At 41.7% G+C, this 144179-nt stretch overlaps 1 pseudogene; it reads right to left on the bottom strand.

The window, feature by feature from the left end:
• Nucleotides 1–82872: 82872 nt before the first annotated feature.
• LOC121845357 lies at nt 82873–139476 on the bottom strand (annotated as a pseudogene).
• Between the last annotated feature and the right edge of the window lie 4703 nt (nt 139477–144179).

Raw genomic sequence — 144179 nt, 5'->3', positions numbered from 1 at the left:
TACCATCTCCTGGCTGTATTTACCATCTCCTGTACCGTCTCCTGACTCTATTTACCATCTCCTGTACCATCTCCTGTCTGAATTTACCATCTCCTGTATGTATTTAGCATCTCCAGTCTGTATTTACCATCTCCTGTCGGTATTTACCATCTCCAGACTGTATTTACCATCTCCAGACTGTATTTACCATCTCCTGTCGGTATTTACCATCTCCTGTCGGTAGTTACCATCTCCTGACTGTAGTTACCATCTCCTAACTGTCAGGAGATGTATTTACAGTCAGGAGATGGTAACCATCTCATGTCTGTATTTATCACCTCCTGTACCATCTCCTGTCTGAATTTACCATCTCCTGTCGGTATTTACCATCTCCTGTCTGAATTTACCATCTCCTGTCTGAATTTACCATCTCCTGTATCATCTCCTGTCTGAATTTACCATCTCATGTCTGTATTTAGCATCTCTTGTCTGTATTTACCATCTCCTGTACCATCTCCTGTCTGTATTTACCATCTCCTGTCTGTATTTACCATCTCCTGTCTGTATTTACCATCTCCTGACTGTAGTTACCATCTCCTGACTGTAGTTACCATCTCCTGACTGTAGTTACCATCTCATGTTATTATTTACCATCTCATGTCTGTATTTACCATCTCCTGTCTGAATTTACCATCTCCTGTCGGAATTTACCATCTCCTGTCTGGAATTTACCATCTCCTGTCTGAATTTACCATCTCGTGTCTGTATTTACCATCTCCTGTCGGTATTTACCATCTCCTGTCGGTATTTACCATCTCCTGTCGGTATTTACCATCTCCTGACTGTAGTTACCATCTCATGTCTGTATTTACCATCTCATGTCTGTATTTACCATCTCCTGTACCATCTCCTGTCTGAATTTACCATCTCCTGTCGGTATTTACCATCTCCTGTCTGAATTTACCATCTTGTGTCTGTATTTACCATCTCCTGGCTGTAGTTACCATCTCCTGGCTGTAGTTACCATCTCCAGGCTGTATTTACCATCTCCTGACTGTAGTTACCATCTCCTGACTGTATTTACCATCTCCTGTACCGTCTCCTGACTGTATGTACCATCTCCTGACTGTAGTTACCATCTCCTGACTGTAGTTACCATCTCCTGACTGTAGTTACCATCTCCTGACTGTATTTACCATCTCCTGTACCGTCTCCTGACTGTATTTACCATCTCCTGACTGTAGTTACCATCTCCTGACTGTAGTTACCGTCTCCTGACTGTATTTACCGTCTCCTGACTGTATTTACCGTCTCCTGACTGTATTTAACATCTCCTGTACCGTCTCCTGACTGTATTTACCATCTCCTGTCTGTATTTACCATCTCCTGACTGTATTTACCATCTCCAGTCTGTATTTACCATCTCCAGACTGTATTTACCATCTCCAGACTGTATTTACCATCTCCAGACTGTATTTACCATCTCCAGACTGTATTTACCATCTCCTGTCGGTATTTACCATCTCCTGTCGGTATTTACCATCTCCTGACTGTAGTTACCATCTCATGTCTGTATATACCATCTCCTGTACCATCTCCTGTCTGAATTTACCATCTCCTGTCGGTATTTACCATCTCCTGTCTGAATTTACCATCTCGTGTCTGTATTTACCATCTCCTGTCTGTATTTACCATCTCCAGTCTGTATTTACCATCTCCTGTCGGTATTTACCATCTCCTGTCGGTATTTACCATCTCCTGTCTGTATTTACCATCTCCAGTCTGTATTTACCATCTCATGTCTGTATTTACCATCTCCTGTCGGTATTTACCATCTCCAGACTGTATTTACCATCTCCTGTCGGTATTTACCATCTCCTGTCGGTAGTTACCATCTCCTGACTGTAGTTACCATCTCCTGACTGTAGTTACCATCTCCTGACTGTAGTTACCATCTCCTGACTGTAGTTACCATCTCCTGACTGTAGTTACCATCTCCTGACTGTAGTTACCATCTCCTGACTGTAGTTACCATCTCCTGACTGTAGTTACCATCTCATGTCTGTATTTATCACCTCCTGTACCATCTCCTGTCTGAATTTACCATCTCCTGTCTGAATTTACCATCTCCTGTATCATCTCCTGTCTGAATTTACCATCTCATGTCTGTATTTAGCATCTCTTGTCTGTATTTACCATCTCCTGTACCATCTCCTGTCTGTATTTACCATCTCCTGTCTGTATTTACCATCTCCTGTCTGTATTTACCATCCCCTGACTGTAGTTACCATCTCCTGACTGTAGTTACCATCTCCTGACTGTAGTTACCATCTCATGTCTGTATTTACCATCTCATGTCTGTATTTACCATCTCCTGTCTGAATTTACCATCTCCTGTCGGAATTTACCATCTCCTGTCTGAATTTACCATCTCCTGTGTAAATGTACCATCTCGTGTCTGTATTTACCATCTCCTGTCGGTATTTACCATCTCCTGTCGGTATTTACCATCTCCTGTCGGTATTTACCATCTCCTGTCGGTATTTACCATCTCCTGACTGTAGTTACCATCTCATGTCTGTATTTACCATCTCCTGTACCATCTCATGTCTGTATTTACCATCTCCTGTACCATCTCCTGTCTGAATTTACCATCTCCTGTCGGTATTTACCATCTCCTGTCTGAATTTACCATCTTGTGTCTGTATTTACCATCTCCAGTCTGTATTTACCATCTCCAGTCTGTATTTACCATCTCCTGACTGTAGTTACCATCTCCTGACTGTAGTTACCATCTCCTGACTGTAGTTACCATCTCCTGACTGTAGTTACCATCTCCTGACTGTAGTTACCATCTCCTGACTGTAGTTACCATCTCCTGACTGTAGTTACCATCTCCTGACTGTAGTTACCATCTCCTGACTGTACTTACCATCTCATGTCTGTATTTACCATCTCCTGTACAATCTCCTGTCTGAATTTACCATCTCCTGTCTGAATTTACCATCTCCTGTCTGAATTTACCATCTCCAGACTGTATTTACCATCTCCTGTCGGTATTTACCATCTCCTGTCGGTATTTACCATCTCCTGTCGGTATTTACCATCTCCTGACTGTATTTACCATCTCTTGTCTGTATTTACCATCTCCTGTACCATCTCCTGTCTGTATTTACCATCTCCTGTCTGTATTTACCATCTCCTGACTGTATTTACCATCTCCTGACTGTATTTACCATCTCCTGTCTGTATTTACCATCTCTTGTCTGTATTTACCATCTCCTGTACCATCTCCTGTCTGTATTTACCATCTCCTGTCTGTATTTACCATCTCCTGACTGTAGTTACCATCTCCTGACTGTAGTTACCATCTCCTGACTGTAGTTACCATCTCATGTCTGTAGTTACCATCTCCTGACTGTAGTTACCATCTCATGTCTGTATTTACCATCTCATGTCTGTATTTACCATCTCCAGACTGTATTTACCATCTCCAGACTGTATTTACCATCTCCTATCGGTATTTACCATCTCCTGTCGGTAGTTACCATCTCCTGTCGGTAGTTACCATCTCCTGACTGTAATTACCATCTCATGTCTGTATTTATCACCTCCTGTACCATCTCCTGTCTGAATTTACCATCTCCTGTCGGTATTTACCATCTCCTGTATCATCTCCTGTCTGAATTTACCATCTCATGTCTGTATTTACCATCTCATGTCTGTATTTACCATCTCCTGTACCATCTCCTGTCGGAATTTACCATCTCCTGTCTGAATTTACCATCTCCTGTCTGAATTTACCATCTCCTGTCTGTATTTACCATCTCCTGTTGGTATTTACCATCTCCTGTCTGTATTTACCATCTCCTGACTGTAGTTACCATCTCCTGACTGTAGTTACCATCTCCTGACTGTAGTTACCATCTCCTGACTGTAGTTACCATCTCCTGACTGTAGTTACCATCTCCTGACTGTATTTACCATCTCCTGACTGTAGTTACCATCTCATGTCTGTATTTACCATCTCATGTCTGTATTTACCATCTCCAGACTGTATTTACCATCTCCAGACTGTATTTACCATCTCCTATCGGTATTTACCATCTCCTGTCGGTAGTTACCATCTCCTGTCGGTAGTTACCATCTCCTGACTGTAATTACCATCTCATGTCTGTATTTATCACCTCCTGTACCATCTCCTGTCTGAATTTACCATCTCCTGTCGGTATTTACCATCTCCTGTATCATCTCCTGTCTGAATTTACCATCTCATGTCTGTATTTACCATCTCATGTCTGTATTTACCATCTCCTGTACCATCTCCTGTCGGAATTTACCATCTCCTGTCTGAATTTACCATCTCCTGTCTGAATTTACCATCTCCTGTCTGTATTTACCATCTCCTGTTGGTATTTACCATCTCCTGACTGTATTTACCATCTCCAGACTGTATTTACCATCTCCAGACTGTATTTACCATCTCCAGACTGTATTTACCATCTCCTGTCGGTATTTACCATCTCCTGTCGGTATTTGCCATCTCCTGACTGTAGTTACCATCTCATGTCTGTATTTACCATCTCCTGTACCATCTCATGTCTGTATTTACCATCTCCTGTACCATCTCCTGTCTGAATTTACCATCTCCTGTCGGTATTTACCATCTCCTGTCTGAATTTACCATCTTGTGTCTGTATTTACCATCTCCTGGCTGTATTTACTATCTCCTGTCTGTATTTACCATCTCCTGTCTGTATTTACCATCTCCAGTCTGTATTTACCATCTCCAGTCTGTATTTACCATCTCCAGTCTGTATTTACCATCTCCTGACTGTATTTACCATCTCCTGACTGTATTTACCATCTCCAGTCTGTATTTACCATCTCCAGTCTGTATTTACCATCTCCTGTACCATCTCCTGTCTGTATTTACCATCTCCTGTCTGTATTTACCATCTCCAGTCTGTATTTACCATCTCCAGTCTGTATTTACCATCTCCAGTCTGTATTTACCATCTCCTGACTGTATTTACCATCTCCTGACTGTAGTTACCATCTCCTGACTGTAGTTACCATCTCCTGACTGTAGTTACCATCTCCTGACTGTAGTTACCATCTCCTGACTTTAGTTACCATCTCCTGACTTTAGTTACCATCTCCTGACTGTACTTACCATCTCATGTCTGTATTTACCATCTCCTGTACAATCTCCTGTCTGAATTTACCATCTCCTGTCTGAATTTACCATCTCCAGACTGTATTTACCATCTCCTGTCGGTATTTACCATCTCCTGTCGGTATTTACCATCTCCTGTCGGTATTTACCATCTCCTGACTGTATTTACCATCTCCTGTACCATCTCCTGACTGTAGTTACCATCTCCTGTCTGTATTTACCATCTCTTGTCTGTATTTACCATCTCCTGTACCATCTCCTGACTGTAGTTACCATCTCCTGTCTGTATTTACCATCTCTTGTCTGTATTTACCATCTCCTGTACCATCTCCTGTCTGTATTTACCATCTCCTGTCTGTATTTACCATCTCCTGTCTGTATTTACCATCTCCTGACTGTAGTTACCATCTCCTGACTGTAGTTACCATCTCCTGACTGTAGTTACCATCTCATGTCTGTATTTACCATCTCATGTCTGTATTTACCATCTCCAGACTGTATTTACCATCTCCAGACTGTATTTACCATCTCCTATCGGTATTTACCATCTCCTGTCGGTAGTTACCATCTCCTGTCGGTAGTTACCATCTCCTGACTGTAATTACCATCTCATGTCTGTATTTATCACCTCCTGTACCATCTCCTGTCTGAATTTACCATCTCCTGTCGGTATTTACCATCTCCTGTATCATCTCCTGTCTGAATTTACCATCTCCTGTCGGTATTTACCATCTCCTGTCTGTATTTAGCATCTCTTGTCTGTATTTACCATCTCCTGTACCATCTCCTGTCGGAATTTACCATCTCCTGACTGTATTTACCATCTCCAGACTGTATTTACCATCTCCAGACTGTATTTACCATCTCCAGACTGTATTTACCATCTCCTGACTGTATTTACCATCTCCTGACTGTATTTACCATCTCCTGACTGTATTTACCATCTCCTGACTGTATTTACCATCTCCTGTCGGTATTTACCATCTCCTGTCGGTATTTACCATCTCCTGACTGTAGTTACCATCTCATGTCTGTATATACCATCTCCTGTACCATCTCCTGTCTGTATTTACCATCTCCTGTACCATCTCCTGTCTGAATTTACCATCTCCTGTCGGTATTTACCATCTCCTGTCTGAATTTACCATCTCATGTCTGTATTTACCATCTCCTGTACCATCTCCTGTCGGTATTTACCATCTCCTGTCGGTATTTACCATCTCCTGTCGGTATTTACCATCTCCTGTCTGAATTTACCATCTCGTGTCTGTATTTACCATCTCCTGTCTGTATTTACCATCTCCTGTCGGTATTTACCATCTCCTGTCGGTATTTACCATCTCCAGACTGTATTTACCATCTCCTGACTGTAGTTACCATCTCCTGACTGTAGTTACCATCTCCTGACTGTAGTTACCATCGCCTGACTGTAGTTACCATCTCATGTCTGTATTTATCACCTCCTGTACCATCTCCTGTCTGAATTTACCATCTCCTGTCGGTATTTACCATCTCCTGTCTGAATTTACCATCTCCTGTCTGAATTTACCATCTCCTGTCTGAATTTACCATCTCCTGTCTGAATTTACCATCTCCTGTATCATCTCCTGTCTGAATTTACCATCTCATGTCTGTATTTAGCATCTCTTGTCTGTATTTACCATCTCCTGTACCATCTCCTGTCTGTATTTACCATCTCCTGTCTGTATTTACCATCTCCTGTCTGTATTTACCATCTCCTGTCTGTATTTACCATCCCCTGACTGTAGTTACCATCTCCTGACTGTAGTTACCATCTCATGTCTGTATTTACCATCTCATGTCTGTATTTACCATCTCCTGTCTGAATTTACCATCTCCTGTCGGAATTTACCATCTCCTGTCTGAATTTACCATCTCCTGTGTAAATGTACCATCTCGTGTCTGTATTTACCATCTCCTGTCGGTATTTACCATCTCCTGTCGGTATTTACCATCTCCTGTCGGTATTTACCATCTCCTGACTGTAGTTACCATCTCATGTCTGTATTTACCATCTCATGTCTGTATTTACCATCTCCTGTACCATCTCCTGTCTGAATTTACCATCTCCTGTCGGTATTTACCATCTCCTGTCTGAATTTACCATCTTGTGTCTGTATTTACCATCTCCTGTACCGTCTCCTGACTGTATTTACCATCTCCTGACTGTAGTTACCATCTCCTGACTGTAGTTACCATCTCCTGACTGTATTTACCATCTCCTGTACCGTCTCCTGACTGTATTTACCATCTCCTGACTGTAGTTACCGTCTCCTGACTGTATTTACCATCTCCTGACTGTAGTTACCGTCTCCTGACTGTAGTTACCGTCTCCTGACTGTATTTACCGTCTCCTGACTGTATTTACCGTCTCCTGACTGTATTTAACATCTCCTGTACCGTCTCCTGACTGTATTTACCATCTCCTGTCTGTATTTACCATCTCCAGACTGTATTTACCATCTCCAGACTGTATTTACCATCTCCAGACTGTATTTACCATCTCCAGACTGTATTTACCATCTCCTGTCGGTATTTACCATCTCCTGTCGGTATTTACCATCTCCTGACTGTAGTTACCGTCTCCTGTCGGTAGTTACCATCTCCTGACTGTAGTTACCATCTCATGTCTGTATTTATCACCTCCTGTACCATCTCCTGTCTGAATTTACCATCTCCTGTCGGTATTTACCATCTCCTGTATCATCTCCTGTCTGAATTTACCATCTCATGTCTGTATTTAGCATCTCGTCTGTATTTACCATCTCCTGTACCATCTCCTGTCGGAATTTACCATCTCCTGTCTGAATTTACCATCTCCTGTCTGTATTTACCATCTCCTGTCGGTATTTACCATCTCCTGTCGGTATTTACCATCTCCTGACTGTATTTACCATCTCCTGACTGTATTTACCATCTCCTGTCTGTATTTACCATCTCCTGTCTGTATTTACCATCTCCAGACTGTATTTACCATCTCCAGACTGTATTTACCATCTCCAGACTGTATTTACCATCTCCAGACTGTATTTACCATCTCCTGTCGGTATTTACCATCTCCTGTACCATCTCATGTCTGTATTTACCATCTCCTGTACCATCTCCTGTCTGAATTTACCATCTCCTGTCGGTATTTACCATCTCCTGTCTGAATTTACCATCTCCTGTCTGAATTTACCATCTCCTGTCTGTATTTACCATCTCCTGTCTGTATTTACCATCTCCAGTCTGTATTTACCATCTCCAGTCGGTATTTACCATCTCCTGTCGGTATTTACCATCTCCTGTCTGTATTTACCATCTCCAGTCTGTATTTACCATCTCCAGACTGTATTTACCATCTCCAGACTGTATTTACCATCTCCTGTCGGTATTTAACATCTCCTGTCGGTATTTACCATCTCCTGACTGTAGTTACCATCTCCTGACTGTAGTTACCATCTCCTGACTGTAGTTACCATCTCCTGACTGTAGTTACCATCTCCTGACTGTAGTTACCATCTCCTGACTGTAGTTACCATCTCCTGACTGTAGTTACCATCTCATGTCTGTATTTACCATCTCCTGTCTGAATTTACCATCTCCTGTCTGAATTTACCATCTCCTGTATCATCTCCTGTCTGAATTTACCATCTCATGTCTGTATTTAGCATCTCTTGTCTGTATTTACCATCTCCTGTACCATCTCCTGTCTGTATTTACCATCTCCTGACTGTAGTTACCATCTCCTGGCTGTATTTACCATCTCCTGTACCGTCTCCTGACTCTATTTACCATCTCCTGTACCATCTCCTGTCTGAATTTACCATCTCCTGTATGTATTTAGCATCTCATGTCTCTATTTACCATCTCCTGTACCATCTCCTGTCTTTATTAACCATCTCCTGTCTGTATTAACCATCTCCTGTCTGTATTAACCATCTCCTGTCTGTAGTTACCATCTCCTGGCTGTAGTTACCATCTCCTGGCTGTAGTTACCATCTCCTGGCTGTAGTTACCATCTCCTGGCTGTAGTTACCATCTCCTGGCTGTAGTTACCATCTCCTGGCTGTAGTTACCATCTCCTGGCTGTAGTTACCATCTCCTGGCTGTAGTTACCATCTCCTGGCTGTAGTTACCATCTCCTGGCTGTAGTTACCATCTCCAGGCTGTATTTACCATCTCCTGACTGTAGTTACCATCTCCTGACTGTATTTACCATCTCCTGTACCGTCTCCTGACTGTATTTACCATCTCCTGACTGTATTTATCGTCTCCTGTACCATCTCCTGACTGTAGTTACCATCTCCTGACTGTAGTTACCATCTCCTGACTGTAGTTACCATCTCCTGACTGTATTTACCATCTCCTGTACCGTCTCCTGACTGTATTTACCATCTCCTGACTGTAGTTACCGTCTCCTGACTGTAGTTACCGTCTCCTGACTGTATTTACCGTCTCCTGACTGTATTTACCGTCTCCTGACTGTATTTAACATCTCCTGTACCGTCTCCTGACTGTATTTACCATCTCCTGACTGTATTTACCATCTCCTGTACCATCTCCTGTCTGTATTTACCATCTCCTGTCTGTATTTACCATCTCCAGACTGTATTTACCATCTCCAGACTGTATTTACCATCTCCAGACTGTACCATCTCCAGACTGTATTTACCATCTCCTATCGGTATTTACCATCTCCTGTCGGTATTTACCATCTCCTGTCGGTAGTTACCATCTCCTGTCGGTAGTTACCATCTCCTGACTGTAGTTACCATCTCCTTTCTGTATTTATCACCTCCTGTACCATCTCCTGTCTGAATTTACCATCTCCTGTCGGTATTTACCATCTCCTGTCGGTATTTACCATCTCCTGTCTGAATTTACCATCTCCTGTATCATCTCCTGTCTGAATTTACCATCTCATGTCTGTATTTAGCATCTCTTGTCTGTATTTACCATCTCCTGTACCATCTCCTGTCTGTATTTACCATCTCCTGTCGGAATTTACCATCTCCTGTCTGAATTTACCATCTCCTGTCTGAATTTACCATCTCGTGTCTGTATTTACCATCTCCTGTCGGTATTTACCATCTCCTGTCGGTATTTACCATCTCCTGACGGTAGTTACCATCTCATGTCTGTATTTACCATCTCCTGACTGTAGTTACCATCTCATGTCTGTATATACCATCTCCTGTACCATCTCCTGTCTGAATTTACCATCTCCTGTCGGTATTTACCATCTCCTGTCTGAATTTACCATCTCGTGTCTGTATTTACCATCTCCTGTCTGTATTTACCATCTCCAGTCTGTATTTACCATCTCCTGTCGGTATTTACCATCTCCTGTCGGTATTTACCATCTCCTGTCTGAATTTACCATCTCGTGTCTGTATTTACCATCTCCTGTCTGTATTTACCATCTCCAGTCTGTATTTACCATCTCCTGTCGGTATTTACCATCTCCAGACTGTATTTACCATCTCCAGACTGTATTTACCATCTCCTGTCGGTATTTACCATCTCCTGTCGGTAGTTACCATCTCCTGTCGGTAGTTACCATCTCCTGTCGGTAGTTACCATCTCCTGACTGTAGTTACCATCTCCTGACTGTAGTTACCATCTCATGTCTGTATTTATCACCTCCTGTACCATCTCCTGTCTGAATTTACCATCTCCTGTCGGTATTTACCATCTCCTGTCTGAATTTACCATCTCCTGTCTTAATTTACCATCTCCTGTATCATCTCCTGTCTGAATTTACCATCTCATGTCTGTATTTAGCATCTCTTGTCTGTATTTACCATCTCCTGTACCATCTCCTGTCTGTATTTACCATCTCCTGTCTGTATTTACCATCTCCTGACTGTAGTTACCATCTCCTGACTGTAGTTACCATCTCCTGACTGTAGTTACCATCTCATGTCTGTATTTACCATCTCATGTCTGTATTTACCATCTCCTGTCTGAATTTACCATCTCCTGTCGGAATTTACCATCTCCTGCCTGTAGTTACCATCTCCTGACTGTAGTTACCATCTCCTGACTGTAGTTACCATCTCATGTCTGTATTTACCATCTCATGTCTGTATTTACAATCTCCTGTCTGAATTTACCATCTCCTGTCGGAATTTACCATCTCCTGCCTGAATTTACCATCTCCTGTCTGAATTTACCATCTCGTGTCGGTATTTACCATCTCCTGTCGGTATTTACCATCTCCTGTCGGTAGTTACCATCTCATGTCTGTATTTACCATCTCCTGTACCATCTCCTGTCTGAATTTACCATCTCCTGTCGGTATTTACCATCTCCTGTCTGTATTTACCATCTCCAGTCTGTATTTACCATCTCCTGTCGGTATTTACCATCTCCTGTCGGTATTTACCATCTCCTGACTGTAGTTACCATCTCCTGACTGTATTTACCATCTCCTGACTGTATTTACCATCTCCTGACTGTATTTACCATCTCCTGACTGTATTTACCATCTCCTGACTGTAGTTACCATCTCATGACTGTAGTTACCATCTCCTGACTGTAGTTACCATCTCCTGACTGTAGTTACCATCTCCTGACTGTAGTTACCATCTCCTGACTGTAGTTACCATCTCCTGACTGTAGTTACCATCTCCTGACTGTAGTTACCATCTCCAGACTGTATTCACCATCTCCAGACTGTATTCACCATCTCCTGTACCATCCCCTGTCTGAATTTACCATCTCCTGTCGGTATTTACCATCTCCTGTCTGAATTTACCATCTCCAGACTGTATTTACCATCTCCAGACTGTATTTACCATCTCCTGACTGTATTTACCATCTCCTGACTGTATTTACCATCTCCTGACTGTATTTACCATCTCCTGACTGTAGTTACCATATCATGTCTGTATTTACCATCTCCTGTACCATCTCCTGTCTGTATTCACCATCTCCTGCATGTATTTACCATCTCCTGACTGTATTTACCATCTCCTGTCGGTATTTACCATCTCCTGTCGGTATTTTCCATCTCCTGTCGGTATTTACCATCTCCTGTCGGTATTTACCATCTCCTGACTGTAGTTACCATCTCCTGACTGTATTTACCATCTCCTGACTGTATTTACCATCTCCTGACTGTAGTTACCATCTCCTGACTGTAGTTACCATCTCCTGACTGAATTTACCATCTCCTGTATGTATTTACCATCTCCTGTACCATCTCCTGTCTGTATTCACCATCTCCTGTATGTATTTACCATCTACTGACTGTATTTACCATCTCCTGACTGTATTTACCATCTCCTGACTGTAGTAACCATCTCCTGACTGTATTTACCGTCTCCTGACTGTATTTACCGTCTCCTGACTGTATTTAACATCTCCTGTACCGTCTCCGGACTGTATTTACCATCTCCTGACTGTATTTACCATCTCCTGTACCATCTCCTGTCTGTATTTACCATCTCCTGTCTGTATTTACCATCTCCAGACTGTATTTACCATCTCCAGACTGTATTTACCATCTCCAGACTGTACCATCTCCAGACTGTATTTACCATCTCCTATCGGTATTTACCATCTCCTGTCGGTATTTACCATCTCCTGTCGGTAGTTACCATCTCCTGTCGGTAGTTACCATCTCCTGACTGTAGTTACCATCTCCTTTCTGTATTTATCACCTCCTGTACCATCTCCTGTCTGAATTTACCATCTCCTGTCGGTATTTACCATCTCCTGTCGGTATTTACCATCTCCTGTCTGAATTTACCATCTCCTGTATCATCTCCTGTCTGAATTTACCATCTCATGTCTGTATTTAGCATCTCTTGTCTGTATTTACCATCTCCTGTACCATCTCCTGTCTGTATTTACCATCTCCTGTCGGAATTTACCATCTCCTGTCTGAATTTACCATCTCCTGTCTGAATTTACCATCTCGTGTCTGTATTTACCATCTCCTGTCGGTATTTACCATCTCCTGTCGGTATTTACCATCTCCTGACGGTGTAGTTACCATCTCATGTCTGTATTTACCATCTCCTGTACCATCTCATGTCTGTATTTACCATCTCCTGTACCATCTCCTGTCTGAATTTACCATCTCCTGTCGGTATTTACCATCTCCTGTCTGAATTTACCGTCTCGTGTCTGTATTTACCATCTCCTGTCTGTATTTACCATCTCCAGTCTGTATTTACCATCTCCTGTCGGTATTTACCATCTCCTGTCGGTATTTACCATCTCCTGTCTGAATTTACCATCTCGTGTCTGTATTTACCATCTCCTGTCTGTATTTACCATCTCCAGTCTGTATTTACCATCTCCTGTCGGTATTTACCATCTCCAGACTGTATTTACCATCTCCAGACTGTATTTACCATCTCCTGTCGGTATTTACCATCTCCTGTCGGTAGTTACCATCTCCTGTCGGTAGTTACCATCTCCTGTCGGTAGTTACCATCTCCTGACTGTAGTTACCATCTCCTGACTGTAGTTACCATCTCATGTCTGTATTTATCACCTCCTGTACCATCTCCTGTCTGAATTTACCATCTCCTGTCGGTATTTACCATCTCCTGTCTGAATTTACCATCTCCTGTCTTAATTTACCATCTCCTGTATCATCTCCTGTCTGAATTTACCATCTCATGTCTGTATTTAGCATCTCTTGTCTGTATTTACCATCTCCTGTACCATCTCCTGTCTGTATTTACCATCTCCTGTCTGTATTTACCATCTCCTGTCTGTATTTACCATCCCCTGACTGTAGTTACCATCTCCTGACTGTAGTTACCATCTCATGTCTGTATTTACCATCTCATGTCTGTATTTACCATCTCCTGTCTGAATTTACCATCTCCTGTCGGAATTTACCATCTCCTGCCTGAATTTACCATCTCCTGTCTGAATTTACCATCTCGTGTCGGTATTTACCATCTCCTGTCGGTATTTACCATCTCCTGTCGGTAGTTACCATCTCATGTCTGTATTTACCATCTCCTGTACCATCTCCTGTCTGAATTTACCATCTCCTGTCGGTATTTACCATCTCCTGTCGGTATTTACCATCTCCTGTCGGTATTTACCATCTCCTGACTGTAGTTACCATCTCCTGACTGTATTTACCATCTCCTGACTGTATTTACCATCTCCTGACTGTATTTACCATCTCCTGACTGTATTTACCATCTCCTGACTGTAGTTACCATCTCCTGACTGTAGTTACCATCTCATGACTGTAGTTACCATCTCCTGACTGTAGTTACCATCTCCTGACTGTAGTTACCATCTCCTGACTGTAGTTACCATCTCCTGACTGTAGTTACCATCTCCTGACTGTAGTTACCATCTCCAGACTGTATTCACCATCTCCAGACTGTATTCACCATCTCCTGTACCATCCCCTGTCTGAATTTACCATCTCCTGTCGGTATTTACCATCTCCTGTCTGAATTTACCATCTCCAGACTGTATTTACCATCTCCAGACTGTATTTACCATCTCCTGACTGTATTTACCATCTCCTGACTGTATTTACCATCTCCTGACTGTATTTACCATCTCCTGACTGTAGTTACCATATCATGTCTGTATTTACCATCTCCTGTACCATCTCCTGTCTGTATTCACCATCTCCTGCATGTATTTACCATCTCCTGACTGTATTTACCATCTCCTGTCGGTATTTACCATCTCCTGTCGGTATTTTCCATCTCCTGTCGGTATTTACCATCTCCTGTCGGTATTTACCATCTCCTGACTGTAGTTACCATCTCCTGACTGTATTTACCATCTCCTGACTGTATTTACCATCTCCTGACTGTATTTACCATCTCCTGACTGTAGTTACCATCTCCTGACTGTAGTTACCATCTCCTGACTGTAGTTACCATCTCCTGACTGTAGTTACCATCTCCTGACTGTAGTTACCATCTCATGTCTGTATTTACCATCTCCTGTCTGAATTTACCATCTCCTGTATGTATTTACCATCTCCTGTACCATCTCCTGTCTGTATTCACCATCTCCTGTATGTATTTACCATCTACTGACTGTATTTACCATCTCCTGACTGTATTTACCATCTCCTGACTGTAGTAACCATCTCCTGACTGTAGTTACCATCTCCTGACTGTAGTTACCATCTCCTGTACCATCTCCTGTCTGAATTTACCATCTCCTGTCGGTATTTACCATCTCCTGTCTGAATTTACCATCTCCTGTCTGAATTTACCATCTCCTGTCTGAATTTACCATCTCCTGTCTGAATTTACCATCTCCTTTCTGTATTTACCATCTCCTGTCTGTATTTACCATCTCCAGACTGTATTTACCATCTCCAGACTGTATTTACCATCTCCTGTCGGTATTTACCATCTCCTGTACCATCTCCTGTCTGTATTTACCATCTCCTGTCTGTATTTACCATCTCCTGACTGTAGTTACCATCTCCTGACTGTAGTTACCATCTCCTGACTGTAGTTACCATCTCATGTCTGTATTTACCATCTCATGTCTGTATTTACCATCTCCTGTCTGAATTTACCATCTCCTGTCGGAATTTACCATCTCCTGCCTGAATTTACCATCTCCTGTCTGAATTTACCATCTCGTGTCGGTATTTACCATCTCCTGTCGGTATTTACCATCTCCTGTCGGTAGTTACCATCTCATGTCTGTATTTACCATCTCCTGTACCATCTCCTGTCTGAATTTACCATCTCCTGTCGGTATTTACCATCTCCTGTCTGTATTTACCATCTCCAGTCTGTATTTACCATCTCCTGTCGGTATTTACCATCTCCTGTCGGTATTTACCATCTCCTGACTGTAGTTACCATCTCCTGACTGTATTTACCATCTCCTGACTGTATTTACCATCTCCTGACTGTATTTACCATCTCCTGACTGTATTTACCATCTCCTGACTGTAGTTACCATCTCCTGACTGTAGTTACCATCTCCTGACTGTAGTTACCATCTCCTGACTGTAGTTACCATCTCCTGACTGTAGTTACCATCTCCTGACTGTAGTTACCATCTCCTGACTGTAGTTACCATCTCCTGACTGTAGTTACCATCTCCAGACTGTATTCACCATCTCCAGACTGTATTCACCATCTCCTGTACCATCCCCTGTCTGAATTTACCATCTCCTGTCGGTATTTACCATCTCCTGTCTGAATTTACCATCTCCAGACTGTATTTACCATCTCCAGACTGTATTTACCATCTCCAGACTGTATTTACCATCTCCTGACTGTATTTACCATCTCCTGACTGTATTTACCATCTCCTGACTGTATTTACCATCTCCTGACTGTAGTTACCATATCATGTCTGTATTTACCATCTCCTGTCTGTATTCACCATCTCCTGCATGTATTTACCATCTCCTGACTGTATTTACCATCTCCTGTCGGTATTTACCATCTCCTGTCGGTATTTTCCATCTCCTGTCGGTATTTACCATCTCCTGTCGGTATTTACCATCTCCTGTCGGTATTTACCATCTCCTGACTGTAGTTACCATCTCCTGACTGTATTTACCATCTCCTGACTGTATTTACCATCTCCTGACTGTAGTTACCATCTCCTGACTGTAGTTACCATCTCCTGACTGTAGTTACCATCTCCTGACTGTAGTTACCATCTCATGTCTGTATTTACCATCTCCTGTCTGAATTTACCATCTCCTGTATGTATTTACCATCTCCTGTACCATCTCCTGTCTGTATTCACCATCTCCTGTATGTATTTACCATCTACTGACTGTATTTACCATCTCCTGACTGTATTTACCATCTCCTGACTGTAGTAACCATCTCCTGACTGTAGTTACCATCTCCTGACTGTAGTTACCATCTCCTGTACCATCTCCTGTCTGAATTTACCATCTCCTGTCGGTATTTACCATCTCCTGTCTGAATTTACCATCTCCTGTCTGAATTTACCATCTCCTGTCTGAATTTACCATCTCCTGTCTGAATTTACCATCTCCTTTCTGTATTTACCATCTCCTGTCTGTATTTACCATCTCCAGACTGTATTTACCATCTCCAGACTGTATTTACCATCTCCAGACTGTATTTACCATCTCCAGACTGTATTTACCATCTCCAGACTGTATTTACCATCTCCAGACTGTATTTACCATCTCCTGTCTGTATTTACCATCTCCTGTCGGTATTTACCATCTCCTGTCGGTATTTACCATCTCCTGACTGTATTTACCATCTCCTGACTGTAGTTACCATTTCCTGACTGTAGTTATCATATCCTGTACCATCTCCTGACTGAATTTACCATCTCCTGTCAGTATTTACCATCTCCTGTCGGTATTTACCATCTCCTGTCGGTATTTACCATCTCCTGACTGTAGTTACCATCTCCTGACTGTAGTTACCATCTCCTGACTGTAGTTACCATCTCCTGACTGTAGTTACCATCTCCTGACTGTAGTTATCATATCCTGTACCATCTCCTGTCTGAATTTACCATCTCCTGTCGGTAGTTACCATCTCCTGACTGTAGTTACCATCTCCTGACTGTATTTACCATCTCCTGACTGTAGTTACCATCTCCTGACTGTAGTTACCATCTCCTGACTGTAGTTACCATCTCCTGACTGTAGTTACCATCTCCTGACTGTAGTTACCATCTCCTGTACCATCCCCTGTCTGAATTTACCATCTCCTGTCTGTATTTACCATCTCCTGTCTGTATTTACCATCTCCAGACTGTATTTACCATCTCCAGACTGTATTTACCATCTCCAGACTGTATTTACCATCTCCTGACTGTATTTACCATCTCCTGACTGTATTTACCATCTCCTGACTGTATTTACCATCTCCTGACTGTATTTACCATCTCCTGACTGTAGTTACCATCTCATGTCTGTATTTACCATCTCCTGTACCATCTCCTGTCTGAATTTACCATCTCCTGTATGTATTTAGCATCTCATGTCTCTATTTACCATCTCCTGTACCATCTCATGTCTGTATTTACCATCTCCTGTACCATCTCCTGTCTGTATTTACCATCTCCTGTCTGTATTTACCATCTCCTGTCTGTATTTACCATCTCCTGTCTGTATTTACCATCTCCTGTCTGTATTTACCATCTCCTGACTGTAGTTACAATCTCATGTCTGTATTTACCATCTCCTGTACCATCTCCTGTCTGAATTTACCATCTCCTGTCTGAATTTACCATCTCCTGTCTGAATTTACCATCTCCTGTCTGAATTTACCATCTCCTGTCTGAATTTACCATCTCCAGTCTGTATTTACCATCTCCAGTCTGTATTTACCATCTCCAGTCTGTATTTACCATCTCCAGTCTGTATTTACCATCTCCAGACTGTATTTACCATCTCCAGTCTGTATTTACCATCTCCTGTCTGTATTTACCATCTCCTGTCTGTATTTACCATCTCCTGTCTGTATTTACCATCTCCAGACTGTATTTACCATCTCCAGACTGTATTTACCATCTCCAGACTGTATTTACCATCTCCAGACTGTATTTACCATCTCCTGTCTGTATTTACCATCTCCTGTCGGTATTTACCATCTCCTGTCGGTATTTACCATCTCCTGACTGTATTTACCATCTCCTGACTGTAGTTACCATTTCCTGACTGTAGTTATCATATCCTGTACCATCTCCTGACTGAATTTACCATCTCCTGTCAGTATTTACCATCTCCTGTCGGTATTTACCATCTCCTGACTGTAGTTACCATCTCCTGACTGTAGTTACCATCTCCTGACTGTAGTTACCATCTCCTGACTGTAGTTACCATCTCCTGACTGTAGTTACCATCTCCTGACTGTAGTTATCATATCCTGTACCATCTCCTGTCTGAATTTACCATCTCCTGTCGGTAGTTACCATCTCCTGACTGTAGTTACCATCTCCTGACTGTATTTACCACCTCCTGACTGTATTTACCATCTCCTGACTGTAGTTACCATCTCCTGACTGTAGTTACCATCTCCTGACTGTAGTTACCATCTCCTGACTGTAGTTACCATCTCCTGACTGTAGTTACCATCTCCTGACTGTAGTTACCATCTCCTGTACCATCCCCTGTCTGAATTTACCATCTCCTGTCTGTATTTACCATCTCCTGTTTGTATTTACCATCTCCAGACTGTATTTACCATCTCCAGACTGTATTTAACATCTCCAGACTGTATTTACCATCTCCTGACTGTATTTACCATCTCCTGACTGTATTTACCATCTCCTGACTGTATTTACCATCTCCTGACTGTATTTACCATCTCCTGACTGTAGTTACCATCTCATGTCTGTATTTACCATCTCCTGTACCATCTCCTGTCTGAATTTACCATCTCCTGTACCATCTCGTGTCTGTATTTACCATCTCCTGTCTGTATTTACCATCTCCTGTCTGTATTTACCATCTCCTGTCTGTATTTACCATCTCCTGTCTGTATTTACCATCTCCTGACTGTAGTTACAATCTCATGTCTGTATTTACCATCTCCTGTACCATCTCCTGTCTGAATTTACCATCTCCTGTCTGAATTTACCATCTCCTGTCTGAATTTACCATCTCCAGTCTGTATTTACCATCTCCAGTCTGTATTTACCATCTCCAGTCTGTATTTACCATCTCCAGACTGTATTTACCATCTCCAGTCTGTATTTACCATCTCCTGTCTGTATTTACCATCTCCTGTCGGTAGTTACCATCTCCTGACTGTAGTTACCATCTCCTGACTGTATTTACCACCTCCTGACTGTATTTACCACCTCCTGACTGTATTTACCATCTCCTGACTGTAGTTACCATCTCCTGACTGTAGTTACCATCTCCTGTCGGTAGTTACCATCTCCTGTCGGTAGTTACCATCTCCTGACTGTAGTTACCATCTCCTGACTGTAGTTACCATCTCCTGACTGTAGTTACCATCTCCTGACTGTAGTTACCATCTCCTGTACCATCCCCTGTCTGAATTTACCATCTCCTGTCTGTATTTACCATCTCCAGACTGTATTTACCATCTCCAGACTGTATTTACCATCTCCTGACTGTATTTACCATCTCCTGACTGTATTTACCATCTCCTGACTGTAGTTACCATCTCCTGACTGTAGTTACCATCTCCTGACTGTAGTTACCATCTCCTGACTGTAGTTACCATCTCCTGACTGTATTCACCATCTCCTGTACCATCCCCTGTCTGAATTTACCATCTCCTGTCTGTATTTACCATCTCCTGTCTGTATTTACCATCTCCAGACTGTATTTACCATCTCCAGACTGTATTTACCATCTCCAGACTGTATTTACCATCTCCTGACTGTATTTACCATCTCCTGACTGTATTTACCATCTCCTGACTGTATTTACCATCTCCTGACTGTATTTACCATCTCCTGACTGTATTTACCATCTCCTGACTGTAGTTACCATCTCATGTCTGTATTTACCATCTCCTGTACCATCTCCTGTCTGAATTTACCATCTCCTGTATGTATTTAGCATCTCATGTCTCTATTTACCATCTCCTGTACCATCTCATGTCTGTATTTACCATCTCCTGTACCATCTCGTGTCTGTATTTACCATCTCCTGTCTGTATTTACCATCTCCTGTCTGTATTTACCATCTCCTGTCTGTATTTACCATCTCCTGTCTGTATTTACCATCTCCTGACTGTAGTTACAATCTCATGTCTGTATTTACCATCTCCTGTACCATCTCCTGTCTGAATTTACCATCTCCTGTCTGAATTTACCATCTCCTGTCTGAATTTACCATCTCCAGTCTGTATTTACCATCTCCAGTCTGTATTTACCATCTCCAGTCTGTATTTACCATCTCCAGTCTGTATTTACCATCTCCAGTCTGTATTTACCATCTCCAGTCTATATTTACCATCTCCAGACTGTATTTACATTATCATTATAGTTCATATAGTTATTAGTCATTATTGTCATTAGTCATTATAGTTCATATAGTTATTAGTCATTATAGTCATTATAGTTATTAGTCATAAAATAGTTAACTATAATGACTATCATGACTAATAACTATAATGACTATAATGACTAATAACTATATGAACTATAATGACTAATGACAATAATGACTAATAACTGTAATGACTAATAACTGTAATGACTATAATGACCAATAACTAATCACTATAATGACTAATAACTATAATGACTATATTGACCAATAACTATAATGACTATATTGACCAATAACTATAATGACTAATAACTGTAATGACCAATAACTATAATAACTATATTAACTGTAATGACCAATAACTATTATGACTATAATGACTAATAACTATAATGACTATAATAACTAATAACTGTAATGACTAATAACTATAATGACTAATAACTATAATGAATATAATGACTAATAACTATAATGACTAATAACTATAATGAATATAATATCTAATAACTGTAATGACTAATAACTATAATGAATATAATGACTAATAACTATAATGACGAATGACTATAATGACGAATGACTATAATGACTCGTAACTATAATGACTAATGACTGTAATGACTAATAACTATAATGTCTATAATGACTAATAACTGTAATGACTAATGACTATAATGACTAATGACTGTAATGACTAATAACTAATAGCTATAGTGACTATAACGACTAATAACTATAATGACTGTAATGACTAATAACTATAATGACTATAATGACTAATGACTAATAACTATCATGACGAATGACTATAATAACAAATAACTATAATAACTATAATGACTAATAACTATAATGACTAATAACTATAATGACTAGAATGACTAATAACTATAATGACTAATAACTATAATGACTAATAACTATAATGACTAATAACTATAACGGCTAATAACTAATGACTAATAACTATAATGACTATATTGACTAATAAATATATTGACTATATTGACTATAATGACTTATAACTATAATGACTATAATGACTAATAAATATATTGACTATATTGACTATAATGACTTATAACTATAATGACTATAATGACTAATAACTATAATGACTAATAACTATAATGACTATAATGACTAATAACTATAATGACTATATTGACTAATAAATATATTGACTATATTGACTATAATGACTTATAACTATAATGACTATAATGACTAATAACTATAATGACTAATAACTATAATGACTAATAACTATAATGACTATAATGACTAATAAATATATTGACTATATTGACTATAATAACTATAATGACTATAATAACAAATAACTATAATGGCTAATAGCTAGAATAACTAGAATGACTAATAACTATTTTGACTATAATGACTATCATGACTAATAACTATGATGACTATAATGACTATAATGACTAATAACTATATGAACTAGAATGACTAATAACTATAATGACTAATGACAATAATGACAATGATGACTAATAACTGTAATGACTAATAACTATAATGACTAATAACTATAATGACTATAATGACTAATAACTGTAATGACTAATAACGGTAATGACTATAATGACTAATAACTATATTAACTGTAATGACCAATTACTATGACTATAATGACTAATAACTGTAATGACTATAATAACTAATAACTGTAATGTCTAATAACTATAATGACTATAATGTCTAATAACTATAATGACTAATAACTATAATGACTATCATGACTAATAACTATGATGACTATAATGACTATAATGACTAATAACTATATGAACTAGAATGACTAATAACTATAATGACTAATAACTATAATGACTATAATGACTAATAACTATAATGACTATATTGACTAATAAATATATTGACTATATTGACTATAATGACTTATAACTATAATGACTATAATGACTAATAACTATAATGACTAATAACTATAATGACTAATAACTATAATGACTATAATGACTAATAAATATATTGACTATATTGACTATAATAACTATAATGACTATAATAACAAATAACTATAATGGCTAATAGCTAGAATAACTAGAATGACTAATAACTATTTTGACTATAATGACTATCATGACTAATAACTATGATGACTATAATGACTATAATGACTAATAACTATATGAACTAGAATGACTAATAACTATAATGACTAATGACAATAATGACAATGATGACTAATAACTGTAGACTAATAACTATAATGACTAATAACTATAATGACTATAATGACTAATAACTGTAATGACTAATAACGGTAATGACTATAATGACTAATAACTATATTAACTGTAATGACCAATTACTATGACTATAATGACTAATAACTGTAATGACTATAATAACTAATAACTGTAATGTCTAATAACTATAATGACTATAATGTCTAATAACTATAATGACTAATAACTATAATGACTATCATGACTAATAACTATGATGACTATAATGACTATAATGACTAATAACTATATGAACTAGAATGACTAATAACTATAATGACTAATGACAATAATGACAATGATGACTAATAACTGTAATGACTAATAACTATAATGACTAATAACTATAATGACTATAATGACTAATAACTGTAATGACTAATAACGGTAATGACTATAATGACTAATAACTATATTAACTGTAATGACCAATTACTATGACTATAATGACTAATAACTGTAATGACTATAATAACTAATAACTGTAATGTCTAATAACTATAATGACTATAATGTCTAATAACTATAATGACTAATAACTATAATGACTAATAACTATAATGACTAATAACTATAATGAGTATAATGACTAATAACTGTAATGACTAATGACTATATTGACTAATAACTGTGATGACTAATAACTATAACGCCTATAATGACTAATAACTATAATAACTGTAATGACTAATAGCTATAATGACTATAACGACTAATAACTATAATGACTGTAATGACTTATAACTATAATGACGAATGACTAATGACTCGTAACTATAATGACTAATGACTAATGACTATAATGACTCATAACTGTCATGACTAATAACTGTCATGACTAATGACTAATAACTAAAATGACTAATAACTATAATGACTATAATGACTAATAACTATAATGACTATAATGACTAATAACTAAAATGACTAATATCTATGACTAATAACTATAATGACTATAATGACTAATAACTATAATGACTAATAACTATAATGACTAATAACTATAATGACTAATAACTAATGACTAATGACTATAATGATGCATAACTGTAATGACTAATAACTGTCATGACTAATGACTAATACCTATAATGACTATAATGACTAATAACTATAATGACTAATAAATATAATAACTATAATGACTAATAACTATAATGACTAATAACTATAATGACTAATAAATATAATGACTAATAAATATAATAACTATAATGACTAATAACTGTAATGACTATAATGTGGCGGCAGGTTGCCTATTGCTTAGTTCATTGGGCCAGGAACCGAAAGAATGCTTGATCGATTCGACAAGCTGACAAGGTAAAAATCTGTCGTTCTGCCCCTGAACAAGGCAGTTAACTCACTGTTCCTAGGCCGTCATTGTAAATAAGAATTTGTTCTTAAACTGACTTGCCTAGTTAAATAAAGGTGAAATAAAATAAAATAAACTATAATGACTATGATAACTATAGACTATAATAACCATGATAAATATAAAGACTATAATGACTACAATGACTATAATGACTATAATAACTGATAAATATAAAGACTAATAACTATTATAACTATGATAAATATAGACTGTAATAACTATAATAACTGTGATAAATATAAAGACTGTAATAACTATGATAAATAAATAGACTAATAACTATTATAACTATGATAAATATAGACTGTAATAACTATAATAACTGTGATAAATATAAAGACTGTAACAACTATGATAAATATAAAGACTGTAATAACTGTGATAATAGTTATTAGTCTATTTATTTTTAACTATGATAAATATAGACTGTAATAACTATAATAACTGTGATAAATATAAAGACTATAATAACTGTGATAAATATAAAGACTGTAATAACTATGATGACTTTGATAACCATAATGACTCTAATAACTCTAATAACCTTGACACACCCCCCCCCTCCCCCGAGTGTAGTGGTCATATTATTCAGGATATGGAAAGAGGTGCATCTGTGGAGCTCCAAGAAATGGAGTGATGAACGGAGGGATGAACAGATAGTTTCACTCCTACATATACCGCTGTCTGCCTTCATAACTTTACACACACACTCCCCCACCAGCACATACCCCTCTATCTGATACAGCCACAACACTACTACAAAGGGGTTCCATGGTGGGGAAGGGGCACTGCGTGTTTTGTGCTTGTGTGTGTGCGTGTGTTTGTGTGCGTGTGGGTGTGTGTGCCCCCTTTTCCAGGAGAGGATGTGGGTTTCTCGGGTCTCGTTGGAAAATGCAGAGAAACCTCCAAAAACATCATTATTCCTCACTTTTCTCTCTCTCTGATAAGCTGTCTATTTTCAAACCAGATCATAGACTTCCGAAAGGAAGGAAACTTTAAAGGTATGGAAATGAATTAAAAACAAGCATCCACTCTAACATTCCATTCACCTCTCCTGGTCTCCTCTCCTGGTCTCCTCTCCTGGTCTCCTCTCCTGGTCTCCTCTCCTGGTCTCCTCGCCTGGTCTCCTCTCCTGGTCTCCTCTCCTGGTCTCCTCTCCTGGTCTCTACAGTAAATGAGCACTGATTAGGGATGGTCACTGATTACCTACGACACACATCACAGTCTAATTACTAAACTAAACCCTGACATGCAGAACTAACTACTAAACTAAACCCTGACATGCAGTACTAACTACCATACTAAACCCTGACATGCAGTACTAACTACCATACTAAACCCTGACATGCAGTACTAACTACTATACTAAACCCTGACATCATGCAGTACTAACTACTATACTAAACCATGACATGCAGTCCTAACTACCATACTAAACTGTCGCAGCATGCAGTACTAACTACTAAACTGTGGCAGCATGCAGTACTAACTACAGTACTAACTACCATACTAACCCCTGACATGCAGTCCTAACTACCATACTAAACTGTGGTAGCATGCAGTACTAACTACTATACTAAACCCTGACATGCAGTACAAACTACTATACTAAACTGTGGCAGCATGCAGTACTAACTACCATACTAAACTGTGGCAGCATGCAGTACTAACTACTAAACTGTGGCAGCATGCAGTACTAACTACTATACTAAACCATGACATGCAGTACTAACTACCATACTAAACCCTGACATGTAGTACTAACTACTACACTAAACTGTGGCAACATGCAGTACTAACTACTAAACTGTGGCAGCATGCAGTACTAACTACTAAACTAAACTGTGGCAGCATGCAGTACTAACTACAATACTAAACCCTGACATGCAGTACTAACTACTATACTAAACCATGACATGCAGACCTAACTACCATACTAAACTGTGGCAGCATGCAGTACTAACTACCATACTAAACTGTGGCAGCATGCAGTACTAACTACTATACTAAACCATGACATGCAGTACTAACTACCATACTAAACCCTGACATGTAGTACTAACTACTACACTAAACTGTGGCAGCATGCAGTACTAACTACTAAACTAAACTGTGGCAGCATGCAGTACTAACTACAATACTAAACTGTGGCAGCATGCAGTACTAACTACTATTCTAAACCCTGACATGCAGTACTAACTACTATACTAAACCATGACATGCAGACCTAACTACCATACTAAACTGTGGCAGCATGTAGTACTAACTACTAAACTGTGGCAGCATGCAGTACTAACTACTAAACTGTGGCAGCATGCAGTACTAACTACTATACTAAACCATGACATGCAGTACTAACTACCATACTAAACCCTGACATGTAGTACTAACTACTACACTAAACTGTGGCAGCATGCAGTACTAACTACTAAACTGTGGCAGCATGCAGTACTAACTACTAAACTAAACTGTGGCAGCATGCAGTACTAACTACAATAATAAACCCTGACATGCAGTACTAACTACTATTCTAAACCCTGACATGCAGTATTAACTACTATACCCTGACATGCAGTACTAACTGCTAAACTGTGGCAGCATGCAGTACTAACTGCTAAACTGTGGCAGCATGCAGTACTAACTACTATACTAAACCCTGACATGCAGTACTAACTACTATACTAAACCATGACATGCAGACCTAACTACCATACTAAACTGTGGCAGCATGCAGTACTAACTACTAAACTGTGGCAGCATGCAGTACTAACTACTAAACTGTGGCAGCATGCAGTACTAACTACTAAACTGTGGCAGCATGCAGTACTAACTACTATACTAAACCATGACATGCAGTACTAACTACCATACTAAACCCTGACATGCAGTACTAACTACTATACTAAACCATGACATGCAGTACTAACTACCATACTAAACCCTGACATGTAGTACTAACTACTATACTAAACTGTGGCAGCATGCAGTACTAACTACTATACTAAACCCTGACATGCAGTACTAACTACTAAATTGTGGCAGCATGCAGTACTAACTACTATACCAAACTGTGGCAGCATGCAGTACTAACTACTATACTAAACCATGACATGCAGTCCTAACTACCATACTAAACTGTGGCAGCATGCAGTACTAACTAGACTTAAAGATTGCAGTACACCAGCGGAACCCATCCAACTTGAAGGAGCTGGAGCAGTTTTTCCTTGAAGAATGGGCAAAAATCCCAGTGGCTAGATGTGCCAAGCTTATAGAGACTTGCAGCTGTAATTGCTGCAAAAGGTGACTCTACAAAGTATTGACGTTGGGGGGGCGGGGTTTGAATAGTTATGCACGCTCAAGTTTTTTGTTGTGTAAATCAAATGATACAAACCCCCCAAAATCTATTTGAATTCCAGGTTGTAAGGCAACAAAATAGGAAGGGGTAAATACTTCGCAAGCCACTGTGAAATAAAACAGAAAGAAAGGAGAGGAAACATAGTAGTCTAGGCCTACTCTATGCCACTACACGGTCAGCATCCAACAGTATGTTTTGTAAACAGTGTGTGGGTAGTCATAATTTAATAAGAAACTAACTCCATCTACTCATCTAATTAGGAATAGTAGGTCATCTTGCATAAGTATGTAAATGCAATGACAGATACATGAAATACTTTATTATTTATTATTATAAAAGTGCATTTTTATGGTGAAAATTAGCTTCGGGGCCCAAAACAGAGCTGAGAGTTCTCCATACAGAATGGGGCCCAAAACAGAGCTGAGATCTCTCCATACAGAATGAGGCCCAAAACAGAGCTCAGATCTCTCCATACAGAATGAGGCCCAAAACAGAGCTGAGATCTCTCCATACAGAATGAGGCCCAAAACAGAGCTGAGATCTCTCCATACAGAATGGGGCCAAAACAGAGCTCAGATCTCCCCTACCCTAGAATTTACCCAAAACAGAGCTCAGATTTCCATACAGAATGAGGCCCAAAACATAATCTCCATCAATAATTTAAAGCAGTAGATTATACAGAATGGGGCCTGATTTTCCAAACCCCTAGCCAATTTCATTTAGATCAAACGGTCAGCCTATACATTACCAAAACTAGCCAGCAGTAGATTAGGGGTCAGCCTGATGAACCAAACTAGCCAGTAGTAGATTAGGGGTCAGCCCAATGAACCAAACTAGCCAGTAGTAGATTAGGGGTCAGCCTGATGAACCAAACTAGCCAGTAGTAGATTAGGGGTCAGCCCGATGAACCAAACTAGCCAGTAGTAGATTAGGGGTCAGCCCAATGAACCAAACTAGCCAGTAGTAGATTAGGGGTCAGCCCAATGAACCAAACTAGCCAGTAGTAGATTAGGGGTCAACCTGATGAACCAAACTAGCCAGTCGTAGATTAGGGGTCAGCCCGATGAACCAAACTAGCCAGTAGTAGATTAGGGGTCAGCCCAATGAACCAAACTAGCCAGTAGTAGATTAGGGGTCAGCCCAATGAACCAAACTAGCCAGTAGTAGATTAGGGGTCAGCCCGATGAACCAAACTAGCCAGTCGTCTCCTCCATGTAGCCTAACTCTCACAGTGTCACGCCCTGGTCGAAGTATATTATGTTTGTCTTCATTTATTTGGTCAGGCCAGGGTGTGACATGGGTTATTGTGGTGCGTTTTTGTCTTGGGGTTTTGTGGGGTGTCTAGCATAGTTTATGGCTGCCTGAGGCAGTTCTCAATCAGAGTCAGGTGATTATCGTTGTCTCTGATTGGGAACCATATTTAGGCAGCCATATTCTTTGAGTATTTCGTGGGTGATTGTCCTTATTATCCTTATGTCTGTCGTGTAGTTGTTTGCACCAGTATTAGGCTGTTTCGGTTTTCATTATGTTTATTGTTTTTGTAGTGTTTGTATTTGGATTCGTGTTGCTTCAGTTTATTAAACATGGATCGCAATCTACACGCTGCATTTTGGTCCGACTCTCCTTCACCCGAAGAAAACCGTAACACACAGACACAATCAAACATGCTTCATGTATACTGAGTATGTCATCTACATTTATAACTAGTTTAACTGACTTAACTTTTTTGAATATATATTTGTAAGTGTATTTTGGTGGTACAACATTTTCACCAAGAATCCTAGGAATGTTTTGTGTTGAAGCATCAATGCATGATTCGAAATGTGTACAAACGGAGTATGCATTCGAGAAGTGCCTTTGGTGCTCCATTTTACGTACTTTGATTTGGGCTCATGCTCTGACCGTTGTAGCAACAAAGTACAGTAGGATGCATATTGAGAAACAGACATGGTGTTTGGTGATGACAGTGACCTCTGAACTTGATCATGACTAGTCCTCCACTTTCACAGAGCTGTTTGGTTTGTGCGTTACAACCTGGCTTAAGATCGTAACAAACAACGGGACACACACTGAGGAATAACAAAATAGAGTAAACACTCACAACAATCATCAGATGAGGCATGAAGTTCAGGAAAATAGGTCTCAACTGCCACAACCACAGCAAAACAACTAAAGGAAGAGAGAGGAATCTCCTGCTGAATGGGGAAACAGTGGCTTTATGCCACAGCTGAGCTTTCACAGGTGTGCCCCATCAGCACTGACGACCCTCCCAGCTCCGCCCACCTCTCCTACTCCGCCCACCAATCTCCTGCAGGAAGTAAGCAGAGCAAAACCCAGCAGGCAGAGCAGGGAGGTGTGTCACGTGTCACATCCTGGTGTGTGTGTTTATAAGAGATATATTTAGGTGGTCTGATGTTGAGTCAGTGTGGTCAGTTAAAGTTCCTACTATAGGAACCTGTCTATAACAGGGCGACCTTAAACCCTGGGTTTCACAGCAGCCTTTCATGTTTACGGGCACACACACACTGAAATTAGAATGCAGTGTGTGTGTGTGTGTGTGTAGGCTCTCCATAGATCAGCCCTGTCATGGAAGGTGTTCATGAGGAATTTAGATTAGACTAGAGAGAAAATAAACGACAGGAGAGAAGGAACGAGACAGAAAGAGAGAGAGAGATTTGTATATTATCTACCTCACTTGCTTTGGCAATGTTAACACATGTTTCCCATGCCAATAAAGCCCTTCAATTGAATTGAAAGCTAGATGCAGACAGAGAGGGAGAGAGACCGCTACAGAGAGAGAGAGAGAAAATATTATCTAGATATTTTACTTCATAAAGACTGAATACTAACTTAAAATGCTACCAAGCTTGATCGGAAAGAACAGACCCAGCTGCAACATTAATTAGCACTGAGGTGTGAAATGAGGTGTAAAGCCCCTGAGCCCAATAACGGCAGTAGAGTTCCTCTCCCACCCAAATGCAGAGGTCTCTTTTGCCCCCTGCTCGCTGGCTTCCCTCTGTGCAGTATAGTACCCCTTGGATATTAAAAATGACAAGGCACGGAAAGAGAAGCTCCTCATGGACAATCCAGAGACACTTTTTGCCGACTGCTACAAAAATGGGCCCATAAGAGATGTCATCTTCCACACAGACCATCACTGTTATAAGAGAACACCAACCCTCTTTCAAGAGAAAGGTTATAGGTGCAGGGTGGAAAATGAGAATAGTGTAAAACGAGGACCCTGTGACTGAGACACCTTCTGTCAACCTGTACAACAACTGAACAGTGGTGGAGGGCAACTTCATACATTAAAACCTGTGTCTGGCTGCATCCCTTTGTTCTCAATTTCCGCCTGAAGACATACCCAAATCTAACTGCCTGTAGCTCAGCCCCAGAGGCAAGGATATGCATATTCTTGGTATCATTTGAATGGAAACATTCTGAAGTTTGTGGAAATGTTAATTGAATGTAGGAGAATATAACACAGTAGATCTGGTGGAAGAAAAGAGAAAGAAAGAGCATAAATGTTCTGTTTTTTATTGTTGTAGCATCATCTTTCACATGTACTAGAATAGCCACACAGTCAGATAGGATGCTGGAGATCATTTTGATGGATAACACAAGAGGGCAACTGTAGGTGTGCAAAGTTTCAGACTGATAACTTCAGGAATGGGTGAGCTACATGACATTTAGCATGAAGTCACCCAGGTGTCCCACACAAGTTGCCCAAATGTACCCAAGTGGCCGAATTGGTGAAATGACCTATAACTATATACAGCAGTGCAAATAATTATATACAACACATCAAAAAGCAATTCTAACACACAAAAAAATGTTTTAAAAAAATGTTAGAAAATAATATTAAAAAAATAAAAAAATAAAAAATAAAAAAACAGTACACCCCTTGGAGGTCCTCGTCACAGTATTTTGCTGCCTGTGCCATGTCCCATAGCAGTCTCTTTCTGATGTAAAGCAGAGGCAAACTGAACAAGTGGTGCATTTCATGCGACACAGAACACAACGACGCCTCCATGCTGTGCCCTTTTGGCCCTGAGGCACAGTCATGCCTGCAGTAATGAACTGTGGCATATGAACACCACTGGGGGCACAGGTAGAGCGGGCAGCTTGGCACCGGGGGCTCCCAGTCGGAGTCGCTATCACTGTGAAAGAAAACAAAAAAATATTTGTATTGTATAAGCCTTTTATCATCACATAAAATAAACAGATATGTATGTATTGTATAGAGCAGAGGGAACAGTCACTGCACAAATAGTTTACAAAATGTTTAGATTTAGGCTTATAAAAATGGATTTTATCAAAGAACACGGCACTTTATTTGATCACTGGGACCCTCAGGAAGTGAAATAAGAGCAAGATATCAGAATGTAAGTCATAATTTTAACTTCAGATGTGAATGTGTAAAAACTGTCATGGCAGAAAATGTTTGTTCTTGATTGCTCTTCTCAAACAAAAGCATAGGATTTGTTCTCTGTAAGAGCTATTTCAAATTGGAAAACATAGTTTGATTACCAAGATTCTTATCTTTTGAAGGGTTTAAGACACTTGCATTTTGAATAATATTTTGTCACTCTGAAATTTCCCCTGATGTTGGTCCCTGTACGGGGATCGCAGCCATAGGACCTCCAGAGAGAGAGAGAGAGAGAGAGAGAGAGAGAGAGAGAGAGAGAGAGAGAGAGAGAGAGAGAGAGAGAGAGAGAGAGAGTAGAGAGAGAGAGCACTGAACACACCTCATACATTAAGTAAAGGACCTCCACAGAATCAGAGAGAGAGAGACTCAGAGAGAGAGAGAGAGAGAGAGCACTGAACACACCTCATACATTAAGTAAAGGACCTCCACAGAATCAGAGAGAGAGAGAGAGAGCACTGAACACACCTCATACATTAAGTAAAGGACCTCCACAGAATCAGAGAGAGAGAACTGAACACACCTCATACATTAAGTAAAGGACCTCCACAGAATCAGAGAGAGAGAGAGAGAGCACTGAACACACCTCATACATTAAGTAAAGGACCTCCACAGAATCAGAATCAGAGAAAGGACCTCCACAGAGAGAGAGAGAGCACTGAACACACCTCATACATTAAGTAAAGGACCTCCACAGAATCAGAGAGAGAGAGAGAGAGAGAGCACTGAACACACCTCACACATTAAGTAAAGGACCTCCACAGAATCAGAGAGAGAGAGAGAGCACTGAACACACCTCATACATTAAGTAAAGGACCTCCACAGAATCAGAGAGAGAGAGAGAGAGAGAGAGAGCACTGAACACACCTCATACATTAAGTAAAGGACCTCCACAGAATCAGAGAGAGAGAGAGCACTGAACACACCTCATACATTAAGTAAAGGACCTCCACAGAATCAGAGAGAGAGAGAGAGAGAGACACTGAACACACCTCATACATTAAGTAAAGGACCTCCACAGAATCAGAGAGAGAGAGAGAGAGAGAGCACTGAACACACCTCATACATTAAGTAAAGGACCTCCACAGAATCAGAGAGAGAGAGAGAGAGAGCACTGAACACACCTCATACGTTAAGTAAAGGACCTCCACAGAATCAGAGAGAGAGAGAGAGAGAGAGAGAGAGCACTGAACACACCTCATACGTTAAGTAAAGGACCTCCACAGAATCAGAGAGAGCACGGTAAGAGAAGATCACCAGCACTGAACACACATAGGTCTTACAACTACCCTGATCCTCCATCACTGAGAGGAGAAGATTTCTCTTGGTGATGACTCCCCCTTCCGCGAGCGAGTCTGATCACACCTCTTCAAACAGTCCTACAGACGAGTTCACACACTCGAGACATCACAGATTAGTGTGGAAGAGGTGAAGAAATGATTGTCTATCAACAATGACAACCCACCGGGATCTGACAATCTGGATGGAAAATGACTGAGAATAATAGAGGACGACATTGCCACCCCTATTTGTCACATCTTCAATTTAAGCCTACTAGAGAGCATGTGCCCTCAGGCTTAGAGGGAAGCAAAAGTAATTCCGCTACCCAAGAATAGTGAAGCCCCCTTTAATGGCTCAAATAGCTGACCTATCAGCGTGTTACCAACCCTTAGTAAACTTCTGGAAAACATTGTGTTTGACCAGATACAATGCTATTTTACAGTAAACAAATTGACAGACTTTCAGCATGCTTAAAGGGAAGGACATTCAACAAGCACAGCACTTACACAAATGAATGATGATTGGCTGAGAGGAAATTATGATTAAATGATTGTGGGGGCTGTCTTGTTAGACTTCAGTGCAGCTTTTGACATGATCAATTATAGTCTACTGCTGGAAAAACATAAGTGTTATGGCTTTACACCCCCTGGTATATTATGGATAAAGAGTTACCTGTCTAACAGAACACAGAGGGTGTTCTTTAATGGAAGCGCCTCAAATATAATCAAGTTAGAGTCAGGAATTCCCCAGGGCAACTGTTTAGGCCCTTTTTTTCAATCTTTACTAACGACATGCCACTAGCTTTGAGTAAAGCCAGAGTGTCCATGTATGCTGATGACTCAACACTGTACACGTCAGCTACTACAGAGACTGAAATGACTGCAACACTCAACAAAGAGCTGCAGTTAGTTTCAGAGTGGGTGGCAAGGAATAAGTTAGCACTAAATATTTCTAAAACATTCACAAAACCCTAAACCTCAACTAAATCTTGGACTAAATAATGTGGAAATTAAGCAAGTTGAGGTGACTAAACTTGTCACGTTCTGACCTTTATTTCCTTTGTTTTGTCATTATTTAGTATGGTCAGGGCGTGAGTTGGGGTGGGCAGTCTGTTTGTTTTTCTATGATTTGGGTATTTCGGCCTAGTATTATGTTTCGGCCTAGTATTATGTTTCGGCCTAGTATGGTTCTCAATCAGAGGCAGGTGTCATTAGTTGTCTCTGATTGAGAATCATACTTAGGTAGCCTGGGTGTCACTGTGTGTTTGTGGGTGATTGTTCCTGTCTCTGTGTTTTGCACCAGATAGGGCTGTTTTGGGTTTTCACGTTTCTTGTTTTTGTTAGTTTGTTCATGTGACATGATTTATTAAAACATTAATCAAAATAACCACGCTGCGCTTTGGTCCGCCTCTCCGTCAATGGAAGAAATCCCTTACATAACTGCTTGGAGTTACCCTGGATTGTAAACTGTCATGGTCAAAACAGATTGATACAACAGTAGCTAAGATGGGGAGAAGTTTGTCCATAATAAAGCGATGCTCTACCTTCTTAACAACACTATCAACAAGGCAGGTCCTACAAGTCCTAGTTTCTACCTTCTTAACAACACTATCAACAAGGCAGGTCCTACAGGCTCTAGTTTCTACCTTCTTAACAACACTATCAACAAGGCAGGTCCTACAGGCCCTAGTTTCTACCTTCTTAACAACACTGATAAAAAAAACACCTTATGGAACGGGGACTGTTCCATACATAGGCACAGACACATGCGTGCACACGTACACACACACGCCTGAGGGCACACAGTGTGTTGTGAAATCTGAATGTACTGTAATGTTTTAAAACTGTACAAACTGCCTTAATTTTGCTGGACCTCAGGAAGAGTAGCTGCTGCCTGGGCAGGAACTAATCGGGATCCATAATAAACCCCAGGAAGAGTAGCTGCTGCCTTGGCAGGAACTAATGGGGATCCATAATAAATACAAAATACAAATACAGACCCACAAAATGGACAAGCACAGCATCACCCCCCCAACAAGACCCGAGGGGCTGAAGGTGGAGATAGCTGTCTATCTGGGAGAGCTGGCTGTACTCTGGTCTGAGGTTAGAGAACTTAAGGAAGAGAGAGAAAACCACACGGCCCAGCTAACAGAGGACCACACGGCCCAGCTAACAGAGGACCACACGGCCCAGCTAACAGAGGACCACACGGCCCAGCTAACAGAGGACCACACGGCCCAGCTAACAGAGGACCACACGGCCCAGCTAACAGAGGACCTCACGGCCCAGCTAACAGAGGACCTCACGGCCCAGCTAACAGAGGACCTCACGGCCCAGCTAACAGAGGACCACACGGCCCAGCTAACAGAGGACCACACGGCCCAGCTAACAGAGGACCACACGGCCCAGCTAACAGAGGACCACACGGCCCAGCTAACAGAGGACCTCACGGCCCAGCTAACAGAGGACCACACGGCCCAGCTAACAGAGGACCTCACGGCCCAGCTAACAGAGGACCACACGGCCCAGCTAACAGAGGACCACACGGCCCAGCTAACAGAGGACCACACGGCCCAGCTAACAGAGGACCACACGGCCCAGCTAACAGAGGACCACACGGCCCAGCTAACAGAGGACCACACGGCCCAGCTAACAGAGGACCACACGGCCCAGCTAACAGAGGACCACACGGCCCAGCTAACTGAGAACCCCCCATCAGCCCACCGGATAGTTCTCCTGACAACACACCCACTGAGGACAAACAAAGCCCAAGATTGTGCTCCTCATTGACTCAAATGGGAAAAACGTTGACGCAAGGAAACTTTTTTTAAACAGAAAGTGGCTAAACTCTTGTTTTCGAACACCCAGATTGCACTGGACCTGCTGTCTGGGGACCAACTAGGGTCACCCATCTACATCCTAATTCACACAGGCACAAATGACCTGATGGAAAGGGTGGCCACAGCCCTCCAGCGAGTAATTGAAAAAGCATCTTTATTTCTCATTCACTACCTCCCGAGTGGTTATCTCCACCCTGCTACCACGGAAATACTTTCACCCTGCCACCATACACTGTGCCTCAAAATCGAACATATATCAACAGCCTTTATGACTTCAACAGCCTTTATGACCAAGTCTACCTCTTCAACACAGCAGCAGTCACCACCTTTGACCAGGTCCACCACCTTTGACCACCTTTGACCAGGTCCACCACCTTTGACCAGGTCCACCACCTTTGACCAGGTCCACCACCTTTGACCAGGTCCACCACCTTTGACCAGGTCCACCACCTTTGACCAGGTCTGTCTCCTTTGCTATAGGTCCCTCAAACGCAGCCCCTGCAGCTCACACAGGAGCAAAAGATCAATTGACACACCGTCCAGACCAGTGAGACCTCCTCCAGGAGAACCTGCATCAAGAGGATCCCCCCCCAACCCCCCAAACCAACCTTAGCCACACCCCATATAGCCCCCCCCAGATCAGGCATATGCTCCTTCTGCCAACCAGGTGGTATGATAATCTGATATAGATCAGACCTAGACGCTACTAAATTAATCAGAACAGGAACATTTTACATTTGGCTCAAAATAAATAAGGAAATAATCTCAGAGAAAAATGTCCTCCTGTGTGCTACCTATATCCCCCCACTAGAATCCCCATACTTTAATCAAATCAAATTTTATTTGTCACATACACATGGTTAGCAGATGTTAATGCGAGTGTAGCGAAATGCGTGTGCTTCTAGTTCCGACAATGCAGTAATAACGAACAAGTAATCTAACTAACAATTCCAAAAAAAAAACTGTCTTATACACAGTGTAAGGGGATAAAGAATATGTACATAAGGATATATGAATGAGTGATGGTACAGAGCAGCATAGGCAAGATACAGTAGATGATATCGAGTACAGTATATACATATGAGATAAGTATGTAAACCAAGTGGCATAGTTAAAGTGGCTAGTGATACATGTATTACATAAGGATGCAGTCGATGATATAGAGTACAGTATCTACGTATGCATATGAGATGAATAATGTAGGGTAAGTAACATTATATAAGGTAGCATTGTTTAAAATGGCTAGTGATATATTTACATCATTTCCCATCAATTCCCATTATTAAATTGGCTGGAGTAGAGTCAGTGTCATTGACAGTGTGTTGGCAGTAGCCACTCAATGTTAGTGGTGGCTGTTTAACAGTCTGATGGCCTTGAGATAGAAGCTGTTTTTCAGTCTCTCGGTCCCAGCTTTGATGCACCTGTACTGACCTCGCCTTCTGGATGACAGCGGGGTGAACAGGCAGTGGCTCGGGTGGTTGATGTCCTTGATGATCTTTATGGCCTTCCTGTAGCATCGGGTGGTGTAGGTGTCCTGGAGGGCAGGTAGTTTGCCCCCGGTGATGCGTTGTGCAGACCTCACTACCCTCTGGAGAGCCTTACGGTTGAGGGCGGTGCAGTTGCCATACCAGGCGGTGATACAGCCCGCCAGGATGCTCTCGATTGTGCATCTGTAGAAGTTTGCTTTTGAGTGCTTTTGGTGACAAGCCGAATTTCTTCAGCCTCCTGAGGTTGAAGAGGCGCTGCTGCGCCTTCCTCACGATGCTGTCTGTGTGAGTGGACCAATTCAGTTTGTCAGTGATGTGTATGCCGAGGAACTTAAAACTTGCTACCCTCTCCACTACTGTTCCATCGATGTGGATGGGGGTGTTCCCTCTGCTGTTTCCTGAAGTCCACAATCTCCTTAGTTTTGTTGACGTTGAGTGTGAGGTTATTTTCTGACACCACACTCCGAGGGCCCTCACCTCCTCCCTGTAGGCCGTCTCGTCGTTGTTGGTAATCAAGCCTACCACTGTTGTGTCGTCCGCAAACTTGATGATTGAGTTGGAGCGTGCATGGCCACGCAGTCGTGGGTGAACAGGGAGTACAGGAGAGGGTTCAGAACGCACCCTTGTGGGGCCCCAGTGTTGAGGATCAGCGGGGAGGAGATGTTGTTGCCTACCCTCACCACCTGGGGGCGGCCCGTCAGGAAGTCCAGTACCCAGTTGCACAGGGCGGGGTCGAGACCCAGGGTCTCGAGCTTGATGACGAGCTTGGAGGGTACTATGGTGTTGAATGCCGAGCTGTAGTCGATGAACAGCATTCTCACATAGGTATTCCTCTTGTCCAGATGGGTTAGGGCAGTGTGCAGTGTGGTTGAGATTGCATCGTCTGTGGACCTATTTGGGCGGTAAGCAAATTGGAGTGGGTCAAGGGTGTCAGGTAGGGTGGAGGTGATATGGTCCTTGACTAGTCTCTCAAAGCACTTCATGATGACGGATGTGAGTGCTACGGGGCGGTAGTCGTTTAGCTCAGTTACCTTAGCTTTCTTGGGAACAGGAACAATGGTGGCCCTCTTGAAGCATGTGGGAACAGCAGACTGGTATAGGGATTGGTTGAATATGTCCGTAAACACACCGGCCAGCTGGTCTGCGCATGCTCTGAGGGCGCGGCTGGGGATGCCGTCTGGGCCTGCAGCCTTGCGAGGGTTAACACGTTTAAATGTCTTACTCACTTCGGCTGCAGTGAAGGAGAGACCGCATGTTTTCGTTGCAGGCCGTGTCAGTGGCACTGTATTGTCCTCAAAGCGGGCAAAAAGTTATTTAGTCTGCCTGGGAGCAAGACATCCTGGTCCGTGACTGGACTGGGTTTCTTCCTGTAGTCCGTGATTGACTGTAGACCCTGCCACATGCCTCTTGTTTCTGAGCCGTTGAATTGAGATTCTACTTTGTCTCTGTACTGGCGCTTAGCTTGTTTGATAGCCTTGCGGAGGGAATAGCTGCACTGTTTGTATTCAGTCATGTTACCAGACACCTTGCCCTGATTAAAAGCAGTGGTTCGTGCCTTCAGTTTCACACGAATGCTGCCATCAATCCACGGTTTCTGGTTAGGGAATGTTTTAATCGTTGCTATGGGAACGACATCTTCAACGCACGTTCTAATGAACTCGCACACCGTATCAGCGTATTCGTCAATGTTGTTGTCTGACGCAATACGAAACATCTCCCAGTCCACGTGATGGAAGCAGTCTTGGAGTGTGGAGTCAGCTTGGTCGGACCAGCGTTGGACAGACCTCAGCGTGGGAGCTTCTTGTTTTAGTTTCTGTCTGTAGGCAGGGATCAACAAAATGGAGTCGTGGTCAGCTTTTCTGAAAGGGGGCGGGGCAGGGCCTTATATGCGTCGCGGAATTTAGAGTAACAATGATCCAGGGTCTTTCCACCCCTGGTTGCGCAATCGATATGCTGATAAAATTTAGGGAGTCTTGTTTTCAGATTAGCCTTGTTAAAACCCCAGCTACAATGAATGCAGCCTCCGGATAAATCGTTTCCAGTTTGCAGAGAGTTAAATAAAGTTTGTTCAGAGCCATCGATGTGTCTGCTTGGGGGGATATATACGGCTGTGATTATAATCGAAGAGAATTCTCTTGGTAGATAATGCGGTCTACATTTGATTGTGAGGAATTCTAAAATCAGGTGAACAGAAGGATTTGAGTTCCTGTATGTTTCTTTCATCACACCATGTCACGTTGGCCATAAGGCATACGCCCCCGCCCCTCTTCTTACCAGAAAGATGTTTGTTTCTGTCGGCGCGATGCGTGGAGAAACCCGCTGGCTGCACCGCTTCGGATTGCGTCTCTCCAGTGAGCCATGTTTCCGTGAAGCAGAGAACGTTACAGTCTCTGATGTCCCTCTGGAATGCTACCCTTGCTCGGATTTCATCAACCTTGTTGTCAAGAGACTGGACATTGACAAGAAGAATGCTAGGGTGTGGTGCACGATGTGCCCGTCTCCGGAGTCTGACCAGAAGACTGCTTCATTTCCCTCTTTTTCTGAGTCGTTTTTTTTTGGTCGCTGCATGTGATCCACTCCGTTACACTGGTTGTAAGGCAGAACACAGGATCCGCATCACGAAAAACATATTCTTGGTCGTACTGATGGTGAGTTGACGCTGATCTTATATTCAGTAGTTCTTCTCGGCTGTATGTAATGAAACCTAAGATGACCTGGGGTACTAATGTAAGAAATAACACGTAAAAAAAAAAAAAACTGCATAGTTTCCTAGGAACGCGAAGCGAGGCGGCCATCTCTGTCGGCGGCGCCGGAAGTACTGGCCCAGGGACATGTAGTCAATGTAAACTTCGGCACACAGAAGGGGACACCCCTCCCCCATATGCCCCCTTGGTAGGTACACCTATAGATCATCAGTAGAAAGCCTAAACAGTATATTTGACCTCTCAGCTCAAATCAAACAATTTCAAGCAGACAACCTAAGAAAATGACCAACAATGACAAATGGTTTGATAAAGAATGAAAAAACCTAAGAAAGAAATTGAGAAAACAATCCAACCCAAAACATAGAGACCCAGAAAACCTGAGTCTACGCCTTCACTGTGGTGAATCACTAAAACAATACAGAAATACACTACGGAAAAAGAAGGAACATCACGTCAGAAATCTGCTCAATGTAATTGAAGAATCCATAGACTCTAACCACTTCTGGGAAAATTGGAAAACACGAAACAAACATGAATATTATATACTATATATCCAAAACGGAGAAATAAACCTTCTCTTTTTTCTTCTTGCAGGAAATCTCAATTCAATGTCAATTTAATGTTGTTTACATTGACAAAGAAGAGAAAGATGGTGAAATAAACAAAAGAAAATTAAGAATAAATAATAGTTCCAAAAGAGTAGAGGCATTTTAAATGTCATATTATCTGTCTATCCCTCTCTGTCTCTCTCTCTCTCTCTCAATTAAATTCAATTCAATTCAAGGGCTTTATTGGCATGGGAAACATGTGTTAACATTGCCAAAGCAAGTGAGGTAGATAATAGTGAATATGTAAAGTGAAAAACAATACAAATGAACAGTAAACATTACACATACAGAAGTTTCAAAACAATAAAGACATTACAAACGTCATATTATATATGTACAGTGTTTTAACAATGTACAAATGGTTAAAGGACACAAGATAAAATAAATAAGCATAAATATGGGTTGTATTTACAATGGTGTTTGTTCTTCACTGGTTGCCCTTTTCTCATGGCAACAGGTCACACATCTTGTTGCTGTGATGGAACACTGTGGAATTTCACCCAGTAGATATGGGAGTTTTTTCAAAATTGGATTTGTTTTCAAATTCTTTGTGTATCTGTGTAATCTGAGGGAAATATGTCTCTCTAATATGGTCATACATTTGGCAGGAGATTAGGTAGTGCAGCTTAGTTTCCACCTCATTTTGTGGGCAGTGAGCACATAGCCTGTCTTCTCTGTTTTCACCATGTCTGCCTCGGTGGCCTTTCTCAATAGCAAGGCTATGCACACTGAGTCTGTACATAGTCAAAGCTTTCCTTAATTTTGGGTCAGTCACAGTGGTCAGGTATTCTGCCGCTGTGTACTCTCTGTGTAGGGCCAAATAGCATTCTAGTTTGCTCTGTTTTTTTTGTTAATTCTTTCCAATGTGTCAAGTAATTATCTTTTTGTTTTCTCATGATTTGGTTGGGTCTAATTGCGCTGTTGTCCTGTGGCTCTGTAGGGTGTGTTTGTGTTTGTGAACAGAGCCCCAGGACCAGCTTGCTTAGGGGACTCTTCTCCAGGTTCATCTCTCTGTAGGTGATGGCTTTGTTATGGAAGGTTTGGGAATCGCTTCCTTTTAGGTGGTTATAGAATTTAACGGCTCTTTTCTGGATTTTGATCATTAGTGGGTATCGGCCTAATTCTGCTCTGCATGCATTATTTGGTGTTCTACGTTGTACACGGAGGATATTTTTGCAGAATTCTGCGTGCAGAGTCTCAATTTGGTGTTTGTCCCATTTTGTGAAGTTTTGGTTGGTGAGCGGACCCCAGACCTCATAACCATAAAGGGCATTGGGTTCTATGACTGATTCAAGTATATTTAGCCAAATCCTAATTGGTATGTTGAAATTTATGTTCCTTTTGATGGCATATAATGCCCTTCTTGCCTTGTCTCTCAGATCGTTCACAGCTTTGTGGAAGTTACCTGTGGCGCTGATGTTTAGGCCAAGGTATGTATAGTTTTGTGTGTGCTCTAGGGCAACAGTGTCTAGATAGAATTTGTATTTGTGGTCCTGGTGACTGGACCTTTTTTGGAACACCATTATTTTGGTCTTACTGAGATTTACTGTCAGGGCCCAGGTCTGACAGAATCTGTGCATAAGATCTAGGTGCTGCTGTAGGCCCTCCTTGGTTGGTGACAGAAGCACCAGATCATCAGCAAACATTTGACTTCGGATTCTAGCAGGGGGAGGCCGGGTGCTGCAGACTTTTATAGTGCCAGCGCCAATTCGTTGATATATATGTTGAAGAGGGTGGGGCTTAAGCTGCATTCCTGTCTAACCCCACGACCCTGTGTGAAGAAATTAGTGTGTTTTTTGCCAATTTTAACCGCACATTTGTTGTTTGTGTACATGGATTTTATAATGTCGTATGTTTTACCCCCAACACCACTTTCCATCAGTTTGTAAAGCAGACCCTCATGCCAAATTGAGTCGAAGGCTTTTTTGAAATCAACAAAGCATGTTTGTTTGGTTGTCAATTAGGGTGTGCAGGGTGAATACATGGTCTGTTGTACGGTAATTTGGTAAAAAGCAAATTTGACATTTGCTCAGTACATTGTTTTCATTGAGGAAATGTACGAGTCTGCTGTTAATGATAATGCAGAGGATTTTCCCAAGGTTACTGTTGACACATTCCACGGTAGTTATTGGGGTCAAATTTGTCTCCACTTTTGTGGATTGGGGTGATCAGTCCTTGGTTCCAAATATTGGAACTCTCAAATGTCATATTATATATATATATATATATATGTTTTAACAATGTACAAATGGTTAAAGGACACAAGATAAAATAAATACGCATAAATATGGGTTGTATTTACAATGGTGTGTTTTCTCGTGGCAACAGGTCACACATCTTGCTGCTGTGATGGAACACTGTGGAATTTCACCCAGTAGATATGGGAGTCTCTCTCTCTCTCTCCCCCCTCATTTCCTCTCTTTCTCAAAAGACCTCATCGTGTGTGTGTGTGTGTGTGTATAGAGGTGTTTATTTGGTTGTGGGACCAAGCCAGACCAGAAGGTGTGAATGATGGGAGGACTGGGAGGTGATCACACAGCTCCCTGTCTGTCAGTGGTTGTCCCGGTCGATGGGCTCACGCTACATTTGTGTGGGAATGGCGTGTCCGTCCTAGCAGCCTGTCAGGCGGTGTGTAACCGTGGGAACGGAGCACGCTCAGATAAAGCAGCAACAGAAAGGTCTCACCAAATTGTGAAATTTACTTCAAAGTTTAGGCATTAAATTCAAATGGTTAATTAAGTTACCCCTCCCCGGCTTCGTCAGGTTGTCTATTAAGCTATATGGAATTGTTTTAGGATCATTTTTCTATCTCGTTTTGAATTTTAAGACCCCTTGAAATATCAAAAATCTATATATGAAATGTATTTGATTAAATATTATTTTGGGCCTTACTGCTATTAGTAAATATAAACACATTGAATCACAGTGTCCTTGTGGGGGGTGTGGACTGTTCTGGGAGGTGTGAGGGTGTTCTGCAGGGGGTGTGGGGATGTGGGGAGTTCTAGGTGGTGTGGGGGTGTGGGATGTAATTGTAGGTGTGGGGGTGTGGGGTGTTATGGGGAGGTGTGGGGGTCTAGGGTGTGTGGCTGTGTTGTAGGGTGTGTGGCTGTGTTGTAGGGTGTGTGTTTGTGTTGTAGGGGTGTGTTTGTGTTGTAGGGGTGTGTTTGTGTTGTAGGGGTGTGTTTGTGTTGTAGGGGGTGTGTTTGTGTTGTAGGGGTGTGTTTGTGTTGTAGGGGGTGTGTTTGTGTTGTAGGGGTGTGTTTGTGTTGTAGGGGTGTGTTTGTGTTGTAGGGGTGTGTTTGTGTTGTAGGGGTGTGTTTGTGTTGTAGGGGTGTGGGGGTTCGGTGGTTCTCTGGGGGGGGTGTGGCTGTGTTGTAGGGGTGTGTTTGTGTTGTAGGGGTGTGGGGTGTTCTAGGGGTGTGGTGGTTTTCTGGGGGTGTGGTGGTTTTCTGGGGGTGTGGCTGTGTTGTAGGGGGTGCGTTTGTGTTCTAGGGGTGTGGGGTGTTCTAGGGGGTGTGGGGTGTTCTAGGGGGTGGGGTTTTTCTTAAGGTGTGGGGGTGTTGTAGGGGGTGTGGGGGAGGTTACAGGCACCGAGGGAGTAGAGACAGATGGTGAGACGCTGGTCAGCGTTAAACAGCCAGAGACTATTAAAACACGAGGGGATAACCATGTGGCACATAAACATAAACACATAAATGTAAACACACACATAAACATAAACACATAAATGTAAACACACACACACACACACACAAACACATAAACGTAAACACACACACATAAACATAAACATAAACATAAACATAAACACACACACATAAACATACACTCCATATACTCCTCAACACTGGGGCCCCACAAGGGTGCGTTCTGAGCCCCCTCCTGTACTCCCTGTTCACCCACGACTGCGTGGCCACGCACGCCTCCAACTCAATCATCAAGTTTGCGGACGACACAACAGTGGTAGGCTTGATTACCAACAACGACGAGACGGCCTACAGGGAGGAGGTGAGGGCCCTCGGAGTGTGGTGTCAGGAAAATAACCTCACACTCAACGTCAACAAAACTAAGGAGATGATTGTGGACTTCAGGAAACAGCAGAGGGAACACCCCCATCCACATCGATGGAACAGTAGTGGAGAGGGTAGCAAGTTTTAAGTTCCTCGGCATACACATCACTGACAAACTGAATTGGTCCACTCACACAGACAGCATCGTGAGGAAGGCGCAGCAGCGCCTCTTCAACCTCAGGAGGCTGAAGAAATTCGGCTTGTCACCAAAAGCACTCACAAACTTCTACAGATGCACAATCGAGAGCATCCTGGCGGGCTGTATCACCGCCTGGTATGGCAACTGCACCGCCCTCAACCGTAAGGCTCTCCAGAGGGTAGTGAGGTCTGCACAACGCATCACCGGGGGCAAACTACCTGCCCTCCAGGACACCTACACCACCCGATGCTACAGGAAGGCCATAAAGATCATCAAGGACATCAACCACCCGAGCCACTGCCTGTTCACCCCGCTGTCATCCAGAAGGCGAGGTCAGTACAGGTGCATCAAAGCTGGGACCGAGAGACTGAAAAACAGCTTCTATCTCAAGGCCATCAGACTGTTAAACAGCCACCACTAACATTGAGTGGCTACTGCCAACACACTGTCAATGACACTGACTCTACTCCAGCCACTTTAATCATGGGAATTGATGGGAAATTATGTAAATATATCACTAGCCACTTTAAACAATGCTACCTTATATAATGTTACTTACCCTACATTGTTCATCTCATATGCATACGTTGATACTGTACTCTATATCATCGACTGCATCCTTATGTAATACATGTATCACTAGCCACTTTAACTATGCCACTTGGATTACATACTTATCTCATATGTATATACTGTACTCGATATCATCTACTGTATCTTGCCTATGCTGCTCTGTACCATCACTCATTCATATATCCTTATGTACATATTCTTTATCCCCTTACACTGTGTATAAGACAGTAGTTTTTTTTTTTTTTGGAATTGTTAGTTAGATTACTTGCTCGTTATTACTGCATTGTCGGAACTAGAAGCACAAGCATTTCGCTACACTCGCATTAACATCTGCTAACCATGTGTATGTGACAAATAAAATTTGATTTGATTTGATTTATACACACATAAACATACACACACATAAACATACACACACATAAACATACACACACATAAACATACACACACATAAACATACACACACATAAACATAAACATAAACATAAACATAAACACACACACATAACACACACATACACATAAACACACACACATAAACACACACATAAACATAAACACCGGCGCTGAAAGAGATGGCCGCCTCGCTTCGCGTTCCTAGGAAACTGTGCAGTTTTTTGTTTTTTTTACGTGTTATTTCTGACATTAGTACCCCAGGTCATTTTAGGTTTCATTACATACAGTCGAGAAGAACTACTGAATATAAGATCAGCGTCAACTCACCATCAGTACGACCAAGAATATGATTTTCACGAAGAGGATCCTGTGTTCTGCCTTTCAACCAGGACAACGGAATGGATCCTATGCGGCGACCCAAAAAAATGACTCCGTAAAAGAGGGAAACGAGGCGGTCTTCTGGTCAGACTCCGGAGACGGGCACATCGTGCACCACTCCCTAGCATTCTTCTCGCCAATGTCCAGGATCTTGACAACAAGGTTGATGAAATCCGAGCAAGGGTAGCATTCCAGAGGGACATCAGACTGTAACGTTCTTTGCTTCACGGAAACATGGCTCACTGGGGAGACGCTATCCGAGGCGGTGCAGCCAACGGGTTTCTCCACGCATCGCGCCGACAGAAACAAACATCTTTCTGGTAAGAAGAGGGGCGGGGGCGTATGCCTTATGGCCAACGTGACATGGTGTGATGAAAGAAACATACAGGAACTCAAATCCTTCTGTTCACCTGATTTAGAATTCCTCACAATCAAATGTCGACCACATTATCTACCAAGAGAATGCTCTTCGATTATAATCACAGCCGTATATATCCCCCCCCAAGCAGACACATCTATGGCTCTAAACAAACTTTATTTGACTCTTTGCAAACTGGAATCCATTTATCCGGAGGCTGCATTCATTGTAGCTGGGGATTTTAACAAGGCTAATCTGAAAACAAGACTCCTTAAATTTTATCAGCATATCGATTGCGCAACCAGGGGCGGAAAAACCTTGGATCATTGTTACTCTAACTTCCACGACACATATAAGGCCCTGCCCCGCCCTCCTTTCGGAAAAGCTGACCACGACTCCATTTTGTTGATCCCTGCCTACAGACAGAAACTAAAAAAGAAGCTCCCACGCTGAGGTCTGTTCAACGCTGGTCTGACCAAGCTGACTCCAAGACTGCTTCCATCACGTGGACTGGGAGATGTTTCGTATTGCGTCAGATAACAACATTGACGAATACGCTGATTCGGTGTGCGAGTTCATTAGAACGTGCGTTGAAGATGTCGTTCCCATAGCAACGATTAAAACATTCCCTAACCAGAAACCGTGGATTCATGGCAGCATTCGCGTGAAACTGAAAGCGCGAACCACTGCTTTTAAATCAGGGCAAGGTGACTGGTAACCTGACCGAAAACAAACAGTGTGCAGCTATTCCCTCCGCAAGGCTATCAAACAAGCTAAGCGCCAGTACAGAGACAAAGTAGAATCTCAATCCAACGGCTCAGACACAAGAGATGTGTGGCAGGGTCTACAGTCAATCACGGACTACAAGAAGAAAACCAGCCCAGTCACGGACCAGGATGTCTTGCTCCCAGGCAGACTAAATAACTTTTTTGCCCGCTTTGAGGACAACACAGTGCCACTGACACGGCCTGCAACGAAAACATGCGGACTCTCCTTCACTGCAGCCGAGGTGAGTAAGACATTTAAACGTGTTAACCCTCGCAAGGCTGCAGGCCCAGACGGCATCCCCAGCCGCGCCCTTAGAGCATGCGCAGACCAGCTGGCCGGTGTGTTTACGGACATATTCAATCAATCCCTATACCAGTCTGCTGTTCCCACATGCTTCAAGAGGGCCACCATTGTTCCTGTTCCCAAGAAAGCTAAGGTAACTGAGCTAAACGACTACCGCCCCGTAGCACTCACTTCCGCCATCATGAAGTGCTTTGAGAGACTAGTCAAGGACCATATCTCCTCCACCCTACCTGACACCCTAGACTCACTCCAATTTGCTTACCGCCCAAATTGGTCCACAGACGATGCAATCTCAACCACACTGCACACTGCCCTAACCCATCTGGACAAGAGGAATACCTATGTGAGAATGCTGTTCATCGACTACAGCTCGGCATTCAACACCATAGTACCCTCCAAGCTCGAGACCCTGGGTCTCGACCCCGCCCTGTGCAACTGGGTACTGGACTTCCTGACGGGCCGCCCCCAGGTGGTGAGGGTTGGCAACAACATCTCCACCCCGCTGATCCTCAACACTGGGGCCCCACAAGGGTGCGTTCTGAGCCCTCTCCTGTACTCCCTGTTCACCCACGACTGCGTGGCCACGCACGCCTCCAACTCAATCATCAAGTTTGCGGACGACACAGTGGTAGGCTTGATTACCAACAACGACGAGACGGCCTACAGGGAGGAGGTGAGGGCCCTCGGAGTGTGGTGTCAGGAAAATAACCTCAGTCAACAAAACTAAGGAGATGATTGTGGACTTCAGGAAACAGCAGAGGGAACACCCCCCTATCCACATCGATGGAACAGGAGTGGAGAGGGTAGCAAGTTTTAAGTTCCTCGGCATACACATCACAGACAAACTGAATTGGTCCACTCACACAGACAGCATCGTGAAGGCGCAGCAGCGCCTCTTCAACCTCAGGAGGCTGAAGAAATTCAGCTTGTCACCAAAAGCGCTCACAAACTTCTACAGATGCACAATCGAGAGCATCCTGGCGGGCTGCATCACCGCCTGGTACGGCAACTGCTCCGCCCACAACCGTAAGGCTCTCCAGAGGGTAGTGAGGTCTGCACAAAGCATCACCGGGGGCAAACTACCTGCCCTCCAGGACACCTACACCACCCGATGTTACAGGAAGGCCATAAAGATCATCAAGGACAACAACCACCCGAGCCACTGCCTGTTCACCCCGCTATCATCCAGAAGGCGAGGTCAGTACAGGTGCATCAAAGCTGGGACCGAGAGACTGAAAAACAGCTTCTATCTCAAGGCCATCAGACTGTTAAACAGCCACCACTAACATTGAGTGGCTGCTGCCAACACACTGACACTGACTCAACTCCAGCCACTTTAATAATGGGAATTGATGGGAAATGTAAAATATATCACTAGCCACCTTAAACAATGCTACCTAATATAATGTTACATACCCTACATTATTCATCTCATATGCATACGTATATACTGTACTCTATATCACACACATCCTTAGGCATCCTTATGTAATACATGTAACACTAGCCACTTTAACTATGCCACTTTGTTTACATACTCATCTCATATGTATATACACTGTACTCGATACCATCTACTGCATCTTGCCTATGCTGCTCTGTACCATCACTCATTCATATATCTTTATGTACATATTCTTTATCCCCTTACACTGTGTATAAGACAGTAGTTTTGAAATTGTTAGTTAGATTACTTGGTTATTACTGCATTGTCGGAACTAGAAGCACAAGCATTTCGCTACACTCGCATTATCATCTGCTAACCATGTATATGTGACAAATAAAATTAGATTTGACACACATAAACATAAACACACACATAAACATAAACACACACACATAAACATAAACACTGTGGCAAACCTCTTCAAGGTTAGGAGCGTTTGTCACAAACTAAGTGGTAAACTGTCACCAAATCACACAAGAATGAGGACAGTACCTGTGTGTTTGTTTCTCTGTCCTGGTCCACCCAGGCCGTAGGCGAGGTCAAGGATAGCAGGGTTCGGTACACGAATCGGGTTCTCGGTAGGTCCAAGTCCGAAACAATCCAGCTCATACACAGTAAATCCAGCCAATTTCTATAGTCTCTTTCTCTATTGTTCATAGCTCCTTCCAGCACTCTCTCTTCCTCTTCCTGGTTTTTCTTGACCCTTTATCTGTGGGTCAGCTCCACCTTCTGAGGGTTCCCCTTGCTTCTGGGACTTGTAGTTTTGGCGGTCGGCCATTTTGTGATCTGTAGTTCTGACAGGGGTGGCCATTTTAGTGATCGGGCAGAGCCCGTTTATTAGTTCTGCTCTCACATATCTGCCACTTATCACTCGACCCCCTTCTTTGCCACAACACACACACATAAACACACACAGTTACGAATCCCTTTTGGCCCGACAGTCTAGGGGGGATGGTAATGAGACCCGTAACATAACTCATGCAAATTATTATTGTGACAAAGTAAAAGTGTGAACGAAATAACCACGACAACAGAAATCTACCGTCAAACTCCAGGTTTATTTATAAACACACGGTAATGGGGGGAGCAGGAAAAGGGGCTGAGCTGGACCCAAGGAAAGAAATAATAAATATACAAAAACACCCCTAAGCTAGACTAGCCTACTTTAACAACAGCTAACTAACTAAAAATACAGTGGGTGGTCCGCCCAGTTCTAACTAGTGTATTTAACAAAGTTCACCTACGGGTAGTGTATGCCCATGGGCGACTTGTCTTGGTTTCCCCCTTTTCCCACCAGCAACAAACAAACACCATAACCAAAAACAATACTCACAGGTGATGACAAAGTGATTTGGAGGGGCTCAAACAAAAGAGAGGTTAAGACACAAAGCGAGAGTGAAACACAGAGACCTACAGGCATGGCATTTACAGAGAGATTGAGCTCTAGAGCAAACAAATGATGGGGATTTTAAACCAACTGTGATAGGGTAGGAAATAGGAGGAGGTGTGTCTTCTGATTGATGATTGATTGTTGACTGATTGGGGAGTGATGATTTTCACCTGTGAGGGGAGAAGGAGAGAAAAGAAACACACAGGATAACTGTATCCGTAACACTCCCACCCTTAAAAGAGCAACCCTAGGTGTTGCGACTACAGTATTTCCATGAATACACACAACAAAGCAACAACCTTGCAAAACATACAGAAATCATTTTCACACACACGAGACAAAGCATTTGCCAACACATTATCAGAACCCTTTTTGTGGCGGATCTCCAAATTATAATTTTGTACAATCAGCGCCCAACGCATAAGGCGCTGGTTCTGGTTGTACATTCGGTGGAGAAAAACTAAGGGGTTATGGTCAGTATATACAATCACGGGTAGGGCACTGGAACCAATATATACTTCAAAGTATTGCAGAGCCAACAACAAAGCAAGAGCTTCTTGTTCTATTGTCGCATAGTTTGTTTGACATTTATTACATTTACGGGAAAAATAACAAACGGGATGATCCACTCCACTCTTGTCCAACTGCAGTAGAACAGACCCAGCACCTCTGGCACTAGCATCTACCTCAAGTTTGAACGGTTGTTCAAAATCTGGAGCAGCAAGTACAGGTGTACTACATAAGAGTGCTTTCGCTGATTCAAAAGCTCTCTTACAATCAGGGGACCACACAAATGGTCTTGCCGTACTAAGCAAATCGGTCAATGGAGCAACTACCGCAGAGAAATTTTTACAGAAGCTACGGTAGTAGCCAACCATCCTTAAAAAGCGGCGTAGCTCTCGTCTGGTGATAGGTGCAGGCAATGCAGTTATAGCCAAGACCTTGGCATCAACAGGGCGCACCTGTCCATGGCCAACCTCTTTACCGAGATAGGTAACAGTAGCCTTCCCAAACTCGCACTTTGCCAAGTTCAGGGTTAGAGAAGCAGCTGCCAACCGTTCACATACTACCCTCAGCGAGTCAACATGATCTGACCACTCAGACGAATAAATCACTAGGTCATCAAGGTATGCACTACAATTAGGAACGCCAGCTAATACGGAGTTAACCAGTCGTTGGAAGGTGGCTGGTGCATTTCGCATCCCAAAAGCCATGACTGAGTACTGTAGGAAGTTGTCTGGGGTCACAAAGGCAGAAATCTCAGAAGCACGTGAAGTTAACGGAACCTGCCAGTAACCTTTTAAGAGGTCTAACTTAGTTACATACTTAGCAGCACCAATAGTGTCGATACAGTCGTCCAGTCGGGGTAACGGGAACGAATCTGGCATTGTGACAGAATTTATCTTTCGATAATCCGTACATAACCTGGATGTACCATCAGGTTTAGGAACCAAAATGCAAGGAGAACTCCAAGGGCTGGATCTTGGCGTAGCCAGGTCATTCTCCAACAAATATTTCACCTCATCCCTCATTATCTTCCTCTTGGAAGCGTTGATACGATATGGGTTTTGTTTGATGTAGCATTTCCAACATTAATGTCATGTTCCAACACATTGGTGCGAGTAGGAACGTCATTAAAGAGACATGGAAAACTGTGTAGTAGCCTCACAATATCATTGGCCTGTCCATCCGTTAAATGAACCAGACCGGATTGGATAGACAGCAGCATTTCTGAGTTGGGCAATCTAACACACTGCTGTTGAGTGTTGCGCAACTCCAATCCATCATCATCATCAATATCAATATGACAGTCCACTATGATAGCAGTAGTAGCAGAGGAGACCGCAGTACCTTCCTCTGTTTTTGAACTCTCTAACTGTGTGATGGGTCGGGTGTGGTAAGCTTTCAACATGTTAATGTGACACACACGAGATTGGCGTTGTCTATCAGGAGTTTGAAGCACAGTCAGTTTCACTTATTTTCTTTTCAATTAAATAAGGACCAGAGAAACGAGCTGACAGTGAAGATCCTGGAACAGGTAATAACACCAGTACTTGGTCACCTGGCTGTAGTGGACGAGAAACAGCCTCTTTATCATAGTGTCTTTTCATGCTCCTCTGTGAGGAAGACAGAGCTTCCTTTGCGAGAGCACAAGCTTGGTGTAGGCGCTCACGAAAGCGACTAACGTAGTCCAACACATTCTCATCTCTGGTACACAACTCTTGGGACAAGAACTGTTCTTTAAGGACTTTCATTGGTCCGCTCACTGTATGACCAAACACTAGTTCAGCCGGGCTGAACCCTATAGACTCCTGCACAGTTTCACGAGCAGCAAACAAAACTAGAGGAACTCCCTCATCCCAATCTTTCTCAGATTCCAAACAATATTTACGTAGCATAGACTTCAGTGTCTGATGCCATCTTTCAAGCGCACCCTGAGACTCTGGGTGATAGGCGCTTGACACACGGTGCGTAATTGACAAGGATTTTAACACCTGCTTGAAGAGCTTGGATAGGAAATTGGTACCTTGATCGCTTTGTACCACCTTAGGTAACCCGAATGTCGTGAATAATTTTATTAAGGCTTTACTCACTACCGGGGCTGTAATCCTTCTCAGAGGAATGGCCTCGCGGTATCTTGTAGCCATACACATTATCGTTAACAAAAACTGGTTACCCGATTTTGTCTTCGGTAACGGTCCGACACAATCAACCACCACATGCTCGAATGGTTCACCTATAACAGGTATGGGACAATGAGGAGCGGGAGGAATAACCTGATTTCGGTTTTCCTGTTATCTGACATGTGTGGCATGTCCGACAGAACTGAGCCACATCTTGTTTTAAACCCGGCCAAAAGAAATGTTGAAGGATCCGATCATAAGTTTTTGTGATTCCTAAATGACCAGACCACTGGTGATCATGAGCAAGGGATAACACATTTTGTCGAAAGGCTGTAGGAATCACTATTTGGTAAACAGCATTCCAATCTCCATCCGCGTCAACATGGGATTTCTATTTACGCATGAGGAGATTACCATCAATGAAGTAAGCCACGTTCTTCTTCTTCACATCTTCCAATGAGACAACACTAGAAAAACATTTAGCAAGCTTGTTGTCAACCTTTTGGTTAGCAATCAGCTGCTCACGAGTGACTGGTAACTGTATTGCCTCAGCAATAAGTTCAACGTTCTTTGATTCTTTCCTGGGCTGTTTGTCAGAGGTGATCAGCTTCTCAGAGGTATCACACAATCCATCTTCTTGATCAACCTCTTTGAACAGAACAGTGTTCGACAAATCTATCACGTCACCCTCTTGTAGTGCCTGAGCACGAGTGACAGCACAAGCGGGGAACACATGTGGATAACTCTGTGCCAGCTCATTCGAGAGAGTGGTCACTTTTATCCAATACTTCCAATACGGGTACTACGTTTCCTCCGGCAATATCTTTACCCATTATAAAGGTCACACCTTTCACTGGCAACATAGGACGTACCCCCACTCTGAATATTCCACTGATTAACTCAGTGTACTTTCACAAAGTGCAATGGCACTGGGACAAAACCCATTTCAATACCCTGCACTAACACACTGGAACCACAGTATGTATCGTCAGATAAGGGCAACACATCAGACAATATAAACGACTGCGCCGCACCAGTATCTCTAAGGATTTTAACCGGACGCTGAGATGCTTCGTCATTCGTTAGGGACACAAACCCCTCGAAAATGAATGGTTCATAACTGCGGTCGGGGACTGAGACTTTCAAACTACAGTTACCCTGAGGCACCTGTCTAGTTGCAGACCTCACAACCGTATGAATTAGAGCAACACCTGTTGGTGGCTTGGCACAAAGAGGCATCCCTTGTTTGCGTTTAAGCAGGAAGCAATCATTAATCATATGTCCTACTTTATGACAATAGAAACAGGGACGCTCATTCTTCTGGCGTGCTTGATATACTACTGCTGGCCGACTAGGGCTAAAGGTAGGAAACTCAGTGGCTCTACTCTCAGTTTGAGCCGAAAACACACTCTTGTGCGTCAACACAAACTCGTCTGCCAACACAGACGCTTCTGCCAGGGAGGATACTTTCTGTTCGTTTAGGTAAACTACAATGCGTTCGGGTAAGCAATTTTTAAACTCTTCCAACAAGATTAACTCCCGGAGAGAGTTGAAATCAGTTACCTTACTAGCAGCATGCCATTTATCAAACAGATTTCCCTTGTCTCTAGCAAATTCCACATAAGTCTTACTAGAAGACTTTCTATGAGACCTAAATCTGTCGGTATGCCTCAGGCACAAGCTCATAGGCACGAAGAACAGTAGCTTTGACCACTTCATAATTCAAACTGTACTCTAGAGGTAGCGCTGACAAAACCTCTTGGGCTTTACCAGTTGATTTACACTGAAGTAATAGACACCATACCTCTTCAGGCCATTTCAATGCTACGGCTATACGCTCAAATACACAAAAATAGGAGTCAACCTCTGACTCTCTGAGCAAAGGTACTAAGGCAATCTGTCTACTAATGTCAAACGTGTTTGAGGACACAGCAGGTGAGGACGGCTCACAAACAGGCACAGTAGGAACGAAGGCTAGCCTTGCTGTCTCTGCCTCCAGTTCCATCTGGCGCATTTTGAACTCCAACTGCCTTTGTTCTCGTTCTTTTTCTGCCTCAATTTTACACATCTCCAACTGGAGAGTCTCTCGCCTAATTTGGGCTCTCTTCCACCTCCAGTTGGAACTGTGCTAAACGGACATCCCTCCTGGCATCACCATTTGACAGTGGGGAGAGTGGATCAAAACGGGACAATGTGGCTGGTGTTTTAGCCTCTCCCTCATTATCAGACACCAATGGGCTTACAGGAGCAGCAACATCCCCTACAGGGGTAGTAGAGTCAGGCAGCGGTACCACAAGCACCTGCTCTTCCAACAATACATTTAATACTATCTGTTTAACCTCCGCCTTAACTAAACTCTGCGGAAAAGATACTGAATAATGGTCAGCCAAGGTCATTAAATCAACTCTACGACATTTGTCAAAAACCTCCCACGAAGGGTTATCCAAAAAGGATTTCAAATCAAAAGTAGTCATTTTACACTACTTCACAAGTGCCAAAGAAAATAGCAAACACTAATGGTACTTCAGCTATGACGCTCAACACTGAACTATACCACTACAACAATCTACATGAGCGGCATGGGTGTCAGTTATGACAGATCCCGGACGAGGCTCCACTTATGTTACGAATCCCTTTTGGCCCGACAGTCTAGGGGGATGGTAATGAGACCCGTAACATAACTCATGCAAATTATTATTGTGACAAAGTAAAAGTGTGAACGAAATAACCACGACAACAGAAATCTACCGTCAAACTCCAGGTTTATTTATAAACACACGGTAATGGGGGGAACAGGAAAAGGGGCTGAGCTGGACCCAAGGAAAGAAATAATAAATATACAAAAACACCCCTAAGCTAGACTAGCCTACTTTAACAACAGCTAACTAACCAAAAATACAGTGGGTGGTCCGCCCAGTTCTAACTAGTGTATTTAACAAAGTTCACCTACGGGTAGTGTATGCCCATGGGCGACTTGTCTTGGTTTCCCCCTTTTCCCACCAGCAACAAACAAACATAACCAAAAACAATACTCACAGGTGATGACAAAGTGATTTGGAGGTGCTCAAACAAAAGAGAGGTTAAGACACAAAGAGAGGGTGAAACACAGAGACCTACAGACATGGCATTTACAGAGAGATTGAGCTCTAGAGCAAACAACTGATGGGGTTTTTAAACCAAGGGAAAGGAACTGTGATAGGGTAGGAAATAGGAGGAGGTGTGTCTTCTGATTGATGATTGATTGTTGACTGATTGGGGAGTGATTATTTTCACCTGTGAGGGGAGAAGGAGAGAAAAGAAACACACAGGATAACTGTATCCGTAACACACACACACACACACAAACACACACACATAAACAAACACATAAACATAAACACACACACATAAACAAACACACACACACTTTCTTTGGATTTGTGTTATGGTCTGCTACATTATACATTTATACAAACTGCTGAGTGTTTTCTTTCCAATGGTACCAATTATATGCATATCCTGGCATCAGGATCTGAGCAACAGGCGGTTTACTTTGGGTCATTCAGGCGGAAATGAAGAAAAATAGGCCCTACAGCTACATGTCCCTCTCTATCAATATGCTAGTAACTCCCTTCAACCAAATAAACACACACACCCATTTATGCACACACACACACACACACACACACACACACACACACACACACACACACACACACACACACACACACACACACACACACACACACACACACACACAATACACACGTAGCAGTCGGTGTTGTTTAAAATGAGGGTAATGATATATTACAGTACGGCCTAATTTCTATTAAATCATATTGGATGACTGTAACAGGTTAGGATGACAGTAACAGGTTTAGGATAGTGTCATTCACCCAGTTCAATGGAACAGTGACAGGTTTAGGTTACTGTCATTCATATTCACCCAGTTCAATGTAACAGTAACAGGTTTAGGTTAGTGTCATTCACCCAGTTCAATGGAACAGTGATAGGTTTAGGTTACTGTCATTCACCCAGTTCAATGTAACAGTGATGGGTTTAGGTTACTGTCATTCACCCAGTTCAATGTAACAGTGATGGTTTAGGTTACTGTCATTCACCCAGTTCAATGTAACAGTGATGGGTTTAGGTTACTGTCATTCATATTCACCAGTTCAATGTAACAGTGATGGGTTTAGGTTACTGTCATTCACCCAGTTCAATGTAACAGTGATGTGTTTAGGTTACTGTCATTCATATTCACCCAGTTCAATGTAACAGTGACAGGTTTAGGTTACTGTCATTCATATTCACCCAGTTCAATGTAACAACAGGTTTAGATGTGTCATTCACCCAGTTCAATGTAACAGTATGGGTTTAGGTTACTGTCATTCATATTCACCCAGTTCAATGTAACAGTAACAGGTTTAGGTTACTGTCATTCATATTCACCCAGTTCAATGTAACAGTGACAGGTTTAGGTTACTGCCATTCATATTCACCCAGTTCAATGTAACAGTAACAGGTTTAGGATAGTGTCATTCACCCAGTTCAATGTAACAGTGATGGGTTTAATTGTCATTCACCCAGTTCAATGTAACAGTGATGGTTTAGGTTCACCCAGTTCAATGTAACATTTTATATTTCACCCAGTTCAATGTAACAGTGATGGGTTTAGGTTACTGTCATTCACCCAGTTCAATGTAACAGTGACGGGTTTAGGTTACTGTCATTCATATTCACCCAGTTCAATGTAACAGTGACAGGTTTAGGTTACTGTCATTCATATTCCCAGTTCAATGTAACAGTGATGTGTTTAGGTTACTGTCATTCATATTCACCCAGTTCAATGTAACAGTGATGGGTTTAGGTTACTGTCATTCATATTCACCCAGTTCAATGTAACAGTGATGGGTTTAGGTTACTGTCATTCATATTCACCAGTTCAATGTAACAGTGATGGGTTTAGGTTACTGTCATTCACCCAGTTCAATGTAACAGTGACAGGTTTAGGTTACTGTCATTCATATTCACCCAGTTCAATGTAACAGTGACAGGTTTAGGTTACTGTCATTCATATTCACCCAGTTCAATGTAACAGTGATAGGTTTAGGTTACTGTCATTCATATTCACCCAGTTCAATGTAACAGTGATGGGTTTAGGTTACTGTCATTCATATTCACCCAGTTCAATGTAACAGTGATGGGTTTAGGTTACTGTCATTCATATTCACCCAGTTCAATGTAACAGTGACAGGTTTAGGTTACTGTCATTCACCCAGTTCAATGTAACAGTGACAGGTTTAGGTTACTGTCATTCATATTCACCCAGTTCAATGTAACAGTGACAGGTTTAGGTTACTGTCATTCACCCAGTTCAATGTAACTGTGACAGGTTTAGGATACTGTCATTCACCCAGTTCAATGTAACATTAACAGGTTTAGGATAGTGTCATTCACCCAGTTCAATGTAACAGTAATAGGTTTAGGTTACTGTCATTCATATTCACCCTGTTCAATGTAACAGTAACAGGTTTAGGTTACTGTCATTCATATTCACCCAGTTCAATGTAACAGTGATGGGTTTAGGTTACTGTCATTCATATTCACCCAGTTCAATGTAACAGTGACAGGTTTAGGTTACTGTCATTCATATTCCATTCACCCAGTTCAATGTAACAGTGACAGGGTTAGGTTACTGTCATTCATATTCACCCAGTTCAATGTAACAGTGATAGGGTTAGGTTACTGTCATTCATATTCACCCAGTTCAATGTAACAGTGATGGGTTTAGGTTACTGTCATTCATATTCACCCAGTTCAATGTAACAGTGATAGGGTTAGGTTACTGTCATTCATATTCACCCAGTTCAATGTAACAGTGACAGGTTTAGGTTACTGTCATTCATATTCACCCAGTTCAAGTTGACAATAACACAATAAACACTCTTGCCTTCATCTGCAGTGCATTTGGCAACATTGAAATCCCTTGACTTTGTAAACATTTTGTTAGGTTACAGCCTTATTCTAAAATTGATTAAACCGTTTTGTCCTTATCAATCTATACACAAAACCCCATAATGACAAAGCAAAAACAGGTTGAGAAATTTTTGCACATTTATTGAAAGTAGAAAGTAGAAACTTCAATATATAACATTTACAAAATTCAATAATTTACATTTACTCAGCACTTTGTTGAAGCACCTTTGGCAGCGATTACAACCTCCAGTCTTCTTGGGTATGATGCTACAAGCTTGGCACACCTGTATTTTGGGAGTTTCTCCCATTCTTCTCTGCAGATGATTGTGGAATGTTGTCCCGCTCCTCTTCAATGGCTGTGTGAAGTTGTTGGATATTGGCGGGAACTGGAACACTATGTCGTACACGTCGATCCAGAGCATCCCAAACATGCTCAATGGGTGACATGTCTGGTGAGTATGCAGGTCATGGAAGAACTGGGACATTTTCAGCTTCCAGGAATTGTGTACAGATCCTTGTGACATGGGGCTGTGCATTATCGTGCTGAAACATGAGGTGATGGAGGTGGAGGAATGGCATGACAATGGTCCTCATGATCTCTTCACGGTATCTCTGTGGATTAAAATTTCCATCTATAAAATGCAATTGCTTTTGCTTTTGTCCGTAGCTTATACCTTCCCATACCATAACCACATCGTCATCATGGGACACTCTGTTCACAACGTTGAAATCAGCAAACTGCTTGCCTACACAACGCCATAAACGCTGTCTGCGGTTGTGAAGCCGGTTGAACGTACTACCAAATTGTCAAAACCTACGTTGGAAGCGGCTTATGGTAGAGACATTTACATTAATTTATCTGGAAACAGCTCTGGTGGACATTCCAGCAGTCAGCATGCCAATTGCACGTTCCCTCTAATCTTGAAACATCTGTTGCATTGTGTTGTGTCCCCAGCACAAGGTGCACCTGTGTAATTACCATGCTATTTAATCAGATTGTAAACATGCCACCACTGTCAGGTGTATGGATTATCTTGGCAAAGGATAAATGCTCACTAACAGAGAGGTAAACAAATTTGTGCACAAAATTTGAGAGAAATAAGCTTGTTGTGCAAATGGAACATTTTTGGGATCTTTTATTTCAGCTCATGAAACATGGGACCAACACTTTATATGTTGTGTTTATATTGTTGTTCAGTGTAGTGTGTGTATATGTATAGTACCAGCCATATATACTGTATATACAATGCCATAGACAATATGGACAGTACATGAATAAACCAAAGGTGTGGACAGCAGTAGTTGGGTGCAATATGACCATGGGTGCAATACTGGTGCAATAGGACCATGGGTGCAATAGGACCATGGGTGAAATAGGACCATGGGTGCAATACTGGTGCAATAGGACCGTGGGTGCAATAGGACCATGGGTGCAATACTGGTGCAATACGACCATGGGTGCAATAGGACCATGTGTGCAATAGGACCATGAGTGCAATAGGACCATGGGTGCAATAGGACCATGGGCGCAATACTGGTGCAATACGACCATGGGTGCCATAGGACCATGGGTGCTATAGGACCATGGGTGCAATACTGGTGCAATAGGACCATGGGTGCAATAGGACCATGGGTGCAATATGACCATGGGTGCAATAGGACCATGAGTGCAATAGGACCATGGGTGAAATAGGACCATGTGCGCAATACTGGTGCAATATGACCATGGGTGCAATAGGACCATGTGTGCAATAGGACCATGGGTGCAATAGGACCATGGGTGCAATAGGACCATGGGTGAAGCATGGAGGGACTCCAGACAGGTGGAGACCAGGTCCCTTTCTGAACTTCATCCTTTGTAAATACATTGAAGGTGTTTCCTCAAGCTCTCCTTAGCTTACAGCAGGTTTCTGAGTTGGTGTCCTACTCTGCTGACCCACTGTACCCTTCAGTAAATGTCTAACCTAATTTAGTTCCTTATACATGTTTTGCCTTACTAGAGGACATGATCTGAATCACGCACCACAGCCTCAATTGCCATGTCCATCCCAGGCCACCATCTTCATCTTCAAAGTTCCAGGATGCATATCACACATCATGGAAGGTCCCCCTCCCTAGCCAGGCCTTCTCCCTCTCAGACTGTACTATCAAATCAAATCAAATCAAATCAAATTTATTTATATAGCCCTTCGTACATCAGCTGATATCTCAAAGTGCTGTACAGAAACCCAGCCTAAAACCCCAAACAGCAAGCAATGCAGGTGTAGAAGCACGGTGGCTAGGAAAAACTCCCTAGAAAGGCCAAAACCTAGGAAGAAACCTAGAGAGGAACCAGGCTATGTGGGGTGGCCAGTCCTCTTCTGGCTGTGCCGGGTGGAGATTATAACAGAACATGGCCAAGATGTTCAAATGTTCATAAATGACCAGCATGGTCGAATAATAATAAGGCAGAACAGTTGAAACTGGAGCAGCAGCACAGTCAGGTGGAAGTTGAAACTGGAGCAGCAGCATGGCCAGGTGGACTGGGGACAGCAAGGAGTCATCATGTCAGGTAGTCCTGGGGCATGGTCCTAGGGCTCAGGTCAGTTGAAACTGGAACAGCAGCATGGCCAGGTGGACTGGGGACAGCAAGGAGTCATCATGTCAGGTAGTCCTGGAGCTCAGGTCCTAGGGCTCAGGTCCTCCGAGAGAAAGAAAGAGAGAAGGAGAGAATTAGAGAACGCACACTTAGATTCACACAGGACACCGAATAGGACAGGAGAAGTACTCCAGATATAACAAACTGACCCCAGCCCCCCGACACATAAACTACTGCAGCATAAATACTGGAGGCTGAGACAGGAGGGGTCAGGAGACACTGTGGCCCCATCCGAGGTCACCCCGGACAGGGCCAAACAGGAAGGATATAACCCCACCCACTTTGCCAAAGCACAGCCCCCACACCACTAGAGGGATATCTTCAACCACCAACTTACCATCCTGAGACAAGGCTGAGTATAGCCCACAAAGATCTCCGCCACGGCACAACCCAAGGGGGGCGCCAACCCAGACAGGATGACCACAACAGTGAATCAACCCACTCAGGTGACGCACCCCCTCCAGGGACGGCATGAGAGAGCCCCAGTAAGCCAGTGACCCAGCCCCTGTAATAGGGTTAGAGGCAGAGAATCCCAGTGGAAAGAGGGGAACCGGCCAGGCAGAGACAGCAAGGGCGGTTCGTTGCTCCAGAGCCTTTCCGTTCACCTTCCCACTCCTGGGCCAGACTACACTCAATCATATGACCCACTGAAGAGATGAGTCTTCAGTAAAGACTTAAAGGTTGAGACCGAGTTTGCGTCTCTGACATGGGTAGGCAGACCGTTCCATAAAAATGGAGCTCTATAGGAGAAAGCCCTGCCTCCAGCTGTTTGCTTAGAAATTCTAGGGACAATTAGGAGGCCTGCGTCTTGTGACCGTAGCGTACGTGTAGGTATGTACGGCAGGACCAAATCAGAGAGATAGGTAGGAGCAAGCCCATGTAATGCTTTGTAGGTTAGCAGTAAAACCTTGAAATCAGCCCTTGCTTTGACAGGAAGCCAGTGTAGAGAGGCTAGCACTGGAGTAATATGACTATAGACACCATACTATGACTATAGACACCATACTGCCCAGGCCTTCTCCCTCTCAGACTGTACTATAGACACCATACTGCCCAGGCCTTCTCCCTCTCAGACTGTACTATAGACACCATACTGCCCAGGCCTTCTCCCTCTCAGACTATACTATAGACACCATACTGCCCAGGCCTTCTCCCTCTCAGACTGTACTATAGACACCATACTGCCCAGGCCTTCTCCCTCTCAGACTGTACTATAGACACCATACTGCCCAGGGTCTGGTCACAGTTTACCAAGTGTATCTGCTGTGTGGTCCTAATGGGCTGCGGACTTTTTCAAACAGCTATAATGTCCTCTCAGTTTACAGTAGTGACAGATTGCAGCACTAAACCTACAGCTGTTGGAATTACGGGCACCCCCCACATCTGAAACAGGCTCTGATGTCCTCTCTGACTCCGCCCCCACAGGCCTACTATTGAGATGAATATCAGACACAGTCTAATGACATGGTCTCAGGGTGAAGCATGCAGGCATTCTCTACAGCAATCTCAGCCAACAAGGCTTTTTCCTACGTCGCTCTAAATGCCAGATTGGGCTCAGCCAAAAGGTACCATTGGAGAGACTCATTTAACCCCCCTCCACAAAACAATCCTGTCACTCAGCGTCGGTTCCAGCTGATCTCTAAAATTACCGAAATGAAACTGGAGATAATCTGATCTGCCTTTCGGTTACAGTTATGAAAATGAATACTCTTCACCCCTTCTGACAGAGCTGTGCTGAAATTCCACTTCACACATACCACTATCATAACTCGTCTCAGAAAGCAGCCCTGGAATAAGGTCATGTAGAATACGACCCTTCACATACTCAGCAGCTCAGCAAGATTCGTTTTGGCATTATCAATGTCATTAACCACAAAAACAAGGCATTTCAGGAGCTATCGTTTTCATCAACAAACTCCTCAACCTTCCCAAATAAAGACATTATCACATCATTACCTTGACTTGGAAAAGTTGCAGTGTTGGATAGCCTGCTAGCTAACATAAAAAACACGATTGTCTTTTGGAGTGACGTTGTTGAGTGAATGAGCTATTAGCTAGCTGAGTGAAAGAGCTATTAGCTGAGTGAATGAGCTATTAGCTAGCTGAGTGAAAGAGCTATTAGCTGAGTGAATGAGCTATTAGCTAGCTGAGTGAATGAGCTATTTGCTAGCTGAGTGAGTGAAAGGTAAACTAAGAAAAAAAATACCACTCAAACTTTCTCAATTCAACTCAATTCGCTTTATTGGCATAACGTAACGATGTACATATTGCCAAAACTTATTTAGGATATTTACAATATAAAAGTAAATAAATATGAGAATCAAATTGTCAACGGGACAACAGTAACCAAGGGTCAAAATAACCATACATTCAACAATAACAATAAGCATTCAATAACCATACAGTAGAGGACATGTGCAGGTTGATTGGTCTGTCAGACACTGTCCCTCATCTTATGGCAGGCAGCAATGTAATGGTCTGCCAACCCACAGCTTCCTCCCCCAACAGGACGGGTAGCCTACTCTCATTAGAGAGGTCTTTGAAACCTTGAATAAGGGTTTAAAATTTGGGAAAATGACACTCTCTAATTGTTTTATATTTTTGACATTTTGTCAGGAAATGCAGCTCCGTCTCAGGTTCTGCTGTTGTGCAGTGGTTGCACAGCCTTTCCTCTACGGGGAGCCAGGTTTTCCTGTGTCTACCCTTCTCAATGGCAAGGCTGTGCTCACTGAGCCTGTAATTTGTCAAGGTTTTTCTAAGGTTTTGATCAGTAACCATGGTCAAATAGTTAGCCACAGTGTACTGTTGGTTTAGGGCTAGATAGTACTGCATTTTGCTTTGTGCTTGTGCTTGTGTTTCCCAATAAGCAATACAGTTTTGTTTTGACTGTGTTGTAATTTGGTTTATCCTGATTGATTGGATGTTCTGGTCCTGAGGCTTCAGTGTGTTAGTAGAGCAGGTTTGTGAACTCACTCCCAGGACCAGCTGGATGAGGGGACTGAGGCTTCAGTGTGTTAGTAGAACAGCTTTGTGAACTCAGCCCCAGGACCAGCTGGATGAGGGGACTCTTTTCTTTGCTCAGCTCTTGACATTGCAGGGCTTGGTAATGATATGAGAGGGGGTCACTGTATTTTAGATGTTTCCAAAACCTAATTTTTGAGTTTTATTATTTGTGGATATTGGCCTAATTCTGCCCTGCATGCATTGTTTGTAGTTTTCCTCTGGACATGTAGGAGAATCTTACAGAACTCTGCATGTAGGGTTTCAGTGGGGTGGTTGTCCCATTTGATGAAATCTTGTTTTGCAAGTGGACCCCACACCTCGCTGCCATGAAGGGCAATAGGTTCAATGACACATTCAATTAGTTTTAGCCAAATTTTAATAGGTATTTCAATTTGAATTAGCTTTTTAATGGCGTAGAATGCTCTGTCTCTCTCTCTCTCTCTCTCTCTCTCTCTCTCTCTCTCTCTCTCTCTCTCTCTCTCTCTCTCTCTCATTTTGAAATGTCCAGTGAACTCGGAAAGTATTCTCGTTGATCTTTTATACATTACAGCCTTATTCTGAAATTGTGTTTTCCTCCATTTGTTGTCCTTAAGCCACAACTTTGGAAGTATGCTTGTTTTCATTGTCCATTTGGAAGACCCATTTGCGACCGAGCTTTAACTTACTGACTGATGTCTTGAGATGATGCTTCAATATATCCACATAATTTTCCTCCCTCATGATGCCATCTATTTTGTGAAGTGCACCAGTCCCTCCTGCAGTAAAGCACCCCCACAACATGATGCTGCCTTGCCCGTGCTTCACGGTGGGGATGGTGTTCTTCGGCATGCAGTCCTCCCCTTTTTTCCTCCAAACATAATGATGGTCATTATGGCCAAACAGTTCTATTTTGTTCCATCACACCAGAGGACATTTCTCCAAAAAGTATGATCTTTGTCCCCATGTGCAGTTGCAAACCGTAGTCTGGCTTTTTTGGGGCGGTTTTGTAGCAGTGGCTTCTTCCTTAATGAGCGGCCTTTCAGGTTGTGTCGATATTGGACTCGTTTAAACTGTGGATATAGATACTTTTGTACCTGTTTTCTCCAGCATCTTCACAAGGTCCTTTGCTGTAGTTCAGGGATTGATTTGCACTTTTCGCAACAAAGTAAGTTCAGAACGCGTCTCATTCCTGAGCGGTATGACAGCTGCATGGTCCCATGGTGTTTATACTTGTGTACTATTGTTTGTACAGATGAACGTGGTACCTTCAGGTGTTTAGAAATTGCTCCCAAAGATGAACCAGACTTGTGGAGGTCTACAATTGGTCTTGGTTGATTTCTGTTGATTTTTCCCATGATCTCTAGCAAAGAGGCACTGAGTTTGAACGTAGTCCTTGAAATACATTCACAGGTACACCTCCAATTGACTCAAATTATGTCAATTAGCCTATCAGAAGCTTCTAAAGCCATGACATAATTTTCTGGAATTTTCCAAGCTGTTTAAGGCACAGTCAACTTAGTGTATGTAAACTTCTGACCCACTGGAATTGTGATACAGTGAATTATAAGTGAAATAATCGGTCTGTTAACAATGTCACATGTGACATGTGTCATGCACAAAGTAGATGTCCTAACCGACTTCCCAAAACTATAGTTTGTTAACAAGAAATGTGTGGAGTGGTTGAAAAACGAGTTTTAATGACTCCAACCTAAGTGTATGTAAACTTCCTACTTCAACTGATGGCCCCCTTCCTCCTCTGAGGAGCCACCACTGACACACACACACACACACACACAGCATCAGGAGAACATTGTCTTCCATACCACTAAACAGACCACGTTCTGCGTTACTGGAGGTAAACTGCATCATATGAAGGTTTTATTTACTAAGACACATCCTCAGAGCACTGCTTAGCAACTATGTGAAGAGAGTGTTTGGTGATTTTATCAGAGTGTCGAGTTCCAACAGCGAATCAAATTCTTAGATGGTTTACATACTCCCTGTCTAAGGGGGGAGTGGCTTGTCTGGGTGGGTTGTCTGGGTGGGTTGACTGGGTGGGATGTCTGGGTGGGATGTCTGGGTGGGTTGTCTGGGTGGGTTGTCTGGGTGGGTTGTCTGGGTGGGTTGTCTGGGTGGGTTGTCTGGGTGGGTTGTCTGGGTGGGTTGACTGGGTGGGTTGTCTGGGTGTCTGGGTTGTCTGGGTGGGTTGTCTGGGTGGGTTGTCTGGGTGGGTTGACTGGGTGGGATGTCTGGGTGGGATGTCTGGGTGGGTTGTCTGGGTGGGTTGTCTGGGTGGGTTGTCTGGGTGGGTTGTCTGGGTGGGTTGTCTGGGTGGCTTGTCTGGGTGGGTTGACTGGGTGGGATGTCTGGGTGGGATTGTCTGGGTGGGTTGTCTGGTGGGTTGACTGGGTGGGTTGTCTGGGTGGGTTGTCTGGGTGGGTTGTCTGGGTGGGTTGTCTGGGTGGGTTGACTGGGTGGGTTGTCTGGGTGGGTTGTCTGGGTGGGTTGTCTGGGTGGGTTGTCTGGGTGGGTTGACTGGGTGGGATGTCTGGGTGGGTTGTCTGGGTGGGTTGTCTGGGTGGGTTGTCTGGGTGGGTTGTCTGGGTGGGTTGTCTGGGTGGGTTGTCTGGGTGGGTTGTCTGGGTGGGTTGTCTGGGTGGGTTGTCTGGGTGGGTTGTCTGGGTGGGTTGTCTGGGTGGCTTGTCTGGTGGCTTGTCTGGTGGGTTGTCTGGGTGGGTTGTCTGGGTGGGTTGACTGGGTGGGATGTCTGGGTGGGATGTCTGGGTGGGTTGTCTGGGTGGGTTGTCTGGGTGGGTTGTCTGGGTGGGTTGACTGGGTGGGTTGTCTGGGTGGGATGTCTGGGTGGCTTGTCTGGTGGCTTTTCTCGGTTGGGTTGACTGGGTGGCTTGTCTGGGTGGGTTGACTGGGTGGGATGTCTGGGTGGGTTGTCTGGGTGGGTTGTCTGGGTGGGTTGTCTGGGTGGGTTGTCTGGGTGGGTTGTCTGGGTGGGTTGTCTGGGTGGGTTGTCTGGGTGGGTTGTCTGGGTGGGATGTCTGGGTGGGATGTCTGGGTGGGTTGTCTGGGTGGGTGGGTTGGGTTGTCTGGGTGGGTTGTCTGGGTGGGTTGTCTGGGTGGGTTGTCTGGGTGGGTTGTCTGGGTGGGTTGTCTGGGTGGGTGTCTGGGTGGGTTGTCTGGGTGGGTTGTCTGGGTGGGTTGTCTGGGTGGGATGTCTGGTGGGTTGTCTGGGTGGGTTGTCTGGGTGGGATGTCTGGGTGGGTTGTCTGGGTGGGTTGTCTGGGTGGGATGTCTGGTGGGTTGTCTGGGTGGGATGTCTGGGGGTTGTCTGGGTGGGTTGTCTGGGTGGGTTGACTGGGTGGGTTGTCTGGTGGGTTGTCTGGGTGGGTTGTCTGGGTGGGTTGTCTGGGTGGGTTGACTGGGTGGGATGTCTGGGTGGGTTGTCTGGGTGGGTTGTCTGGTGGGTTGACTGGGTGGGTTGTCTGGGTTGGGGGTTGTCTGGGTGGGTTGTCTGGGTGGGTTGTCTGGGTGGGTTGTCTGGTGGCTTGTCTGGTGGGTTGTCTGGGTGGGTTGTCTGGGTGGGTTGTCTGGGTGGGTTGTCTGGGTGGCTTGTCTGGTGGCTTGTCTGGTGGGTTGTCTGGGTGGGTTGTCTGGGTGGGTTGTCTGGGTGGGATGTCTGGGTGGGTTGTCTGGGTGGGTTGTCTGGTGGGTTGACTGGGTGGGTTGTCTGGGTGGGTTGTCTGGGTGGGTTGTCTGGGTGGGTTGTCTGGGTGGGTTGTCTGGTGGGTTGTCTGGTGGGTTGTCTGGGTGGGTTGTCTGGGTGGCTTGTCTGGTGGCTTTTCTGGGTTGGGTTGTCTGGGTGGGTTGTCTGGGTGGGTTGTCTGGTGGGTTGACTGGGTGGGTTGTCTGGGTGGGTTGTCTGGGTGGGTTGTCTGGGTGGGTTGTCTGGGTGGCTTGTCTGGTGGCTTGTCTGGTGGGTTGTCTGGGTGGGTTGTCTGGGTGGGTTGTCTGGGTGGGTTGTCTGGGTGGCTTGTCTGGTGGCTTGTCTGGTGGGTTGTCTGGGTGGGTTGTCTGGGTGGGTTGACTGGGTGGGATGTCTGGGTGGGTTGTCTGGGTGGGTTGTCTGGTGGGTTGACTGGGTGGGTTGTCTGGGTGGGTTGTCTGGGTGGGTTGTCTGGGTGGGTTGTCTGGGTGGCTTGTCTGGTGGCTTGTCTTGTCTGGTGGGTTGTCTGGGTGGGTTGTCTGGGTGGCTTGTCTGGTGGCTTTTCTCGGTTGGGTTGTCTGGGTGGGTTGTCTGGGTGGGTTGTCTGGGTGGGTTGTCTGGGTGGCTTGTCTGGTGGGTTGTCTGGTGGGTTGTCTGGGTGGGTTGTCTGGGTGGGTTGTCTGGGTGGGTTGTCTGGGTGGGTTGTCTGGCTGGGTTGTCTGGGTGGGTTGTCTGGGTGGGTTGTCTGGGTGGGTTGTCTGGGTGGGTTGTCTGGGTGGCTTGTCTGGGTGGGTTGTCTGGGGGTTGGGTTGTCTGGGTGGGTTGTCTGGGTGGGTTGTCTGGGTGGGTTGTCTGGGTGGGTTGTCTGGGTGGGTTGTCTGGGTGGGTTGTCTGGGTGGGTTGTCTGGGTGGGTTGTCTGGGTGGCTTGTCTGGGTGGGTTGTCTGGGTGGCTTGTCTGGGTGGGTTGTCTGGGTGGGTTGTCTGGGTGGGTTGTCTGGGTGGGTTGTCTGGATGGGTTGTCTGGGTGGGTTGTCTGGGTGGGTTGTCTGGGTGGCTTGTCTGGGTGGGTTGTCTGGGTGGGTTGTCTGGGTGGGTTGTCTGGGTGTGCTTGTCTGGGTGTGCTTGTCTGGGTGGTTTGTCTGGGTGTGCTTGTCTGGGTGTGCTTGTGTGTATGTGTCGTTGTGTGTATGTGCGTGTATTTGTGTGTCTGTGTGTGTGTATCTGTGTGTGTATTTGTAAGTCTGTGTGTGTGTATCTGTGTGTGTATTTGTGTGTCTGTGTGTGTATCTGTGTGTGTATTTGAGTGTCTGTGTGTGTGTATCTGTGGTGTGTATTTGAGTGTGTGTGTGTGTGTGTGTTTATCTGTGGTGTGTATTTGAGTGTGTGTGTGTGTGTTTATCTGTATATCTGTGTGTGTCATGTTTATCAAAATCTAAGTCACCTAGACTACCACCACACTGTCACCTAGACTACCACCACACTGTCACCTAGACTACCACCACACGGTCACCTAGACTACCACCACACTGTCACCTAGACTACCACCACACTGTCATCAAGACAACCACCACACTGTCATCAAGACAACCACCACACTGTCACATAGACTACCACCACACTGTCACCTAGACTACCACCACACTGTCACCTAGACTACCACCACACTGTCACCTAGACTACCACCACACGGTCACCTAGACTACCATCACACTGTCACCTAGACTACCACCACACTGTCATCAAGACAACCACCACACTGTCATCAAGACAACCACCACACTGTCACATAGACTACCACCACACTGTCACCTAGACTTCCACCACACTGTCACCTAGACTACCACCACACTGTCACCTAGACTACCAACACACTGTCACCTAGACTACCACCACATTTCACCTAGACTACCACCACACTGTCATCTAGACTACCACCACACGGTCACCTAGACTAACACCACACTGTCATCTAGACTACCACCACACGGTCACCAAGACTACCACCACACTGTCACCTAGACTACCACCACACGGTCACCTAGACTACCACCACACTGTCACCTAGACTACCACCACACGGTCACCTAGACTAGGTGGGGGATAGAAGGTGCTGGAAAGAGAGGTGGGGGATAGACCAGGTGGGGATAGAGAGAGGATAGAGGGAGGTGGGGGGGGGATAGAGAGGTGGGGGAGGAAAGAGAGGTGGGGGATAGAGAGAACTGGGGGGAGATAGAGAGGTGGGGGATAGAGAGAGGGGGAAAGAGAGGTGGGGGATAGAGAGAGGGGAAAGAGAGGTGGGGGAAAGAGAGAGGTGGGGGGATAGAGAGGTGGGGGATAGAGAGTTGGGGGATAGAGAGAGGTGGGGGGATAGAGAGAGGTGGGGATAGAGAGGTGTGAGTCTGTCTCTCTGTCTCTGTCTCTCTGTCTCTGTTTATAACTAGAGTCTGTCTCTCTGTCTCTGTTTATAACTAGAGTCTGTCTCTCTGTCTCTCTGTCTCTGTTTATAACTAGAGTCTGTCTCTCTGTCTCTGTTTATAACTGGAGTCTGTCTCTCTGTCTCAATTCAATTCAATTCAATTCAAGGGCTTTATTGGCATGGGAAACATGTTAACATTGCCAAAGCAAGTGACGTAGATAATATATAAAGTGAAATAAACAATAAAAATTAACAGTAGACATCACACATACAGAAGTTTCAAAACAATAAAGACATTACAAATGTCATATTATATATATATATACTATATATATACAGTCTCTCTGTCTCTCTGTCTCACTGTCTCTCTGTCTCTGTTTATAACTGGAGTCTGTCAATCTGTCTCTGTTTATAACTGGAGTTTGTGTCACGCCTTGGTCTTAGTATTTTGTGTTTTCTTTAATTATTTGGTCAGGCCAGGGTGTGACATGGGTTATTGTGGTGTGTTTTTGTCTTAGGGGTTTTGTGGGGTGTCTACGTAGTCTATGGCTGCCTGAGGCGGTTCTCAATCAGAGTCAGGTGATTATCGTTGTCTCTGATTGGGAGCCATATTTAGGCAGCCATATTCTGTGAGTGTTTTGTGGGTGATTGTTCCTGTCTCTGTGTTAGTTGTCACCAGACAGGCTGTATTAGGTTTTCACATTTCCGTTTCTTGTTTTTGTATGTTTCGTATTTATCGTCATTAAAGATGTCTCGATTTAACCACGCTGCATTTTGGTCCGACTCTCCTTCGACGGAAGAAAGTTACAGTCTGTCTCTCTGTCTCTCTGTCTCTGTTTATAACTAGAGTCTGTCTCCCTGTCTCTCTGTCTCTGTTTATAACTAGAGTCTGTCTCTCTGTCTCTCTGTCTCTGTTTATAACTAGAGTCTGTCTCTCTGTCTCTCTGTCTCTGTTTATAACTAGAGTCTGTCTCCCTGTCTCTGTCTCTCTGTCTCTGTTTATAACTAGAGTCTGTCTCTCTGTCTCTCTGTCTCTCTGGCTCTGTTTATAACTAGAGTCTGTCTCCCTGTCTCTGTCTCTCTGTCTCTGTTTATAACTAGAGTCTGTCTCTCTGTCTCTCTGTCTCTCTGTCTCTGTTTATAACTAGAGTCTGTCTCTCTGTCTCTGTTTATAACTAGAGTCTGTCTCTCTGTCTCTCTGTCTCTGTTTATAACTAGAGTCTGTCTCTCTGTCTCTCTGTCTCCCTGTCTCTCTGTCCCTGTTTATAACTAGAGTCTGTCTCTCTGTCTCCCTGTCTCTGTTTATAACTAGAGTCTGTCTCTCTGTCTCTCTGTCTCTGTGTATAACTGGAGTCTGTCTCTCTGTCTCTGTTTATAACTAGAAGTCTGTCTCTCTGTCTCTCTGTCTCTGTTTATACCTGGAGTCTGTCTCTCTGTCTCTGTTTATAACTGGAGTCTGTCTCTCTGTCTCTGTTTATAACTAGAGTCTGTCTCTCTGTCTCTAAATGTGTCTGTCTCTCTGTCTCTGTTTATAACTAGAAGTCTGTCTCCCCGTCTCTCTGTCTCTGTTTATAACTGGAGTCTCTGTCTCTATGTCTCTCTGTCTCTGTTTATAACAGGAGTCTGTCTCTCTGTCTCTCTGTCTCTCTGTCTCTGTTTATAACTGGAGTCTGTCTCTCTGTCTCTCTGTCTCTCTGTCTCTGTGTATAACTGTTTATAACTGAGTCTGTCTCTCTGTCTCTCTGTCTCTGTTTATAACTAGAAGTCTGTCTCTCTGTCTCTCTGTCTCTGTTTATAACTGGAGTCTGTCTCTCTGTCTCTGTTTATAACTGAGTCTGTCTCTCTGTCTCTCTGTCTCTGTTTATAACTGGAGTCTGTCTCTCTGTCTCTCTGTCTCTGTTTATAACTAGAAGTCTGTCTCTCTGTCTCTCTGTCTCTATTTATAACTGGAGTCTGTCTCTCTGTCTCTGTTTATAACTAGAGTCTGTCTCCCTGTCTCTGTCTCTCTGTCTCTGTTTATAACTAGAGTCTGTCTCCCTGTCTCTGTCTCTCTGTCTCTGTTTATAACTAGAGTCTGTCTCTCTGTCTCTCTGTCTCTCTGGCTCTGTTTATAACTAGAGTCTGTCTCCCTGTCTCTGTCTCTCTGTCTCTGTTTATAACTAGAGTCTGTCTCTCTGTCTCTCTGTCTCCCTGTCTCTCTGTCCCTGTTTATAACTAGAGTCTGTCTCTCTGTCTCCCTGTCTCTGTTTATAACTAGAGTCTGTCTCTCTGTCTCTCTGTCTCTGTGTATAACTGGAGTCTGTCTCTCTGTCTCTGTTTATAACTGGAGTCTGTCTCTCTGTCTCTCTGTCTCTGTTTATAACTGGAGTCTGTCTCTCTGTCTCTGTTTATAACTAGAGTCTGTCTCTCTGTCTCTCTGTCTCTGTTTATAACTGAAGTCTGTCTCTCTGTCTCTCTGTCTCTGTTTATAACTGGAGTCTGTCTCTCTGTCTCTCTGTCTCTGTTTATAACTGGAGTCTGTCTCTCTGTCTCTCTGTCTCTGTTTATAACTGGAGTCTGTCTCTCTGTCTCTGTGTATAACTGGATTATGTCTCTCTGTCTCTGTTTATAACTGGAGTCTGTCTCTCTGTCTCTCTGTCTCTGTTTATAACTGGAGTCTGTCTCTCTGTCTCTGTTTATAACTGGAGTCTGTCTCTCTGTCTCTGTTTATAACTAGAGTCTGTCTCTCTGTCTCTAAATGTGTCTGTCTCTCTGTCTCTGTTTATAACTAGAAGTCTGTCTCTCCGTCTCTCTGTCTCTGTTTATAACTGGAGTCTCTGTCTCTATGTCTCTCTGTCTCTGTTTATAACAGGAGTCTGTCTCTCTGTCTCTCTGTCTCTCTGTCTCTGTTTATAACTGGAGTCTGTCTCTCTGTCTCTCTGTCTCTCTGTCTCTGTGTATAACTGTTTATAACTGGAGTCTGTCTCTCTGTCTCTCTGTCTCTGTTTATAACTAGAAGTCTGTCTCTCTGTCTCTCTGTCTCTGTTTATAACTGGAGTCTGTCTCTCTGTCTCTGTTTATAACTGGAGTCTGTCTCTCTGTCTCTCTGTCTCTGTTTATAACTGGAGTCTGTCTCTCTGTCTCTCTGTCTCTGTTTATAACTAGAAGTCTGTCTCTCTGTCTCTCTGTCTCTATTTATAACTGGAGTCTGTCTCTCTGTCTCTGTTTATAACTAGAGTCTGTCTCCCTGTCTCTGTCTCTCTGTCTCTGTTTATAACTAGAGTCTGTCTCCCTGTCTCTGTCTCTCTGTCTCTGTTTATAACTAGAGTCTGTCTCTCTGTCTCTCTGTCTCTGTTTATAACTAGAGTCTGTCTCTCTGTCTCTGTTTATAACTAGAGTCTGTCTCTCTGTCTCTCTGTCTCTGTTTATAACTAGAGTCTGTCTCTCTGTCTCTCTGTCTCCCTGTCTCTCTGTCCCTGTTTATAACTAGAGTCTGTCTCTCTGTCTCCCTGTCTCTGTTTATAACTAGAGTCTGTCTCTCTGTCTCTCTGTCTCTGTGTATAACTGAGTCTGTCTGTCTCTCTGTCTCTGTTTATAACTGGAGTCTGTCTCTCTGTCTCTCTGTCTCTGTTTATAACTGGAGTCTGTCTCTCTGTCTCTGTTTATAACTAGAGTCTGTCTCTCTGTCTCTCTGTCTCTGTTTATAACTGAAGTCTGTCTCTCTGTCTCTCTGTCTCTGTTTATAACTGGAGTCTGTCTCTCTGTCTCTCTGTCTCTGTTTATAACTGGAGTCTGTCTCTTTGTCTCTCTGTCTCTGTTTATAACTAGAAGTCTGTCTCTCCGTCTCTCTGTCTCTGTTTATAACTGGAGTCTGTCTCTCTGTCTCTGTTTATAACTGGAGTCTGTCTCTCTGTCTCTCTGTCTCTGTTTATAACTGGAGTCTGTCTCTCTGTCTCTGTTTATAACTAGAAGTCTGTCTCTCTGTCTCTCTGTCTCTGTTTATAACTGGAGTCTGTCTCTCTGTCTCTGTTTATAACTGGAGTCTGTCTCTCTGTCTCTGTTTATAACTGGAGTCTGTCTCTCTGTCTCTGTTTATAACTAGAGTCTGTCTCTCTGTCTCTCTGTGTCTGTTTATAACTAGAGTCTGTCTCTCTGTCTCTGTTTATAACTAGAGTCTGTCTCTCTGTCTCTGTTTATAACTAGAGTCTGTCTCTCTGTCTCTGTTTATAACTAGAGTCTGTCTCTCTGTCTCTCTGTCTCTGTTTATAACTAGAGTCTGTCTCTCTGTCTCTCTGTCTCTCTGTCTCTGTTTATAACTGGAGTCTGTCTCTCTGTCTCTCTGTGTCTGTTAATAACCAGAGTCTGTCTCTCTGTCTCTCTGTCTCTCTGTCTCTGTGTATAACTGGAGTCTGTCTCTCTGTCTCTGTTTATAACTGGAGTCTGTCTCTCTGTCTCTGTTTATAACTGGAGTCTGTCTCTCTGTCTCTGTTTATAACTAGAGTCTGTCTATCTGTCTCTCTGTGTCTGTTTATAACTAGAGTCTGTCTCTCTGTCTCTCTGTCTCTCTGTCTCTGTGTATAACTGGAGTCTGTCTCTCTGTCTCTGTTTATAACTGGAGTCTGTCTCTCTGTCTCTCTGTCTCTGTGTATAACTGGATTCTGTCTCTCTGTCTCTGTGTCTCTGTTTATAACTGGAGTCTGTCTGTCTCTGTTTATAACTAGAGTCTGTCTCTCTGGTTCTCTGTCTCTCTGTCTCTGTTTATAACTGGAGTCTGTCTCTCTGTCTCTGTTTATAACTGGAGTCTGTCTCTCTGTCTCTGTTTATAACTAGAGTCTGTCTATCTGTCTCTCTGTGTCTATTTATAACTAGAGTCTGTCTCTCTGTCTCTCTGTCTCTGTTTATAACAGGAGTCTGTCTCTCTGTCTCTCTGTCTCTGTGTATAACTGGAGTCTGTCTCTCTTTCTCTGTTTATAACTGGAGTCTGTCTCTCTGTCTCTCTGTCTCTGTTTATAACTGGAGTCTATCTCTCTGTCTCTCTGTCTCTCTGTCTCTGTTTATAACTGGAGTCTGTCTCTCTGTCTCTCTGTCTCTCTGTCTCTCTGTCTCTCTGTCTCTGTGTATAACTGGAGTCTGTCTCTCTGTCTCTGTTTATAACTGGAGTCTGTCTCTCTGTCTCTCTGTCTCTGTTTATAACTGGAGTCTGTCTATCTGTCTCTCTGTCTCTGTTTATAACTAGAGTCTGTCTCTCTGTCTCTCTGTCTCTGTTTATAACTAGAGTCTGTCTCTCTGTCTGTCTCTGTTTATAACTGGAGTCTGTCTCTCTGTCTCTCTGTCTCTGTTTATAACTGGAGTCTATCTCTCTGTCTCTCTGTCTCTCTGTCTCTGTTTATAACTAGAGTCTGTCTCTCTGTCTCTCTGTCTCTCTGTCTCTGTGTATAACTGGAGTCTGTCTCTCTGTCTCTGTTTATAACTGGAGTCTGTCTCTCTGTCTCTGTGTATAACTGGATTATGTCTCTCTGTCTCTGTTTATAACTGGAGTCTGTCTCTCTGTCTCTCTGTCTCTGTTTATAACTGGAGTCTGTCTGTCTCTGTTTATAACTAGAGTCTGTCTCTCTGGTTCTCTGTCTCTCTGTCTCTGTTTATAACTGGAGTCTGTCTCTCTGTCTCTCTGTCTCTCTGTCTCTGTTTATAACTGGAGTCTGTCTCTCTGTCTCTCTGTCTCTCTGTCTCTGTGTATAACTGGAGTCTGTCTCTCTGTCTCTGTTTATAACTGTCTGTCTCTCTGTCTCTCTGTCTCTGTGTATAACTGGAGTCTGTCTCTCTGTCTCTGTTTATAACTAGAGTCTGTCTATCTGTCTCTCTGTGTCTATTTATAACTAGAGTCTGTCTCTCTGTCTCTCTGTCTCTCTGTCTCTGTGTATAACTGGAGTCTGTCTCTCTGTCTCTGTTTATAACTGGAGTCTGTCTCTCTGTCTCTGTGTATAACTGGATTATGTCTCTCTGTCTCTGTTTATAACTGGAGTCTGTCTCTCTGTCTCTCTGTCTCTGTTTATAACTGGAGTCTGTCTGTCTCTGTTTATAACTAGAGTCTGTCTCTCTGGTTCTCTGTCTCTCTGTCTCTGTTTATAACAGGAGTCTGTCTCTCTGTCTCTCTGTCTCTGTGTATAACTGGAGTCTGTCTCTCTTTCTCTGTTTATAACTGGAGTCTGTCTCTCTGTCTCTCTGTCTCTGTTTATAACTGGAGTCTGTCTCTCTGTCTCTCTGTCTCTGTTTATAACTCTGTCTCTCTGTCTCTCTGTCTCTGTTTATAACTGGAGTCTGTCTCTCTGTCTCTCTGTCTCTCTGTCTCTCTGTCTCTGTGTATAACTGGAGTCTGTCTCTCTGTCTCTGTTTATAACTGGAGTCTGTCTCTCTGTCTCTCTGTCTCTGTTTATAACTGGAGTCTGTCTCTCTGTCTCTCTGTCTCTGTTTATAACTAGAGTCTGTCTCTCTGTCTCTCTGTCTCTGTTTATAACTGGAGTCTGTCTCTCTGTCTCTCTGTCTCTGTTTATAACTGGAGTCTGTCTCTCTGTCTCTCTGTCTCTGTTTATAACTGGAGTCTATCTCTCTGTCTCTCTGTCTCTCTGTCTCTGTTTATAACTGGAGTCTGTCTCTCTGTCTCTCTGTCTCTCTGTCTCTGTGTATAACTGTCTGTCTGTCTCTGTTTATAACTGGAGTCTGTCTGTCTGTCTCTCTGTCTCTGTTTATAACTGGAGTCTGTCTCTCTGTCTCTCTGTCTCTGTTTATAACTGAGTCTGTCTGTCTGTCTGTCTCTGTTTATAACTAGAGTCTGTCTCTCTGTCTCTCTGTCTCTCTGTCTCTGTTTATAACAGGAGTCTGTCTCTCTGTCTCTCTGTCTCTGTGTATAACTGGAGTCTGTCTCTCTTTCTCTGTTTATAACTGGAGTCTGTCTCTCTGTCTCTCTGTCTCTGTTTATAACTGGAGTCTGTCTCTCTGTCTCTCTGTCTCTGTTTATAACAGGAGTCTGTCTCTCTGTCTCTCTGTCTCTCTGTCTCTGTGTATAACTGGAGTCTGTCTCTCTTTCTCTGTTTATAACTGGAGTCTGTCTCTCTGTCTCTCTGTCTCTGTTTATAACTGGAGTCTATCTCTCTGTCTCTCTGTCTCTGTTTATAACTGGAGTCTGTATCTCTGTCTCACTGTCTCTCTGTCTCTCTGTCTCTCTGTCTCTGTGTATAACTGGAGTCTGTCTCTCTGTCTCTGTTTATAACTGGAGTCTGTCTCTCTGTCTCTCTGTCTCTGTTTATAACTAGAGTCTGTCTCTCTGTCTCTCTGTCTCTGTTTATAACTGGAGTCTGTCTCTCTGTCTCTCTGTCTGTTTATAACTGGAGTCTGTCTCTCTGTCTCTCTGTCTCTGTTTATAACTGAGTCTGTCTCTCTGTCTCTCTGTCTCTGTTTATAACAGGAGTCTGTCTCTCTGTCTCTCTGTCTCTCTGTCTCTGTGTATAACTGGAGTCTGTCTCTCTTTCTCTGTTTATAACTGGAGTCTGTCTCTCTGTCTCTCTGTCTCTGTTTATAACTGGAGTCTATCTCTCTGTCTCTCTGTCTCTCTGTCTCTGTTTATAACTGGAGTCTGTCTCTCTGTCTCTCTGTCTCTCTGTCTCTCTGCCTCTGTGTATAACTGGAGTCTGTCTCTCTGTCTCTGTTTATAACTGGAGTCTGTCTCTCTGTCTCTCTGTCTCTGTTTATAACTGGAGTCTGTCTCTCTGTCTCTGTTTATAACTAGAGTCTGTCTATCTGTCTCTCTGTGTCTGTTTATAACTGGAGTCTGTCTGTCTGTCTCTGTTTATAACTAGAGTCTGTCTCTCTGTCTCTCTGTCTCTGTGTATAACTGGATTCTGTCTCTCTGTCTCTGTTTATAACTGGAGTCTGTCTCTCTGTCTCTGTTTATAACTAGAAGTCTGTCTCTCTGTCTCTCTGTCTCTGTTTATAACTGGAGTCTGTCTCTCTGTCTCTGTTTATAACTGGAGTCTGTCTCTCTGTCTCTGTTTATAACTAGAGTCTGTCTCTCTGTCTCTAAATGTGTCTGTTTATAACTAGAGTCTGTCTCTCTGTCTCTCTGTCTCTCTGTCTCTGTTTATAACTGGAGTCTGTCTCTCTGTCTCTCTGTGTCTGTTTATAACTAGAGTCTGTCTCTCTGTCTCTCTGTCTCTCTGTCTCTGTGTATAACTGGAGTCTGTCTCTCTGTCTCTGTTTATAACTGGAGTCTGTCTCTCTGTCTCTGTTTATAACTGGAGTCTGTCTCTCTGTCTCTGTTTATAACTGGAGTCTGTCTCTCTGTCTCTGTTTATAACTAGAGTCTGTCTATCTGTCTCTCTGTGTCTGTTTATAACTGGAGTCTGTCTGTCTGTCTCTGTTTATAACTAGAGTCTGTCTCTCTGTCTCTCTGTCTCTGTGTATAACTGGATTCTGTCTCTCTGTCTCTGTTTATAACTGGAGTCTGTCTCTCTGTCTCTCTGTCTCTGTTTATAACTAGAGTCTGTCTCTCTGTCTCTCTGTCTCTCTGTCTCTGTTTATAACAGGAGTCTGTCTCTCTGTCTCTCTGTCTCTGTGTATAACTGGAGTCTGTCTTTCTCTGTTTATAACTGGAGTCTGTCTCGCTGTCTCTCTGTCTCTGTTTATAACTGGAGTCTGTCTCTCTGTCTCTCTGTCTCTGTTTATAACAGGAGTCTGTCTCTCTGTCTCTCTGTCTCTCTGTCTCTGTGTATAACTGGAGTCTGTCTCTCTTTCTCTGTTTATAACTGGAGTCTGTCTCTCTGTCTCTGTTTATAACTGGAGTCTGTCTCTCTGTCTCTCTGTCTCTCTGTCTCTGTTTATAACTGGAGTCTGTCTCTCTGTCTCTGTTTATAACTGGAGTCTGTCTCTCTGTCTCTCTGTCTCTGTTTATAACTGGAGTCTGTCTCTCTGTCTCTCTGTCTCTGTTTATAACTAGAGTCTGTCTCTCTGTCTCTCTGTCTCTCTGTCTCTGTTTATAACTGGAGTCTGTCTCTCTGTCTCTCTGTGTCTGTTTATAACTAGAGTCTGTCTCTCTGTCTCTGTGTATAACTGGAGTCTGTCTCTCTGTCTCTGTTTATATCTGGAGTCTGTCTCTCTGTCTCTGTTTATAACTGGAGTCTGTCTCTCTGTCTCTGTTTATAACTAGAGTCTGTCTATCTGTCTCTCTGTGTCTGTTTATAACTAGAGTCTGTCTCTCTGTCTCTCTGTCTCTCTGTCTCTGTTTATAACTGGAGTCTGTCTCTCTGTCTCTGTTTATAACTGGAGTCTGTCTCTCTGTCTCTGTTTATAACTGGAGTCTGTCTCTCTGTCTCTGTTTATAACTGGAGTCTGTCTCTCTGTCTCTCTGTCTCTGTTTATTACTGGAGTCTGTCTCTCTGTCTCTGTTTATAACTGGAGTCTGTCTCTCTGTCTCTGTTTATAACTGGAGTCTGTCTCTCTGTCTCTGTTTATAACTAGAGTCTGTCTATCTGTCTCTCTGTGTCTGTTTATAACTAGAGTCTGTCTCTCTGTCTCTCTGTCTCTGTGTATAACTGGAGTCTGTCTCTCTGTCTCTCTGTCTCTCTGTCTCTGTGTATAACTGGAGTCTGTCTCTCTGTCTCTGTTTATAACTGGAGTCTGTCTCTCTGTCTCTGTTTATAACTGGAGTCTGTCTCTCTGTCTCTCTGTCTCTGTTCATAACTAGAAGTCTGTCTCTCTGTCTCTGTGTATAACTGAGTCTGTCTCTCTGTCTCTGTGTATAACTGGAGTCTGTCTCTCTGTCTCTGTGTATAACTGGAGTCTGTCTCTCTGTCTCTGTGTATAACTGGAGTCTGTCTCTCTGTCTCTGTTTATAACTGGAGTCTGTCTCTCTGTCTCTCTGTCTCTGTTTATAACTGGAGTCTGTCTCTTTGTCTCTCTGTCTCTGTTTATAACTGGAGTCTGTCTCTCTGTCTCTCTGTCTCTCTGTCTCTGTTTATAACTGGAGTCTGTCTCTCTGTCTCTGTTTATAACTGGAGTCTGTCTCTCTGTCTCTCTGTCTCTGTTTATAACTGGAGTCTGTCTCTCTGTCTCTGTTTATAACTGGAGTCTGTCTCTCTGTCTCTCTGTCTCTGTTTATTACTGGAGTCTGTCTCTCTGTCTCTGTTTATAACTGGAGTCTGTCTCTCTGTCTCTGTTTATAACTGGAGTCTGTCTCTCTGTCTCTGTTTATAACTAGAGTCTGTCTATCTGTCTCTCTGTGTCTGTTTATAACTAGAGTCTGTCTCTCTGTCTCTCTGTCTCTCTGTCTCTGTGTATAACTGGAGTCTGTCTCTCTGTCTCTCTGTCTCTCTGTCTCTGTGTATAACTGGAGTCTGTCTCTCTGTCTCTGTTTATAACTGGAGTCTGTCTCTCTGTCTCTGTTTATAACTGGAGTCTGTCTCTCTGTCTCTCTGTCTCTGTTCATAACTAGAAGTCTGTCTCTCTGTCTCTGTGTATAACTGGAGTCTGTCTCTCTGTCTCTGTGTATAACTGGAGTCTGTCTCTCTGTCTCTGTGTATAACTGGAGTCTGTCTCTCTGTCTCTGTGTATAACTGGAGTCTGTCTCTCTGTCTCTGTGTATAACTGGAGTCTGTCTCTCTGTCTCTGTTTATAACTGGAGTCTGTCTCTCTGTCTCTCTGTCTCTGTTTATAACTGGAGTCTGTCTCTTTGTCTCTCTGTCTCTGTTTATAACTGGAGTCTGTCTCTCTGTCTCTCTGTCTCTGTTTATAACTGGAGTCTGTCTATCTGTCTCTCTGTGTCTGTTTATAACTAGAGTCTGTCTCTCTGTCTCTGTTTATAACTGGAGTCTGTCTCTCTGTCTCTCTGTCTCTCTGTCTCTGTTTATAACTGGAGTCTGTCTCTCTGTCTCTTTGTCTCTGTTTATAACTGAAGTCTGTCTCTTTGTCTCTCTGTCTCTGTTTATAACTGGAGTCTGTCTCTCTGTCTCTCTGTCTCTGTTTATAACTGGAGTCTGTCTATCTGTCTCTCTGTGTCTGTTTATGACTAGAGTCTGTCTCTCTGTCTCTGTTTATAACTGGAGTCTGTCTCTCTGTCTCTCTGTCTCTCTGTCTCTGTTTATAACTGGAGTCTGTCTCTCTGTCTCTTTGTCTCTGTTTATAACTAGAGTCTGTCTCTCTGTCTCTCTGTCTCTGTGCATAACAGACTCCTGTCTCCAGAATTGTTCATACAGACCTCTCCAGATGTTTCAGTATCTCGTAGTGTCCCAGTCCATTTATTACTTTAATAAGATGCTTAGAAAAAACAACAACAATAACAACAAAATGTACCTAATAAAATTGTCCCATTAGTCAGTGGAGTTCTCTATTTCTCTCTCTTTAACACAAACCAGCTCTCTCTGTCCCCCCATTGGTCTGTGAGATGTCTAATCAATCCTCATTGGCTGGTGATTCCACACCACACCCTCTCCATGGAGCAGCAGCCTGTTGCCATAGCAACCTTGGGGGTCAGGGTTTAGAAGCGTGCCTCAGGTCAAGTGGGCGGTGACCTGTGAAGCCCCCCTCCCTGACGGGCTCACAGACAATCCCAGCGTCCGAGAGTCAAAAAGGAAGTTGGCCTGCTGGTCTCCATTGAGCGTGCACAGACTGTCCGTCAGGGTTCCACTGGGGGAGGAGCCAAGGAAAGGGTTCTGATTGGCCACAGCAGCACAAGAAACCGCCATCTTGTCTGGGTTGGCTGCGATGTTAGTGGGGGGGTTGGCGTAACCATAGAGACCGTAGTGGGGGGAATGGAGGCAGATACTACCGTAGCCCTGGCGGGGTGGAGGATGCAGGTAGCCAATCTGAGAGGGGGGTGAGGACATGGAGCAGAATACTTCACGGTCATAAGCTGACGGTCTTCGCACCACAGGAAGGGGGAAGGGGGAAGCGGGGTTGACGTAGTGATGGAGGGGGTGTGTGTGTGTGTGTGTTGGTCGGCTGCAGGTGTAGTCCAGGGGAGAATGAGGGCACACCTTGAATGGGGAGGAGCAAGGAGAAGAGGAGAGCAGGTGAGATGGGACTCCATGCGACCCCGGGACTCCTGCAGGGAGACAGACAGGGGTTAGAGACACCAGTATCTTTATAGACAGACAGGTGTTAGAGACACCAGTATCATTATAGACAGACAGGGGTTAGAGACACCAGTATCATTATAGACAGGGGGTTAGAGACACCAGTATCATTATAGCAGGGGTTAGAGACACCAGTATCATTATAGACAGACAGGTGTTAGAGACACCAGTATCATTATAGACAGACAGGGGGTTAGAGACACCAGTATCATTATAGACAGACAGGTGTTAGAGACACCAGTATCATTATAGACAGACAGGGGTTAGAGACACCAGTATCATTATAGACAGACAGGGGGTTAGAGACACCAGTATCATTATAGACAGACAGGGGTTAGAGACACCAGTATCTTTATAGACAGACAGGTGTTAGAGACACCAGTATCATTATAGACAGACAGGGGGTTAGAGACACCAGTATCATTATAGACAGACAGGTGTTAGAGACACCAGTATAATTATAGACAGACAGGGGTTAGAGACACCAGTATCATTATAGACAGACAGGGGTTAGAGACACCAGTATCATTATAGACAGACAGGGGTTAGAGACACCAGTATCATTATAGACAGAGAGGGGTTTAGAGACACCAGTATCATTATAGACAGACAGGGGGTTAGAGACACCAGTATCATCATAGACAGACAGGGGTTTAGAGACACCAGTATCATTATAGACAGAGAGGGGTTTAGAGACACCAGTATCATTATAGACAGACAGGGGTTTAGAGACACCAGTATCATAAAAGACAGACAGGGGGTTAGAGACACCAGTATCATTATATACAGACAGGGGGTTAGAGACACCAGTATCATTATAGACAGGGGGTAAGAGACACCAGTATCATTATAGACAGACAGGGGTTAGAGACACCAGTATCATTATAGACAGACAGGGGTTAGAGACATCAGTATCATTATAGACAGACAGGGGTTAGAGACACCAGTATAATTATAGACATACAGGTGTTAGAGACACCAGTATCATTATAGACAGACAGGGGTTAGAGACACCAGTATCATTATAGACAGACAGGGGTTAGAGACACCAGTATCATTATAGACAGACAGGGGTTAGAGACACCAGTATCATTATAGACAGACAGGGGTTAGAGACACCAGTATCATTATAGACAGACAGGGGTTACAGACACCAGTATCATTATAGACAGACAGGGGTTACAGACACCAGTATCATTATAGACAGACAGGGGTTAGAGACACAAGTATTATTATAGACAGAGAGGGGTTTAGAGACACCAGTATCATTATAGACAGGGGGTTAGAGACACCAGTATCATTATAGACAGACAGGGGTTAGAGACACCAGTATCATTATAGACAGAGGGTTTAGAGACACCAGTATCATTATAGACAGACAGGGGTTAGAGACACGAGTATCATTATATAGACAGACAGGGATTAGAGACACCCGTATCATTATAGACAGACAGAGGTTAGAGACACCAGTATCATTATAGACAGACAGGGGTTAGAGACACCAGTATCATTATAGACAGACAGGGGTTAGAGACACCAGTATCATTATAGACAGACAGGGGTTTAGAGACACCAGTATCATTATAGACAGACAGGGGTTAGAGACACCAGTATCATATTGGACAGACAGGGGGTTAGAGACACCAGTATCATTATAGACAGACAAGGGGTTAGAGACACCAGTATCATTATAGACAGACAGGGGGTTAGAGACACCAGTATCATTATAGACAGACAGGGGTTAGAGACACCAGTATCATTATAGACAGGGGGTTAGAGACACCAGTATCAATATAGACAGACAGGGGTTTAGAGACACCAGTATCATTATAGACAGAGAGGGGTTTAGAGACACCAGTATCATTATAGACAGACAGGGATCAGAGACACCAGTATCATTATAGCAGGGGTTAGAGACACCAGTATCATTATAGACAGACAGGGGTTAGAGACACCAGTATCATTATAGACAGACAGGGGTTTGAGACACCAGTATCATTATAGACAGACAGGGGTTAGAGACACCAGTATAATTATAGACAGACAGGGTTAGAGACACCAGTATCATTATAGACAGACAGGGGTTAGAGACACCAGTATCATTATAGACAGACAGGGGTTAGAGACACCAGTATCATTATAGACAGACAGGGGGTTACAGACACCAGTATCATTATAGACAGACAGGGGGTTAGAGACACCAGTATCATTATAGACAGATAGGGGGTTAGAGACACCAGTATCATTATAGACAGACAGGGGGTTCGAGACACCAGTATCATTATAGACAGGCAGGGGTTAGAGACACCAGTATCATTATAGACAGACAGGGGTTAGAGACACCAGTATCATTATAGACAGACAGGGGTTAGAGACACCAGTATCATTATAGACAGACAGGGGTTTAGAGACACCAGTATCATTTTAGACAGACAGGGGTTAGAGACACCAGTATCATTATAGACAGACAGGGGGTTACAGACACCAGTATCATTATAGACAGGGGGTTAGAGACACCAGTATCATTATAGACAGACAGGGGTTAGAGACACAAGTATTATTATAGACAGAGAGGGGTTTAGAGACACCAGTATCATTATAGACAGGGGGTTAGAGACACCAGTATCATCATAGACAGACAGGGGTTTAGAGACACCAGTATCATTATAGACAGAGAGGGGTTTAGAGACACCAGTATCATTATAGACAGACAGGGGTTTAGAGACACCAGTATCATTATAGACAGACAGGGGTTAGAGACACCAGTATCATTATAGACAGACAGGGGTTAGAGACATCAGTATCATTATAGACAGACAGGGGGTTAGAGACACCAGTATAATTATAGACAGACATGTGTTAGAGACACCAGTATCATTATAGACAGACAGGGGTTAGAGACACCAGTATCATTATAGACAGACAGGGGTTAGAGACACCAGTATCATTATAGACAGAGAGGGGGTTAGAGACACCCGTATCATTATAGACAGACATGGGTTTAGAGACACCAGTATCATTATAGACAGACAGGGGTTAGAGACACCAGTATCATATTAGACAGACAGGGGTTAGAGACACCAGTATCATTATAGACAGACAAGGGGTTAGAGACACCAGTATCATTATAGACAGACAGGGGTTAGAGACACCAGTATCATTATAGACAGACAGGGGTTAGAGACACCAGTATCATTATAGACAGGGGGTTAGAGACACCAGTATCAATATAGACAGACAGGGGTTTAGAGACACCAGTATCATTATAGACAGAGAGGGGTTTAGAGACACCAGTATCATTATAGACAGACAGGGATCAGAGACACCAGTATCATTATAGCAGGGGTTAGAGACACCAGTATCATTATAGACAGACAGGGGTTAGAGACACCAGTATCATTATAGACAGACAGGGGGTTCGAGACACCAGTATCATTATAGACAGACAGGGGTTAGAGACACCAGTATCATTATAGACAGACAGGGGTTTAGAGACACCAGTATCATTATAGACAGACAGGTGTTAGAGACACCAGTATCATTATAGACAGACAGGGGTTAGAGACACCAGTATCATTATAGACAGACAGGGGTTAGAGACACCAGTATCATTATAGACAGACAGGGGTTAGAGACACCAGTATCATTATAGACAGACAGGGGTTAGAGACACCAGTATCATTATAGACAGACAGGGGTTAGAGACACCAGTATCATTATAGACAGACAGGGGTTAGAGACACCAGTATCATTATAGACAGACAGGGGTTAGAGACACCAGTATCATTATAGACAGACAGGGGTTCGAGACACCAGTATCATTATAGACAGACAGGGGTTAGAGACACCAGTATCATTATAGACAGACAGGGGTTAGAGACACCAGTATCATTATAGACAGACAGGGGTTAGAGACACCAGTATCATTATAGACAGACAGGGGTTTAGAGACACCAGTATCATTATAGACAGACAGGGGTTAGAGACACCAGTATCATTATAGACAGACAGGGGTTAGAGACACCAGTATCATTATAGACAGGGGTTAGAGACACCAGTATCATTATAGACAGACAGGGGTTAGAGACACCAGTATCATTATAGACAGAGAGGGGTTTAGAGACACCAGTATCATTATAGACAGACAGGGGTTTAGAGACACCAGTATCATTATAGACAGACAGGGGTTTAGAGACACCAGTATCATTATAGACAGACAGGGGTTTAGAGACACCAGTATCATTATAGACAGACAGGGGTTTAGAGACACCAGTATCATTATAGACAGACAGGGGTTAGAGACACCAGTATCATTATAGACAGACAGGGGTTAGAGACATCAGTATCATTATAGACAGACAGGGGGTTAGAGACACCAGTATAATTATAGACAGACAGGTGTTAGAGACACCAGTATCATTATAGACAGACAGGGGTTAGAGACACCAGTATCATTATAGACAGACAGGGGTTAGAGACACCAGTATCATTATAGACAGACAGGGGTTAGAGAAACCAGTATAATTATAGACAGACAGGTGTTAGAGACACCAGTATCATTATAGACAGACAGGGGTTAGAGACACCAGTATCATTATAGACAGACAGGGGTTAGAGACACCAGAATAATTATAGACAGACAGGTGTTAGAGACACCAGTATCATTATAGACAGACAGGGGTTAGAGACACCAGTATCATTATAGACAGACAGGGGTTAGAGACACCAGTATCATTATAGACAGACACGGGGTTAAAGACACCAGTATAATTATAGACAGACAGGTGTTAGAGACACCAGTATCATTATAGACAGACAGGGGTTAGAGACACCAGTATCATTATAGGCAGACAGGGGGTTAGAGACACCAGTATCATTATAGCCAGACAGGGGTTTAAAGACACCAGTATCATTATAGACAGGGGTTAGTGACACCAGTATCATTATAGACAGACAGGGGGTTACAGACACCAGTATCATTATATACAGACAGGGGGTTAGAGACACCAGTATCATTATAGACAGGGGGTTAGAGACACCAGTATCATTATAGACAGACAGGGGTTAGAGACACCAGTATCATTATAGACAGGGGTTAGAGACACCAGTATCATTATAGACAGACAGGGGTTAGAGACACCAGTATCATTATAGACAGGGGTTTAGAGACACCAGTATCATTATAGACAGACAGGGTTAGAGACACCAGTATCATTATAGACAGACAGGGGTTAGAGACACCAGTATCATTATAGACAGACAGGGGTTAGAGACACCAGTATCATTATAGACAGACAGGGGTTAGAGACACCAGTATCATTATAGACAGACATGGGTTTAGAGACACCAGTATCATTATAGACAGACAGGGATCAGAGACACCAGTATCATTATAGCAGGGGTTAGAGACACCAGTATCATTATAGACAGACAGGGGTTAGAGACACCAGTATCATTATAGACAGACAGGGGGTTCGAGACACCAGTATCATTATAGACAGACAGGGGTTAGAGACACCAGTATCATTATAGACAGACAGGGGTTTAGAGACACCAGTATCATTATAGACAGACAGGTGTTAGAGACACCAGTATCATTATAGACAGACAGGGGTTAGAGACACCAGTATCATTATAGACAGACAGGGGTTAGAGACACCAGTATCATTATAGACAGACAGGGGGTTAGAGACACCAGTATAATTATAGACAGACAGGTGTTAGAGACACCAGTATCATTATAGACAGACAGGGGTTAGAGACACCAGTATCATTATAGACAGACAGGGGTTAGAGACACCAGTATCATTATAGACAGACAGGGGGTTAGAGACACCAGTATAATTATAGACAGACAGGTGTTAGAGACACCAGTATCATTATAGACAGACAGGGGTTAGAGACACCAGTATCATTACAGACAGACAGGGGGTTAGAGACACCAGTATCATTATAGACAGACAGGGGGTTACAGACACCAGTATCATTATAGACAGACAGGGGGTTAGAGACACCAGTATCATTATAGACAGACAGGGGTTAGAGACACCAGTATCATTATAGACAGACAGGGGGTTCGAGACACCAGTATCATTATAGACAGGCAGGGGTTAGAGACACCAGTATCATTATAGACAGACAGGGGTTAGAGACACCAGTATCATTATAGACAGACAGGGGTTTAGAGACACCAGTATCATTTTAGACAGACAGGGGTTAGAGACACCAGTATCATTATAGACAGACAGGGGGTTAGAGATACCAGTATCATTATAGACAGGGGGTTAGAGACACCAGTATCATTATAGACAGACAGGGGTTAGAGACACCAGTATCATCATAGACAGAAAGGGGTTTAGAGACACCAGTATCATTATAGACAGAGAGGGGTTTAGAGACACCAGTATCATTATAGACAGACAGGGGTTTAGAGACACCAGTATCATTATAGACAGACAGGGGTTAGAGACACCAGTATCATTATAGACAGACAGGGTTAGAGACATCAGTATCATTATAGACAGACAGGGGTTAGAGACACCAGTATAATTATAGACAGACAGGTGTTAGAGACACCAGTATCATTATAGACAGACAGGGGTTAGAGACACCAGTATCATTATAGACAGACAGGGGTTAGAGACACCAGTATCATTATAGACAGACAGGGGTTAGAGACACCAGTATAATTATAGACAGACAGGTGTTAGAGACACCAGTATCATTATAGACAGACAGGGGTTAGAGACACCAGTATCATTATAGACAGACAGGGGTTAGAGACACCAGTATAATTATAGACAGACAGGTGTTAGAGACACCAGTATCATTATAGACAGACAGGGGTTAGAGACACCAGTATCATTATAGACAGACAGGGGTTAGAGACACCAGTATCATTATAGACAGACAGGGGTTAGAGACACCAGTATCATTATAGACAGACAGGTGTTAGAGACACCAGTATCATTATAGACAGACAGGGGTTAGAGACACCAGTATCATTATAGACAGACAGGGGTTAGAGACACCAGTATCATTATAGCCAGACAGGGGTTTAAAGACACCAGTATCATTATAGACAGGGGTTAGTGACACCAGTATCATAAAAGACAGAAAGGGGGTTACAGACACCAGTATCATTATAGACAGACAGGGGTTAGAGACACCAGTATCATTATAGACAGACAGGGGTTAGAGACACCAGTATCATTATAGACAGACAGGGGTTAGAGACACCAGTATCATTATAGACAGGGGTTAGAGACACCAGTATCATTATAGACAGACAGGGGTTAGAGACACCAGTATCATTATAGACAGACAGGGGTTAGAGCCACCAGTATCATTATAGACAGACAGAGGTTAGAGACACCAGTATCATTATAGACAGACAGGGGGTTAGAGACACCAGTATCATTATAGACAGACAGGGGTTAGAGACACCAGTATCATTATAGACAGAGAGGGGGTTAGAGACACCCGTATCATTATAGACAGACAGGGGGTTAGAGACACCAGTATCATTATGGACAGACATGGGTTTAGAGACACCAGTATCATTATAGACAGACAGGGGTTAGAGACACCAGTATCATATTGGACAGACAGGGGGTTAGAGACACCAGTATCATTATAGACAGACAAGGGGTTAGAGACACCAGTATCATTATAGACAGACAGGGGTTAGAGACACCAGTATCATTATAGACAGACAGGGGTTAGAGACACCAGTATCATTATAGACAGGGGGTTAGAGACACCAGTATCATTATAGACAGACAGGGGTTTAGAGACACCAGTATCATTATAGACAGAGAGGGGTTTAGAGACACCAGTATCATTATAGACAGACAGGGATCAGAGACACCAGTATCATTATAGCAGGGGTTAGAGACACCAGTATCATTATAGACAGACAGGGGTTAGAGACACCAGTATCATTATAGACAGACAGGGGGTTCGAGACACCAGTATCATTATAGACAGACAGGGGTTAGAGACACCAGTATCATTATAGACAGACAGGGGGTTAGAGACACCAGTATCATTATAGACAGACAGGGGTTTAAAGGCACCAGTATCATTATAGACAGGGGTTAGTGACACCAGTATCATAAAAGACAGACAGGGGGTTACAGACACCAGTATCATTATAGACAGACAGGGGGTTAGAGACACCAGTATCATTATAGACAGACAGGGGGTTAGAGACACCAGTATCATTATATACAGACAGGGGGTTAGAGACACCAGTATCATTATAGACAGGGGTTAGAGACACCATTATCATTATAGACAGACAGAGGTTAGAGACACCAGTATCATTATAGACAGACAGGGGGTTAGAGACACCAGTATCATTATAGACAGACAGGGGTTAGAGACACCAGTATCATTATAGACAGACAGGGGTTAGAGACACCAGTATCATTATAGACAGACAGGGGTTAGAGACACCAGTATCATTATAGACAGACAGGGGTTAGAGAAACCAGTATCATTATAGACAGAGAGGGGGATAGAGACACCCGTATCATTATAGACAGACAGGGGTTAGAGACACCAGTATCATTATGGACAGACATGGGTTTAGAGACACCAGTATCATTATAGACAGACAGGGGTTAGAGACACCAGTATCATATTGACAGACAGGGGTTAGAGACACCAGTATCATTATAGACAGACAAGGGTTAGAGACACCAGTATCATTATAGACAGACAGGGGTTAGAGACACCAGTATCATTTTGACAGACAGGGGTTAGAGACACCAGTATCATTATAGACAGGGGTTAGAGACACCAGTATCATTATAGACAGACAGGGGTTTAGAGACAGCAGTATCATTATAGACAGAGAGGGGTTTAGAGACACCAGTATCATTATAGACAGAGAGGGATCAGAGACACCAGTATCATTATAGCAGGGGTTAGAGACACCAGTATCATTATAGACAGACAGGGGTTAGAGACACCAGTATCATTATAGACAGACAGGGGGTTCGAGACACCAGTATCATTATAGACAGACGGGGGTTAGAGACACCAGTATCATTATAGACAGACAGGGGGTTAGAGACACCAGTATCATTATAGACAGACAGGGGGTTAGAGACACCAGTATCATTATAGACAGACAGGTGTTAGAGACACCAGTATCATTATAGACAGACAGGGGTTAGAGACACCAGTATCATTATAGACAGACAGGGGTTAGAGACACCAGTATCATTATAGACAGGGGTTAGAGACACCAGTATCATTATAGACAGACAGGGGTTTAGAGACACCAGTATCATTATAGACAGAGAGGGGTTTAGAGACACCAGTATCATTATAGACAGACAGGGATCAGAGACACCAGTATCATTATAGCAGGGGTTAGAGACACCAGTATCATTATAGACAGACAGGGGTTAGAGACACCAGTATCATTATAGACAGACAGGGGTTAGAGACACCAGTATCATTATAGACAGACAGGGGTTAGAGACACCAGTATCATTATAGACAGACAGGGGGTTAGAGACACCAGTATCATTATAGACAGAGAGGGGTTTAGAGACACCAGTATCATTATAGACAGACAGGGGTTAGAGACACCAGTATCATTATAGACAGACAGGGGGTTAGAGACACCAGTATAATTATAGACAGACAGGTGTTAGAGACACCAGTGTCATTATAGACAGACAGGGGTTAGAGACACCAGTATCATTATAGACAGACAGGGGTAGAGACACCAGTATCATTATAGACAGACAGGGGTTACAGACACCAGTATCATTATAGACAGACAGGGGTTAGAGACACCAGTATCATTATAGACAGACAGGGGTTAGAGACACCAGTATCATTATAGACAGACAGGGGTTAGAGACACCAGTATCATTATAGACAGAAAGGGGTTAGAGACACCAGTATCATTATAGACAGACAGGGGTTTACAGACACCAGTATCATTATAGACAGGGGGGTTAGAGACACCAGTATCATTATAGACAGACAGGGGTTAGAGACACCAGTATCATTATAGACAGAGGGGGTTTAGAGACACCAGTATCATTATAGACAGACAGGGGTTAGAGACACCAGTATCATCATAGACAGACAGGGGTTTAGAGACACCAGTATCATTATAGACAGAGAGGGGTTTAGAGACACCAGTATCATTATAGACAGACAGGGGTTTAGAGACACCAGTATCATTATAGACAGACAGGGGTTAGAGACACCAGTATCATTATAGACAGACAGGGGTTAGAGACATCAGTATCATTATAGACAGACAGGGGTTAGAGACACCAGTATAATTATAGACAGACAGGTGTTAGAGACACCAGTATCATTATAGACAGACAGGGGTTAGAGACACCAGTATCATTATAGACAGACAGGGGTTAGAGACACCAGTATCATTATAGACAGACAGGGGGTTAGAGACACCAGTATAATTATAGACAGACAGGTGTTAGAGACACCAGTATCATTATAGACAGACAGGGGTTAGAGACACCAGTATCATTATAGACAGACAGGGGGTTAGAGACACCAGTATAATTATAGACAGACAGGTGTTAGAGACACCAGTATCATTATAGACAGACAGGGGTTAGAGACACCAGTATCATTATAGACAGACAGGGGTTAGAGACACCAGTATCATTATAGACAGACAGGGGGTTAGAGACAACAGTATAATTATAGACAGACAGGTGTTAGAGACACCAGTATCATTATAGACAGACAGGGTTAGAGACACCAGTATCATTATAGACAGACAGGGGTTAGAGACACCAGTATCATTATAGCCAGAAAGGGGTTTAAAGACACCAGTATCATTATAGACAGGGGTTAGTGACACCAGTATCATTATAGATAGACAGGGAGTTACAGACACCAGTATCATTATAGACAGACAGGGGTTAGAGACACCAGTATCATTATAGACAGACAGGGGTTAGAGACACCAGTATCATTATAGACAGACAGGGGTTAGAGACACCAGTATCATTATAGACAGACAGGGGTTAGAGATACCAGTATCATTATAGACAGACAGGGGGTTAGAGACACCAGTATAATTATAGACAGACAGGTGTTAGAGACACCAGTATCATTATAGACAGACAGGGGTTAGAGACACCAGTATCATTATAGACAGACAGGGGTTTAAAGACACCAGTATCATTATAGACAGGGGTTAGTGACACCAGTATCATTATAGACAGACAGGGGGTTACAGACACCAGTATCATTATAGACAGACAGGGGGTTACAGACACCAGTATCATTATAGACAGACAGGGGGTTAGAGACACCAGTATCATTATAGCCAGACAGGGGTTTAAAGACACCAGTATCATTATAGACAGGGGTTAGTGACACCAGTATCATTATAGATAGACAGGGGGTTACAGACACCAGTATCATTATAGACAGACAGGGGGTTAGAGACACCAGTATCATTATAGACAGACAGGGGTTAGAGACACCAGTATCATTATAGACAGGGGGTTAGAGACACCAGTATCATTATAGACAGACAGGGGTTAGAGACACCAGTATCATTATAGACAGGGGGTTTAGAGACACCAGTATCATTATAGACAGACAGGGGTTAGAGACACCAGTATCATTATAGACAGACAGGGGTTAGAGACACCAGTATCATTATAGACAGACAGGGGGTTAGAGACACCAGTATCATTATAGCCAGACAGGGGTTTAAAGACACCAGTATCATTATAGACAGGGGTTAGTGACACCAGTATCATTATAGACAGACAGCGGGTTACAGACACCAGTATCATTATAGACAGACAGGGGGTTAGAGACACCAGTATCATTATAGACAGACAGGGGGTTAGAGACACCAGTATCATTATATACAGACAGGGGGTTAGAGACACCAGTATCATTATAGACAGGGGGTTAGAGACACCAGTATCATTATAGACAGACAGGGGTTAGAGACACCAGTATCATTATAGACAGGGGTTTAGAGACACCAGTATCATTATAGACAGACAGGGGTTAGAGACACAAGTATCATTATAGACAGGGGGTTAGAGACACCAGTATCATTATAGACAGACAGAGGTTAGAGACACGAGTATCATTATAGACAGACAGGGGTTAGAGACACCAGTATCATTATAGACAGACATGGGTTAGAGACACCAGTATCATTATAGGCAGACAGGGGGTTAGAGACACCAGTATCATTATAGACAGACAGGGGGTTAGAGACACCAGTATCATTATAGACAGACAGGGGTTAGAGACACCAGTATCATTATAGACAGAGAGGGGGTTAGAGACACCCGTATCATTATATACAGACAGGGGGTTAGAGACACCAGTATCATTATAGACAGACATGGGTTTAGAGACACCAGTATCATTATAGACAGACAGAGGTTAGAGACACCAGTATCATATTGGACAGACAAGGGGTTAGAGACACCAGTATCATTATAGACAGACAGGGGTTAGAGACACCAGTATCATTATAGACAGGGGGTTAGAGACACCAGTATCATTATAGACAGACAGGGGTTTAGAGACACCAGTATCATTATAGACAGAGAGGGGTTTAGAGACACCAGTATCATTATAGACAGACAGGGATCAGAGACACCAGTATCATTATAGCAGGGGTTAGAGACACCAGTATCATTATAGACAGACAGGGGTTAGAGACACAAGTATCATTATAGACAGACAGGGGTTCGAGACACCAGTATCATTATAGACAGACAGGGGTTAGAGACACCAGTATCATTATAGCAGGGGTTAGAGACACCAGTATCATTATAGACAGACAGGGGTTAGAGACACCAGTATCATTATAGACAGACAGGGGGTTCGAGACACCAGTATCATTATAGACAGACAGGGGTTAGAGACACCAGTATCATTATAGACAGGGGGTTAGAGACACCAGTATCATTATAGACAGACAGGGGGTTAGAGACACCAGTATCATTATAGACAGACAGGGGTTAGAGACACCAGTGTCATTATAGACAGACAGGGGGTTAGAGACACCAGTATCATTATAGACAGACAGGGGGTTAGAGACACCAGTATCATTATAGACAGACAGGGGTTAGAGACACCAGTATCATTATAGACAGACAGGGGGTTTATTTATTTTTATTTTTTATTTCACCTTTATTTAACCAGGTAGGCTAGTTGAGAACAAGTTCTCATTTACAAATGCGACCTGGCAAAGATAAAGCATAGCAGTGTGAGCAGACAACACAGAGTTACACATGGAATAAACAATTAACAAGTCAATAACACAGTAGAAAACAAAGGGGGGAGTCTATATACAATGTGTGCAAAAGGCATGAGGAGGTAGGCGAATAATTACAATTTTGCAGATTAACACTGGAGTGATAAATGATCAGATGGTCATGTACAGGTAGAGATATTGGTGTGCAAAAGAGCAGAAAAGTAAATAAATAAAAACAGTATGGGGATGAGGTAGGTGAAAATGGGTGGGCTATTTACCAATAGACTATGTACAGCTGCAGCGATCGGTTAGCTGCTCAGATAGCTGATGTTTGAAGTTGGTGAGGGAGATAAAAGTCTCCAACTTCAGCGATTTTTTCAATTCGTTCCAGTCACAGGCAGCAGAGTACTGGAACGAAAGGCGGCCAAATCAGGTGTTGGCTTTAGGGATGATCAGTGAGATACACCTGCTGGAGCGCGTGCTACGGATGGGTGTTGCCATCGTGACCAGTGAACTGAGATAAGGCAGAGCTTTACCTAGCATGGACTTGTAGATGACCTGGAGCCAGTGGGTCTGGCGACGAATATGTAACGAGGGCCAGCCGACTAGAGCATACAAGTCAGTGGTGGGTGGTATAAGGTGCTTTAGTGACAAAACGGGTGGCACTGTGATAGACTGCATCCAGTTTGCTGAGTAGAGTGTTGGAAGCCATTTTGTAGATGACATCGCCGAAGTCGAGGATCGGTAGGATAGTCAGTTTTACTAGGGTAAGCTTGGCGGCGTGAGTGAAGGAGGCTTTGTTGCGGAATAGAAAGCCAACTCTTGATTTGGTTTTTGATTGGAGATGTTTGATATGAGTCTGGAAGGAGAGTTTGCAGTCTAGCCAGACACCTAGGTACTTATAGATGTCCACATATTCAAGGTCGGAACCATCCAGGGTGGTGATGCTAGTCGGGCATGCGGGTGCAGGCAGCGATCGGTTGAAAAGCATGCATTTGGTTTTACTAGCGTTTAAGAGCAGTTGGAGGCCACGGAAGGAGTGTTGTATGGCATTGAAGCTTGTTTGGAGGTTAGATAGCACAGTGTCCAATGACGGGCCGAAAGTATATAGAATGGTGTCGTCTGCGTAGAGGTGGATCAGGGAATCGCCCGCAGCAAGAGCAACATCATTGATATATACAGAGAAAAGAGTCGGCCCGAGAATTGAACCCTGTGGCACCCCCATAGAGACTGCCAGAGGACCGGACAGCATGCCCTCCGATTTGACACACTGAACTCTGTCTGCAAAGTAATTGATGAACCAGGCAAGGCAGTCATCCGAAAACCGAGGCTACTGAGTCTGCCGATAAGAATATGGTGATTGACAGAGTCAAAGCCTTGGCAAGGTCAATGAAGACGGCTGCACAGTACTGTCTTTTATCGATGGCGGTTATGATATCGTTTAGTACCTTGAGTGTGGCTGAGGTGCACCCGTGACCGGCTCGGAAACCAGATTGCACAGCGGAGAAGGTACGGTGGGATTCGAGATGGTCAGTGACCTGTTTGTTGACTTGGCTAAGACCTTAGATAGGCAGGGCAGGATGGATATAGGTCTGTAACAGTTTGGGTCCAGGGTGTCTCCCACTTTGAAGAGGGGGATGACTGCGGCAGCTTTCAATCCTTGGGGATCTCAGACGATATGAAAGAGAGGTTGAACAGGCTGGTAATAGGGGTTGCGACAATGGCGGCGGATAGTTTCAGAAATAGGGGTCCATATTGTCAAGCCCAGCTGATTTGTACATTTTGCAGCTCTTTCAGAACATCTGCTATCTGGATTTGGGTAAAGGAGAACCTGGAGAGGCTTGGGCGAGGAGCTGCCGGGGGGGCGGAGCTGTTGGCCGAGGTTGGAGTAGCCAGGCGGAAGGCATGGCCAGCCATTGAGAAATGCTTATTGAAGTTTTCGATAATCATGGATTTATCGGTGGTGACCGTGTTACCTAGCCTCAGTGCAGTGGGCAGCTGGGAGGAGGTGCTCTTGTTCTCCATGGACTTCACAGTGTCCCAGAACTTTTTGGAGTTGGAGCTACAGGATGCAAACTTCTGCCTGAAGAAGCTGGCCTTAGCTTTCCTGACTGACTGCGTGTATTGGTTCCGGACTTCCCTGAACAGTTGCATATCACGGGGACTATTCATGCTATTGCAGTCCGCCACAGGATGTTTTTGTGCTGGTCGAGGGCAGTCAGGTCTGGGGTGAACCAAGGACTGTATCTGTTCTTAGTTCTGCATTTTTGAACAGCATGCTTATCTAAAATGGTGAGGAAGTTACTTTTAAAGAATGACCAGGCATCCTCAACTGACGGGATGAGGTCAATGTCCTTCCAGGATACCCGGGCCAGGTTGATTAGAAAGGCCTGCTCACAGAAGTGATTTAGGGAGCGTTTGACAGTGATGAGGGGTGGTCGTTAGAGACACCAGTATCATTATAGACAGACAGGGGTTAGAGACACCAGTATCATTATAGACAGAGAGGGGTTTAGAGACACCAGTATCATTATAGACAGACAGGGGTTAGAGACACCAGTATCATTATAGACAGAGAGGGGTTTAGAGACACCAGTATCATTATAGACAGAGAGGGCTTTAGAGACACCAGTATCATTATAGACAGACAGGGGTTTAGAGACACCAGTATCATTATACACAGACAGGGGGTTAGAGACACCAGTATAATTATAGACAGACAGGGGTTAGAGACACCAGTAACATTATAGACAGACAGGGGTTAGAGACACCAGAATCATTATAGACATTAACATGAACTCAGAAAGTTGTTGTAACAATAACATAACAAACTTCTACTTCTAACAGAAACTTTGTCACCTTGTTTCATTCCAGGGATGTCTTCAAACATCAGGCTTCTGAGAGAAGGACGCCAGAACCCATATGACTCTACCAGAGCCTCCAGGCCCATCCTGCAAACACACACACACACACACACACACACACACACACACACACACACACACACACAAACACACACACACAACAAACACACACACACACACACACAAACACACACACACAAACGCAAACACACACACAAACACACACACACACACAATCACAAACACACACACACACACACACACAGTTAGATTATCCACAAACACATTCATAGAGTCAGATTCACCATATGGCCAAAAGTATGGGGACACCTGCTTGTCCAACATCTCATTCCAGAATCATGCTCATTAAAATGGAGAAGGACCACCCTTTGCTATGATAACAACCTCCACTCTTCTGGGTAGGCTTTCCACTAGTTGTTAGAACATTGCTGTTTAATATTCAGCCAGAAGAGTATTAGTGAGGTCGGGCGATGAGGACTTGCTTGTTGAGTTGAGGTCAGAGCCAGTCAAGTTCTTCCACACCGATCTCGACAAAGCATTTCTGTATAAACTTCACTCCGTGCACAGAAACAGGGTGAGTTATGCTACCCCCCAAGATAACTCACCCTGCTACCCCCCCACCATACCTCACCCTGCTACCCCCCACCATACCTCACTCTGCTACACTCCCTACCATACCTCACCCTGCTACCCCCCACCATACCTCACTCTGCTACACTCCCTACCATACCTCACCCTGCTACCCCCCACCATACCTCACCCTGCTACCCCCCACCATACCTCACCATACACTCCCTACCATACCTTCTGCTACCCCCACCATACCTCACCCTTAACCCCCACCATACCTCACTCTGCTACCCCCACCATTCCTCACCCTGACTCCACCTCCTCCTCTCCCTAGCCGGTTGGGGAATTGCAGCGATTAGACAAGATTGTAACTTCCAATTGGATATCACGAAATTGGAAATTGAGTTTTAAAAATTACAAAAATCTGCATTAATTTGTTTGTAGACATATTTCACCATACAACCATTGATCCAAAATATACTGTAGGTTAATTATGAAATATAATGAGAACATTGACTTATTCACCAAAACACAACACAATGATATCTTTTCAATTTAGTCTTTTAACAATCGGTTATGCCAACAAAAATGTCAAATTAATGTTCAAAGTTCCCCTTTGAGTGTAGTATGCAGTACATTACACTGTTGTAACATTAGAGAATACAATTCCCAGTAAAATTAATTGAACATCAAATGTCTATCTTTTTTATCTGTGATAATTGAAGAGATTTTTCCACAATGTAATCAGAATTTAAAGAAATGACAATAACATAATGTTTAGCATTGCTCTAGTATGCATCAAGCAGGGACTTGAGCATTTGTCCATAGGTTCTCATCCAAATCGCAGTAAACATCCCCATTGCACCTTTTGGCCTGAAGGAGGATCGTACACTCATTTGGATGGCAAATTTCCAGTATTTTATTGTACTTGTACTGGTCCTGTACGTGGCTCAGTTCATAAGAGAATGGAACCAGCAACACCAGAGTTATGGGTTCGATTCCCACTGGGATCACATACCAAAATGTGTGGACTGATAAAAGTGTCTGCTGCGTAAATTGCATAGACAGCAGATTTGGAAGGTATTCAGACCCCTTGACTTTTTCCACATTTTGTTACGTTACAGTCTTTTCCTAAAATTCAATCTACACCACAATACCCGATAATGAGAAAGGGAAAATATATATATTTTTAAAATTGTATTCAATATAAAAAACAGAAATAGCTTATCAACAAAATAATTCAGACCCTTTGCTATGAGATGTGAAATTGATCTCAGGTGCATCCTGTTTCCATTGATCATCCTTCAGATGTTTCTACAACTTGATTGGAGTCCACCTGTGGTAAATTTAATTCATTGGACATGATTTGGAAAAGGACACATCTGTCTATATAAGGTCTGTTACGGTTTTCTTCCGTCAAAAGAGAGTCGGACCAAAATGCAGCGTGGTTAGTTCGATACATCTTTAATGAAGACGAATAATACAAAAACAACAAACGTAACGTGAAAACCGAAACAGCCTGTCTGGTGACAACTAACACAGAGACAGGAACAATCACCCACAAACACACAGTGAAACCCGGGCTACCTAAATATGGTTCTCAATCAGAGACAACGAAAATCACCTGACTCATCACTCTGACTCTGAGAACCGCCTCAGGCAGCCATAGACTTTCCTAGACAACCCTACTCAGCCACAATCCCAATACCTACTAAAACCCCAATACAAAAACACACCACAACATATATATATATATGTTTGCAGATCTCCTACCTGGCGTTGCCATACTCCCCCCCCATGTCACACCCTGGCCTGACCAAATAAATATATAAACACAAAATACTAAGACCAAGGCGTGACAAGGTCCCAGAGTTGACAGTGCATTTCAGAGCAAAAACCAAGCCATGGGATCGAAGGAATTGTCCATAGAGCTCCGAGACAGGATTGTGTCAAAGCACAGATCTGGGGAAGGGTACCAAAACATTGTCTGAACCATTGAAGGTCTCCCCAAGAATACAGTGGCCTCCATCATTCTTAAATGGAAGATGTTGGAACCATCATGACTCTTCCTAGTGCTGGCCGTCCGGCCAAACTGAGCAATTGGGTGGAAAGGGCCTTGGTCAGGGAGGTGACCAAGTACCCGTTGGTCACTCTGACAGACTTCCAGAGTTCCTCTGTGGAGATGGGAGAACTTTCCAGAAGGACAACCATCTCTGCAGCACTCCACCAATCATGCCTTTATGGTAGAGTGGCCAGATGGAAGCCACTCCTCGGTAAAAATTTAAATTATTTTGCCTCTATGTAATTTTCATCATAGGTACACTTCAACTATGACAGACAAAATGATTTTTTTTTCCCAGAAAATCACATTGTAGGATTTTTATGAATTTATTTGCAAATTATGGTGGAAAATAAGTATTTGGTCAATAACAAAAGTTTCTCAATACTTTGTTAAATACCCTTTGTTGGCAATGACAGAGGTCAAACGTTTTCTGTAAGTCTTCACAAGGTTTTCAAACACTGTTGCTCGTATTTTGGCCCATTCCTCCATGCAGTGATGTTGTGGGGCTGTTGCTGGGCAACACGGACTTTCAACTCCCTCCAAAGATGTTCTATGGGGTTGAGATCTGGAGACTGGCTAGGTCACTCCAGGACCTTGAAATGCTTCTTACGAAGCCACTCCTTCGTTGCCCGAGAGGTGTGTTTAGGATCATTGTCATGCTGAAAGACCCAGCCACGTTTCACCTTCAATGCCCTTGCTGATGGTAAGCTTTGTTACTTTGGTCCCAGCTCTCTGCAGGTCATTCACTATGTCCCCCCGTGTGGTTCTGGGATTTTTGCTCACCGTTCTTGTGATCATTTTGACCCCACGGGGTGAGATCTTGCATGGAGCCCCAGATCGAGGGAGATTATCAGTGGTCTTGTATGTCTTCCATTTGCTAATAATTGCTCCCACAGTTGATTTCTTCAAACCAAGCTTACCTATTGTAGATTCAGTCTTCCCAGCCTGGTGCAGGTCTACAATTTTGTTTCTGGTGTCCTTTGACAGGTCTTTGGTCTTGGCCATAGTGGAGTTTGGAGTGTGACTGTTTGAGGTTGTGGACAGGTGTCTTTTATACTGATAACAAGTTCAAACAGGTGCCATTAATACAGGTAACGAGTGGAGGACAGAGAAGCCTCTTAAAGAAGAAGTTACAGGTCTGTGAGAGCCAGAAATCTTGCTTGTTTGTAGGTGACCAAATACTTATTTTCCACCATCATTTGCAAATAAATTCATTAAAAATCCTACAATCCTACAATGTGATTTTCTGGATAATTTTTCTAATTTTCTCTGTCATAGTTGAAGTGTACCTATGATGAAAATTACAGGCCTCTCTCATCTTTTTAAGTGGGAGAACTTGCACAATTGGTGGCTGACTAAATACTTTTTTGCCCCACTGTATATTTTTAAAGTCACATGACAATCTGCTTGGAGTTTGCCAAAAGACACTTAAAGACCCTCAGACCATGAGAAACAAGATTCTATGGTCGGATGAATCCAAGATTGAACTCTTTGGCCTGAATGCCAAGCGTCACGTCAGGAGGAAACCTGGCACCATTCCTATGGTGAAGCATAGTGATGGCAGCATCATGCTGTGGGGATGTTTTTCAGCGGCAGGGACTGAGAGACTAGGCAGGATTAAGGGAAAGATGAACGGAGCAAAGTACAGAGAGATCCTTGATGAAAACCTCCGCCAGAGCGCTCAGGACCTCAGACTGGGGCGAAGGTTCACCTTCCAACAGGACAACGGCTAAGCACACAGCCAAGATAACGCAAGAGTGGCTTCGGGACAAGTCTCTGAATGTCCTTGAGTGGCCCAGCCAGAGCCCGGACTTGAACCTGATCTAATATGTCTGGAGAGACTTGAAAATAGCTGTGCAGCGACGCTCCCCATCCAACCTGACAGAGCTTGAGAGGCATTATGGCGTATTGTGCAAAGATTGACCAGGATATTTTTGTGGAATCCATTTTTGAATAAGTCTGTAATGTAACAAAATGTGAAGAAACTCGAAACTAGGCGTAATATGTACTATACTATTCACTGTTTAGCACATGAGAATCCTTAAAGAGATGACCTCACATGAGAATCCTTAAAGAGATGACCACACATTTCTCATAAGAAACTAGCTCCCTGGTATACTGAAAATACCCGAGCTCTGAAGCAAGCTTCCAGAAAATTGGAACGGAAATGGCGCCACACCAAACTGGAAGTCTTCCGACTAGCTTGGAAAGACAGTACCGTGCAATATCGAAGAGCCCTTATTACTGATCGATCATCCTATTTTTCCAACTTAATTGAGGAAAATAAGAACAATCTGAAATTCCTTTTTATACTGTCGCAAAGCTAACTAAAAAGCAGCATTCCCCAAGAGAGGATGGCTTTCACTTCAGCAGTAATAAATTCATGAACATCTTTGAGGAAAAGATCATGATTATTAGAAAGCAAATTACGGACTCCTCTTTAAATCTGCGTATTCCTTCAAAGCTCAGTTGTCCTGTGTCTGCACAACTCTGCCAGGACCTAGGATCAAGAGAGACACTCAAGTGTTTTAGTACTTTATCTCTTGACACAATGATGAAAATAATCATGGCATCTAAACCTTCAAGCTGCATACTGGACCCTATTCCAACTAAACTACTGAAAGAGCTGCTTCCTGTGCTTGGCCCTCCTATGTTGAACATAATAAATGGCTCTCTATCCACCGGATGTATACCAAACTCACTAAAAGTGGCAGTAATGAAGCCTCTCTTGAAAAAGCCAAACCTTGACCCAGAAAATATTTGAAAAACTATCGGCCTATATCGAATCTTCCATTCCTCTCAAAAATTTTAGAAAAGGCTGTTGCACAACAACTCACTGCTTTCCTGAAGACAAACAATGTATACGAAATGCTTCAGTCTGGTTTTAGACCCTGTCATAGCACTGAGACTGCACTTGTGAAGGTGGTAAATGACCTTTTAATGGCATCAGACCGAGGCTCTGCGTCTGTCCTCGTGCTCCTAGACCTTAGTGCTGCTTTGGATACCATCGATCACCACCTTCTTTTGGAGAGATTGGAAACCCAAATCGGTCTACACGGACAAGTTCTGGCCTGGTTTAGATCTTATCTGTCGGAAAGATATCAGTTTGTCTCTGTGAATGGTTTGTCCTATGACAAATCAACTGTAAATTTCGGTGTTCCTCAAGGTTCCGTTTTAGGACCACTATTGTTTTCACTATATATTTTACCTCTTGGGGATGTCATTCGAAAACATAATGTTAACTTTCACTGCTATCCGGATGACACACAGCTGTACATTTCAATGAAACATGGTGAAGCCCTAAAATTGCCCTAACTAGAAGCATGTCTTTCAGACATAAGGAAGTGGATGGCTGCAAACTTTAACTTCTTTGATATAGGGGGCGCAATTTTTTTTGGGGGATGAAAAACTTTCCCGTTTTAAACAAGCTATTTTGTCATGAAAAGATGCTCGACTATGCATATAATTGTATGTATACATATAATTGCATAATTGTATTGTAGCTTTGGAAAGAAAACACTGAAGTTTCCAAAACTGCAAAGATATTGTCTGTGAGTGCCACAGAACTGATGTTACAGGCGAAACCCAGATAACAATCCAATCAGGAAGTGCCGCATTTTTTGAAACAGCCTCATGCCAATGACTCCTTATATGGCTGTGAAGGAGCTAGGAGTCAGCTTATGTTTTCCACGTTTTCCCCAAGGTGTCTGCAGCATTGTGACGTCTTTTTAGGCATTTCCATTGGAGAATGACTGTAAGAGACCATATAGGGCGAGTGGACGCATGGTGTCTCCCGGAGAAAACGTTGCATAAAATACTGAGGTAGCCATTTTTCCAATAGTTTCTTATGAGAAACCAACTGCCTCAACGGATATATTATCGAATACATATGTTAAAAACACCTTGAGGATGGATCCTAAACAACGTTTGCCGTGTTTCTGTCGATGTTATGGAGAAAATTTTGAAAAAAGTTTGGCGTTATAGTTGAAGTATTTTCGATTTCTCAGCCAAGCAGGATGAACAAAAGTGACGTTTTTCGCCTACAGAAATATTATTTTTGGAAAAAAGGAACATTTGTTATCTAACTGGGAGTCTCCTGAGTGAAAGCATCTGAAGGTAAATGATTTAATTTGGTTGCTTTACTTATTTTTGTGAAAATGTTGCCTGCTGCCAGCAGAGCTAGCATAGCATTATGCCATGCTAAACTTACACAACTGCTTGTCCAGCGTTGGCTGTAACGCATATTTTGAAAATCTGAGATAACAGTGTTGTTAACAAAAGGCTAAGCTTGTGTTTCAATATATTTATTTCATTTCATTTGCGATTTTCATGAATAGGAAACGTTGCGTTATGGTAATGAGCTTGAGGCTATGATTACGCTCCGGGTACGGGATTGCTCGTTGCTAGAGGTTAAGTGTGCTCTCTCTAATTCTCTCTTTCTCTCTTTCTTTCTCTCTCTCAGAGGACCTGAGCCCTAGGACCATGCCTCAGGACTACCTGACATGGTGACTCCTTGCTGTCCCCAGTCCACCTGGCCATGCTGCTGCTCCAGTTTCAACTGTTCTGCCTGTGATTATTATTATTTGACCATGCTGGTAATTTATGAACATTTGAACATCTTGGCCATGTTCTGTTATAGTCTCCACCCGGCACAGCCAGAAGAGGACTGGCCACCCCACATAGCCTGGTTCTTCTCTAGGTTTCTTCCTAGGTTTTGGCCTTTCTAGGGAGTTTTTCCTAGCCACCGTGCTTCTACACCTGCATTGCTTGCTGTTTGGGGATTTAGGCTTGGTTTCTGTACAGCACTTTGAGATATCAGCTGATGTACGAAGGGCTATATAAATACATTTGATTTGACATGAGAATCCTTAAGAGATGACCTCACATGTAAATCCTTAAAGAGATGACCTCACATGAGAATCCTTGAAGAGATGATCTCATGAGTATCCTTAAAGAGATGACATCACATGGGAATCCTTAAAGAGATGACCTCACATGAGAATCCTTAAAGAGATGACCTCACATGAGAATCCTTAAAGAGAAGGGTGGGGCTAAGTCTTGAGAGGGTGTGGACGAGGCTGAATAGGTGTAGACAAAGAAGAGCTCTCAGAAGGTACCAAAACATTCAGGGGCCATTTCCTAAAAAATGGGGTTACAAATTGATCCTCAAATGCAGTGTCTGATATACCATGTTGTAGCTCAAAGTCTCTACTTTATTCAATGTCAAAAACACACTCAAATGTTGCTACATAAGACTGAATCAAGGCGGTCGGTCACAAATGTGGAGAAAGTCAAATCTTTCAGTATGCACTGTATTACAGTATTATAAGGTATTACAGTACTATACAGTATTACAGTACTATACAGTATTACAGTATTATACAGTATTACAGTACTATACAGTATTACAGTATTATACAGTATTACAGTACTATACAGTATTACAGTATTATACGGTATTACAGTACTATACAGTATTACAGTACTATACAGTATTACAGTATTATACAGTATTACAGTACTATACAGTATTACAGTACTATACAGTATTACAGTATTATACAGTATTACAGTACTATACAGTATTACAGTATTATACAGTATTACAGTACTATACAGTATTACAGTATTATACAGTATTACAGTACTATACAGTATTACAGTACTATACAGTATTACAGTATTATACAGTATTACAGTACTATACAGTATTACAGTATTATACAGTATTACAGTACTATACAGTATTACAGTACTATACAGTATTACAGTATTATACAGTATTACAGTACTATACAGTATTACAGTACTATACAGTATTACAGTATTATACAGTATTACAGTACTATACAGTATTACAGTATTATACAGTATTACAGTATTATACAGTATTACAGTACTATACAGTATTACAGTACTATACAGTATTACAGTACTATAAGGTATTACAGTACTATACAGTATTACAGTACTATACAATATTACAGTACTATACAGTATTACAGTATTATACAGTATTACAGTATTATACAGTATTACAGTACTATACAGTATTACAGTATTATACAGTATTACAGTACTATACAGTATTACAGTATTATACAGTATTACAGTATTATACAGTATTACAGTATTATACAGTATTACAGTATTATACCATTAAAAAGGCAACTTAATGCATCTTTACTGTAAAGGCATTTCTCTCCTGTTTTGGATGTTCTGGAAGATTTGCAGAGTGATATTATATTACTGCCCTGCATAGTGATATTATATTACTGCCCTGCATAGTGATATTATATTACTGCCATGCATAGTGATATTATATTACTGCCCTGCATAGTGATATTATATTACTGCCCTGCAGAGTGATATTATATTACTGCCCTGCAGAGTGATATTATATTACTGCCCTGCATAGTGATATTATATTACTGCCCTGCATAGTGATATTATATTACTGCCCTGCATAGTGATATTATATTACTGCCCTGCAGAGTGATATTATATTACTGCCCTGCAGAGTGATATTATATTACTGCCCTGCATAGTGATATTATATTACTGCCCTGCATAGTGATATTATATTACTGCCCTGCATAGTGATATTATATTACTGCCCTGCATAGTGATATTATATTACTGCCCTGCATAGTGATATTATATTACTGCCCTGCAGAGTGATATTATATTACTGCCCTGCAGAGTGATATTATATTACTGCCCTGCATAGTGATATTATATTACTGCCCTGCATAGTGATATTATATTACTGCCCTGCATAGTGATATTATATTACTGCCCTGCATAGTGATATTATATTACTGCCCTGCATAGTGATATTATATTACTGCCCTGCAGAGTGATATTATATTACTGCCCTGCAGAGTGATATTATATTACTGCCCTGCATAGTGATATTATATTACTGCCCTGCAGAGTGATATTATATTACTGCCCTGCATAGTGATATTATATTACTGCCCTGCATAGTGATATTATATTACTGCCCTGCAGAGTGATATTATATTACTGCCCTGCAGAGTGATATTATATTACTGCCCTGCAGAGTGATATTATATTACTGCCCTGCAGAGTGATATTATATTACTGCCCTGCAGAGTGATATTATATTACTGCCCTGCAGAGTGATATTACATTACTGCCCTGCATAGTGATATTATATTACTGCCCTGCAGAGTGATATTATATTACTACCCTGTAGAGTGATATTATATTACTGCCCTGCATAGTGATATTATATTACTGCCCTGCATAGTGATATTATATTACTGCCCTGCATAGTGATATTATATTACTGCCCTGCATAGTGATATTATATTACTGCCCTGCATAGTGATATTATATTACTGCCCTGCAGAGTGATATTATATTACTGCCCTGCAGAGTGATATTATATTACTGCCCTGCAGAGTGATATTATATTACTGCCCTGCATAGTGATATTATATTACTGCCCTGCAGAGTGATATTATATTACTGCCCTGCATAGTGATATTATATTACTGCCCTGCATAGTGATATTATATTACTGCCCTGCATAGTGATATTATATTACTGCCCTGCATAGTGATATTATATTACTGCCCTGCATAGTGATATTATATTACTGCCCTGCATAGTGATATTATATTACTGCCCTGCAGAGTGATATTATATTACTGCCCTGCATAGTGATATTATATTACTGCCCTGCATAGTGATATTATATTACTGCCCTGCATAGTGATATTATATTACTGCCCTGCATAGTGATATTATATTACTGCCCTGCAGAGTGATATTATATTACTGCCCTGCAGAGTGATATTATATTACTGCCCTGCAGAGTGATATTATATTACTGCCCTGCATAGTGATATTGTATTACTGCCCTGCATAGTGATATTATATTACTGCCCTGCATAGTGATATTATATTACTGCCCTGTAACGGTTTTCTAGTGGTGATGAAGGAGAGTCGGACCAAACTGCAGCGTGTCGATTGCGATCCATATTTATTAAACAAAACATAAACACGACTAAACACTAAACACTACAAAACAATAAACGTAATGAAAACCGAAAACAGCCTATCTAGTGCAAACTAACAGAGAGTACAAGAGAGTACAAGACACTAAGGACAATCACCCACGACAAACTCAAAGAATATGGCTGCCTAAATATGGTTCCCAATCAGAGACAACGATAAGCACCTGCCTCTGATTGAGAACCACTCCAGACAGCCATAGACTTTGCTAGACAACCCACTAAGCTACAATCCCAATACCACCACCAAAACCCTAAGACAAACACACCACAATTACAAAAACCCCATGCCACACCCTGGCCTGACCAAATACATAAAGATAAACACAAAATACTTTGACCAGGGTGTGACAGAACCCCCTAAGGTGCGGACTCCCGAACGCACCTCAAAACAATAGGGAGGGTCCGGGTGGGCGTCTGTCCATGGTGGCGGCTCCGGCGCGGGACGTGGACCCCACTCATTTAATGTCTTAGTCCCCTCTCCCTTCGTCCCTGGATAGTCCACCCTCGCCGCCGACCATGGCCTAGTAGTCCTCACCCAGAACCCCACTGGACTGAGGAGCAGATCGGGACTGAAGGACAGCTCGGGACTGAGGCAGCTCGGGACTGAGGGAAGCTCGGGAGTGAGAGAAAGCTCAGGAGTGAGAGGAAGCTCAGGAGTGACAGGAAGCTCAGGAGTGAGAGGAAGCTCAGGAGTGACAGGAAGCTCAGGAGTGAGAGGAAGCTCAGGAGTGAGAGGAAGCTCAGGCAGGTAGATAGATCTACCAGCTCCTGGCTGGCTGGTGGTTTCAGCAGATCCTGGCTGACTGGCAGATCCTGGCTGACTGGCAGATCCTGGCTGACTGGCAGATCTGGAAGATCCTGGCTGACTGGCAGATCTGGAAGATCCTGGCTGACTGGCAGATCTGGAAGAGTCTGGTTGACTGGCAGATCTGGAAGAGTCTGGTTGACTGGCAGATCTGGAAGAGTCTGGTTGACTGGCAGATCTGGAAGAGTCTGGCTGACTGGCGGATCTGGAAGAGTCTGGCTGACTGGCGGATCCTGGAAGAGTCTGGCAGATCCTGGCCGACTGGCACTACTGGCAGATCCTGGCCGACTGGCACTTCTGGCGGATCCTGGCTGACTGGCACTTCTGGCGGATCCTGGAAGACTGGTGGATCCTGGCTGACTGGTGGATCCTGGCTGACTGGTGGATCCTGGCAGACTGGCGAATCCTGGCTGACTGGCGGATCTAACTGATCCTGACAGACTGGCGACGCTGGGCAGACTGGCGGCGCTGGGCAGACTGGCGGCGCTGGGCAGACTGGCGGTACCTTGATACTGTACTCTATATCATCGACTGCATCCTTATGTAATACATGTATCACTAGCCACTTTAACTATGCCACTTGGTTTACATACTTATCTCATATGTATATACTGTACTCGATATCATCTACTGTATCTTGCCTATGCTGCTCTGTACCATCACTCATTCATATATCCTTATGTACATATTCTTTATCCCCTTACACGGTGTATGACAATAGTTTTTTTTGGAATTGTTAGTTAGATTACTTGCTCGTTATTACTGCATTGTCGGAACTAGAAGCACAAGCATTTCGCTACACTCGCATTAACATCTGCTAACCATGTGTATGTGACAAATAAAATTTGATTTCATTTGATTTGATTTGCATAGTGATATTATATTACTGCCCTGCATAGTGATATTATATTACTGCCCTGCATAGTGATATTATATTACTGCCCTGTAGAGTGATATTATATTACTGCCCTGCAGAGTGATATTATATTACTGCCCTGCAGAGTGATATTATATTACTGCCCTGCAGAGTGATATTATATTACTGCCCTGCAGAGTGATATTATATTACTGCCCTGCAGAGTGATATTATATTACTGCCCTGCAGAGTGATATTATATTACTGCCCTGTAGAGTGATATTATATTACTGCCCTGCATAGTGATATTATATTACTGCCCTGCAGAGTGATATTATATTACTGCCCTGCAGAGTGATATTATATTACTGCCCTGCATAGTGATATTATATTACTGCCCTGCATAGTGATATTATATTACTGCCCTGCATAGTGATATTATATTACTGCCCTGCATAGTGATATTATATTACTGCCTGCATAGTGATATTATATTACTGCCCTGCAGAGTGATATTATATTACTGCCCTGCATAGTGATATTATATTACTGCCCTGCATAGTGATATTATATTACTGCCCTGCATAGTGATATTATATTACTGCCCTGCATAGTGATATTATATTACTGCCCTGCATAGTGATATTATATTACTGCCCTGCAGAGTGATATTATATTACTGCCCTGCATAGTGATATTATATTACTGCCCTGCAGAGTGATATTATATTACTGCCCTGCATAGTGATATTATATTACTGCCCTGCATAGTGATATTATATTACTGCCCTGCATAGTGATATTATATTACTGCCCTGCATAGTGATATTATATTACTGCCCTGCATAGTGATATTATATTACTGCCCTGCATAGTGATATTATATTACTGCCCTGCATAGTGATATTATATTACTGCCCTGCATAGTGATATTATATTACTGCCCTGCATAGTGATATTATATTACTGCCCTGCATAGTGATATTATATTACTGCCCTGCATAGTGATATTATATTACTGCCCTGCATAGTGATATTATATTACTGCCCTGTAGAGTGATATTATATTACTGCCCTGCATAGTGATATTATATTACTGCCCTGCATAGTGATATTATATTACTGCCCTGCATAGTGATATTATATTACTGCCCTGCATAGTGATATTATATTACTGCCCTGCATAGTGATATTATATTACTGCCCTGCATAGTGATATTATATTACTGCCCTGCATAGTGATATTATATTACTGCCCTGCATAGTGATATTATATTACTGCCCTGTAGAGTGATATTATATTACTGCCCTGCATAGTGATATTATATTACTGCCCTGCATAGTGATATTATATTACTGCCCTGCATAGTGATATTATATTACTGCCCTGCATAGTGATATTATATTACTGCCCTGCAGAGTGATATTATATTACTGCCCTGCATAGTGATATTATATTACTGCCCTGCATAGTGATATTATATTACTGCCCTGCATAGTGATATTATATTACTGCCCTGCATAGTGATATTATATTACTGCCCTGCATAGTGATATTATATTACTGCCCTGCATAGTGATATTATATTACTGCCCTGCATAGTGATATTATATTACTGCCCTGCATAGTGATATTATATTACTGCCCTGCATAGTGATATTATATTACTGCCCTGCATAGTGATATTATATTACTGCCCTGCATAGTGATATTATATTACTGCCCTGCATAGTGATATTATATTACTGCCCTGCATAGTGATATTATATTACTGCCCTGCATAGTGATATTATATTACTGCCCTGCATAGTGATATTATATTACTGCCCTGCATAGTGATATTATATTACTGCCCTGCATAGTGATATTATATTACTGCCCTGCATAGTGATATTATATTACTGCCCTGCATAGTGATATTATATTACTGCCCTGCATAGTGATATTATATTACTGCCCTGCATAGTGATATTATATTACTGCCCTGCATAGTGATATTATATTACTGCCCTGCATAGTGATATTATATTACTGCCCTGCATAGTGATATTATATTACTGCCCTGCATAGTGATATTATATTACTGCCCTGCATAGTGATATTATATTACTGCCCTGCATAGTGATATTATATTACTGCCCTGCATAGTGATATTATATTACTGCCCTGCATAGTGATATTATATTACTGCCCTGCATAGTGATATTATTATATTACTGCCCTGCATAGTGATATTATATTACTGCCCTGCATAGTGATATTATATTACTGCCCTGCATAGTGATATTATATTACTGCCCTGCATAGTGATATTATATTACTGCCCTGCATAGTGATATTATATTACTGCCCTGCATAGTGATATTATATTACTGCCCTGCATAGTGATATTATATTACTGCCCTGCAGAGTGATATTATATTACTGCCCTGCATAGTGATATTATATTACTGCCCTGCATAGTGATATTATATTACTGCCCTGCATAGTGATATTATATTACTGCCCTGCATAGTGATATTATATTACTGCCCTGCATAGTGATATTATATTACTGCCCTGCATAGTGATATTATATTACTGCCCTGCATAGTGATATTATATTACTGCCCTGCATAGTGAGTGATATTATATTACTGCCCTGCAGAGTGATATTATATTACTGCCCTGCATAGTGATATTATATTACTGCCCTGCATAGTGATATTATATTACTGCCCTGCATAGTGATATTATATTACTGCCCTGCATAGTGATATTATATTACTGCCCTGCATAGTGATATTATATTACTGCCCTGCAGAGTGATATTATATTACTGCCCTGCATAGTGATATTATATTACTGCCCTGCATAGTGATATTATATTACTGCCCTGCATAGTGATATTATATTACTGCCCTGCATAGTGATATTATATTACTGCCCTGCATAGTGATATTATATTACTGCCCTGCATAGTGATATTATATTACTGCCCTGGGCACAGCTAGCCCTGATATTATATTACTGCCCTGCATAGTGATATTATATTACTGCCCTGTAGAGTGATATTATATTACTGCCCTGCATAGTGATATTATATTACTGCCCTGCATAGTGATATTATATTACTGCCCTGCATAGTGATATTATATTACTGCCCTGCATAGTGATATTATATTACTGCCCTGCATAGTGATATTATATTACTGCCCTGCATAGTGATATTATATTACTGCCCTGCATAGTGATATTATATTACTGCCCTGCATAGTGATATTATATTACTGCCCTGCATAGTGATATTATATTACTGCCCTGCAGAGTGATATTATATTACTGCCCTGCATAGTGATATTATATTACTGCCCTGCATAGTGATATTATATTACTGCCCTGCATAGTGATATTATATTACTGCCCTGCAGAGTGATATTATATTACTGCCCTGCATAGTGATATTATATTACTGCCCTGCATAGTGATATTATATTACTGCCCTGCATAGTGATATTATATTACTGCCCTGCATAGTGATATTATATTACTGCCCTGCATAGTGATATTATATTACTGCCCTGCATAGTGATATTATATTACTGCCCTGCATAGTGATATTATATTACTGCCCTGCATAGTGATATTATATTACTGCCCTGCATAGTGATATTATATTACTGCCCTGCATAGTGATATTATATTACTGCCCTGCATAGTGATATTATATTACTGCCCTGCATAGTGATATTATATTACTGCCCTGCATAGTGATATTATATTACTGCCCTGCATAGTGATATTATATTACTGCCCTGCATAGTGATATTATATTACTGCCCTGCATAGTGATATTATATTACTGCCCTGCATAGTGATATTATATTACTGCCCTGCATAGTGATATTATATTACTGCCCTGCATAGTGATATTATATTACTGCCCTGCATAGTGATATTATATTACTGCCCTGCATAGTGATATTATATTACTGCCCTGTATAGTGATATTATATTACTGCCCTGCATAGTGATATTATATTACTGCCCTGCATAGTGATATATTATATTACTGCCCTGCATAGTGATATTATATTACTGCCCTGCATAGTGATATTATATTACTGCCCTGCATAGTGATATTATATTACTGCCCTGCATAGTGATATTATATTACTGCCCTGCATAGTGATATTATATTACTGCCCTGCATAGTGATATTACTGCCCTGCATAGTGATATTATATTGCCCTGCATAGTGATATTATATTACTGCCCTGCATAGTGATATTATATTACTGCCCTGCATAGTGATATTATATTACTGCCCTGCATAGTGATATTATATTACTGCCCTGCATAGTGATATTATATTACTGCCCTGCATAGTGATATTATATTACTGCCCTGCATAGTGATATTATATTACTGCCCTGCATAGTGATATTATATTACTGCCCTGCATAGTGATATTATATTACTGCCCTGCATAGTGATATTATATTACTGCCCTGCATAGTGATATTATATTACTGCCCTGCATAGTGATATTATATTACTGCCCTGCATAGTGATATTATATTACTGCCCTGCATAGTGATATTATATTACTGCCTGCCCTGCATAGTGATATTATATTACTGCCCTGCATAGTGATATTATATTACTGCCCTGCATAGTGATATTATATTACTGCCCTGCATAGTGATATTATATTACTGCCCTGCATAGTGATATTATATTACTGCCCTGCATAGTGATATTATATTACTGCCCTGCATAGTGATATTATATTACTGCCCTGCATAGTGATATTATATTACTGCCCTGCATAGTGATATTATATTACTGCCCTGCATAGTGATATTATATTACTGCCCTGCATAGTGATATTATATTACTGCCCTGCATAGTGATATTATATTACTGCCCTGCATAGTGATATTATATTACTGCCCTGCATAGTGATATTATATTACTGCCCTGCATAGTGATATTATATTACTGCCCTGCATAGTGATATTATATTACTGCCCTGTAGAGTGATATTATATTACTGCCCTGCATAGTGATATTATATTACTGCCCTGCATAGTGATATTATATTACTGCCCTGCATAGTGATATTATATTACTGCCCTGCATAGTGATATTATATTACTGCCCTGCATAGTGATATTATATTACTGCCCTGCATAGTGATATTATATTACTGCCCTGCATATATTACTGTGATGATTATATTACTGCCCTGCATAGTGATATTATATTATTATTATATTACTGCCCTGCATAGTGATATTATATTACTGCCCTGCATAGTGATATTATATTACTGCCCTGCATAGTGATATTATATTACTGCCCTGCATAGTGATATTATATTACTGCCCTGCATAGTGATATTATATTACTGCCCTGCATAGTGATATTATATTACTGCCCTGCATATATTACTGTGATATTATATTACTGCCCTGCATAGTGATATTATATTACTGCCCTGCAGAGTGATATTATATTACTGCCCTGCATAGTGATATTATATTACTGCCCTGCATAGTGATATTATATTACTGCCCTGCATAGTGATATTATATTACTGCCCTGCATAGTGATATTATATTACTGCCCTGCATGATATACTTACTGCCCTGCATAGTGATATTATATTACTGCCCTGCATAGTGATATTATATTACTGCCCTGCATAGTGATATTATATTACTGCCCTGCATAGTGATATTATATTACTGCCCTGCATAGTGATATTATATTACTGCCCTGCATAGTGATATTATATTACTGCCCTGCATATTATATTACTGCCCTAGTGCATAGTGATATATATTACTGCCCTGCATAGTGATATTATATTACTGCCCTGCATAGTGATATTATATTACTGCCCTGCATAGTGATATTATATTACTGCCCTGCATAGTGATATTATATTACTGCCCTGCATAGTGATATTATATTACTGCCCTGCATAGTGATATTATATTACTGCCCTGCATAGTGATATTATATTACTGCCCTGCATAGTGATATTATATTACTGCCCTGCATAGTGATATTATATTACTGCCCTGCATAGTGATATTATATTACTGCCCTGCATAGTGATATTATATTACTGCCCTGCATAGTGATATTATATTACTGCCCTGCATAGTGATTATATTACTGCCCTGCATAGTGATATTATATTACTGCCCTGCATAGAGTGATATTATATTACTGCCCTGCATAGTGATATTATATTACTGCCCTGCATAGTGATATTATATTACTGCCCTGCATAGTGATATTATATTACTGCCCTGCATAGTGATATTATATTACTGCCCTGCATAGTGATATTATATTACTGCCCTGCATAGTGATATTATATTACTGCCCTGCATAGTGATATTATATTACTGCCCTGCATAGTGATATTATATTACTGCCCTGCATAGTGATATTATATTACTGCCCTGCATAGTGATATTATATTACTGCCCTGCATAGTGATATTATATTACTGCCCTGCATAGTGATATTATATTACTGCCCTGCAGAGTGATATTATATTACTGCCCTGCATAGAGTGATATTATATTACTGCCCTGCATAGTGATATTATATTACTGCCCTGCATAGTGATATTATATTACTGCCCTGCATAGTGATATTATATTACTGCCCTGCATAGTGATATTATATTACTGCCCTGCATAGTATTATATTACTGAGTGATACTATATTACTGCCCTGCATAGTGATATTATATTACTGCCCTGCATAGTGATATTATATTACTGCCCTGCAGAGTGATATTATATTACTGCCCTGCAGAGTGATATTATATTACTGCCCTGCATAGTGATATTATATTACTGCCCTGCATAGTGATATTATATTACTGCCCTGCATAGTGATATTATATTACTGCCCTGCATAGTGATATTATATTACTGCCCTGCATAGTGATATTATATTACTGCCCTGCATAGTGATATTATATTACTGCCCTGCATAGTGATATTATATTACTGCCCTGTAGAGTGATATTATATTACTGCCCTGCATAGTGATATTATATTACTGCCCTGCATAGTGATATTATATTACTGCCCTGCATAGTGATATTATATTACTGCCCTGCATAGTGATATTATATTACTGCCCTGCATAGTGATATTATATTACTATTACCCTGCATAGTGATATTATATTACTGCCCTGCATAGTGATATTATATTACTGCCCTGCATAGTGATATTATATTACTGCCCTGCATAGTGATATTATATTACTGCCCTGATGATATTATATTACTGCCCTGCATAGTGATATTATATTACTGCCCTGCATAGTGATATTATATTACTGCCCTGCATAGTGATATTATATTACTGCCCTGCATAGTGATATTATATTACTGCCCTGCATAGTGATATTATATTACTGCCCTGCATAGTGATATTATATTACTGCCCTGCATAGTGATATTATATTACTGCCCTGCATAGAGTGATATTATATTACTGCCCTGCAGAGTGATATTATATTACTGCCCTGCATAGTGATATTATATTACTGCCCTGCATAGTGATATTATATTACTGCCCTGCATAGTGATATTATATTACTGCCCTGCATAGTGATATTATATTACTGCCCTGCATAGTGATATTATATTACTGCCCTGCATAGTGATATTATATTACTGCCCTGCATAGTGATATTATATTACTGCCCTGCATAGTGATATTATATTACTGCCCTGCATAGAGTGATATTATATTACTGCCCTGCATAGTGATATTATATTACTGCCCTGCATAGTGATATTGATATATATTACTGCCCTGTAGAGTGATATTATATTACTGCCCTGCAGAGTGATATTATATTACTGCCCTGTAGAGTGATATTATATTACTGCCCTGCATAGTGATATTATATTACTGCCCTGCATAGTGATATTATATTACTGCCCTGCATAGTGATATTATATTACTGCCCTGCATAGTGATATTATATTACTGCCCTGCATAGTGATATTATATTACTGCCCTGCATAGTGATATTATATTACTGCCCTGCATAGTGATATTATATTACTGCCCTGCATAGTGATATTATATTACTGCCCTGCATAGTGATATTATATTACTGCCCTGCATAGTGCATATTATATTACTGCCCTGCATAGTGATATTATATTACTGCCCTGCATAGTGATATTATATTACTGCCCTGCATAGTGATATTATATTACTGCCCTGCATAGTGATATTATATTACTGCCCTGTATAGTGATATTATATTACTGCCCTGCATAGTGATATTATATTACTGCCCTGCATAGTGATATTATATTACTGCCCTGCATAGTGATATTATATTACTGCCCTGCATAGTGATATTATATTACTGCCCTGCATAGTGATATTATATTACTGCCCTGCATAGTGATATTATATTACTGCCCTGCATAGTGATATTATATTACTGCCCTGCATAGTGATATTATATTACTGCCCTGCAGAGTGATATTATATTACTGCCCTGCATAGTGATATTATATTACTGCCCTGCATAGTGATATTATATTACTGCCCTGCATAGTGATATTATATTACTGCCCTGCATAGTGATATTATATTACTGCCCTGCATAGTGATATTATATTACTGCCCTGCATAGTGATATTATATTACTGCCCTGCATAGTGATATTATATTACTGCCCTGTATAGTGATATTATATTACTGCCCTGTAGAGTGATATTATATTACTGCCCTGCATAGTGATATTATATTACTGCCCTGCATAGTGATATTATATTACTGCCCTGCATAGTGATATTATATTACTGCCCTGCATAGTGATATTATATTACTGCCCTGCAGAGTGATATTATATTACTGCCCTGCAGAGTGATATTATATTACTGCCCCGAAGGAGCAAGAAACACAAGCATTTCTCTGCACCTGTTGTAACATAGACTGGGTACGACCATTCTTGTTATTGTGGAGTAATAAGTAACAACAGTCATCATCATATTAGGACAAATCATCTTTTAATGTTTCTACTTTACAGACATACATTATATAGTTTTCTACATCTGTAGTAGACAAACCAGTTTCCATGTAAAATCTATAGGTTTGACCAGACATTCAAGTGATCATCAACTGAGAGCAGTTTTATGTGCTTTTTGATGATCTGTTGTTCTGGTGAAAACTGCACCAAAGCAATAAACTGCACCAAAGCCATAAACTGCACCAAAGCCATAAACTGCACCAAAGCAATAAACTGCACCAAAGCCATAAACTGCACCAAAGCAATAAACTGCACCAAAGCCATAAACTGCACCAAAGCAATAAACTGCTCCAAAGCAATAAACTGCACCAAAGCAATAAACTGCACCAAAGCCATAAACTGCACCAAAGCCATAAAAAAATAAAGTATGTTGCAATTATATCTGATCAATACATTTAGTTTTTGTATCATTGTTTGTTGAAAGATTTCTTAAATGATCACACTTTTGATCGTACAAGGGATAGAAATGATGGAAATGTGATTGGGGTACAAGTGCATTGTCTAATGTGAAAACAATGTAGAATAATAGTGAAGACATCAAAACTATGAAATAACACATATGGAGACACACAAGCAGGCACAGATAATATACACCAATATACATAGATATTGTGTTGTAGAGTAGTGGCTTGAGGGCACACACAATGTGTTGTGAAATTTCATGTAATGCTTTTAATTGTATATAACTGCCTTAATTTTGCTAGACCCCAGGAAGAGTAGCTGCTGCCTTGGCAGGAACTAATGGGGATCCATAATAAACCCCAGGAAGAGTAGCTGCTGCCTTGGCAGGAACTAATGGGGATCCATAATAAACCCCAGGAAGAGTAGCTGCTGCCTTGGCAGGAACTAATGGGGATCCATAATAAACCCCAGGAAGAGTAGCTGCTGCCTTGGCAGGAACTAATGGGGATCCATAATAAACCCCAGGAAGCGTAGCTGCTGCCTTGGCAGGAACTAATGGGGATCCATAATAAACCCCAGGAAGAGTAGCTGCTGCCTTGGCAGGAACTAATGGGGATCCATAATAAATACAAATACCTATAAAATAACACCGACAGCCACACCCACAATCACACACACACAATCACACACACATACAATCACACACACATACAATCACACACACATACAATCACACACACACAATCACACACACATACAATCACACACACATACAGTCACACACACATACAATCACACACACACACAATCACACACACACATACAATCACACACACATACAATCACACACACATACAATCACACACACATACAATCACACACACACAATCACACACACATACAATCACACACAGATACAATCACACACAGATACAATCACACACACAAAATCACACACACGTACAATCACACACACATACAATCACACACATGAAATAATCACACACAGATACAATCACACACACACACAATCACACACAGATACAATCACACACACATACAATCACACACAGCCCAGTGCAACTCACCGGTTTCGTCCGGAGTCTCTGAAGCCTTTGGCAAATGGATTCCTGTCAATCTTCAGCTTGGTGATCTGGACACAACACAACTATAAACCATAACATCTAAAAACAACAAAGCAATAACCATAACACAACCATAACATCTAAAAACAACAAAGCAATAACCATAAAATACCGGCAGATATTCTCAAACATCAGGTTTTTATAAATAAAAGTTCATTTCCAAAAAGGATAGTTTTGGGATTGATCTTTACATCTCCTGATCAATTTTATGTAAAAAAAAACTAATGCTGTTGGTGTTATTATATAGATGATGATGTTGTTGATGTTGTTGGTGTTATTATATAGATGATGTTGGTGTTATTATATAGATAATGTTGTTGATGTTGTTGATATTATTATGTAGATGATGTTGTTGATATTATTATGTAGATGATATTTTAGGTGTTATTATGTAGATGATGTTGTTGATGTTTTTGATATTATTATATAGATGGTGTTGTTGGTATTATTATATAGATGATGTTGTTTATGTTGTTGATATTATTATGTAGACGATGTTGTTGGTGTTATTATATAGATGGTGTTGTTGGTGTTATTACATAGATGATGTTGTTGATGTTGTTGATATTATTATGTAGATGATGTTTTTTGTATAATTATATAGATGATGTTGGTGTTATTATATAGATGGTGTTGTTGGTGTTATTATATAGATGATGTTGTTGATGTTGTTAGTGTTATTATATAGATGATGTTGTTGGTGTTATTAAATAGATGATGTTGTTGGTGTTATTATGTAGATGCTGTTGTTGATGTTGTTGGTGTTATTATATAGATGATGTTGTTGGTGTTATTATATAGATGATGTTGTTGATGTTGTTGATATTATTATGTAGATGATGTTGTTGATATTATTATATAGATGATGTTGTTGGTGTTATTATATAGATGGTGTTGTTGGTGTTATTACATAGATGATGTTGTTGATGTTGTTGATATTATTATGTAGATTATGTTTTGGTGTTATTATATAGATGATGTTGGTGTTATTATATAGATGATGTTGGTGTTATTATATAGATGGTGTTGGTGTAATTATATAGATGATGTTGGTGTTATTATATAGATGGTGTTGGTGTTATTATATAGATGATGTTGGTGTTATTATATAGATGATGTTGGTGTTATTATATAGATGGTGTTGTTGGTGTTAGTATATAGATGATGTTGTTGATGTTGTTAGTGTTATTATATAGATGATGTTGTTGGTGTTATTATGTAGATGATGCTGTTGGTGTTATTATATAGATGATGTTGTTGGTGTTATTATATAGATGGTGTTGTTGGTGTTATTATCTAGATGATGTTGTTGGTGTTATTAAATAGATGATGTTGTTGGTGTTATTATATATGATGATGTTGGTGTTATTATATAGATGATGTTGGTGTTATTATATAGATGGTGTTGGTGTAATTATTAGATGATGTTGGTGTTATTATATGATGTTCTTGGTGTTATTATATAGATGATGTTGTTGTGTTATTATATAGATGATGTTGGTGTTATTATATAGATTATGTTGTTGGTGTTAGTTAAATAGATGATGTTGTTGTGTTATTATATAGATGATGTTGTTGGTGTTATTATATAGATGATGTGTTGGTTGATGTTGTTGAAATTATTATGTAGATGATGTTGTTGGTGTTATTATATAGATGATGTTGTTGGTGTTATTATATAGATGATGTTGTTGGTGTTATCATATAGATGATGCTGTTGGTGTTATTATATAGATGAGGTTGTTGGTATTATTATGTAGATGCTGTTGTTGATGATGTTGGTGTTATTATATAGATGATGTTGTTGATGTTGTTGGTGTTATTATGTAGATGTTGATGGTGTTATTATATACATGGTGTTGTTGGTGTTATTATGTATATTGTGTTGTTGGTGTTATTATGTAGATGATGTTGTTGGTGTTATTATATAGATGATGCTTGTGTTATTATGTAGATGGTGTTGGTGTTATTATATAGATGGTGTTGTTGGTGTTATTATGTAGATGATGTTGTTGGTGTTATTATATAGATGGTGTTGTTGGTGTTATTATGTAGATGATGTTGTTGGTGTTATTATATAGATGGTGTTGTTGGTGTTATTATGTAGATGATGTTGATGGTGTTATTATATAGATGATGTTGTTGATGTTGTTGATATTATTATGTAGATGATGTTGTTGGTGTTATTATATAGATGATGTTGTTTATGTTGTTGATGTTATTATGTAGATGATGTTGTTGGTGTTATTATATAGATGATGTTGTTTATGTTGTTGGTGTTATTATGTAGATGATGTTGTTGGTGTTATTATGTAGATGATGTTGTTGATATTATTATGTAGATGATGTTGTTGATATTATTATGTAGATGATGTTGTTGGTGTTATTATATAGATTATGTTATTGGTGTTATTAAACAGGTGATATTGGTGGTGTTATTATATAGATTATGTTGTTGGTGTTGATGTTGTTTTTATTTCACAACAAGAGTTTGATACAGCAATTAGCCAGGAAGTTATGGTCTGAGTGTGTGTGTGTGTGTGTGTGTGTGTGTGTGTGTGTGTGTGTGTGTGTGTGTGTGTGTGTGTGTGTGTGTGTGTGTGTGTGTGTGTGTGTGTGTGTGTGTGTGTGTGTGTGTGTGTGTGTGTGTGTGTGTGTGTGGTGTGTGGGTGTGTGCGTGTGTGTGTGTGCACGCTTGTGCGTGTATGTGTGTGTGTGTGTGTGTTTGTGTGTGCGTGCATGCTTGTGGGTGTGCGCATGTGGGTGTGCGCATGTGTGTTAGTGTGTGTGTCTTTGTGTGTATTACCCGTGTCCAGTTTATAGGTATTGCCGCTCTCCTCAAACATTAAACATCATTCAGTAAAAACAGAACCACCAGTAGAGACAAGTAGAGACCAAAATATATAATTACAGATCAGTAGAGACCATTACAGAGCAGTAGAGACCAGTAGAGACCATTACAGAGCAGTAGAGAGCAGTAGAGACCATTACAGATCATTAGAGACAAGTAGAAACAATTAGAGATCAGTAGAGACCATTACAGATCAGTAGAGAATAGTAGAGACCAGTAGATTCCATTAGAGATCAGTAGAGAATAGTAGAGATCAGTAGATACCATTAGAGTTCAGTAGAGACCAGTAGAGCCCATTAGAGATCAGTAGAGAATAGTAGAGACCAGTAGATACCATTAGAGGTCAGTAGAGAATGGTAGAGACCAGTAGATACCATTAGAGGTCAGTAGAGAATAGTAGAGACCATTAGAGATCAGTAGAGAACAGCATAGACCAGAAGATACCATTAGAGATCAGTAGATGCCATTAAAGATATGTGGAGACAAGTAGATACCATTAGAGATCAGTAGAGACCAGTAGATACCATTAGATATCAGTAGAGACCAGTGGATACTATTAGAGATCAGTAGATGCCATTAAAGATATGTGGAGACAAGTAGATACCATTAGAGATCAGTAGAGACCAGTAGATACCATTAGATATCAGTAGAGACCAGTGGATACTATTAGAGATCAGTAGATGCCATTAAAGATATGTGGAGACAAGTAGATACCATTAGATATCAGTAGAGACCAGTAGATACCATTAGAGATCAGAAGAGAAAAGTAGAGACCAGTAGATACCATTAGAGATCAGTAGAGAATAGTAGAGACCAGTAGATACCATTAGAGATCAGTAGAAACCAGTAGATATAAACAGAGATCAGTAGAGAAGCATAGAGTCCAGTAGATACCATTAGAGATCAGTAGAGAATAGCATAGGCCAGTGGATACCATTACAGATCAGTTGGGCATAGAAGAGACCAGTAGAGACCAGTAGACACCATTATAAATCAGTAGAGACCAGTAGAACCATTAGAGATCAGAAGAGAATAGTAGAGCCAAGTAGATACCATTAGAGATCAGCAGAGACCAGTAGATACCATTAGAGATCAGTAGAGAATAGTAGAGACAAGTAGATACCATTAGAGATCAGCAGAGACCAGTAGAACCATTAGAGATCAGAAGAGAATAGTAGAGCCAAGTAGATACCATTAGAGATCAGCAGAGACCAGTAGAACCATTAGAGATCAGAAGAGAATAGTAGAGACCAGTTGATACCATTGGAGATCAGTAGAGAATAGTAGAGCCAAGTAGAGAATAGTAGAGACCAGAAGATACTATTAGAGATCAGTAGAGACCAGAATATACCATTAGAGATCATTTGAGACCAGTCGATACCATTGGAGATCAGTAGAGTATAGTAGAGCCAAGTAGAGAATAGTATAGACCAGTAGATATCATTAGAGAATAGTAGAGACCAGTAGATACTATTAGAGGTCAGTAGAGACCAGTAGATACCATTAGAGATCAGTAGAGACCAGTAGATACCATTGGAGATCAGTAGAGAATAGTAGAGCCAAGTAGAGAATAGTAGAGACCAGTAGATACTATTAGAGGTCAGTAGAGAACATTAGATACTATTATAAATCAGTAGAGACCAGTAGATACCATTAGAGATCAGTAGAGAATAGTAGCGCCAATTAGATACCATTAGAGATCAGCATAGACCAGTAGATACCATTAGAGATCAGTAGAGACCAGTATATACTATTAGAGATCAGTAGAGACCAGTAGATACCATTAGAGACCAGTAAATACCATTAGAGATCAGTAGAGACCAGTAGATACCATTAAAGATCAGTAGAGACCAGTAAATACCATTAGAGATCAGTAGAGACCAGTAGATACCATTAAAGATCAGTAGAGACCAGTAGATACAATTGGAGATCCGCAGAGACCAGTCGATACCATTAGAGATCAGTAGAGACCAGTAAAGACCATTGGAGATCAGTAGAGAATACTAGAGACCAGTAGATACCATTAGAGATCAGTAGAGATCAGTAGATACTGTTAGAGATCAGTAGAGAATGGTAGATACCAGTAGATACCATTGGAGATCAGTAGATAATAGTAGATACCAGTAGATAACATTGGAGATCAGTAGAGAATACTAGAGATCAGTAGATACCATTGGAGATCATTAGAGACCAGTAGATACCAGTAGAGATCAGTAGAGACCAGTAGATACCATTGGAGATCAGTAGAGACCAGTAGATACCAGCAGAGATCCGTAGAGAATAGTAGAGACCAGTAGATACCATTGGAGATCAGTAGAGAATTGTAGATACCAGTAGATACAATTGGAGATCAGTAGAGACCAGTAGATACCAGTAGAGATCAGCAGAGACCAGTAGATAACATTGGAGATCAGTACAGAATACTAGAGACCAGTAGATACCAGTAGAGATCAGCAGAGACCAGTAGATACCATTGGAGATCAGTAAAGAATACTAAAGATCAGTAGATACCATTGGAGATCAGTAGAGACCAGTAGATACCAGCAGAGATCAGTAGAGAATTGTAAAGACTAGTAGAAACAAGTGAAGACCAGTAGATAGCGTTAGAGTCGAGTTAACTCCAGAATAGTCCAGTAGAATCCAATAAAGTAAACTAGAGACCAGTAAAAACAGTAGAGACCATGCTCTTTCTCAATTATCATCTCCTCAACTCCTTTTTATCTGCGCTAGCACTAAGACAAGGTGGAAAATGTTACAAAACTCCCTTAGCTTACTTCACAGAGAACGTAGCTAAACGTTGATACAACAGATAGGAGAGCAGACGAGTGTCTAAACCTACAAAAATAGAGCACCACAGCCTGCAGTCCTAACAGGTTCCCACTACATAACACAGCCACAAACTCCAGGAAGAGCATGCTGCACATGTCCCATCTGTTTCTTGATTACATCACACTCCCTGTGATTGGTGGTTTGAAGCTCACCACCGCCAACCCTTGATCTGAAGTGTAGTTACATGGTATCATGGCTAGTGGCTAACGTTAGCCAGCTTGAGCTAGCATATGAACTACAAACTCTGTAGCACAGAGTAGATCCTCCATATGAGGTTGAGAAATAGTGCATTGTGGGCAGTTTACAAGTTATCTGGAAATATGTTAATAAATATGTAATAACCCAAAAACATAACTATGTTTGAAGTTACAGGTAACCAGATGGTGACTACAGCTAAGTTACTTTGATCACAGTCAGAGCTCTCGTTTCCTTCCCTTTAACTCTAATACTCTACAGTCAGAACTCTCTTTTCCTTCCCTTTAACTCTAATACTCTACAGTCAGAACTCTCGTTTCCTTCCCTTTAACTCTAATACTCTACAGTCAGAGCTCTCGTTTCCTTCCCTTTAACTCTAATACTCTACAGTCAGAACTCTCGTTTCCTTCCCTTTAACTCTAATACTCTACACAGTCAGAACTCTCAGAACTTTTTCCTTCCCTTTAACTCTAATACTCTACAGTCAGAACTCTCGTTTCCTTCCCTTTAACTCTAATACTCTCTACAGTCAGAGCTCTTGTTTCCTTCCCTTTAACTCTAATACTCTACAGTCAGAACTCTCGTTTCCTTCCCTTTAACTCTAATACTCTCTACAGTCAGAGCTCTCGTTTCCTTCCCTTTAACTCTAATACTCTACAGTTCTCGTTTCCTTCCCTTTAACTCTAATACTCTACAGTCAGAACTCTTTCCTTCCCTTTAACTCTAATACTCTACAGTCAGAACTCTCGTTTCCTTCCTTCCCTCTACAGTCAGAACTCTCATTTCCTTCCCTTTATCTAATACTCTTCAGTCAGAACTCTCTTTTCCTTCCTTTAACTCTAATACTCTACAGTCAGAACTCTTGTTTCCTTCCCTTTAACTCTAATACTCTTCAGTCAGAGCTCTCGTTTCCTTCCCTTTAACTCTAATACTCTCTACAGTCAGAGCTCTCGTTTCCTTCCCTTTAACTCTAATACTCTACAGTCAGAGCTCTCGTTTCCTTCCCTTTAACTCTAATACTCTACAGTCAGAGCTCTCGTTTCCTTCCTTTAGTCAGAGCTCTCGTTTCCTTCCCTTTAACTCTAATACTCTACAGTCAGAGCTCTACAGTTTCGTTTCCTTCCCTTTAACTCTAATACTCTACAGTCAGAACTCTCCTGCCTTTACTGTGTTCTGAGCTGGATGGTGAGAAAACATTTGTTTACGGTTAGTTTGTCTATATTTTCTGAATGTTGTTTGAATGTTGTGTAAATGTTGTGTGGATGTTACCTGTTGGTTCTGGTTTGGTTCTGTGAATGTTGTGTAAATATTGCGTGCATGTTCTATAAGTTATATGGAAAGGTTTGCTGTTGGTTCTAGTAGTCAGTGACGTGGTATAGTGGCTAGTGTATGTATGGTTGTCTGTAGGTCCTGATACAGTTGTGTGAATGTTGTTTAAACGTTATATGAATGTTACCTGTTGGTTCTGGTATGCGGTGACAGTGGTGAAGACAGTCTCTGGGAAACTGAGTGTTCTGGTTCCGTCTCCCTGGGGAACGGCTCTAACATGAGACAGCTCCTCGCCACGCTCCTTCTGAATCACATGCACACGCGGCTGGTACTTATGCATGGAGTGGAGAATGATCTGAACACACACACAGCCCGGTTAGGGCACAATTAGACTGCAGCAGAATTACACACGCGGGCGCACACAATTACACACCAATGGAATTACCTGCTATATTCCCACACCATAAAGCACAAATGCATACTTAAACACACACACACACACACACACACATACTGTTGTCTTTGAACTGCCAAAAACATTTTGTCCTGCCTGAGGGCTTAAGTCTGATTAACATATAACAATGATTCTAAAAACATTCAAATTAAACTAAACTAATCTTCCAGCCTGGTCTCATAGACAAGACGTAACATAATAAAGTAAATCCGGCACACTCAAATTAGTATGATATGTTACGTTTGCATAAAAGAGAAGGTTACTTAAGGCAAAAATGAAAGTAGGGTGGGTGGTCAGGGTGGATGGGTGGGCATTTAAAGCCAAAGTCTAGCAACCCAAAGGACAATGAAAGCATGTTAGCTAATTAGCAACTTTGCAACTACTTACTATCTACTTTTAGCTACTTTGTAATTAATTAGCATGTTGGCCAACCCTTCCCCTAACCCTAACCCTTAACCCTTTAACAATAACTCCTAACCCAAACCCTAATTCATGTTAGCCAGCTAGCTAACGTTAGCATTAGCCACTTAGCTAACGTTACCCACGACAAATTGGAATTCGTAACATATCATACGTTTACAAAATTCGTAACGAATTGCAATTTGTAACGTATTATACGAATTGGAGGAGGGACATCCACAAATGAATACATGCCATACATATCATACTAATAGCCATACATATCATACTAATTGTCATACGTATAATACTAACTGTCATACATATCATACTAACTGTCATACATATCATACTAATAGCCATACATACCATACTAATTGTCATACGTATAATACTAACTGTCATACATATCATACTAACTGTCATACATATCATACTAATAGCCATACATACCATACTAATTGTCATACATATCATACTAATAGCCATACATATCATACCAATAGCCATACATATCATACTAATAGCCATACATACCATACTAACTGCCATACATATCATACTAATAGCCATACATACCATACTAATTGTCATACGTATCATACTAACTGTCATACGTATCATACTAATAGCCATACATATCATACTAATAGCCATACGTCATACTAATAGCCATACATATCATACTAATAGCCATCCATATCATACTAATAGCCATACATATCATACTAATAGCCATCCATATCATACTAATAGCCATCCATATCATACTAATAGCCATACATATCATACTAATAGCCATACATATCATACTAATAGCCATACATATCATACTAATTGTCATACGTAACTAACTGTCAACTAATAGTCCATATCATACTAATAGCCATACATAACTAATAGCCATACGTCATACTAATAGCCATACATATCATACTAATAGCCATCCATATCATACTAATAGCCATACATATCATACTAATAGCCATCCATATCATACTAATAGCTATCCATATCATACTACCATATCATAATAGCTATCCATATCATACTAATAGCCATATCATACTAATAGCCATCCATATCATACTAATAGCTATCCATATCATACTAATAGCCATACATATCATACTAATAGCCATACATATCATACTATAGCCATCCATATCATACTAATAGCCATACATATCATACTAATAGCCATACATATCATACTAATAGCTAATATCATACTAATAGCCATACATACCATACTAATAGCCATACATATCATACTAATAGCCATACATATCATACTAATAGCCATCCATATCATACTAATTGTCATACGTATCATACTAATATACGTATCATACTAATACATCCATATCATACTAATAGCCATACATATCATACTAATAGCCATACATACCATACTAATAGCCATACATATCATACTAATAGCCATACATATCATACTAATAGCCATCCATATCATACTAATTGTCATACGTATCATACTAACTGTCATACGTATCATACTAATAACCATCCATATCATACTAATAGCCATACATATCATACTAATAGCCATACATATCATACTAATAGCCATCCATATCATACTAATAGCTATCCATATCATACTAATAGCTATCCATATCATACTAATAGCCATACATATCATACTAATAGCCATCCATATCATACTAATAGCTATCCATATCATACTAATAGCTATCCATATCATACTAATAGCCATACATACCATACTAATAGCCATACATACCATACTAATAGCCATACATACCATACTAATAGCCATACATACCATACTAATAGCCATACATACCATACTAATAGCCATACATACCATACTAATAGCCATACATATCATACTAATTGGAGGATGAAACTTTAAAATATGATCTATTTATTTCCTCTGAAAGCAACCCAGATACGATCATGTATAATAATATAAAATAGGAATATAATAAATCAAATGAAATCAAATGTATTTATATAGCCCTTCTTAGATCAGCTGATATCTCAAAGTGCTATACAGAAACCCAGCCTAAAACCCCACACACAGTGGCTAGAAAAAACTCCCTAGAAAGGCAGGAACCTAGGAAGAAACCTAGAGAGGAACCAGGCCAATAAGCAGCATCCTTTACTCAGAATATATACCAGAGACCACTGACCTCTGTCCTTTGATCAATCACAACATATATTATACAGTAAACATGATAATAATACAAATATGATCAAATATTACATTTCAAGCAGAACTTCTTAACTTTTATTTGATTGAAGTCCCCTCTCAAGTTTCTCTGGTTTAAACACACTTTATTTTACTTCATTATATTTTACAGGTTTAAAGACACTGTATTTCACAGTAGAATAACAAATAATATAGGCTCATCAATCAGTGTACTTAAATATATCCATCCACCAATCTATAGAATTATGCCTAATAATACAGAGATAATAGTGTTTAGTGTTGGTGACATAATATATACAATATTCAGTATGTATAATATATATACAGTAGGTAGTGTTGTCTAGGTAACCTACATGCCCCTGGTCATCCAGCTCATTATTGGTCAGTTTGAGTTTGTCGAAGCTGATCACCTGACGCATCCAAGTCTCACCAGAAGCCAGCGAGTCGGGGTGGACATACACACGTGGTGGAACCGGGGAATCCGCGTTTCCCGCGGCCATCCACTTGGAGCTGTGGTACACGTACCTGCACACACATAGACAGAGAGGGGGAGAGAGAGAATAACTTCAAAACAGGTTTTTGTTGTTCCTGTTATTGTAACATTTGTTGGTAGACCTTCAGGCCTGGGAGGTTAGGAGGTCAGCTGTGCAAAAGGAGTTTATCTTCCCAAACGGCACGGGGATACAACCATCTCTGACTCTGACTGATCAACTGACAGACCAACACCACTTGTCCTGCTCCAGCCTCTGGCCACCGAAGAAAATGATTTTAACAAAACCTTAAACCTCGCGGGTTTCTGCTATATTAAATATAGCCTACCATGTTATCTCCATATACTTTACCCACAATACGACACACCATGTTTTGTCCGTGTGTTACAGAGAACTATTGAAATGTCTCCAATCTTAACCACCCCTAGCACTGTTAGTCTATATAGCCTATTTCAACTTTGACCAAAACTACAGAAATAGCCTGTAGCCGCGGTAGACATAGAATTGCTATATACTATAATAAATAATTAGTAAATGATGTGGTATTATTCCTCGCCTGTATCTTTTGTTGTCCAGGGGATAACGTCCATGGCGACGTAGTACTGCTGGCGGGGGTCCAGACCCGAGATCTTCACGCGCATAGCGGGGAACATCCGCCTGCACCGGGAAAACAGAAAGTCGATGTCCGACATTAAATAGAGTTACACAAATGCCTCATATCTGTATGCATCATAGTCAGGTAGTCATATTTACAATGGCTGACATTAGGATTTCACATAACACCAAATGATCCAACACATTTCTCACAGATTGATATATCCAACCATTAGACTAATATATGATTCTGAAACGGAGCCTGTCAGAATATAAAAAACATTTCATCACCGATAGGCTCCGACATGAGTTTCTAAATTATGCTTTAAATGAGATTAGAATAAACAAATATTTAAAACATTGTTATTATTATTATTATTATTATTAGTCGAAGCTCCACAATTGTTTACAACATTGCTACCAAATAATGTTTACGATATTTCCTTTTCTTAAACTTTGAGCTTCTTATAAATGAATCAGTCCGATGAAAAAAACATAACTTTATATTTATAATATTATACATAACCGAATTCTATCATAGCAGAACGTTTATCTAAAACATCTGCACATCCTTTCAACTTCAACACGAAGACTTGTTATTTGTTCGATTCTCTTCGTTTTCCTCTCTTCTTTATTTCATCTGTCAATGTGACGTAATGTCATGTAATGTGTGTGATAACGTTAATGTGTTCTCCCACCTGCCGGCCTTCGTGATGATCATCTCCGTACCAATCTCGTGAAACCGTTTCCACAGGTCGGAGCCCTGCAAGTCCACGCTCATCTCCTCTCCGGGAACCGTTACTGTTACCGGCGGCGTGCGCTGGGCCTGGGCCTCCAACACCACGTCACAACTCTCTGCTACGGAAAGACAGTTTAATGTTTTAATGTAATAATACTACTGGTACAATATGCTGCTAATAGTCTAGTGACTACAGGCCTAAAGGTACAGTTAGGGGTGTGTGTATGTGCGCGTGCGTGCGTGTGTGTATGTATGTGTGCGCGTGCGTTCGTGTGTGTGTATGTGTGTGTGTGTGTGTGTGTGTGTGTGTGTGTGTGTGTGTGTGTGTGTGTGTGTGTGTGTGTGTGTGTGTGTGTGTGTGTGTGTGTTAACCCTAATCATGGCTCTCTAAACAGCTAATCGCCAAACGGGCCGTGTCTGTTCCGCTCCTCAGACCAGACCAGGCTGGTACGTTTGTGTTGCTGTCAGAATAGGTGTTCAGGCCACAATAGGAGAGGAATGAACAACTCTATAGGACAGGTTTAAACAACTCAATAGGACAGGAATGAACAACTCTAGGACAGGAAACAACAACTCAATAGGACAGGACTGAACAACTCTATAGGACAGGTTTAAACAACTCAATAGGACAGGACTGAACAACTCTATAGGACAGGTTTAAACAACTCAATAGGACAGGAATGAACAACTTAAGGACAAAACAACTCTATAGGACAGGTTTAAACAACTCTAAGGACAGGCTTAAACAACTCTACTCAGTGACATGTTATTAGCGTTACTGTCGCATTTATTAATTTACGACGATGTTGGTTTTACTGTATCACGGTGATGCCTAAATTATCACCAATAAAAACAACTCGCGATACTGGAGCCACAACCCTCTTTCAGACGTATAACCAGGATTATATATTTTTTATTTTATTTTACAATTTAACAGTGCAGTGTTTGTGTGTTTTTAATGCATGTATAAACCCCGTTCATATAACGGCTCCGTTCGGGGCCATTTTCCTGCCGCTAATTGGAATGTTTATGATTGTAACGCGACTCATAAAGCCGCCTATTACTCACTGGCATAGCTGTTTCTATCTACCAGACCGATAACCGGATAATATATCACATATCTACAGTAGAGCGGGGACTATAATCACCACATCATTCATGTTTGAATCATTATTTTACAGATGTAACATGTGATTTATTTAAGCTAATGTTTCAAAAGCTGTGAGTTTCTGAACTAGGCCTATAGGTTAAATAGTTCCAAACCCTTTGCTAAATGTTTATCTTTTGTAAATATCTAATTGTAGACCTGTTCAAGTGTATACGTCATTAAGGCTATGTATCGTTATTAGGCTATTATTATAGCTGTGCACTTGGTTGTTGAAGATTAGTCTTTTATTGAATGTAATACATACTTAAATTCATTCATGCCGGCCTTAATTTAGATATTGTCAAGAATTAGGTTCTTGAAAACCTCGGAGCTTATTGTTGTGGTCGTTCAGAAAGCGAAACTATGGATTCAGTTACAGCAATATAACAACCACATTCAACAACAGCCATTAATACATAAATACAGGTCAACAAGACATACTAATATTATAACAACAACAGCCATTAATACAGATCAACAATAATACTACTAATATTATAACAACATTAACAATTACTACAGGTCAACAAGACATACTAATAATTTAACAACAACAGCCATTAATACATAAATACAGGTCAACAAGACATACTAATATTATAACAACAACAGCCATTAATACAGATCAACAATAATACTACTAATATTATAACAACATTAACAATTAATACAGGTCAACAAGACATACTAATATTATAACAACATTAACAATTAATACAGATCAACAATAATACTACTAATATTATAACAACATTAACAATTAATACAGATCAACAATAATACTACTAATATTATAACAACATTAACAATTAATACAGGTCAACAAGACATACTAATATTATAACAACATTAACAATTAATACAGGTCAACAATAATACTACTAATAATATATATATATATGCGGTGCATTCAGAAAGTATTCAGACCCCTTGATTTTTTCCACATTTTATTACGTTACAGCCCCTTATTCTAAAATTGATTAAATAGTTTTTTCCCTCGTCAATCTACACACAATAATACCCCATAATGACAAAGCAAAAACAGGTTTATAGAAATATTTGCAAATTGATTAAAAATAAAAAACTGAAACATATTTAGATAAGTATTCAGACCCTTTACTTTGTTGAAGCACCTTAGACAGTGATTACAGAATCAAGTCTTCTTGGGTATGACTCTTCAAGCTTGGCACACCTGTATTTGGGGAGTTTCTCCCATTCTTCTCTGCAGATCCTCTCAAGCTCTGTCAGGTTGGATGGGGAGTGTTGCTGCACAGCTATTTTCAGGTAACTCCAGAGATATTAGATCGGGTTCAAGTCCTGGCTCTGGCTGGGCCGCTCAAGGACATTCAGAGACTTGTCCCGAAGCAACTCCCTGCCTTGTCTGAGGTTCTGAGTGATCTGGAGCAGGTTTTCATCAAGGATCTCTCTGTACTTTGCTTTGTTCATCTTTCCCTCGATCCTGACTAGTCTCTGCCGTTGAAAACATCCCCACAGCATGATGCTGCCACCAACATGCTTCACCGTAGGGATGGTTTCCTCCAGACGTGACGCTTGGCATTCAGGCAAAATAGTTAAATCTTGGTTTCATCAGACCAGAGAATCTTGATTCTCATGGTCCGAGTCCTTTAGGTGCCTTTTGGCAAACTCCAAGCGGACTGTCATGTGTCTTTTTACTGAGGAGTGGATTCCGTCTGGCCACTACCATAAATGTCTTTTGGTTGAGTGCTGCAGAGATGGTTGTCCTTCTGGAAGATTCTCCCATCTCCACAGAGGACCTCTGGAACTCTGTCAGTTTGACCATCAGTTTCAAGGACCTTCTCCCCCGGTTGCTCAGTTTAGAGGGGCGGACAGTTCTAGGAAGAGTCTCCGTGGTTCCAAACTTCTTCCATTTAAGAATGCTGGAGGCCACTGTGTTCTTGGGGATCTTCAATGCTGCAGAAATGTTCTTGGTACCCTTCTCAGATCTGTGCCTGGCACAATCCTGTCTCTGAGCTCTACGGACAATTCCTACGACTTTATGACTTGGTTTTGCTCTGGCATGCACTGTCAACTGTGGGACCTTGTATGAACAGGTGTGAGCCTTTCCCAAATCATGTCCAATTAATTGAATTTACTCCAATCAAGTTGTAGAAACATCTCAAGGATGATCAATGGAAACAGGATGCACATGAGCTCAATTTCGAGTTTCATAGCAAAAGGTCTGAATACTAAATAAGGTATTTCTGTTTTTTATTTACTTTGTATAAATTAGTACAATTTTCTAAAAGCCTGTTTCGGCTTTGTCATTATGGGGTATTTTATGTAGATTGATGAGATACATTTTCTTTTGTTTAATCCATTTGAGAATAAGGGGTCTGAATAAATGTGCAGTTCTATTCCTTCTGAGTGAAAGTCACTGTTAGAATAGTTGTAGCCTAATAGTTCTTCTTTCGTCAGTGTTCAGTTTACTATCTGCATGCAGCTACATTTGGTTTATCTTGCGTAACTAGTTAGTTAGCGTAACTGAACTATAGTGTGAGAGAGTTTAGGCTACGTGTTGTAGATGTTTGTGGAGGGTTTGGAGCTGATGTGATAGAGCCTCCGGAGTGGCGGTGAGGGTATTTTTGCTTTTATCCGGTGCCATCAGTCCACTGCAACCGGAACGATCTTTACTTACGCGCGAGCCGTCACTAGCACACTCTATCTCGCTGCCCGGTCGATGGCGCGGTCATACACCTTCTTCTCTCTCTCCCTCCGTTAGCGGGAAGTTCCAACACCTCGGTCACTCATCAAGACAGCACACCCCGGTGTCGTCGTCCCCGAGCTTCCGTGTCTTCTCTGCCCCGATGAGAGCTTCCACCGAGAACGCGTGCGCCTTGACGCTCAGATTGCACGAAGAGCGTCGCTTCTCTGCCATTCCACCGACTGACCGTAGAGAGACGCACGAGAGGAAGAAAGCTGTCGCTCTAAAGAGAAGTGAAGTCAAGTGAAAAGTTAATCCGAAGGGCTTCCACGGTAGCCTGGTACCGGAGCTGTGGGTCTTTATGACGCTCCTCTGGTTTAGCTATGGCCCGTTCAGGAGTGACATTGGAGCACCGCACAGAACCGTCCTAGTGTCCCCTCTCTCTTTCTCTCTCTCTCTCTCTCTCTACCTCTCTCTCTCTCTCTCTCTCTCTCTCTCTCTCTCTCTCTCTCTCTCTCTCTCTCTCTATCTCTCTCTCTCTCTCTCTCTCTCTCTCTCTCTCTCTCTCTCTCTCTCTCTCTCTCTCTCTCTCTCTCTCTCTCTCTCTCTCTCTATACCTCTCTCTCTCTCTCTCTCTCTCTCTCCCCTCTCTGTCTCTCTGCAAGTGAAATAGAACCTCGGTGATGTGTGTGAGCCAAGCACTTGAGCCGGTTTTGGACAGTGTAATCTGAGGGGTGTTGCAGGGCTGGGCAGTCAGCTGTCAATCTATGTGCCTCCTGGCCAATAGGAGCCCTGATCTCATCAAAGTCGTTGAAGAGCGCCATTCTCACACCAATGCCCGAAATGCTCTGCATATTTGTCCATCAGTGGTTTAATGTTACCTCTAACCGGTGGTTTAATGTTACCACTAACCGGTGGTTTAATGTTACCACTAACCGGTGGTTTAATGTTACCACTAACCAACCGGTGGTTTAATGTTACCACTTACCGGTGGTTTAATGTTACCACTAACCAACCGGTGGTTTAATGTTACCTCTAACCGGTGGTTTAATGTTACCTCTAACCGGTGGTTTAATGTTACCACTAACCGGTGGTTTAATGTTACCACTAACCAACCGGTGGTTTAATGTTACCTCTAACCGGTGGTTTAATGTTACCACTAACCGGTGGTTTAATGTTACCACTAACCAACCGGTGGTTTAATGTTACCACTTACCGGTGGTTTAATGTTACCACTAACCGGTGGTTTAATGTTACCTCTAACCGGTGGTTTAATGTTACCTCTAACCGGTGGTTTAATGTTACCACTAACCGGTGGTTTAATGTTACCACTAACCGGTGGTTTAATGTTACCTCTAACCGGTGGTTTAATGTTACCTCTAACCGGTGGTTTAATGTTACCACTAACTGGTGGTTTAATATCTTGTAATGTAAATGATGTGGTAATTTAAATGATGTGGTCATGTAAATGATGTGGTAATGTAAATGATGCAGTAATGTAAATGATGATGTAAATGATATGTTAATGTAAATGATGATAATGTAAATAATGTGGTAATGTAAATGATGTGGTAATGTAAATGATGTGGTCATGTAAATGATGTGGCAATGTAACGTAAATGATGTGGTAATGTAAATTATGGTATCGCAAATGATGGCAATGTAAAATGATGGTAATGTAAATTATGTGTAATGTAAATGATGTGGTAATGTAAAATGATGTGGTAATGTAAATGATGAAATTAATGTAATGTAAATGATGTGGTAATGTAAATGATGTGTTAATGTAAATGATGTGGTAATGTAAATAATGTGGTAATGTAAATGATGATGTAATGTAATGTAAATGATGTGGTAATGTAAATGATGTGGTAATGTAATGTACATTATGTGGTAATGTAAATGATGTGTAATGTAATGTAAATGATGTGGTAATGTAAATGATGCGGCAATGTAATGTAAATGATGTGGTAATGTAAATGATGTGGTCATGTAAATGATGTGGCAATGTAATGTAAATGATGTGGTAATGTAAATTATGTGGTAATGTAAATGATGTGGTAATGTAAATGATGTGGTAATGTAAATTATGTGTAATGTAAATTATGTGGTAATGTAAATGATGTGGGTAATGTAAAATTATGTGGTAATGTAAATTATGTGGTAATGTAAATGATGTGGTAATGTAAATGATATGTTAATGTAAATGATGTGGTAATGTAAATAATGTGGTAATGTAAATGATGTGTAATGTAATGTAAATGATGTGGGTAATGTAAATGATGTGGTAATGTAATGTACATTATGTGGTAATGTAAATGATGTGTAATGTAATGTAAATGATGTGGTAATGTAAATGATGCGGCAATGTAATGTAAATGATGTGTAATGTAATGCAAATGATGTGGTAATGTAAATGATGTGGTAATGTAATGTAAATAATGTGGTAATGTAAATGATGTGGGAATGTAAATGATGTGGTAATGTAAATGATGTGTAATGTAATGTAAATGATGTGGTAATGTAATGTAAATAATGTGGTAATGTAAATGATGTGGTAATGTAATGTAAATAATGTGGTAATGTAAATGATGCGGTAATGTAAATGATGTGGTAATGTAATGTAAATAATGTGGTAATGTAAATGATGTGGTAATGTAAATTATGTGCTAATGTAAATTATGTGGTAATGTAAATGATGTGGTAATGTAAATTATGTGTTAATGTAAATTATGTGGTAATGTAAATGGTCATGTAAATGTAATGTAAATGATGTGGTAAAATGATGTGGTAATGTAAATGATGTGGTAATGCAAAAGATGGTAATGTAAATTATGTAATGTAATGTAAATGATGTGGTAATGTAAATGATATGTTAATGTAATGATGTGGTAATGATGTGGTCATGTAAATGATGGGCAATGTAATGTAAATGATGTGGTAATGTAAATGATGTGGTAATGTGTAAATATGATAATGTAAATGATGTGGTAATGTAAATGATGTGGTAATGTAAATTATGTGTACGTAATGTAAATGATGTGGTAATGTAATAATGTGGTAATGTAAATGGTAATGTAAAATGATGTGGTAATGTAAATGATGTGTAAAAGGCATGAGGAGGTAGGCGAATAATTACAATTTTGCAGATTAACACTGGAGTGATAAATGATCAGATGGTCATGTACAGGTAGAGATATTGGTGTGCAAAAGAGCAAGTAAATAAATAAAAACAGTATGGGATGAGGTAGGTGAAAATGGGTGGGCTATTTACCAATAGACTATGTACAGCTGCAGCGATCGGTTATCTGCTCAGATAGCTGATGTTTGAAGTTGGTGAGGGAGATAAAAGTCTCCAACTTCAGCGATTTTTGCAATTCGTTCCAGTCACAGGCAGCAGAGTACTGGAACGAAAGGCGGCCAAATGAGGTGTTGGCTTTAGGGATGATCAGTGAGATACACCTGCTGGAGCTCGTGCTACGGATGGGTGTTGCCATCGTGACCAGTGAACTGAGATAAGGCGGAGCTTTACCTAGCATGGACTTGTAGATGACCTGGAGCCAGTGGGTCTGGCGACGAATATGTAGCGAGGGCCAGCCGACTAGAGCATACAAGTCGCAGTGGTGGGTGGTATAAGGTGCTTTAGTGACAAAACGGATGGCACTGTGATATACTGCATCCAGTTTGCTGAGTAGAGTGTTGGAAGCCATTTTGTAGATGACATCGCCGAAGTCGAGGATTGGTAGGATAGTCAGTTTTACTAGGGTAAGCTTGGCGGCGTGAGTGAAGGAGGCTTTGTTGCGGAATAGAAAGCCGACTCTTGATTTGATTTTTGATTGGAGGTGTTTGATATGAGTCTGGAAGGAGAGTTTGCAGTCTAGCCAGACACCTAGGTACTTATAGATGTCCACATATTCAAGGTCGGAACCATCCAGGGTGGTGATGCTAGTCGGGCATGCGGGTGCAGGCAGCGATCGGTTGAAAAGCATGCATTTGGTTTTACTAGCGTTTAAGAGGAGTTGGAGGCCACGGAAGGAGTGTTGTATGGCATTGAAGCTTGTTTGGAGGTTAGATAGCACAGTGTCCAATGACGGGCCGAAAGTATATAGAATGGTGTCGTCTGCGTAGAGGTGGATCAGGGAATCGCCCGCAGCAAGAGCAACATCATTGATATACACAGAGAAAAGAGTCGGCCCGAGAATTGAACCCTGTGGTACCCCATAGAGACTGCCAGAGGACCGGACAGCATGCCCTCCGATTTGACACACTGAACTCTGTCTGCAAAGTAATTGGTGAACCAGGCAAGGCAGTCATCCGAAAACCGAGGCTACTGAGTCTGCCGATGAGAATATGGTGATTGACAGAGTCGAAAGCCTTGGCAAGGTCGATGAAGACGGCTGCACAGTACTGTCTTTTATCGATGGCGGTTATGATATCGTTTAGTACCTTGAGTGTGGCTGAGGTGCACCCGTGACCGGCTCGGAAGCCAGATTGCACAGCGGAGAAGGTACGGTGGGATTCGAGATGGTCAGTGACCTGTTTGTTGACTTGGCTTTCGAAGACCTTAGATAGGCAGGGCAGGATGGATATAGGTCTGTAACAGTTTGGGTCCAGGGTGTCTCCCCTTTGAAGAGGGGGATGACTGCGGCAGCTTTCCAATCCTTGGGGATCTCAGACGATATGAAAGAGAGGTTGAACAGGCTGGTAATAGGGGTTGCGACAATGGCGGCGGATAGTTTCAGAAATAGGGGTCCAGATTGTCAAGCCCAGCTGATTTGTACGGGTCCAGGTTTTGCAGCTCTTTCAGAACATCTGCTATCTGGATTTGGGTAAAGGAGAACTTGGAGAGGCTTGGGCGAGGAGCTGCCGGGGGAGGAGCTGTTGGCCGAGGTTGGAGTAGCCAGGCGGAAGGCATGGCCAGCCGTTGAGAAATGCTTATTGAAGTTTTCGATAATCATGGATTTATCGGTGGTGACCGTGTTACCTAGCCTCAGTGCAGTGGGCAGCTGGGAGGAGGTGCTCTTGTTCTCCATGGACTTCACAGTGTCCCAGAACTTTTTGGAGTTGGAGCTACAGGATGCAAACTTCTGCCTGAAGAAGCTGGCCTTAGCTTTCCTGACTGACTGCGTGTATTGGTTCCGGACTTCCCTGAACAGTTGCATATCACGGGGACTATTCGATGCTATTGCAGTCCGCCACAGGATGTTTTTGTGCTGGTCGAGGGCAGTCAGGTCTGGGGTGAACCAAGGACTGTATCTGTTCTTAGTTCTGCATTTTTGAACGGAGCATGCTTATCTAAAATGGTGAGGAAGTTACTTTTAAAGAATGACCAGGCATCCTCAACTGACGGGATGAGGTCGATGTCCTTCCAGGATACACGGGCCAGGTCGATTAGAAAGGCCTGCTCACAGAAGTGTTTTAGGGAGCGTTTGACCGTGATGAGGGGTGGTCGTTTGACTGCGGCTCCGTAGCGGATACAGGCAATGAGGCAGTGATCGCTGAGATCCTGGTTGAAGACAGCAGAGGT

The sequence above is a fragment of the Oncorhynchus tshawytscha genome, unplaced genomic scaffold (assembly GCF_018296145.1).
Source record: "Oncorhynchus tshawytscha isolate Ot180627B unplaced genomic scaffold, Otsh_v2.0 Un_contig_4774_pilon_pilon, whole genome shotgun sequence".
Lineage (NCBI taxonomy): Eukaryota > Metazoa > Chordata > Actinopteri > Salmoniformes > Salmonidae > Oncorhynchus > Oncorhynchus tshawytscha.
The sequence above is the reverse complement of the archived record's forward strand: the minus strand, read 5'-3'. Positions and strand labels throughout refer to the sequence as shown.